Source organism: Mytilus galloprovincialis, chromosome 9, assembly GCF_965363235.1.
Source record: "Mytilus galloprovincialis chromosome 9, xbMytGall1.hap1.1, whole genome shotgun sequence".
NCBI classification, from domain to species: Eukaryota; Metazoa; Mollusca; class Bivalvia; order Mytilida; family Mytilidae; genus Mytilus; species Mytilus galloprovincialis.
Window position 1 is genome coordinate 86,717,616 of NC_134846.1, and position 144,179 is coordinate 86,861,794.

Sequence of the window (144,179 nt, forward strand, 5' to 3'; positions counted from 1 at the left end):
ATGTGGCAGGATTTTAATAACATGTATGAGAGCGCCCAATCCTGCTCTGACCTTACCGCAATCGAGACAGATCACGTTATGACACTCCGCGTTGCGCGTTTAACCAATTCGAATTGTATATATAAATCTAAAAAAAAAACAAATAACGGAGCCTATTGGAATTTAAAAAAACTAAACGAAAAATGGAAAAGTTTAATTGCAGGTTAAACAATATATGAACATTGTCGCTAACTCAAAATAAATGTTTGTACTAGTGACAAAATAGAAGAAAAGCACGACGAGCCTCGAAAAAAATAATTTTAACTTTTCTAACAATGATCATATGTTGTATATATATATAGTTGCAAATGATTTGCCAAATTTACTACATTACATAATATTTCGACACATGCTGTGATTATCTTTCATATCAAGTGAGAGTTATAAATACATGGCATATTCTCAATAATTCATTTAAGTACATACCATGGTTTAAATAGAATCTTAACTCAATGCTATTGACAGCAGAATACAAACCTCCCTATGCCAATTTAGTTCATTAGCCGTGCAAGTAAACAAACACAATTAAAACCTCATATGTAGTCCATCTACCAACAAGATGGTAACTAAATTGAAAAAGGAAACATGGCACTTAATATTGAATATTGGATATGGAGTCAAAATATGTGTGATACTTCATGTATATGTATAGCTGTAACCAAGGTATTGAAACAGCTGTTGTTGGATACTGCCGTAAAATAAAAGCAACAGCAAAAGTTAATGTCAACACTCCTTATAGGTTTCATGAAGAATTAGAAATACTTGTGAGAGTCCAGAAGGTCACATAAATAAAAAAAAAACATTTCAATTTTATATATAAATTGACGAATATGGGACTTTTAGCAGTCGAAATTACGTAAACTTCGGAGTGAATAGCTCAAGCTGAGCATTCATTAGAGACATGCATTCCAAAATATTATCCTGTAGTAAAACAAGAAGACAAAATGTTTTACCACTGTATGTTATTGTTGTTGTTGTTGTTAATAAAGCAGTACGATTCAGTTTTACCACTGCATGTTATTGTTGTTGTTGTTAATAAAGCAGTACGATTCAGTTTGATTTCAGAGATACTATTTTAACCAAAAATGTATTAAAAAAAAATACCGAACACAAATATAAATATAAAAAGGGGAAACTCAATAAAAGCTTACGAATTTAAACGTTACACTTTATCAACAAACGGAATGAATGGTAAACAACTGTCATATTCCTGACTTGGTACAGACATTTTCTGAAGATGTTGATGGGTTAAATCTTGTTCTATAGCTAGCTGAAAATCCACTTGTATGACAGTTTTTATAGTTCCTTTATAGATATTAAGAAAAAAATGGGCGTGAAATTCAAACAGACAGAAAAATACAGCCATAACTGCAGATAATAAGACTAAGCTCATTTAAGAAAAACTAGAAACAATTGGTTTACCGACAAAAAAGCGTTCAAGGTTTCCCTTTAAAAAAATTGTTCAGAAGAAATTAAACAGTAAAATAAAAAATTAAAAATTAAAAAAGCAAAAACGGCAAAACAATATGATAAAGATATAAAAGATGTGGTATGAGTGCCAATGACACAACTCTCCATCCAAGTCAAAATTAATAAAAGTAAACCAGTATAGGTCAAAATACGGTCTTCAACACAGAGCCTTTACTCACACCGAACAGCAATCTATAAAGGGCCCCAAACATTATAAGTGTAACACCATTCAAACGGGAAAAAAAACAACGGTCTAATCTATATAATAACCGAGAAACGAGAACCACTCATGAACCACATAAACAAACGACAACCACTTAAGGAAATATTATCACAAGTGAACAGACACTAACGAATAAATTTGATCTATAATACAATGTTGATAAAAAAAGGCAATAGAATAAGGGATGAATTATTTACACTAGTATACCGCTGTGAACTGTAAAAACAATTTCAGAACCTTTAACAAAACTCCACCATTTGCAATAATATTATACACAGGTAAATAAAAATGATTTTGTTGTAAGGTACACACTTAAATGAAAAATGGAAATATTTTTTACAAAATAAATAATTTTATTGTTTATAGGACGAAGAATTGAAAACGTATATGCATACCAAACACTTATCAAACCTGGTATATAGGTCAAATTAACAAGAAAGAACGATTTGAGAGTACTAGCAGTTACTGACAGCTAGTTAAAGGCAAAAACAATCGATATAAAAACATCATGCTTGAAAGACTAAAATAAACTAAAACTCATCCCAAGGATTTAGTATTTTGATGTCATGAACAGTCAAAAAAGACATGACGTGTGCAGTGCCAAAAATAAAAATATCGACAGGCAGTTATATAGTTAGGAGTTAACCTCTTTATACCTAATTATACTCATTGTTTACTGAAACTAACCATCACGGTGATTCAACATGTTAGCGGGCGCATATTCTCTCAAAATCTTGAGCACTGGTTCGTCAGCTCAACATAAATAAAAACTGTACAAAAAAAATAAACGAAAAGAAATTAAAAAACAGAGGCAAGCGACAACCAAGCAATTACAGGTTCCTGGCTTGGGATAAGCACATGCATAATGTGGCAGGATAATAATATTATGTTTGCGAGCGCCCAAACCTGCCCTTATCTTACCGCAATCGAGACAGGTCACGTTATGGTTTCTCCGCGGTGCGCGTTTAACCAATTCGATTTTTATATTTAAAAAAAAACAAATAACGGAGCCCATTGAAATTTAAAAAAAAAACGAAACGAAAAATAATTAATTGCAGGTTAAACACTATATGAACATTGTCGTTAACTTAAATAAATGTTTGTACTGTTGACGAAATAGAAGAAAGGCACGACGAGCCTCGAAAAAAAATGATTTTATATGTTCTATATATATATATATTCATATATTTGAATATGATTTTCCACATTTACTCCAATACATAATATTTCGACACATGCTGTGATAGACAATACGTGGCATATTCTCAATAATTTATTTAAGTGTATATCATGGTTTTGATAGAATCTTAACTCAATACTATTGACAGCAGAACACAAAGATTTGAGTTAGTCTGAGTACTTTTCAGTACGAGAAAACCCAAGCATCCTGTATTTGCATTAATTCGTTGTAACTTAGATGAACTACAGACTGGTGTGAATTATTCTACAAGAATCAAATGTATAGTCATATCCCTGCTACAAACATTAGTTGATATGAACAATTTTTATGTTATGGCATAGGTTGAAGTAAGCATATTAATGTTAATATCATCATACATAAAAAAAAACATAACAATTGAGAGGTACAAAAGCCAGTACAACAGATCAAACTAATACACAACAGCATACTGTTCCTAATGATAAAAGACGTATAAATACAAATAGCCTGACTCGGTGAATACAGTCATATATATATTTATAAGATGGGCTGACCAATTTTACGTGCGCACTAAATTCCCAATGCCAAATTGATCATAAGTGCATGTAAATAAACACCATGAAAACCTCATATGTAGTCCATCTACCAACAAAATTGTAACTGAATTGAACTAGAGGTTCTTAAGAGCCTGTATCGCTCACCTTGGTCTATGTGCATACACGTATTAAACAAAGGACACAGATGGATTCATGACAAAATTGTGTTTTGATGATGGTGATGTGTTTGTAGATATTACTTTACTGAACATTCTTGCTACTTACAATTTTCTCTATATAATATACTTGGCCCTTTAGTTACACAGAGGAAAGTATTTTGTAAAAATTTACAAAAATTTATAAAATTAATGACAATTTTTAAAAATTGACTATAAAGGGCAATAACTCTTTGAGAGGGTCAACTGACCATTTAGGTCATGTTGACTTACTTGTAGATCTTACTTTGCTGAACATTATTGATGTCGACAGTTTATCTCTATCTATACTAATATTCAAGATAATAACCAAAAACAGCAAAATTTCTTTAAAAATTACCAATTGTGGGGCAGCAACCCAACAACTCATTGTCCAATTCATCTGAAAATTTCAATGCAGATAAATATTGACTAGATAAACAATTTAACCCCTTTTCAGATTTGCTCTAAATGCTTTGGTTTCAGAGTTATAAGCCAAAATCTACATGTTACCCCTATGTTCTATTTTTAGCCGTGGCGGCCAGGCCGGGTCATCGGACACATTTTTAAACTAGATACTCCAATGATGATTGTGGCTAAGTTTGGTAAAATTTGGCTTAGTAGCTTCAGAGGAGAAGATTTTTGTAAACGTTAACAGACGACGCCGGACGCAAAGTGATGAGAAAAGCTCACTTAGCCCTTCAGGCTAGGTGAGCTCATAAGGAAACACGGCACTTAATTTTGAAAACGGAGTTAAAAATTTGTGTGGTACGTCATGTAGCTATAACCAAGGTAGAAAATATCGTTTAATAAATTCAACAACAGAAGTTAAAGTCAAACTCCAAATAGGTTTTATGAAGACTTACCTAACAGTTATTTCAAATCGGAAATACTTGTGAGAGTCCAGTAAGTCACATTAGAAGAAAGAACTATTGCAAGTTCATATGTAAATAAACTTACCAAAGAGACCAGGATTAAATTTTGTATTTACGCCAGACAAGCTCTTCGTCTACAAAAGACTCATCAGTGACGCTCAAATCCAAAAAATTTAAAAGGCTAAATAAAGTACGAAGTTGAACAGCATTGAGGACCAAAATTGCTAAACGTTTTGCCAAATACAGCTAAGATAATCTATTCCTAAGATAGAAAAGCCTTAGTGTTTCAAAACTTCAAAAGTTTTGTTAATAAGATAATTTATAAATATGACAATATCAATGATAATTCATATCAGCACAGAAGTACTGACTACTGAGCTGGTGATATAAATTGACGAAACGGAGATTTTAAGCAGTCAAAATCACGTAAACTTCGGAGTAAATAGCTTAAGCTGAGCATTCATAAGAGACATGCATCCCATGTAATAATATAATATCTTGTAGTCAAACAAGAAGATATTGTTAAGAAAGCAGTACGATTCAGCTTGAGTTCAGAGATTAACGTGCTTTGATAAAAAATTTGATATTTTTTTTTTAAATACCGAACACAAATATAAATTTAAAAAGAGGAAAATTAATAAAACCTTACAAATCTAAACGTTAAACTTTGTCAACATACGGACAGAAGGAAAAAAACTGTCATATTCCTGACTTGGTGCAGACACTTTCTGAAGAAATTGGTGGGTTTAACCAGTATTACAGTTTTTATAGTTCCTTTATATCAAAGAAAAATGGGTGAGCCACCAAAACAGACAGAAAAACGACAGCGATCACTGCAGATAATAAAGAATTAGTTCATTTAATAAAAAAACAATTGGTTAGCGACAAAAAAGTAAATATAAAGATGTTAATATCATTATACATTAAGAATAATTCATAACAATTAAGAAGTACAAAATGTACCAAAAAAAACCACCACAACAGACCAAACCAACCAACCACCAACAGCCTACATTTCCTAATGATAACAGACGAACTCTAATTACCTGACTCGGTGACTAAATATATATTTATGGGTTGAACAATTTTTACATGCGCACAAAATTCCCCATGCCAATTTAGTTCATAGGCGCATATAAACACAATGAAAGCATCATATGTAGCCCATCAACCAAACACGATAATTACTAAATTGAACAAGGAAATACGGCACTTAATTTTGAAAACGGAGTAAAAAAATTGAGTGATACTTCAGGTAGCTTAAATAGGGAGAAACAGCTGTTGTTAGATACTGCTGTTACATATAAGCAACAGTCAAAGTCAACAAACTTATAGGTTTCATCAAGACTTACCTAACAGTTATTTCAAATTAGAAATAATTGTGAGAGTCCAGAAGATCACATAAAAGGAAAGAACCTTTTCAGATTCATATATAAAATGACGAATAGGACACTTTTTGCTGGTCGCAATCACTTAAACTTCGGAGTGAATATCTCAAGCTTAGAGACATGCATTCCAAAATAATAGTAATACAATGATGTAAGACAAGAAGACAAAATGTTTTACCGCTGCATATCATTGTTAATAAAGCAGTACTATTCAGTTTGAGTTCAGAGATTGACGTATTTTTACAAAATAAAATGTTAAAAAAAATTGTATAAATTAAAAAAAGGGGGAAAGTCTATAAAAACTTACAAATGTAAACGTAAAACTTTATGAACAAACGGAATGAAGGGAAAACAACTGTCATATTCTACTTGTTACAGACATTTTCCGAAGATATTGGCTGGTTAAATCTTGTTTTATAGCTAGCTAAATCTTCCACTTGTATGACAATTTTTTATAGCTCATTAATATTAAACAAAAATGAGCGAGGAAACCAAACAGACAGAAAAACGACAGTAATAACTGCAGTTAATAAGAAATCGCTCATTTAAGAAAAATTGGTAAGCGATAGAAAAGCGTTCAGTGTTTCTCCTAATAAAAAAAACTCGTTCAGAAGAAATTAGACAGGAAAAAAAAAGCAAAAACGGCAAAAAGATATAAATATAAATTACCAAACGCGATAAAAGAAATATCAGCTAAAACAAGCATGATATATTCAACGAAACGAGCTAAGTTATCATTTTCACATTTCTCATTTTCGCTACGAATTTCAAATCATAAAATGAGTTTTAAAAAAAAGATATATAAGAATGTAATATAAGTGAGGCTGCTACGGAGATCATAACAAGTGGTTAAGCCAAATATTATAATTGAGTCTTAAATAAAAATTCTATTAAGTCCAGAGTTTTCACAGCTCATACTAGATTGTCTTTTCGGTTCTAATAGCTTTAAAATAATCATTTTGAAACAGAAATACAACAGCATAAATGTATAAGAAAAATTATGCATCTACTTACTACTTTTAATTTATATATAGAGCGATTTTTTTCTTCTTTATAAGAAAGTAATATTCACATAACTAAATAATTCTTTTTAAAGCCTTCATTTGCATTGACATACAATATCAGTAACACACCAAACATCTCTATGAAACCTTCAGTGTCTATTTTTAAACTCCTGGCTGTCTGAAATGTTAGATGGTAAATGATTGCAAATATATAACAGAAAATACTGACCAAAACAAGATAACAGCGTGCATTCATAACTGCAGTAAGAATCCTTACTTTGTCTAGGTTCTCTATAAAATAAAGTAACTAACTTAAGTTTTGCTTCTTTAAATTGTTTATGTACGCAATCGATTTAGAATGTTTAAAAGAGACAATGATCTAACAATTTTTATGAATTATGTCAATATTCCATATGAACAATATATTGACATTTCATTTAACAGCTCCTAATCAATATATCATAACAATTAATATTATTATTTCATGTTCAAAAACTTCTAGATCTTTTTTACGTTTTTTGTTATATGAATTCGAAGAATTGGGTCTAGATCCAAGGTAACAGTTTAAGGCCGCCATAAATGAGAGTAGGCTTTGCAACAAAGATAATATCGTTTACATTGGTACTAGGGCGTACTAACACGTTTAACACATTTTTTTCTAATTTTCTGTCATGCATTTAAACTGGTTCTGACCCGTTTCAGATATGTTTTACTAAATCACATGTTGATTTTCTCTTCTGTAATTTCCCGCCATATCCATTCCCTAAGCATTTGACATTAAATCATAAGTAAAAATGATTCTTTTGACCGCGTTGACCTCAAGATGTGTCTACTCTGAGTTGGTTTTTTTTTTTAATTTTGAAAATTTTAAAATTAGCAATCTCGAGTTGATTGATATCGTAGTCTTGGAGGAGATTTGGTATGATTGACCAACCCAGACAATAAGCTAATTACTGCTTTTCAGGGGTATCATTTGCGCCAATCTTTTTGTTTCAAATGTATCAATTGCGCCAATGTTATGAGCTCATTTGCGCCAATCTACCTGTACACATTTTTATCATACAAATTAATGATAAATATATATTTGATGATAGTGTTTTGGTCCCTCAATCCTTATGTGTTGAAATCCTATCTACCGCAAGACGTACCAATTATGGAGCAGACGCAGATACCTACTGCGTGTAATGCTATAAATTCCAGCCTTTAATATAATATTTATTGTACAGAGTTTCATTTTTAAGTGTTCTATTAGAAATGACTCTAACTCCGCCAGTGTAAACAACCGATCCCGAGCCCGGATAAAGGATAAAGGAGGAAGCAAGACATTTTTTCTTTTAATTGGTGCAATCATACATTTCATTTTTGGTGCAAATGATACTATGTAATTTTGAAACAGGTGGCGCAAACGTAACATTGGATAAACAAAAATAGTTGCGGCGCTAAAGGATGCATTTTTGCGCAAACGGATTTCTCACTAAAATAAAATGAAAACCTCTTTTATGATACAACCACGAAATAGCGTGTTATTTGATTTCTTAATGCATTTTTGCGACGTTATAACGGAAAGCGCATGCAGTCACGACGAATTTTATTGAGAAATGGGAAAACAAAACAAAAATGTTGACATGACTTTTCATTGCATGGCTGTTGCAGAAACGTGTTATTATAAGAATTGAATACTACTTTTTTATGATGTTATAGAGTTGTAAAAGCGTTTGTCGGGAGTACATGTTTTGTATGAAGCGCCTTTTAAAGGGTTTTTGCTCAACCTTTTTACATTCCAATAGAAAAAATACGAAAAGAAGCATCCAATTCATAATCAATATTTTTTACTATTCCTCAATACTAATTATGATAATGTAGGACTAAATAAAACTCATCATCAAAGTTACAAGACTTATAATTTTGTACACCGAACATGCGTTTTGTCTACATAAGACTCATCAGTGACGTTCTATTCAAAACAGTTGAAAAGCCAACTCAAATACATTAATATCACAACAAAAGTTGTGCCAAATAAGTCGGACGTACATTTCTAACAGTGTTGTAGATTTGCCTCTCAATTTTATTGAGGTGCCTTGGTTTAGGAATAAAGCATAACACAATTGTGGGGAATTTTTTTTTCTAACGAATACAAATTTTAAGAAAAGAGCATTGTTTTACTTTGATTTTTAACCACTGTAGTATGTAATGTGGGATATGACGCATTAAAACCAGATCATTTTGGTCCGTAAAGGTTTCTTTTATAGGTAAAAGAAACTGTTAGGGATTCCGGATAGACATTTTAAAAAACATTTTACTACAAGCAAAGGCATACAGTTGGTACAATTGACAATAGTGCTTTTGTTTTTTCCTAACACAAATACAAATACAAACGAACAAAATATTCAAATTTTCAAACATGTTCAAAATTTCATAAAAAGGTCAAACAGATTTCTTATGCGTTGATAGAGCGTTATTTTTACTGGCACGGAACGTCATCGTCGTCATCAATACACAAGTCATCGTCACAGAATTATACGATTTTTCAAACCTTTTTTTTTTCTCTTTTTACTTTCTCTACTCTTTTTTTATCTATGAAAGCTAGTATTATATCATATAAACTGTTCGCTGTATATGCATGTCCATTATATTATACTATTATTCTAACTTTATATTGTATTATGGGGATGACTTCATAAGTATGAATTACTTGTGTCCAATCCATTTTGCTTTAATTCAGGAAATAGAATATGTTAAAACTAAAAAATAAAAACACAAGTAATTTTATTAACTAATCACAGTGCCCGTACTAGAGCAGAATAATTCCACTGAATTAATTATCACTAAAAGACAAAACATACAATACTTAATATGATTTGAATGATTGAGTTGATTATAACATTAAACAAAAATACACTTATTAAGGGGGGAAAATACAAAAAAAATACAAAACGGGAGAATAAAACCCAAATTACATACACACTGAAATATAAGTCAAAATGTCCAAGAGAAAATTGACATGAAATTTAAAACAAATTGGACTTGTGTCGGTAATTTGCATGTGCATTCTACAGATATATTAATGTTTCTACCTTCTGGTAGAAGTTTTGAATTCACTTTACTTTTGGAAGTAAATAAACTCATCATAGATATCAGGATTACATTTTGTATATACGTCAAACGCGCGTTTCGTCTACAAAAGACATGACGCTCGAATCCAAAAAAGTTAAAAGGGACAAATTTAGCTTTAAAACTACTTTGTGCAACTAACAGAAAAACAATGGATATGAGATATTCATCCATGACACAAAATCAGTAAATGAACAACAGAAACCAAAACAACACAAAAAGCAATCAAACAGTGCTTGTATCGCTGTTCTTTCACTCAAAGTCAAAACAAGGCATTTAAAACGAGGTAAAAAAAACTCTCACATCACAATTCAAGATGACCCCTAGTATATATGTAGTCCTGTATGCATAATTTTAGACCGACTTGAAAACTAAAGAATACAAATATTTGGTGTTTTCCTAACATCGGTCAGTTAGTACTGTGTTTGTTATAATCTTAATGTGCCATTTCAATACAAATATACCATTATCAAATTCAAATATAAACAACAGTACATTGTTAATACAGTTCAAACTGTTTGTCGAACTGGTAGGCTAAATTATTTTTAGAAAATTTATTTAAATAAACTACTATAGTACTTAAAACTTATGACTTTGAAGACATCGAATAATATTTAAGTTAAGTGGTGGACACTAACTGTGACTATGTACAAAAAGATTTTGTGTACATACAAAACCGTGCAACACATTTTCTCCTACCTACAGGAACATGGGACGAGTCTACGCTAATATAGAACAAGCGAACGATTCACAATTTCACAAAAATGCAAATGAAAAACAGCAGAAAAAAACATAACAGTTCACACCAAGACGAATAAATTCATAAAATAGAAAACACTATCGAAGCTAGGCAACCAAAATAGTTATTACAAAAGATAAATTCACACATGACATATGAAAAAAAAATATTCAGAGAAATACTTGAACTACCGAAACCAATTGTGACCGACAGATGTCATACAACAAGGCAAACAGATGTGAAATGATCAAATGGTGATATAAAAAGAAGATATATAAAAAAAAGAAGATACATACAAGATCGTGGAAACTTACAAACACAAAGTGCAAGTGTGCAGATACACGGCCGCGAATTTAGGATCACTTGATTTAAATATGACTCAAAGAGACTTCTTTCATGTCAAGTGTTCAATCCAGCTGCAAATTTCTGTACAATTCATGATTATTTTTTGCAGATTAATTTATTTTATTGTTTATAGGACGAATAATTGAAAACTTATATGCATACCAAACACTTATCAAACCTGGTATATAGGTCAAATTAACAAAAAGAACGATTTGAGGGTACACGATTTGAGAGTACTCGCAGTTACTGACAGCTAGTTAAAGGCAAAAACAATTGGTATAAAAACATCATGCATGAGAGACTAAAATCAACTAAAACTCATCTAAAGTATTTAGTATTTTAACGTCATGAACAGTCAAAAAAGACATGACGTGTGTAGTGCCAAAAATAAAAGTATCGACAGCCAGTTATATAGTTAGGAGTTAACCTCTTTATACCTAGTTATACTCATTGTTAACTAAAACTAACCATCACGGTGATTAAACATATTAACGGGCGCATATTCTCTCAAAATCTTGAGCACTGGTTCGTCAGCTCAACATAAATAAAAACTGTACAAAAAAATTAACGAAAAGAAATTAAAAAACAGAGGCAAGCGACAAACAAGCAATCACAGGTTCCTGGCTTGGGTCAAGCACATGCAAAATGTGGCTGGATAATCATAATATGTTTGCGAGCGCCCAAACCTGCCCTTACCTTAACGCAATCGAGACAGGTCACGTTATTGTTTCTCCACGGAGCCCATTGGAATTTAAAAAGAAAACGAAACGAAAAATAATTAATTGCAGGTTAATCACTATATGAACATTGTCACTAACTTAAATTAATGTTTGTACTCGTGACGAAATAGATGAAAAACACGACGACCCTCGAAAAAAATGATTTTAACCTTTCTAACAATGAGCATATGCTGTATACGGTTTTTTTTGTGAGGTTACTCCTGTGTAAGTCACTCACAAAAAAACCGTATATTCCTGTCAGCCAACATTTCAGGTTACCAGATCACAATCTGAAAGATTTTGATCACATGAAGATCCTTGTGATCGAACAGGATTGTACATGGCAAAATAGGCAAAGAGAAAATCGGGAGAGGTTTTGGATAAAAACACTGGGTGTCCTCCATCCAGATGGAATCAATAGAAAGAAATAATTAAATTTACAGTCTAGTGTTTATATTATTATATTCAGGATTTTGGATTAAAATCAATCGACCAAAACTTACCTGTATTATTAGTGATCTATGTTTACACCTTATACATTATATCTCATTATTGTTAAAACTTTTGTCACCGAAGAAGGCCATTTGTTGAGCCGAAATATTTGCAATTATTGTATAATATATATCATCTGTTCAGTTTTTCCATCTTTGTGCAATGATATTCAACACTTTTTAGTGTTTTGTTTTCCATCTATTTATCGGTATTGTTACACAATCTTTCAGACTCATATAATTTTTCCTGTTTGTGTAGTATTGTCAATTTTGATGATCCAATACCTATTAAGTTTACTGGTTGGTAGATTCTTATAGACTATATATATATATATATATATATATATATATATATATATATATATATATATATAAAACTCGTCTAAACATCAACCCAACAATCTTAGATCTATAAATTTGCTTTCGCAAATTTTTGGTTCTTCCCTCGCCGGGATTCGAACCCATGCACCAAATCGCCTGCACTGCAGCCGTCCCGCTAGACCAGGTGGTCGTGTGGTCTAGCGGGACGGCTGCAGTGCAGGCGATTTGGTGTCACGATATCACAGTAGCATGGGTTCGAATCCCGGCGAGGGAAGAACCAAAAATTTGCGAAAGCAAATTTACAGATCTAACATTGTTGGGTTGATGTTTAGACGAGTTGTATATACATTATGTACACAGCCATGTATCACCATCATTGATGGCGATCCGATGGATACATCTGTTGTAGAGTTGTCACTGACTCAGACGTACTTATATATATATATATATATATATATATATATATATATATAGCCAATCGCCAATGGCAGTCAGCAGGGTTAAAGAACATCAGTTGTTCGACCTGTTAGTCAAATGCGTTTTGTTTAAATATACTTCTTCACTTTTTGGTCTTTTGGAAAATGTTATTTGTGTTGTATTTAGACCCTTCTATAACGAAATTTGTTTTTACATGCACACGTATAAAAATTGCGGTTTTTATCCAACGCAGTCATAGGTTTGAACGTAGTTTTCAATTTAGACTCGTTTATATATATATATATATATATATTCATATATTTGAATATGATTTTCCACATTTACTCCAATACATAATATTTCAACACATGCTGTGATAGACAATACGTGGCATATTCTCAATAATTTATTTAAGTGCATACCATCGTTTTAATAGAATCTTAACTCGATACTATTGACAGCAGAACACAAAGATTTGAGTTAGTCTGAGTACTTTTCAGTACGAGAAAACCCAAGCATCTTGTATTTGCATTTAATCGTTATAACTTATACTAACTACAGACTGGTGTGAATTATTCTACAAGAATCAAATGTATAGTCATATCCCTGCTACAAACATTAGTTTATGTGAACATTTTTTATGTTATGGCATAGGTTGAAGTAAGTATATTAATGTTAATATCATCATACATTTAAAAAACAAAACATAACAATTGAAAGGAACAAATGCCAGTACAACAGATCAAACTAACCCACAACAGCATACTGTTCCTAATGATAACAGACGTACAAATACAAATAGCCTGACTCGGTGAATACATATATATATATTTATAAGATGGGCTGAACAACTTTACGTTCGCACTAAACTCCCAATGCCAAATTGATCATAAGCGCATGTAAATAAACACAATGAAAACCTCATATGTAGTCCATCTACCAACAAGATGGAAAATGAATAAAATCTTACCAATCTAAACGTTAGACTTTATCAACATACGGACAGAAGAAAAAAAAACTGTTATATTCCTGACTTGGTGCTGACACTTTCTGAAGAAATTGGTGGGTTTAACCAGTATTACAGTTTTTATACTAGTAGTTCCTTTATATCAAAGAAAAAAAATGGGCATGCCGCCAAAACAAACAGAAAAACGGCAACGATAACTGCAGATAATAAGAATTAGTTCATTTAAAAAAAAACAATTGGTTAGCGACAAAAAAATTTTTTTTAATGTTGTGTCGTTGTTCTCCTCTTATATTTAATGCGGTTCCATCAGTTTTAGTTTGTTACCCCGATTTTGTTTTTTTTTTTTTTGTTTTTTTTTGTCCATAGATTTACGAGTTTTGAACAGCGGTATACTACAGTTGCCTTCTTTATCTAACAGTTATTTCAAATTAGAAATACTTGTGAAAGTCCAGAAGATCACATAAAAAGAAAGAACCTTTTCAGGTTCATATATAAAATGACGAATAGGGGACTTTTTGTTGTCGCAACCACTTAAAATTCTTCGGAGTGAATATCTCAAGCTTAGAGACATGCATTCCAGAATAATAGTAATACACTGTTGTAAAACAAGAAGACAAAATGTTTTACCGCTGCATATCATTGTTAAGAAAGCAGTACGATTCAGTTTGAGTTCAGAGATTAACGTATTTTAACAAAAAAAAGTATTAAGAAAAATTGTATAAATTAAAAAAGGGGAAAGTCTATAAAACTTACAAATGTAAACGTAAAACCTTCCACTTGTATGATAATTTTTTTTATAGCTCATTTACATTAAACATAAATGGGCGAGGAAACCAAACAGACAGAAAACGACAGCGATAATTGCAGTTAATAAGAATTCTCTCATTTAAGAAAAATTGGTAAGCGATAGAAAAGCGTTCAGTGTTTCTCCTAATAAAAAAATACTCGTTCAGAAGAAATTAGATAGGAAAAAAAAGAAGAAAAAACGGCAAAAAGATATATATATATATATAAATTACCAAGCGCGATAAAAGAAATATCAGCTAAAAAAAGCATGAAATATTCAACGAAACGAGCTAAGTTATCATTTTAACATTTTTCATTTTCGCCACAAATTTCAAATCATAAAAAGAGTTTTAAATATATATATATATATATAAGAATGTAATATAACTGAGGCTGCTACGGAAATCTTAACAAGTGGTTAAGCCAAATATTATAATTGAGTTTTAAATAAGAATTCTATTAAGTCCAGAGTTTTTACAGCTCATACTAGATTGTCTTTTCGGTTCTAATAGTTTTAAATTAATCATTTTGAAACAGAAATACAACAGCACAAGTGTATAAGAAAAATTATGCATCTACAATTTTTAATTTATATATAGAGTATTTTTTTTTTCTTTATAAGAAAATAATATTCGCATAACTAAATAGATCTTTTTAAAGCCCTCATTTGCATTGACATACAATATCAGTAACACACCAAACATCTCTATGAAACCTTCAGTGTCTATTTTTAAACTCCTGGCTGTCTGAAATGTTAGATGGTAAATGATTGCAAATATATAACAGAAAATACTGACCAAAACAAGATAACAGCGTGCATTCATAACTGCAGTAAGAATCCTTACTTTGTCGAGGTTCTCTATTAAATAAAGTAATTAACTTAAGTTTTGCTTCTTTAAATTGTTTATGTACGCAATCGATTTAGAATGTCTTAAAAGAAAATGATCTAACAATGTTTATGAATTATGTCAATATTCCATATGAACAATATATTGACATTTCATTTAACAGCTCCTAATCAATATATCATAACAATTAACATTATTATTTCATGTTCAAAAACTTCTAGATCTTTTTTACGTTTTTTTGTTATATGAATTCGAAGAATTGGGTCTAGATCCAAGGTAACAGTTTTAGGCCGCCATAAATGAGAGTAGGCTTGGCAACAAAGATAATATCGTTTACATTGGTACTAGGGCGTACTAACACATTTAACACATTTTTTTCTAATTTTCTGTCATGCATTTAAACTGGTTCTGACCGTTTCAGATAGTTTTTACTTAATCACATGTTGATTTTCTCTTCTGTAATTTTCCGCCATATCAATTCCCGAAGCATTTGACATTATATCATAAGTAAAAACGATTCTACTGACCGCGTTAACCTCAAGATGTGTCCACTCTGAGTTGTTTATTTTAAAATTTTTAAAATTTGAAAACTTAGCAATCTCGAGTTGATTGATATCGTAGTCTTAGAGGAGATTTGGTATGATTGACCAATCCAGAAAATAAGCCAATTACTGTTTTTCATGGGTATCATTTGCGCCAATCTTTTTGATTCAAATGTATCTTATGAGCTCATTTGCACCAATCTACCTGTACACATTTCTATCATTCAAATTAATGATAAATACATATTTAATGATGCTTTGGTTCCTCAATCCGTATGTTCTGAAATCCTATCTACCGCAAGACGTACAAATTATGGAGCAGACGCAGATACCTAGTGCGTGTAATATTACAAATTCCAGCCTTTAATATAATATTTATTGTACAGAGTTTCATTTTGAAGTGTTCTATTAGAAATAACTAGCCCGGATAAAAGATAAAGAAAGAGGCAAGACATTTTTTCTTTTAATTGGAGCAATCATACATTTCATTTTTGGCGCAAATTATACTATGTTATTTCAAAACTGGTGGCGAAAACGTAGCAGTCGATGAAAAAAAGTTGTTGCGGTAAAGGATGCATTTTTGCGCAAACGGATTTCCAACTAAAATAAAATGAAAACTTCTTTTATGATACAACCATGAAATAGCGTGCTATTTGATTTCTTAATGCATTTTTGCGACGTTATACCGGGAAGAGCATGCAGTCACGACTGTTGAATTTAATTGAGAAATGGGAAAACAAAACAAAAATGTTGACATGACTTTGCATGTCTGCTGCAGAAACGTGTTATTTTAAGAATTGAACACTACTTGTTTATGATGTTATAGAGCTGTAAAAGCGTTGATCGGGAGTACATGTTTTGTATGAAGCGCTTTTAAAAGGGTTTTTGCTCAACCTTTTTACATCCGAATAGAAAAAATACGAAAAGAAGCATCCAATTCTTAATCAATAATTTTTACTATGTCTTATTACTAATTATGATAATGTAGGACAAAATAAAACTCATCATCAAAGTTACAAGACTTATAATTTTGTACACCGAACATGCGTTTTGTCTACATAAGACTCATCAGTGTCGTTCGATTCAGCCACAGTTTAAAAGCCAACTCAAATACATTAATATAACAACAAAAGTTTTTTTTTTTTTTTTTTTAATTGATCATGTTTTATTGAAATCTATACATTTGTAAGTTTTAATACATCAAGTACCAGTTCCTTATCCCGGCGTCGTTAACATAAGTAAATAACATATTTATACAGCTGTTAGTTTTTGTTAGTATTTACATACAATTTTCCATACTTGAAAAAGTTACATAATATATCAGTAATATCAAAAAAATGAAGTTTACCATTAAGATTATCAAACATAATTATCTAATATAACAAATGCACAGGTTATGAAAAATATATAATGTGAGTAGTTAAAGTAGTAAAATATAAAGATATATAAGATATATATTTTAAGTATGTCTGTAGATTATTTTGAATTCAAAATTATGAAGAAAAAAAACAGAAATAAAGAAAAAACAAAACAAAACAAAAAAAAACAAAAAAAAGGAAACAAAATAACAAAAAACAAAAAAAAACAAAAAAAAACAAAAAAAAAAACAGAAAAACAGAAAACAAAAACAACAAAAAGAAACCAAATTATAGATAATTGAAAGATAAATATTGAATTTCAAGGAAGTTAAAAGTTTTTTGTTTGTTTTTGGTTCTTTATTTGCAGAGATGAATTATGTAGTTCTTTCTCATGTAAGAGACAATATATCATAATATGGCAATTTTATTTCTACTAAATTATGTACACATATACAATGTAGAAAATATCTGATCATTCATCGAAAAGAATAGCAAAAGCATTCCAACTTTTGTCAAAAATATCCACTCTTTTATTTTTAACAGCAATTAATTTTTCAGTGCTGTATAAAGATTTTAATTTACTTTGCACTGCCTGCATTGTTAAAGCTTTCTTAAAATATTTGCAGTTAAAAATATCTTGTTTTATCTGCATATATTGGCAGCATTTCCCCTAAATGATTTTGTAATATCCCCAAATAGAAAATATTTTATGGTAAATGGAACACTTATACCATTTGACAAAAACCATGAGTCAATTTCATCAATGAATGTTTGATCAATCTCACAATTCCAAAATAAATGTACAATAGTTTCTACTTCTTCTTGGCAAAAAGTACAATGACATTAATTTTATTCCAAAATTTATTTGTACCTAAAATATGCTGATTTATTCTATATTGTAACCACTGTTCATCTACTTTTACAATTTGATCCCATTTTTTTCTGACCCGTTGAAACTATATTATTTTTAATTAATAGTGACTACATGTCTTTAGTTCCCCTTGAGCTTTTAAAAAAAATCTTGGCAAATGTAGGAATAAAAGGGGTAACTAGTTTATAACTTTCAAAAACATAGCCTTTTCTTGCATTCTTTACAGCCGAAATTATATGCTGTTATATTTCATAACATTTCTATCAATTTTAAATGTTTCTTCTTACTGTTCCAAACCTTGGTTTAGGAATGAAGCATTACACTATTGTTGAGAATTTTTTTTTCTAACGAATACAAATTTTAAGAAAGAGCATTGTTTTACTTTGATTTTTAACCACTGTAGTATGTAATGTGGGATCTGACACATTAAAACCAGATCATTTTGGTCCGTAAAGGTTTCTTTTATAGGTGAAAGAAAATGTTAGTGATTCCGGATAGACATTTTAAAAAACATTTTGCTACAAGCAAAGGCATACAGTTGGTACAATTGACAATAGTGCTATTGTTTTTTCCTAAAACAAATACCAATACAAACGAACAAAATATTCAAATTTTCAAACATGTTCAAAATTTCATAAAAAGGTCAAACAGATTTCTTATGCCTTGATAGAGCGTTATTATTACTGGCTCGGAACGTCATCGTCGTCATCAATACACAAGTCATCGTCGCAGAATTATACGACTTTTCAAACCTTCTTTTTCTCTTTTTACTTTCTCTCCTCTTTTTTATCTATGAAAGCTAGTATTATATTCTATAAACTGTTTGCTTTATATGCATGTCCATTATATTATACTATTATTGTAACTTTAATATTGTATTATGGAGAAGACTTCATAAGTATGATTTACTTGTGTCTAATCCATTTTGCTTTAATTCAGCAAATAAAATATGTTTAAACTAAACAAATACAAACACTAGTAATTTTATTAACTAATCACAGTGCCCGTACTAGAGCAGAATAATTACACTGAATTAATTATCATTACAAGACAAAACATACAATAATTAATATGATTTGAATGATTAAGTTGATTAAAATATTAAACAAAAATACACCTATTTAGGGGGGAAAATACAAAAAAAATACGAAACAGGAGAATAAAACCCAAATTACATACACACTGAAATAGATGTCAAAATGTCCAAGAGAAAATTGACATGAATTTTAAAACAAATTGGAATTGTGTCGGTCATTTTCATGTGCATTCTACAGATATATTCATTTTTTACCTTCTGTTAGAAGTTTTGAATTCACTTTACCTTTGGAAGTAAATAAACTCATCATAGATACCAGGACTAAATTTTGTATATACGCCAAACGCGCGTTTCGTCTACAAAAGACGACTCATCATTCTAATGCAATTTGTATGTAACATTTTTTTTTTTCACTGGCTAAAAGTTCCACAGTTGACCTTGCGTAACTAAGGAGGGTCAACCATTTTGAAATGATTGAATCAACAAATGTTCGATTACTACTATAAACTGTATAATCCAAAATAAAACAACACCTACCACGAATTCGACGTTTTAAAGTTATTTTATCCGAATTTGAAGCGTACAGGTAACGTAATAACCTCCAGTTTGAAAGTTTTCATTTATCTGACGTCACGTTTACCCATGACGTCTTTGCGCCAAAATCATTCATGAAGTTTCGCGGATTTTTTTTTTTTTTTTTATTTGTCATATTTAAACATTTTTCCAAGTTTTATAGTATTAATTCTTTTTGAAATGCATTAGAATCGGAATAACAGTACTATAGTTGAAGAGTTGCTACCGTCAATTTTGATTTGACGGTCGCAAATCCTCGTTTTACTGTTTCCGCTACGCATCGCCAGTAAAACTGCATTTGCGACCGTCGAATATACAATTGACGGTGGCAACTCTTCAACTACAGTACTGTTATTCCTTAAGTGACGCTCGAATCCAAAAAAGTTAGAAAGGCCAAATTTAGCTCTAAAACTATTTGTTGCAACTAACAGAAAAACAATGGATATGAGATATTCATCCATGACACAAAATCAGTACATGAACAACAAAAACCAAAACAACACAAAAAGCAATCAAACAGTGCTTGTATTGCTGTTCTTTCACTCAAAGTCAAAACAAGGTATAAAATACGTGGTAAAAAACTCTCACATCACAGTTCAAGATGACCCCTAGTATATATGTAGTCCTGTTTGCATAATTTCAGACCGACTTGAAAACTAAAGAATACAAATATTTGGTGTTTTCCTAACATCGGTCAGTTAGTACTGTGTTTGTTATAATCTTAATGTGCCATTTCAATACAAATATATCATTTTCAAATTCAAATACAAACAACAGTACATTGTTAATACAGTTCAAACTGTTTGTCGAACTGGTAGGCTAAATTATTTTTAGAAAATTTATTTAAATAAACTACTAAAGTACTTAAAACTTATGACTGACTTTGAAGACATCGAATGATATTTTAGTTTAGTCGTGGACACTATCTGTGACTATGTACAAAAAGATTTTTTGTACATACAAGACCGTGCAACACATTTTCCCCTACCGGCAGGAACATTGGACGAGTCTACACTAATATAGAACAAGCAGACGATTGTGTGAAGATGAGAGAGGCTGCGTGAATTTCAATTAGACCATTAAATTTTTATTTTCCGTTTATTTGCTTTCTCGTTTACAAATATATCAGACAAACTGTATTTTAATTATCAAAATTGTACAAGATTCTTCTAAGTATAGCTTGTGTATAAGGAGTAAAAATAATTTCGATTGTACCATAAATGCAAATATTACAGATTAGTATACAGAAGCGAAATGAGAGAAACAGTCTCCAATAAACTCATAGATACCGGGATTCAAATTTTGAGCGTCGCATGCGCGTCTGTCTACAAATATAACTCATCAGTGAATCTCGAAGCAAAACAGTTGAAAAGACAAAATGAAGTACGAAAATGAAGACCCTTGAAGACCTAAAACGCCAAAAAGTGTAAAATAATAAAGTAATGTAACCTATTCCTTGGGTAGAAAATCCTTAGTAGTTAGGAGAAGGTTAACATGGTTAATTTATAATTATGGAGTTATCAAGTTATACTTGGCTGGTGATTTCAACGAGAAGGAAACCTCCCCTTGCAGATGCGTCGATCCAGCGGTTGTAAATAAACTTACGATAGATACGTACCAGAATGAGAATTTGGAACGCCAGATGTAGGTTCTGTCTACAAAAAGACTCATCAGATACGGCACGTTATAAAGAGCCAAATAAAAAAGCGAGATAACTGGCACAGTAATGACACACGGTACACTACAAGATGGCAAAAAATAAAAACAAAAGAAAATCTGGACAAACAAACAATAAAATTGAGAATGGAAATGGAAAACAAGTCATCATAATCGCGTAGTTAAACAAGGCAAATAACACAGATGTAGGTCTAAAAACAACTCATCATCAAAGGTACAAGATGTAACCAAAACAGCCATTACAAACAGAGAACAATACAACAGCGAGGCACACTAAAAAGTGTTAATAAAACGACAATTAAACAAGGCAAACAACACAGAAAATTTTAAGGGAAGTAAGGTAACCAACAAAGCCTTTATAAACGATGCAAAACTCGAAAGCAAGTAAAACAGGTAACAATACTACGAAGTAACTAAAACAGTCATAACAAAACAGAAGCGGAAAAAGCAAATGAAACTTAAAACGAGAGACCATTATTGAATCTAGACAACCAAATTAGTCACTGCAAATGACAAATTTACAAAAATGCAAATGAAAAAGAGCAGAAAAAAACATAGCCGTTCACAGCACCGAGAAATTCACACCAAGACGAACAAATTTATAAAATAGAAAACACTATCGAACCTAGGCAACCAAAATAGTTATTACAAAAGATAAATTCACACGTGGCATATGAAAAAAAAATATTCAGAGAAATATTTGAACTATCGAAACGAATTGTGACCGACAGATGTCATACAACAAGGCAAACAGATGTGAAATGATCAAATGGTGATATAAAAAGAAGATATATAAAAAAAAACCAAGATACATACAAGATCGTGGAAACTTACAAACACGAAGTGCAAGTGTGCCGATACATGGCCGCGAATTTGGGGTCACTTAATTTAAATATGACTCAAAGAGACTTCTTTCATGTCAAGTGTTCAATCCAGCTGCAAATTTATGTACAATTCATGATTATTTTTTGCAGATTAATTTATTTTGACACAATGGTGATTCGATAAATTGATTAATAAAGCGTCGCACGGTTTTCAAATAATAAAGTCCAATGTTAAATGGCACAGAAATATATATTGAAAATGAAAATATAAAAGCAAATAGTTTGTATTCAAGAATTGAACAAAAAGAGAGAATTGTAAAACACCAAAGTCTACATGCACCCAAAAGTCCTATTTGAAAAACAATTGTTCGTGTTAAAGTAAAATAAGGAGACTAGGAATAAATATTTTAGATTCGAGAAAGTATAAATGATATCATTCCTATTTTTGTAATTGTAAATATGCATGATCGATCTTTACATTACGTCCCTCGCTTGTAAAGGAAACCTCATAGTCAATATATCACCATTGAATATCTCGTTTAAGACAACATAATAGCAAGATAACTTTTATGTCAATGTGATTATAGTGTGATTTTTTTTTTTAATTTGAACACATTTACTGTGACGGGAACATGCAAATGCAATAAAAAGGCTCTAAAATTCAAATTCAAAATAGACATAGTCTGGTCTGTAGCAAATAAATGTTCTTTTCAAACTATGCTACTGTGTGCCTATTAAAAGACCCTCAAATATATTTTAAAACTAAATTACCACAGCTTTCAGGAATTTTAATTCATCAGAGTCTACTATTCATGGAAAGATTTTAAAATTGTGGGGGTGGGGTGGGGTGGGGCGGTCGCAAGACATCCATACGTGTACTAAATAAAGGCAACAGTAGTTTACCGCTGTTCAAAACTCATAAATCCATGGACAAAAAACAAAATCGGAGTAGCAAACTAAAACCGAGGGAAACGCATTGAATATAAGAGGAGAACAACGACACAACACTAAAATGTAACACACACAGAAACGGACTAAATTAGATTTAGAATACCGTTCTTGTAGAATATTAGTAATATCATAACAACAGATACTAAACTTTATATAATCCTTCATTGACAATCATACCACATCTTCTTTTTTTATATTAATATAAAAATGGCTCTACTAGTCAATGAAGGCAATAGTAGTATACCGCTGTTCAATAGTCATAAATCGATTTCACTGAAACAATTCTGGACCACAAAACTGAGGGAATACATCACCTATAGGAGAAAAAAATGAATTAACAGAAACACTGAAATGCTATAAAAACAAACGTCAGCATACATAAAACAGTTTGTTTAATCCTGGTATCTATAAGGAGTTTAAATATGTTACAGGCATTTTCTAAATTAAGGCAATTTGTAAAGTGCCTGAAATTAATTTATAGAATGAATTGTTAAAAACAAATTGAAAGCTTTGAACACCGGAGCAGTTTAATGATAATTACTGAATTAAAAAAGAAGAGTAAAAATAATCAAGAATAAATTTTACTGACTTATTCCAAATTCACACAAGCACAGAACTCGACAATTATTTATAATTTCTCAAAATGTTTGGATATCAGAACTGATCACAATGTCTGTCCTATTTTTTTGCAAATACATTGATTAACGCAAAAATCTTTTTTAGCACTTCGATTAAATTTGGAGAAACATGGATTATCACTTATTAAGCACTTCCATTACGATTTCTGATAACACACTTAACATTCAACATTAATGGGGTTCGCAATGGTCACACATGTCACACATTCATATCTTCTTTTTCGTATGTTTCAAGAATATTTTGCCTGTAACCTATACATAGAAACCGACTTTTTAATAACAACTAAAAGTTATTTTATTATATAACTGATTTTGGTGTCATTATGCCAAAAATGCTTATGAGCAGATTGAAATATATGCGAAACCTGTGTTTCCTAACAGTATTAATGATGCTACAAATAAGGGATCAACAAGACCCTATTGACTTTGAGGTACGGTACGGAAATCTCAAAGACACAACAGCTATTAAAATACTGAAATTTTGGTAAACTCTGTTTAATCCACTATTAAAGTTTTTGAATTTACTAATTGCATCAAATTAGCACTAGTTTATAATTTTCAAAAGAAAATATTTGGCAAGTTTGTTAAAACAGATTTACAAAAAAATATGATAAAAATTAAAATAACAAAAATACCGAACTCCAAGGGATATTCAAAAGGGAAAGACCCTTATTAAATGGTAAAATAGTAATACAATCTTGATATTCATTGCCGTTAGATTCAGTGTGCCTGCGTCAAGATAAAACAACAAATCAGAAAATTGACAACTTGAGAATGATTCCAACAACATCCAAAACATTTGCACCCTATGTTATAATACCAACAGATACTATTGAATCACAACAAAGTGAATTATTTTCCTTTACTACACAAAATGCCAAGAAATATATTCCAGTCGTCATTCCTAGTGCAACATCTACACAGTCTTGATACTCTGCTGTCGGGACTATTTTAATGAAGAATTAGTTGTCAGAGAACACGATATCACCCTTCCTTAACTACTGCACGTTCAAATCTATTACCTTAAACCAGAGTTGCAATAACCAAAACTGAAAATAACATCTCCTAATCTGAGCTACGGCAAATGGATGGCAAGTTGCGGGAAATGGAAGACGGATATAGATAGGAAAGAGTGGCACTTAAGGATGCACTTATTGATCAGGCACATCATCTCGCAGCATACTCCACCAATTAAGAAACAAGAGTAAAGGAGCCCGAAAACTCAAATATGATATCAATGATGAAAAGTGTAGTAAGCAACAACCAAATATCAATGAAACCGCGAAAAAAAGCATCTATCATAATGGAAAATAATCAACCAGTCTATATCCATCAGCATACAAAACCCTATGAAAACATTAATTTCTTATGTGGGAAATGTAATCATCACTGACAGAATAACCCAATAGTAAAAATACCTATTACCTATATAATCAAATGCATGACATTATACTGCAATCTATTCAGCGAAGGGTGAAAACTTTTGAAATAATCTGTTTTATCATGACGTCTTTTCTATTAAATTCATGTGTTATGGTAAAGAAAATTAATCACCGCCTTCATTTATTAGTTTTGATTTTGTTCAACGTAATCTGTACGATTTTTATGTTTGAAGTTAGATTCAAAACAAACCGGACATATATATGTAACACTCCCAAACGTGTCCTTCCCCCCAAACGTGTCCGATTCTCCCAAACGTGTCTTTTCTCCCTAAACGTGTCCGAAATGTACAATATTTCCCAAACGTGTCCGATTTCATAACCCCCAAACGTGTCCGATAATTGTTATTCGCCAAAACGTGTCCAATATTTAACGCCAAAACGTTACACGTCTTTTAGCGCTTTTACATGTATCTCTTAAATAAAATCGTTGATAACGTTTACGGCAATTCTATGATGGGAGACACACGTGATGAAGATGTTATTTATCAGATTAAGTTAGTTCGATGTAGGTTTTTATGCCCCACCTACGATAGTAGAGGGGCATTATGTTTTCTGGTCTGTGCGTCCGTCCGTCTGTTCGTTCGTTCGTCCGTTCGTCCGTCTGTCCCGCTTCAGGTTAAAGTTTTTGGTCAAGGTAGTGTTTGATGAAGTTGAAGTCCAATCGACTTCAAACTTAGTATACATGTTCCCTATGATATGATCTTTCCAATTTTAATGCCAAATTAGAGGGTTTACCCCAATTTCACGGTCCACTGAACATAGAAAATGATAGTGCGAGTGGGGCATTCGTGTACTGGGGACACATTCTTGTTAATGGTTATAATAATTGCAAAATTAATCTGTTATTATTAAGTAACTTTGACTGCAGTTGTTTATTGTCCAGTTGCAAGTATTTCATATTCGTTTAGAGCGAACATACACATAGTTCTGGAGTTGAATTAATCGTTAACTTTGTTAATTATTTTGTACTTATAAACTCCGATGATGCCTTTTATATTTATCCGAATATTGCATGGCGGGGTTTTAACAGTATTTTTTTTACTTTTGTCAATAGTTTGTGTGTATTTCAAAAGCCCATCAAATTATAAACTTGTTATCCGGGTTTTTAATAAATTTTAGGTTTCCACCATCACTAAAGACACACGATAAGAAACATAACGTCCAGTGCCAAATATTTCATGCATAAGTTTTATAGATTCTTTTTTTTTATGAATATTACTGTTACATGTATGTGATCAACGCCGGTTTTAAATGCAAATTTATTTTGTAGTGTATAAATAAACTTTAGAATGTTGATTACGTATTGTCCAGTTGCAAGTACTTTATGCATATTTAGAGCGCACAATAGTTTTGCAAGTTTTAATGTTTTTACAGTTGTACTGTACACATTAACTTTAAACTAAACTTTAAACTGATGATCGTGTATTGTCCAGTTGCAAGTATGTCATGCATATTTAGAGAGAACATACATGTTTTAATGTTTTTACTGTTCTTTTGTTAAGATAAACTGCTGGTTGCATATTGTCCAGTTGCAAATATTTCATGCAAATTAGAGAAAACATACAAGTTTTAATGTTTTTTTCAGTTCTACTGAATAAATTAACTTTAGACTGTTGATTGCGAATTGTCCAGTTGTCAGTATTTCATGCATAATTAGAGAGAACATTAAAGTTTTAACGCGCAGAGAAAGGGACCCTTTGACCCGTTAACTGTACTGTTTAACTCAACATGTTTGCTTACAATTTACAAACGAAATAGCCGAAATGACGCCCCACTTTAAGCCAGTTTAATTCTTCCGTTTTGAAAAAGTACTAACGTGCTTATGTATATTTTTAATGAAATGGTAAAATTAGTATACGTTAATGAAATAGCAATAACCAAATAACGCTTGATATGGACACGTTTGGGGGTTAGTTGAGAAATGGACACGTTTGGGAGTTTATACAAATGACACGCTTTGGCGCAGTTTTCAACTAGACATCTTTGGGGGAATCGGACACGTTTGAGGGGAAGGACACGTTTCTGAGTGTTACATATATAATATAGTTAATTGCTATTGTGCATTGTGTTTAATTGTAATATCAGTAGTTAGTTCTATTATAATCTTAATTCAATCTTATTTCTATCTTATTTTTTAGAAATAATTTTTCAAATATGACGTCATATTTGTGCTGTTTCAGAAATTCAAATGTCTGCATGACGTAATATTGTACCTTTTCAACACTTCGTATGTGACGTCATGGTTATGACTTTTTGCGTTCAGGCCTGGTTTGTCACTGAGTCGGGTGTGTCTATTTTCTGTGTTGGTCTTCAATGCATGATGTATTATGGTTTTGTTTTCTGTAATTAGTTAACGTCAGTTTGATCATGTAAATCTTTAATATTCATTTGATAAAATTTACTGTTTGCAATAGCATAATTGTTCTATATAATAAGGATGTTCTTATCACAAGCAAAAAACCCTAGCCGTATTTGGCACAACCTTTTTCAACTTTTGATCCTCAGAGCTGTACAACTTTGTCCCCCTTTTTTTGACTTTCGAACTTTTATATCTGGGCGTCACTGGTAAGTCTTGTTTGGACGAGGCGCGTTTTTGACGTAATGAATTTTAAACCTGATGCCTTTTGTTATCTATTATTCATGTGTTTCTATGCCTAATACGTTCTGCTATTTATTTGTATTGTAGTCCTGTATTATTATGTTGTCATTTTAATGTTATATTTAACAATGCCATCAAAGTGCGAGGTTTGGCATGCCACAAAACCAGGTTCAACCCACCATTTTTTTCTTTAAAAATGTCCTGTACCAAGTCAGGAAAATGGCCATTGTTATATCATAGTTCGTTTCTGTGTGTGTAACATTTTTACGTTGTGTTTCCGTTGTGTCGTTTGTTTTCTCCTATTTTTGAGTGTGAATTCACATTACTATTAGACGTGTCACGGTACTTTTCTATCCCAAATTCATGTATTTGGTTTTGATGTTATATTGGTTGTTCTCATCGGATGTTGTCTGATGCTTGGTCCGTTGCTGTGTGTGTTACATTTTAATGTTGTGTCGTTGTTCTCCTCTAATATTTAATGCGTTTCCTTCGGTTTTAGTTTGTTACCCCGATTTTGTTTTTTGTCCATGGATTTGTGAGTTTTGAACACCGGTATACTACTGTTGCCTTTATTTATCACTTCGGTGTTGATATGAATATCAATTATATAGTCATTTTTATAAATTTCTTGTTACAAAACTTTGAATTTTTTTTTAAAAAATAAGGATATTTCTTATCCCAGGAACAGATTACCTTAGCCGTATTTGGCACACCTTTTTCGAATTTTGGGTTCCCAATGCTCTTCAACTTTGTACTTGTTTGGCTTTATAACTATTTTGATCTGAGCGTCAATGATGAGTCTCATGAAGACGAAAAGCGCGTCTGGCGTATTAGATTATAATCCTGGTACCTTTGATAACGATTATCACCGCCATCTAGACCAGACTTCCAATCATATCTAACAATGTTAACCATAATGCAGGCAAGTTTACCGACGATACTTGCAACATACAAAGTTTTCCCACGATGAAATGCTACCCAACGCCTCCAGTATTCCGCCGCAACACAATCCATACGATTGAACAACTGTAAAAAAACTATCAAAACCAGCAACAAACTCGGCAAAACTTCCTCACAAGCAGGCATGATAACACAAACACCCATCCAATTAATACTGATCTGAATTACAATAGAACAGGGTATCAAGCAACCATCACTGTTGACCATCCTCAAATATTTGTCATGACAACACTTATGATATATGATAGAAAAAATCAAATCAATTGTTATCAAAGGTACCATGATTATAATTTGATACGCCAGACGGTCGTTTCGTCTACATAAGACTCATCCGTCCCTAAATTCCAAAACGTTGTGCCAAATACGCCTAAGATAATCTATTCCTGGGATGAGAAAATCCATAGTTTTTTTTTTTCGAAAAATTCAAAGTTTTGTAACAGGAAATTTATAAAAATTACCGTATAATTGATTTTCAGAACAAAAAAGTTATTATGATAAAGTTGAAGAGCATTGAGGACCCAAAATTCCAAAAAGTCCAAACAATGTAACATCAACAAATGACACTGAACTTTCTAATATTTTTTTTCTAAAAATGAAGAGCCAAAAGAAATCAAAACAGAGCACAATAATGACTACTCAGCTGTGTGCGTTGAACAAATAGGCAATAAAATCGAAAAGATGATCCAAGCGCTAAATTAAAAAAAATACCAACGGTAAGTTATTAGACTTATCAAATACTTAGGGTAGACTAACAAATCAGTCAAATTATTGTTACGGACTTTGCCAGAAGATACATAGTCATTTTAAAAATGTACAGAATTCGCAAGCTTGTATAAAAGACATTTTAGTTAGTATATATATGTATTCAGGAACAATGGTTGGTCAAATGTCCAAATCTGAAGAGGATAATATTGAAGAGCACTTTAATGAAACGTATTTGACATGCAAATAAGTGAATGAAACCAATCTATAATTTCAACACAAAAAAACTAGATAGTACGGTACAGTGGCTTTACTATGGAAACAACATCTAGACTATATTGTACAAAAAGTTGATGATGAACCAGAGTGAAGGATATATGCATCAAACTAAATGTAAAGCCAATCATTGGTAATGCCATACATAGGGTCAAAACAGGCTAATGCACTTTGAAAGAATGTCTACACCAGCTTCACGAACTACTCTTATACATGTACCCCTGTCAGGTGTGGCGAATGGAATTCTGATCTGATGAAAACAATAAGTGAATCAGCATGGGATGGAATACATACAAATAATCATAGAAACTAACGTTATGCGACTGTCATACAAATGAACTAGCTATAAAACCAGGTTCAATTCACCATTTTCTACATAACACAAGAAAATGCCTGTACTAAGTCAGGAAAATGACAGTTGTTATCCATTCGTTTGACGTATTTGAGCTTTTGATTTTGATATTTGATAAAGGCAGATCTCTTTTGAATTTTCTTCGGAGTTCAGTATTTTATACTTTTTAAAGCAACAACATTAATGTTAATTCTTTCAAAATGCTACTAAACATCAACAGTTGATTATAGCATTGTACATGGCCGCCTGGCTAACTAAGTCTACATCACTACAAGACTTGTTTGTTATCAAACAACACATCTGTTTATTAACCCATGTTAACGGAAATGAAAATTGAGATTGTAATTAAGAAAAGGCAGGACCAAAATTTGCACTAAATTCAAATTATATGGGGTAAAATATTTACAACAATATCAGGAATGTTTAACCAAAAACATGGAAATCAAATGGACTTCTTAAACGACTCAACTGCAATGGCCAACCAAACTAATGGACGACTTATCATCAACGAAACAAAAATATTTCGCCACATTTTTGCGCCTGTTCCAAGTCAGGAGCCTCTGGCCTTTGTTTGTCTTGCATGTTTTTTTTATTTTTGTTCATTTATATGTTTTGGAGTTTAGAATGAAGTCCATTTTCACTGAACTAGTACAAATTTTTATTTAGGGACCAGCTGAGGTCCACCTCCAGGGGCAAGATTTTCTTGCTGCATTGAAGACCCATTGGTTAGCCTTCGACTGTTATCTGCTCTTTGGTCGGGTTGTTGTCTCTTAGACATATTCCCCATTTTCATTCTCAGTTTCAAAATTATCGGAATTCAAAAGTAGGTTGCAAGTTTTTATCATGTTGATAAAAGAGGGACGAAAGATACCAGAGGGACAGTCAAACTCATCAGGGGATGTGTCAAAGAGACAACAATCCGATCAGGTGAAGAAAACAGTCAAAGGATGTGTCTTCAATACAGCTAAAAAAAAAATGCTGTACCCGGAGAATTGCTTCAGCTGGCCGCTGAACAAAAATTGTCTGCTTTAGGCTAGCTTACAGTTAAGGCTAGTACTGTTATATTTGTGATTTTGTTTAATTGGTTTTTGTGCTTCTGACCAATCTGACAAGTGAAGACCGTTCCAACTTATTTTTGTGTGTTTATGCTGTGCTGTTGTACTACTTCCTAGGTAGGTTTGAGTTTTGAATATTGTCACATTTTGTCATACCAGGAGGACCCTTTACGCCTTACTATACTGTATATGTTTAAATCCTTGATGAAAGCGTTACATATACTTTAAGTTGCATTCTTTCACATCTTTGGCAATCAAACATGTGAACAATATCTCCAAATTTGTTTATCTAAATCATTCCCTATTGAAACAAGAATGTGTACCAAGTACAAGTTGCCCCACTTACGCTATCATTTTTTATATTCAGTCGACCATGAAATTTGGAGTCAAAACTCTAATTTGGCATTAAAATTAAGATTATATCAAAGGAAACATGTGTACTAAGTTTAAAGTTGATTGGACTTCAACTTCATCAAAAACTACCTTGACCAAAAACTTGAACTTGAAGTGGGACAGACAGACGGATGAACAAAGGAATGGACACACAGGCCAAAAAACATAATGCCCTTAAGTGGGGTACAAAAGCATAAATTTTCCTTCATAGAGGAAAAAATGTTTTTTTATATGAATAGATTTTCAACTATAATTTGAGTTCATTTGATATTCTCTAATTTCTAGTTGCAAAATAAAACTCAATAACTATAATTTGTTTTTATTATTTTAATTCAATCACAGCATATCTGGTATTTGTATATCAGTAAATCCATAAAATGCTATATCACCATGATCCACCACTGCCCATTGTAAAGGTATACCATCTGTGTAGTAGTGGTGGAGGTTTGTTATTGTCTGTAAATCTGGCAATGGTTCACAATGTCTGAAAATATAAGAACAAATCCAATCTATTAGTGGCCTTCTAAATATAACAACAAATCCAATCTACTAATGGCCTTCTAAATATAACAACAAATCCAATCTATTAATGGCCTTCTAAATATAACAACAAATCCAATCTACTAATGGCCTTCTAAATATAACAACAAATCCAATCTATTAATGGCCTTCTAAATATAACAACAAATCCAATCTACTAATGGCCTTCTAAATATAACAACAAATCCAATCTATTAATGGCCTTCTAAATATAACAACAAATCCAATCTATTAATGGCCTTCTAAATATAACAACAAATCCAATCTATTAATGGCCTTCTAAATATAACAACAAATCCAATCTATTAATGGCCTTCTAAATATAACAACAAATCCAATCTATTAATGGCCTTCTAAATATAACAATACATCTGTCAATAACCTCATCAATGTAACAATTAGTATATCATTGTCAGGCTTCATAATTATAACAGACCTACTGAGGTAAAAACAAAACTATTCTAGAAAATATCTTATTAATATATATTAGTCTGTGAAAGAACCTTAAACATAGTCTTTAATATTGAAGACCAGGACTTGATTTAAGCTATGATGTGGAAGGCAAGGGCTTGATTTTATCTTTACCTTAGAACACATAGCCTATGATGTGGAAGGCCAGGACGTGATTTTATCTTTATCTTAGAACACATAGCCTATGATGTGGAAGGCCAGGGATTGATTTTATCTTTACCTTAGAACACATAGCCTATGATGTGGAAGGCCAGGGCTTGATTTTATCTTTACCTTAGAACGGATAGCCTATGATGTGGAAGGCCAGAGCATGATTTTATCTTTATCTTAGAACACATAGCCTATGATGTGGAAGGCCAGGGCGTGATTTTATCTTTATCTTAGAACACATAGCCTATGATGTGGAAGGCCAGAGCATGATTTTATCTTTATCTTAGAACACATAGCCTATGATGTGGAAGGCCAGGGATTGATTTTATCTTTACCTTAGAACACATAGCCTATGATGTGGAAGGCCAGGGCATGATTTAATCTTTACCTTAGAACGGATAGCCTATGATCTGGAAGGCCAGGACGTGATTTTATTTTTACCTTAAAACACATAGCCTATGATGTGGGTACAGATGCGCATTAGTTTTTCCATAGGCCGTAATGGTAACGTTTTCTTCTGTTGCTCAGTCCATATCGTTAACTTGGATATGTGTGATGGCTCGTTTCGAAGCTGAGACATTTTGACATATGTGGTTAAATTTTCGGGGTACGAAGTGAGATTACTTTTTCCGTAAATTAGTAAACCCCAAGTATCCTTTTGTGATGCGGCTCCTCATGGTAAATAATCCCATTTTTAACACAAAAAGTTCTTTGAAAATTTAATACTTTGAACACATTTAATAGCTCCATAGATTTTACACATTTATTCTGTGTTCCCCTACTTTCTAAATTAACTCAAATGGTTAAGCTCAGTCACTTGTTTATCATAGAAAAGTGCCAAATATCACTACACAGAGAATTTTTGTTTACACGTGACTTTTGAGTTCCTCATTTCAAGGCGCATTAGGGATCTTGTCCCATATTGAAATCCATACTTCTGATTTTTCCAAATATTTTTATGTGTTCTTCATCGGTATAACATTCTGAATAAATCTGTGTATTTTTGTCCATTTCTGAAAAAAAATAAAGTTGTTTTAGCACTATAAGGCAATGACACTTTCGTCGCTATATTCATTTATTTTGAATACAATGAGTATGTATAAGTAATTTCTTCCAGAATACCTTCACTAGTCAAAACAAGGACAAAACTTCTGATTATAACCTCTTATTACAATACACAGACCCTGTTAAAGCATTCTACAAAATTTTCTTGTGCCTTAAAGTGCATTTTGACAGAGAAATTATGCAAAAATGAAGGTTGTATAAAAAAACCAACACCAAAATAATTATTCTTACTAGTGGAAATCTGGTATTTAATACTGTTAAAACCACTCTAAACTACTTGGAAATCATCCATATCATATAATTAGAGTACAATATAGTGCAAATTTTCAAAACTTGTCCTTTCACATAATTCTATTTGAGAAAAAAATGTTTTTTACATGTATTTCAGTGAAAACCTTTTATCAGTGAGAAATCCACAAGAGGTCTTAATGGAAACATTGTGACATCACATGTATAATGGCGTCATTAAATAACGACAGATCAAAGTAGTGCTAAATATAGTTTGCAGTGTTACATGAGAAACAGTTGCCGCAAGATTTAACTCGAAATATTGAGTCGTAACGATCTGTAACTAAGCCTTTTCATTTAATACCAAGACCATAGCAACAGTTTTCATATTAGCATTATATTTTTAACATACCGACTGTAATTTCAATTGCATAAATATCATAAAAAAACAATTTAGAGCTTGCCTAATAAAACAAAATGCTTACCAGTTATTCAGGACTTTTTAAAACCTCTAGTTTGCCATCTCAGGTTGAAAATAATGATACGTCTGGAACTGAAATAAGACAAAAAAAAATACTCAGGCTTTGTTATCATTTGATTTAAATACATAAGTATTATTGAGAGAGAAAAATCTTATTCTTGAAAGTTTAATCACAAAGAAAGACAAATGCTTCTCCCTTGTGGCTTAGCCACCTTCATTTAAACCTTTTGTATTAGAAGCAATGGGTAGTAGCTAACTAGCTTAATAATTGAATAGGTGCAGAAATATTGTTTTCAAAAAAGTTTGACCCTCCCCCTTTTTCAGTGCTGAGAAATGACAATATCTTTTGTTTTGCTCATGTGCATTAAAAATAATAATTCATGATTTTCTTAAAGCATGTAAATGTTTTTTTCTGTTTTTTATGCATATGATATCTACTGACCAGGGGTCAAATCATTGGTTAAAAGCACATGCGATGATGTATCTCACTTTACTCGTATGAAGTTTGTTATCTCCCTTGATTATCAGGTATTCCTGTAGACCAGAGTGATAATTACATAACAAAGACTATATTGTGTCATGTTTACTTACAATTTAATAATATTTAAAAGTTATTTCTTGCCTTTTCAATGTAGCAAACAAATTCCTTTCGGATCTCTCGGAAGTAAACAAAATTATGATTGTGCCTAAAAAAAGTGTTCAGCCCCGTGCCAGTAATGTATTTTAAAAGCGAAAATTTCCTTGAGTTTTTGCTGATCTTTATCAATAATATTTATCTTAAACCATTTATGATAACTAGGTATAAATAAAAAAATACTAACCATCATTTTCGGTGGTGTACAGGTGAAATCATCCATAAATCAGTCCGACAACTTCTGGAATTGAGCTTCTAAATTGGGTACAGATGCGCATTAGTTTTTCCATAGGCCGTAATGGTAACGTTTTCTTCTGTTGCTCAGTCCATATCGTTAACTTGGATATGTGTGATGGCTCGTTTCGAAGCTGAGACATTTTGACATATGTGGTTAAATTTTCGGGGTACGAAGTGAGATTACTTTTTCCGTAAATTAGTAAACCCCAAGTATCCTTTTGTGATGCGGCTCCTCATGGTAAATAATCCCATTTTTAACACAAAAAGTTCTTTGAAAATTTAATACTTTGAACACATTAAATAGCTCCATAGATTTTACACATTTATTCTGTGTTCCCCTACTTTCTAAATTAACTCAAATGGTTAAGCTCAGTCACTTGTTTATCATAGAAAAGTGCCAAATATCACTACACAGAGAATTTTTGTTTACACGTGACTTTTGAGTTCCTCATTTCAAGGCGCATTAGGGATCTTGTCCCATGTGGAGGAGCAGGGCTTGATTTTATCTTTACCTTAGAACACATCGCCTATGATGTGGAAGGCCAGGGCGTGATTTTATCTTTATCTTAGAACACAGAGCCTATGATGTGGAAGGCCAGGGTGTGATTTTATCGTTACCTTAGAACACATAGCCTATGATGTGGAAGGCCAGGGCGTGATTTTATCGTTACCTTAGAACACATAGCCTATGATGTGGAAGGCCAGGGCTTGATTTTATCTTTACCTTAGAACACATAGCCTATGATGTGGAAGGCCAGGGCTTGATTTAATCTTTACCTTAGAACACATAGCCTTTGGTGTGTTATACCTTGACTTGATTTCATCTTTACCTTAGAACACACAGCCTATGATGAGGAAGGCCAGGGCTTGATTTCATCTTTACCTTAGAACACACAGCCTATGATGTGGAAGGCCATAACTTGGTTTAATATTTACCTTAGAACACACAGCCTATGATGAGGAAGGCCAGGACTTGACTTCTTGAATTTAGAGTCAGGGAGGTAGACATCATATATTACTTTGTGCTGCAAATCTTTCAAACTTGATGACCTACAACTAAATTGTTAATTAAAAATTAATCTAGTTTGTGAATTCTATTAAAGCATTGGAACTTTAAGCAATAGCAAGCCTACAGACACACTAATAACAAATTGCTGCAATTCTAAGAACAAGTTTTAAGTAAATACTTTTGATCTTGAAATAATATTAAATCTTAACATTTGAATCTTTTATAGATAATAAAATATAAAATATATTTAATTTTCTGTAAATTTGCAGGGGCAAGTAAAGCAAAAAAATGAACTGTTACCTATAACAATTAAAAATATTACAGTGACTTGACTGTTAGTGTTGCTCTCCGCCAATTGCAACTCATTCAAAATTTTGACCAAATTGCAATTTGTTTTATTAAACCAAATTGTTCAACTGGTTAGAATATTGAACAAATTGTTCAGTCAAAATGTGAAAGTGCAAGGTGTTAAAATAAAATATACTTACAATCCTATAAGACTTTAACTCCACTTTAATGATGTTGTGACAAAATTAGTTTATCAGTTTGTATAGTTATATTATAGTCATTTCCATGCTGAAGAGGAACTGTTTATTTTGAATTGCTATAAAATTGTCCAAACTAAGCTTTCATATAGTTTTTCTTTCTAAAAGTATTCTATATTTATAAGAATCAGATATCATTTTAAATAAAACATCATATATTCAGTAAAATATGTGTGAAATAACAATATGCTATTGATAAGTTTTCAGGGGAGATAACCTAAAATATTATTCTTTTGAATAAGGACTTTTTGAAAGGAAAGTTATCTCCCCCAAGGAAACTTCCTACAAACATATATTGCAATTTTACACATATTTTACTGAATATGAAATGTTTTAATTCACATAATGTCTGATTCTTATAAATATAGAATACTTTTAGAAAGAAAAACTATATGAAAGCTTAGTTTGGACAATTTAATAGCAATTCAAAATAAACAGTTCCCCTTCAGCATGGAAATGAATATAATATAACTATACAAACTGATAAACTAACTTTGTCACAACATCATTAAAGTGGAGTTAAAGTCTTATAGGATTGTGAGTATGTTTTATTTTATCACCTTGCACTTTCATGACTTGGCTGTGGTTTTCTACAGCAGTTGGTTCAAATTTCTGACCAGTTGAACAATTTGATTTTATAAAACAAATTGCAATTTGGTCAAAATTTTGAATGAATTGCAATTGGTGGAGAGCAACACTAACAGTCAAGTCACTGTAATTAAAAGTTTTGATTTAACCTTTATCCTCTTAACTGTAGTCAATAACTTACATCTGTGACGTAAATGATGAGTTCTTGACAACTTGTAACTTCTCAATGACTGAATCTGAAAAAATGAGCCAATCAACTACCACATTTTTACATAGTTTTAAAAATATAGAAGTAAATTTTTTAATCTACAAAATATATAGCAGATAATGTTGTTATCTTTAACTTACTGAACACATATTGTAATTATTTTAAGTTTTTAATTCAATGTAAGACATACTATCAAACATTTTATTACAAAAAAAACAATTTATGAATACCAACCTAAACTAGAATAACATGGTTTCACTAATGGAGTTACCTCCCCTTTCCACAAATGTGACACAGGTGTAGCTTCCTCCTGATTTTCTAATAAATTTGATTTTTCTTTGTATTCTTTCCAGTTTTTAGCGTTGACTGGTTTCTTCTCCCATTGTGAGGGATCAATAGAATATTCTAAGTTAAAATTTTCTTCGTCTTTCTTATGTTTATTTGAAGTCAAATTAAGATTATATTTTTCTGAATCGAAAATACAACTATCTAGTAACTGAACGCCTTGAGGAAATAACTGTGGGTTTTTGTTGTATTTTGTAAAATGTAGAACCTTGTCTTTTCCTATATCTGGAAATATAATCTCAGAAAAACTCCAATCTGGAGGTTGATTTGTAGATATATTTTTCATAGAACTCTGAAATGGCTGTGAAAAACTGACACTTAAGTCTGAATCTAAACATTTCTGTCTTGATTTCATTTTGTATGAGATATAGATTACAGGGGAATCCCCACCAGCCTCACTTAATCTTGTATTATTATCATGTGACACCCTGTCAGAAGTTAACTTGGTATATTGTGCTTCTTTGTTTGTTTTAATTTCTTGTTCATTCTTAATTTGTTTGGTTTGAGCTGTACAATCATTATTTATCTCTATGTCATCGTGAAGATCTCCTGCTATTCTGTTTAGTCCACCGTCAACTGGACTGGTTTCCTGAACTGATTTCATAAAACTGGTTTGTTCCATTGATTCATCTATACTGGTTTCCTCAACTATTTCCATATCACAAGTTTCCTCAGATGCCCCCTCAGATGGTTTCAATTCTTGAGCTGAATTACTTTGTTTCATTTTCTTTATTTCATTACTTTCATTTTCTTTTCTACTTTTTCTTTTTTTATCTTTCCTTTTATCTGATTTCAAATGCTGATCAAGTTTAATTTTCTTTTCATACTCCGTGACATTCAACCTAATGGAAGGGAGAACAAGAAATAAATGTATAAATCTTTGTAGGTTTTTTTATTGAGGTCTTAAGCAAGAAAGCAAATTCTATGGTTTGCATTAGAGTAACTTTTTTTTTCTCAAACTACTTTTAGAATTTTTAAAATTTTTTCTAATCTTCATGTTAATTTTTAAAATGATCTAATTCTAAAGGTCCCTAAGGCTGGAATCTTTTGAAAAAAAATATGCCTCAGTTAAAGACACAACTAAAGATAATGGTTACCTTCCATGACTACTGAAACTTGTGGAGGGGAAAACATATTGCATTAAACCGGGGCCAAATGTTTCAAATTATTGTTTTATAATTACTTTATAGTCGAACGTTGCCAAAAACAACACATAGTCATTTAAATTTATCCTTTATGTCTTAATTAGCATAGCATAAACAAGCAAAAAGTCAGTAGAAAGGATAATGACAGATTGATATACACATACATTTTTTGTCATATAACAACATTTTACCTTCCCTGATGTCTGACAAGTACATATCCCAATCTTCTAAGATGTGTATAGACTTGGTACTGTTCTAATGTAACCTCAGTACTAAAGAAACATTGGTATGCTTGCTGTATACTCAGTGGTAATCCTTTATACATTACTTCCATGGTATTCTGAAAGAATGGATAACAACATAAATGTATAAGACATAATAGTGTCCTATGAAAAAGTGTCCACTTGGGAAATTTTTCATTGAAATTTGGTATTTAATAAAGTCCATTGCCATGGAATAGTGTCCCTCAAAAGGACAGATTTTTACTGCTAACAATATGAAATAGTGTCCACTCACAGGACAAATTTTTATAGTAGTTGCTATTAAATTGTGTCCTCCAAGGGAAGTAATGCAAAGGTCATTACAAAGTTTTATTATACTTGAATTTTAATTAAAATATGGAGGATTGATGAGAAATTGATCAATATACAAATGTAAACAAATAAAAAATGGATGGAAGTAAATATAGAGAAATTTAAATTCTAAGAAATTCCCGGCAAATGGTAATGACAATGAAAGAATAACAATAAGAAGGAAGTGTAAAATCAAATATGAAACTTTATAATATTTATTATGTCAGATAAGAAGGCAATAGAAAATAAATAATGTCCATTGCCATGAAATATTTATTGTCTCCTAAGTGGACAGCATTTTACAGCAACAGTTATGAAATATGGTCCATCTGCAGAACTAATTTTCGTAGTGAATGTTATTTAATTGTGTCCTCAAAGGAAAATAAAATGGAACAGCATCTGACATGTATATAATTATATTTTAATTATATTTAAAAATATAGACATGGAGATAAGAATGGTATGAGTGCCAATGAGACAATTTTTATGTCAAAGTAACAATTAATTCAACTTCGTAATTAAAGTTAAAATGTGTCCAGTAATAACAAGGCAATGGATATCATTTAATACTGTAATCATATCAAAAAATGCCTTGGCGGACACAATGTCCTGTGAAAAAATGTCCACCTAGACAATATTATGGTAGTGAATAATGTCCATGTTCATGGACACTTTTTCATACCTGAGGATATGTTTTCATAGGAAATTGTGTCCAGGACACATTTAAATAAGTAAATATTGTCAAAATGTGTCCAGTGGACATTTTTTCATGGAGGACATTATTAAATCCTACACATGTACAGGACATTTTCAATTCTGACCACTGTATCTGAGAGAGAGATTAATTCCATATTGATAAAATTTTAGTAGGTTTTTCTATATGAATGGAATTTTGAATAAGCATATTCACCTGCAGAAAAAGTATATTCAATGTGCAAAACGTCGCGTGCTTTTACATATATAATTTTGGTAAAAAGACTTAAATTGTACAAATGCCTTTTGAAAATAATTGCCATTACATACATTTCTCTCGGGATATGGAATAAAGCGATTATTGTCTTTTGTTTTGGTTAATATGTGGTTTAAATGACTTTTGAAAAACTGATATTCACAACAGCTGTTGGCCTCAGTGAATATCAGTTTTTTCAAAAGTCAATAACACCACATATTTACCTCATGAAAAGACAGTAAATGTATAATATATTCCAAAATTATCAACTTACTGTTTCCATTAGAAATAGTGCTTCCTCTGGGTAAAGCCATTTTCTGCTTTTGTCTACAAAACCCATGTACACCCAGAATTTACCCTGAAAATAAAAATGTGAATCAGTTTTCAAATTGTCATGAAATTGATTATTTGTTGTAATTGGCTTTGTCCTAGCTTGCAGTAACTGCAAGTATTATTAGGAAGACACTTTAGGGGTTAATTTTGTCTTTTTATTTTAGTTGCTTTTTGGGTCTTCTTGTTGATCAATTGAGAAAAGTTGACATTATTATGGCTCTTTGGAAATATGTTTTTATTAGTTACATGTATATATTTTCATATAACCTTATCCAACATGATATCTTTGGTATTTAAGTGTTGTTAAGGTTGCTGCTTCATTTAACATGTTTAAGTATAACCTTCACTGTTTAAGTATAACCTTCACTGTTTAAGTATAACCTTCACTGTTAGTATGAATCTTACCAATTCTTTGTGAAGTTGAACCAACTTTTTTTCAGGATCCCAATCTCCAGTAACTAAGTTGCCACTGTAAAATGTCAAATCAATATATACTGCAGTACATTTAGTATTTGCTAATTCTGATATTGTTTTGTTTATTTTATCCTATTTTTTAAATAGCTACATGAATTTATTGTTATTTCCATACTGTAGGCCTATACTGTAAATTCAGAAATTATTGCATCCATTTAACATAGTGATTAAGTGATTTAAGACTAAAATGCAATTTGAATTTTTGCGATATTGAGAAAAATTCTGTTAAATTCTTATAAAAATATTCAAAATGAGAGTTTAAATTATTGTGATTATAACCCTGTTGCATTTTTCGCAATAATACAAAAATCGCAATAATTTCTGAATTGACAGTTTGTCAAAACAGAGTAGAAGAATTCAAAAGTTTCCAGGTTACTCTTGTATTGGTATCATATACTTTTTGTAATCATATAATGCTTTTTTCTGTTACAAATGACAATGTATTGTTCTGTGTGTATACATGTCATGCTGTCCAAAAAATTATCTCTTCACATCTAGTGCTTTACAATACAATGCAATAGTTGTCATGTTACAATTCATGCTATTTCATGACTCATGAAATAGCATGAATTGTAACATGACAACTATTGCATTGTATGAATCATGACTGATGAATCTACAATATAAAATAATAAGATGTGATATTATTACCAAAGAGACATCTCTCTGCCAGAGAACAAATGACAAAGAAGGTTAGCAACTTTCTGGAAAACTGTGTTATAGTGAACTCCCAGATATGAACAAAATTATTTAACACATAGAAAATCAAACTGCTATGTTTTTACTCTTTTTTTAATTTTTTCCAAACAAAATTACTATCAATTCACTTACAAGTTTTCATTTCATACACTGATTTAACTTTTATATCACTATACATCATCATACAGAATGCATTCAGTGGTATCCTGGATTTTCATTATATTTTCATATAACATTAACACATAAAAAGTAACATTTATCTGTTTCTGATCTTACTATCTTTCTACTCGTTGTTCAGAAAGCAGTTCTAGTCTCTCTTCATAAAACTTCTCTAATTTTTTAGTCTGAAGCCAACTTCCATCAGGTTCAAAATCCTTACAGCCACCAACAGTTGGTAAGAATTTGTCTGTCTGTTTTCTGTATTTAAATAATTCAGGTGCACTAAAAAATATAATCCATTGGTCAAACATATGTAAACTTTTTAAGTTATTATTTTTCAACTTCTATATTAACAAGGACATGAAGGACCATAACCAGCTGATAAATCTGCACAAAATCATCAGATTGAAACAAAATTTGAACTTGATCTGTAACTTTTCATGATAAAACTATACAACAATTTTAAAATCAATATCTGCAAGCATGACAAAAATAGGTAAGGAAAACTGATTATTTGAGTGATTTTTTTAAAGTCCAAGGACCACAACTCTGCACAAAATCATCAGACCAAAACAAAATTCGAACTTGATCTGTAACTTGTCATGATAAATTTATACACCAATTATAAAATCATTATCTTCAAGCAAGCATTACAAAAAAAAGTATAAGAAAACAGATTTGCTAGACAGACAGACAGACAGACAATGTCTGAAGGATACTTGCAAAGGGGGAGGTGATACATAATATACGTTTTTTATACAATGTATGTCAAATAAAACAGAAACCAAACGGCATCTAGCATTTGTCTCTACAGGTCAACAAAATAATTAATTAATTAATTAAAAGCACTCAAAACATTCCCATCTGGGTACATTCACATTAATATCATATATATATGCGTTCATGCAGCTACCACTTTCAACAATCACCGCCCAAGTCATGAATGCTCCAAGGCTCCACTTACAAAATAGACAAAAGACATTGTGTTTAAAGAGCACCTGTTTATAGGATTTTAACTTTCACAAAACTGCATGTATCCTGCTATGCTGGTAAGTCGTTCACCTGTGGACATTTTTTTCTTATTTTTTCTGTAGACTTGGCTTTGTTTTTTTATTAACCTGTATTGTCAAGCTAGGTTACTCATAATTGTTTCTTAGTCACTCAATGTACGATGTTGTTCCATACTAAAGCTGCTGACACTGTTTGTTTACATTCAAATTCCAATAGCCATACCTGCCAAGTTTTGAAAGTGCCCATGGGGGTTTTAGTGCACGACAACAATTTCAAAGGTTACAATTCTTTGCGACGACTATTTTGCATGTGCTGTTTTGTGGTCTAGAAAAAGTGTCATATTTGTAAGATGAGCTTACATGCCTTTTTCTAAAGTTTATTTGCATGATTCTAGTTATTATATATCAGTAGAAAAGATGAACATGTAGCTGCAAGACTAGGAGTTAATTTCATGTGTAAGGATATTAAATAATTGTTGACTTTTTCAATTGAACATTATGCACAAAGAAAGACCTTTATCAGGTTAGGAACAACACCTAGGGGTATCCCCTCAATGTAAGGACATTAAAAACCACTTTTTAAGTAAAAATGAGCACATTTTCTGAGTGATATTCATATTATTTGAAGTAACTTTTCCCAAAGAATTATACATCTTATGATCTATCTGGTATAATATCATTATGGTCAACACATGGCCAAGTATTATGGTATGTTCATGGCCTAATATATCAAGTATATCTTCTTTATTTTTCAAAATAATTGGACCCTACATTTAGAAAAGTAGTTCTAAATATTATGTCAGAATTTCCCATTTTTAAGTTTTTAAAAATCTACATTTTTTCATTTTTATTTTTCACAGAAGTAAAATGACCCCTTGACTAAGGGAAGTCCCTCATTTAAGGGATTCTTCATGTGGGTTTTTTTTGTTTTGTCCATTTGAGAAATAAAGAATAGTACATTAAATGATTTGGTATTTTAATTAAATACACATCATTTGTTACAGCAAGTGAAATATCAATAAATTAGTGAATAAACTACTATTTATTGTCTTTATGGTAGTACTGCATCATTGAAGTTTGTCAATCAGCCATGCTTTTATTCTTATTCTGTGTAAGAACCTCCTTGAAGATGAAAAACCATTTGCCATGTTCACGATTTTAAAACACAGAGGAAATCAACACAAGTTCAAAATCTAGGATGTTAGAATTATCTTGAGAGAAAACGTTTTTGATTGGCTGATTAATTTGATCATGAGAAACATAAAATTTGATTGGCTGAACACGAATGTCTTCCTTGGACACAGTTCAAAATCGGGAACCATCATATTTTTTCGTGTAGATTTTCACAAAATCGTGTTTTAGAGGGTTTTTCACGATCACGATCGTGCAATAGTGACAAAGGGTCAAAATCGTGTAATACACGCCTAAATCGTGAAAGTTGGCAGGTATGAATAGCGTCAAAACCATGTGATGCATTGAAACGTTCTACCCAACCAAATTGCTCTATTGTCGATTAAGGGATTTTTTTCAGTCTAAGGCAATTATATCATTTGTTTGTGTGATATTGCTTTGAAACAGTTTGCAATAATTTAGGGGTTTATTCAACAGGAAACCTCAATTTTTACCATGACATTCGACATTCGTTTTTGATTAACCTAGCTACTCTATATTCCTGAAAAAAATTATAGCATGAACATCGTTTTATCATATAGTTTTCCTTCCATTTTGGATTGGGGGTTTTTTCGGGAAAATCGTGCAAGACGTAAGGTGCTTGTCATTTTGAAATTCGTAAAATACGATTTGCTGCATGACCTTTTATGTCTGCCACTAAGATTGAAGACGCTGAGTGGAATGTAAACAAAGCAATGGAGGTTGGAAGTAGGATTTTGTGAAGTTTTGAAACATTTAAGGCATTCAGAAGTCAGGTTTGAAATATGGTCATTAGAAAAATGGTGTTTTTGTACAATACTTTTGAATAACAATGAAAACTTATCTTTATAAATGTTTTTTTATTTAGAAAAGTAGAAAAAATGTATTCTGCACTTATTTTGAATGCTGGTATTAGCGTTGTGACGTCAATGTTGAGTTTTCCCATGTGATTAGTACAAACACAAATATCGAATGAACCAACAAGATGACTGATTTTAGACTACGGTAGAATATGTATTTCAATTTTCTTAGCCTTTGGACTTCTTGCTCAACAACAGTGGCAGAATAATCAGACATGTTGTAGACCTGAAGATATAAAGGTAGTCTAACAAGTTGAGTCGGGGAAGATCTTCTTTGGCTCAATTGGTTAGAGCGCTGCCTTTAGATCCCGGGATTGAGTGTTCGAATCGCGCTGGTACCATCCATGGATTTTCACAACTGTAGTTGATTGTGGTCGCTTAATTGGAAGAAGAAGCTAGATGAACACCAATTAATTTCATTGAAAGTTTTAGGATAAGATTTTAGATGATGACACCAATGGCAATGAAAACATATTGCATATTAGCTGCGGAACCGTAGCTCTTAGGTCCTTATGCTATTTTTTGACTATTTCAAAAAATAGCATAAGGACCTAAGAGCTACGGTTCCGCAGCTAATTGCATATGATATGATGCATATCATTTTTCAACTACTTGAACAAGCTAAAAGCACCTGACAGTGACGATTAAGTTATCATCATTAAGTTGTCAAACATCTAATTCTATAGTCTTTTTAATTTCTATGCAGATGCATACCTGATGAGAACTTCACAGTTGTAAAGATTTGATTTTCTACGTTCAGTGTTTTGTTCCATCCTTGCATTGTTTGTCATCTGCTACATGTGTGCAGGCTTTCCATCTGTATGATGTAAAGTCCAGAGAGATTCTGAACAGAAATTATTCAACATCATTTGAGTGTTTTAGAAAGCGCAAATTTCAATTTTGAAAAATTAGTCGGTGTGAAAAGGACTCTTTACACATGCGCATTGGGTATCATGGAGGAATGTAAACTAATCCAAACAACTTGTTTCTATCCCTAAGAAAAAAAGAGTCTTTTCCCCATCAAGCATAATGGATCGTATGTAAAACTAGCATGGATGACTTCACTTGTAATAATTACATCGAAATCATCGAAAAGCCAAATTAAAACCCTTGAAATCATCAGTTCTTCCACTTGAACAGTTGAAACTTGAATCCCAAGTCAAAGACAAAGTGATCAAAGTTGAACATGATTTTTGTCTAAAACCTTAAAACAGATTCATCAACCAACATTCTTCATTTGCTTGATTGACAGGACACAATGAATAAAAATATCGCTATTTGGAAATCTGTGCTGCTTAACCTGAGAATCAGGTCGTTTTCACAAAAAAAAACTTACGACTAAGATTGATCGTAAGTCGTGGACAATTCAGTATACTTAAGATCAATCTTAGTCCTAAGTGTTTTGTGAAATCGACTCCTGCTCCTCTTGAACTGTTGAGGTCATACAATTAACGCTTTTCCAATGTGGCGTCAGTTATTCTCAAAATTTTAACGTGAATCTCTATGATGTCCAGTAATGGCAGACAATTAGTGATAAGGTTGTTCTCACATCGTTCGACTAATTTTCCAGCTCCTCTGTCCTGTTACCATTGATGTCATATACTTGCCCTGCAATGTCTCTATTCAGATTCAGAAGGTCACACAATGTTTTGTCCACCCTCACTGGACATCATGACATTCCTGTGAAATTTTGAAGTTAAAAGAAAATTTCTGATGCCACCATTTAGGAAATATGATTGTTGAATAACATCTTCAGTTTAAGTGTCATAAATTCTCAGGGTCTTGAAAATGTCAAATTATATATAGATAGCGATAAGGTACTGAAAAGTGGCAGTCTGAGCTAAAACTTCTTATCAGTATTCATCGTCTTACCCCCAAGTTCAAAAATGATTGATTTATCATATGTACAGTACCATTCAAACGGATCGATTCAATATCGTTTTTTTCCGATTTTCATGTTTTTGTCAGCCACACCAAGTACCGCGGATTTCACTCCCAAATTCCTTCAAAGATTCTCTCCCAACACCACGTGGCTGTTAGTTGGTTTATTGCCCATCGGATGTACTAAAAATTAACGATGCGTGACAACATAAGCGGATTAGCCAAATAATTTACCTATGTACATTTAATCGATCTTGATTGCACAGGTGGGCTTTAAAATCACAGAATAAAAATTTGAACAAATGTTTTCCTTTCTTTGACAGATAAAGAAAAAAAAATGTTGTTTTTATGGTAACACGATCGTCCAATCTAAACCACAGAATTGATTCATCAGATCAACAAGTAAACTCAATTTATTGAGCAATGTAAAATATTATGTGTCACCACCTCGGTACATTTATACAGACTTGAATAATTTAAATTACGAAAAGAAACTGTAAAGTGACAACTCTGTTGAACAAAGGAAATAACTTCAAGTGATATTGCTAGTGTTCTTCATTTTTGTAATTTACAAATTTTTTATTTTTTATAAAACTTGAATGCAATTGAAAGAATTAACAACAACATTTTGCTTTTAAATCTTTTATTCATTCCAGCAATTAGATAATCGTAAAAAGAAAATGCCATAGATTTACATAATTATTATGGGGCCATTATTATGCCTAATGAATGGTGAATAAATTTTCCTTTTTACTTGCATATACAAAACTTATTGAAACATAATTTTCAAATAAAGACTAACTTTGAGGTAGAATATTGGGGTTTTTGTCGAGCCTGCAACTTTTGTTGCAGAAAGCTCGACATAGGGATAGTGATCCGGCAGCGGCTACGGCGGCGGCGGCTACGGCGGCAGTGTTAGCTAACTTCTTAAAAGCTTTATATTTTAGAAGGTGGAAGGCCTGGATGCTTCATACTTTGTATATAGATGCCCAATGTTACGAAGTTTCCGTCAGTCACATGTCCAATGTCCTTGACCTCATTTTCATGGTTCAGTGACCACTTGAAAAAAAAGTTCAAATTTTTTATAATGTTGAATTCTCTCTTATTATAAGTAATAGGATAACTATATTTGATATGTGCGTACCTTGCAAGGTCCTCATGTCTGTCAGACAGTTTTCACTTGACCTCGACCTCATTTCATGGATCAGTGAACAAGGTTAAGTTTTGGTGGTCAAGTCCATATCTCAGATACTACAAGCAATAGGGCTAGTATATTCGGTGTATGGAAGGACTGTAAGGTGTACATGTCCAACTGGCAGGTGTCATCTGACCTTGACCTCATTTTCATGGTTCAGTGGTTATAGTTAAGTTTTTGTGTTTTGGTCTGTTTTTCTCATACTATATGCAATAGGTCTACTATATTTGTTGTATGGAATGATTGTAAGGTGTACCTATCTAGTGGGCAGATGTCATGTGACCTTGACCTCATTTTCATGGTTCAGTGGTCAAAGTTAAGTTTTTGAGTTTTGGTCTTTTTATCTAATACTACATGTATATGCCATAGGTCATCTATATTTGGTGTATGGAAATATTTTATGGTCTTTATGTCGGTCGTGCAGGTTTTATTTGACCGTGACCTCATTTTCACGGTTCATTGCACAGTGTTAAGTTTTTGTGTTTTGGTCTATTTTTCTTAAACTATCAGTAATAGGTCATTTATATATGTTGTATAGAAGCATTGTTAGCTGTACATGTCTGCCTGGCATGGTTCATCTGACCTTGACCTCATTTTCAAGGTTCATTGGTCTTTGTTTAGTTATCTTGGTTAATGTTAAGTTTATGTGAAAGTTGTATTAAAGCTTAGCTTTATACTTAGGACTATCAACATAATATCAATGATTAGTATAGAAGGCGAGACATTTCAGCGTGTGCACTCTTGTTCACATATTCCACTATATTTTATAAACCTTTTTTTTTTAAAGCAAGTACATTTAGGTAAAGATATTTTTAGATTATCAAGCAAGAAATACGAAAATATTTTAACTTATTATTACCACAAATTAAACTTAACTAGTATTAAAAGACATTTAAAATTATACACCTGTTTGACACTCAAACTGGTACAGTAGACCGGAAATATGATTCTTTATTACATCAACCTTTACCTGTCAGGTAATCCAATTACCCTATCAGTCGTGTGCCGGTGAGATCAAAGTAGGATAATGGCAATTAATTCCTCGGTGTAGGGAGTGAGCTGGCTATCACAATAAACATTTACGCGATTTTGGGAGAGATTACTCCTAAATTCCTCCCAACATTTTGGGAGGAATATCGGAGTTTTCGGAGTGACTCTGACATTTTCCTTGGTGTAGGGTGTGGGAGAGTTGGTCCTCTTGAATGGAACTGTACATGTACATTGTAGAGGCAGATTGTTGTAGAACCCAATTGTTTATCTATCAGATTGTATAGTGTCAATCAAGCTACAATAATATTTTGGAAGTGTGACTTACATGTATTTGCTAATCAATATTAATTATACATCAATTTAAAAGATCAATTCACTTTTATGATGGAAAATTGTCTGTATAAAGGAAAACAGTAGTCAAAATAACCATCTAAATCACAAACTTTTTTTTTTAAATGTAAGTTATGCTTACCCTGTTTACATCTGCATCTTTGCAAACTTATAGAATGATAACACTTTAGACCAGCAAATATATGATATAAATCAACTGTTTAAATTTCAGTTTAAGACTCAATCTTTTTTGAGAGTTAAAAAATTCCTTTTGTCCAATGTAGGTTATTCTAAGAAAAAGTCACCAGATGATTCAGCCAAGAGAAATCTAAAGGCAGAAGCAATGCAAGAAGTCCTTCCTGGTTATGAAGAATATTTAGTTCTACTTCAGGAAAGAAACAGGTACATTAATTATCAGTACCTTGATCATTTATACTTTGTAAATAAAGAAGAAAATACATGGTTTTATTTCCATTTGTAACGGGAGTGGAGTTTCCACTGGCTTCGTTTTCCCGTTGTCTACCCAATTTCTGGGATAATGGACAAACTACGTAAAACACGTAAACTTAAACAAGATTTTCATTAAAGACATAGATATACGAACATAAGTTTACATAATAAAATATATGATGGTGGAAGAGTCTACTTGTTGTATAAACATAGGTTCCATATTTACAAGCCAAAGAGCGTATGCTTATTTGAAATCCTAAGTGTAGACTGCCCTGAACCCGGTGAATGACGTACTACTTATAGTTCCTAGGAACAACGAGCCCAGCCGGGCTGGATGTCAGGAACGTCCAAGGACAGGAAGTCCTAACAAAAATAATTACATGGCTGGTCTCTGTGGAAAGAGTTAGGGAACTATAAGTTATACTAACATTAACCAATTTCCCCAAATGAATAGTAAAATTAACAAGTGAACAAATTGACCACTATTACACATTGAATAACTTATTTTTGTATAAAGAAAAAAAACCTTTATCGGATAGGCTATTCATTTAAAGCTTGCTTTAAAGAGAAAACAAGGTTTCGTTTACAACTTGAAATGATGGAGTTACTGAATTTGAATGTCAAATGAAGTTTGTGTATTTAGTTGTCATGAAATTAATAATATGAGATAGGATAAATGAGACAGCAATCCTACAACATGAAAAGACAGTTTAATTTGAAAAATGAAAATATGTTGAAGGCCATACTGTGACCTATAGTTGTTAATGTCTGTGTCATTTTGGTCTCTTCTGGACAGTTGTCTCATTGGCAATCATACCACATCTTCTTTTTTATATATATGGAAACAACTTATTTTTTTGTTTAATAAAAAAATGTTTGCAATAGATTATTAATCATGTATCTCATTAAGCACAGTGAATAAATTATCTATAAGACAGCCACTCAATATGATATGTTTTTTAGATTGCTAAAGAGACTGAGAAAGAAATCTAAGAAGCAGATTGACATTGAAAGAAAGGAACAGGGATTTTCTATCTATGTCAATGGAGCTAACACAGAGATGCTGGCTAAAAAACAGAAATCACAAGCACATCAAGAAACTCCTCAAGATGACAGACCTACATCGGGTAGACTAAAAACTGCAGGAGGTATGCAACTCAATCATGTGTAAACATACATTGTAGGTCTTTCAATACCAATCACTAACATTAAATTTTAGCGTTACAAATTTGTATTAAAAGTAGCAAGAGAACTGCATCATCAGCAGCATGACTGTGATATAATAATTTACAAATTCAGGGCTCACACTACTTCAGAATTATAGGGAGAAGTGACTTCTCTTTTTGAAACTGGTAGGGAGAAGTGGTGAGATTTGAAAGAGAAGTGCTCATTCGCGCGGTGCGACACAATGTTTGAATTTTACAATAGTATAAAGGGCCATATGTAAATAATGTTCTTTTTATATTGTTCAATTCATATCTGAGTAAATAAATTACAATTAAAATAACATTTGAAATTAAAAGTTGTTTGAGCTTGTGAGAAACTACCAACTAAATATCTAGCACTAAAAAAAAAAATATTTTAAAAAATGTAAAGAAATTATAATATATATCAATTACAATTTAATTAAAAATTATCTTGTGTATGACATTCAGTGTTTCTCATAAAAAAATATAAAAGTTATTAAGCTGGGCCATAATATATTGATATTAGTATAATATAGTCTCAGAGTTAAGCAACTTTAATCAATAGTTTGAAACAATCCATAAAAAATATAGGGAATTATATACACCAATCAATTAGATGTAACCAAAAGTCTCTTAATGCGTGTGGAATGCGTAATTTTTCCCTTTGGGATCAATATTCTTCTGTCAGCTGTTCCATCCGTGCGTCCGTAGTAATTATTGTAAAAGTACGGATTTCGGTCATAGCTGGTCCGGTTCAGAACCGGAGTTTAGAAATCGGTCAATGGCGGACGAATGCAAGAAAATTTACAAAAATAAACGATGTTTGACAAGTTATTTGGAAAGGAACATGACGTTTTTAATGCAATAAATGGATTAAAAATTTACTGGAGGCAACTTTTATCACGTTTAAATGAAGTAACAAACTTATTTTGCCGCCGAAATTGAGGTTGATGTACGTTTTCGAGTAACAAGCACCGGAAATGCACGAAGTGATAAAAAGTTGTATTTTTATCAAATAACCTGCTACACACTGCGAAGACAATGCTTCAACCTCTTTTTTTAAGATAATGAATCGTTTATGTCTGAATTTCTTTAATTATCAATAAAAAATTGATGTTTCATCAACTTGGTAAAAATTGAAAATGTCCGATATGACGGAAGCGACTGAAAGCGACTATCGTCAAGAACAGGGCGACTTGTTTTCGCTTTTGGGGGTCGGGGAAAGCGAAGTGACGGTCGGGAAAGCGACTTCTTCGCCCGAGTCGCCTGGTAGCGTGAGCCCTGAAATTACTATGTTTTTCTGTAAATGCTATAACACAGAAACATTTTCAAAATATAAAATACTACTACATCATCTAAAATTTTGTTTTGTGTGGCTTTAGTTTCAGTAAATGGCATAGACTTTATTTCATAAAATGTTAAATTGCATGTTCGAAATAGTGAGATGAACATTTTGTCACTGTAAAAACCAGATAGATGGTACACAAGTTATAAATTTTCAATAGATATTTGTAAACCCAAGTTTGTCTTATTCTATTGATACTGAGACATTTTCTGATTTTCTTATTCATACATTTAACTCTTTTTTCTATTTTTTTTTATTTGTTGTGCTAAAAAAAAATGATATCTAAGCCATAGGTAAATAACATTTATGATGTTTTTAAGATGTAAGTAACAAAAGGGTTTTGAATCTAGAAGACCTAAATGCAATATCACAGTTAGAAAGACAAAAAATGGCTGAAAGAAACCGAGCTAAAACTGCTCCGGCTAGAGAGAGAAGACGAAACTGGCAGGCAGCATCTGTAGAAATAAAGACAGAAAGAGGAGAAAATAGAAGAATTAAAGCACCAGGTATAAACAAAAAACTCATGATGTTTTTTTTAGTAGGAAATAATGCATCTTCAATTTTGTACTATATAAAAAGAAGATGTGATATATGAAAAGAAGTGTGATGGCCAATGACACAACTCTTCAAAAGAGACCAAATGACACAGGAATTAACAACTATAGGTCACCATACAAAATACTACCAAATTTAACAGGGACTATCAAAGATTTTTCTGCAATATAAAATTGACTAAATGTTTTAAAATGAGCAGTGATAAGGTTCATAAAAAGTCTTTGTTTTGGTAATAATTTTTGAATCATGCAAAGAAATTGTAAGTAAGGGAGATAACTGACTGCTGTATTTAAAATGTTTTATTTTATAGAAATGATAACTGGTAATTATGAGGATGATTTTGAAGATTCAGATGATGAGGATGATGAGGATTCTGATGATGAACAGCAGGTGAAGTATTTATACTATTTATGCTATGGTAATGGTGATGTATTTGATCTCTCTGAAAACAGTTTTATAGGTCAAAATAATCTGTTCTGTGGTATAATTTAGTTAGTGGTCTTCATAGATAAGTTTGATATTCAATGGGGTGACAACTTAATTAATTCAAATATTTTTAATGAATATCAGAATAATGGATGTTTTCGGATAAAATCAACTGGTCTTGGCTGAATGCAATTTTCATGTTAACATCCAGAAAATTAAATATACAAGCCTTAAATCTTGAATTTTGATTGCTCTTGATCAAAATATAAACTTTGAACTCCAGATTACTACAAAGTATTGCACATGTTTATATCTTCTAAAATTAATTAATATATTTTCTGCTGTCTTCATTCAAATAATGGCTCCCATTCTCTTCAACAGTAGTATTTCATTGAATTTTCAATTACATAAAATTTACATTTTTTGCTATTTTATTTTTCAGATGAGAGCTAGTATGTCCCAGTATTTATCAGATGATGATTCTGACAGCGACATTGAGATAGATGCTTCTAAACATAACAGATTTAATAAATTTAAGTCACCTCCAAAGAAAAATACTGCTGTTGAAGGTGTAAAAAGGAAAGGCAAAGCACCGGAGGAAAGAATAAATGAGAAATTAGAACTTAGTATTTCTGATGTCAAGGTACTATAGTAATCAAATATACAAATAAATCCTCTATATTTATTACAACAAAACAGATTGTTAAACAAGACACTGAAATTTGATTAAAAGGGATGCCAGTTTGGTAGCAAAAACCAAATAAAGGGAGAGCTGAATCTCATATAGTCTATGTGATATTTCTATGTTGATTTGTGTCTTAAGAGCTACACATCTAACAGTTACAAAATCTATTTAAGTATTGAATAATTTTGTTTTTGTTTAGACAAATTGAATTAATTTATCAGTTGAATGAGATGATAGACCATTATGTTGCTTCTGTTTGTGATAGTAATCAAATGGCTGATTTTGTTCATGAAAATGGAAGCATGATCTTTTTAAAATTTCTCCTACTATAAGAGTATTTTATTTTGTGAAATTATTTCTTTGTACTGAAAAATAAAAACTGTTGAAAAATTGACAATTTATTTCATTGTAAATTTTTTCAGAAATTGCGACAAAGCTTATGTATGAATGCCAGTATTAGAGAAAGTCTTGCCAGGGAAGTCAGCTCTGTAAGTTACAACGTTTAAACTTTTCTTAACCTATATATTAAACATTTTTTAGACTTATGAAACTAAAGCCAGTATATGAAAAAAATCTAAGTTTTTGAAACATGTTAAGTATAGCAATGTGTTTCAATCATGGTCAATTTTTTATGCCCTACCTGCAATAGTAGAGGGGCATTATATTTACCGGTCTGTGCATCTGTGTGTTCATCTGTCTGTTCATTCGTTTCTTCGTCCTTCTCTCCTGCTTCAGGTTAATGTTTTTAGTAAAGGTAGTTTTGGATGAAGTCAATGTCCAATCAACGTGAAAATTAGTACACATGTTCCCATATGATATTTCTAATTTTAATGTCATATTTGAGTTTTAACACCAATTTCAAGGATAACTAAACATAGAAAATGACAGTTTGAATGGAGCATCTGTCAGGGATGGGGTAATCGTAATCTGTAATCGTAATCGATTGTAATTGATTACATTTTTTCAAGTAATCGACAGTAATCTGTAATCGAAGACATTTTCGATTACATGTAATCGTAATTTAATCGATTACAGTAAATATTTGGATGTAATCATCGATTACTTTTCGATTACATTTCGATTACTTTAGTAAAATAGTTTGATGAAAAATAACCTATTTCAGAGGAAAATATGTATGTTATCACTTTGTAGTACACTGTACAGATAAAATATTATGCATCAACAATACTTGAGAGTTAAGCAACTGCCTTATTTCTATCTATTGTCTGAAGCTGCATTATGAGCAACCATCCCTACCTAAATTTACTTTATATCTAGCTTTTGAAACAAATGGATGTATGTGCTGGTCAATAATTCAAGAGCTTTAATATTAAAACAAGAAAATAGATTTGAAACAATAAAATCGATCTTAAATAAGAAATGTGTCTGGCTTTCGTTAAGTTCTGTACTACATTTTTTAAAAGTAGTAAGCTTATTTGTATTAAATTTCCTGAAAACATAATTTTTAATCAGAGTTGAAATTAAAGCTTAGAATAGATAAACAGTTGATTCTTAAATGGTATGATATACATGTATATAAATTAAATTGAAAAAAACACAAAATCCTTTTAACAATGAACCAATGGCAATGCATAGCAATTCTTTTTAGAAATAGATGTATCCCTTTGACACTATAAATATATTTTGTATATAATTGGAATAAAGAAGTTAACAAATCTTAACAACATTCTTGCCTTTACTAATGAGATGATCAAAGTCTTCTAGTCAATAACAATCATACTTTGTTTTTATTTCAATTATCTTATGTCTAATTAAGAAGGAAATTTACAATATTTAGCCCCAGGTTATAAATTGTACTCCAGTGGCAGTTAAATAATCTGTAATTAGGGTGGTTATCCAAACAAAAGGTTTAAATCATGCATGTCATTATAAAAATAAATTTTGATCTTAAAATTTAGCTGAACTAATTAATTATTCTACTTTTTTTTATATTTCCTTAAACATTATAATTAACTATGCTAAAATATTTTATTTTAAAGGGAAAAAACAAAAAAAGCTAACCTAAGTTAGTAAGAAAGCTAAATTTTTGAAAAACAATTAGTTATGAATAAGTGAGTATTGCAATGCGATGACATCTTTCATTTACATGTATGTTGAAAATCAAAATTTCAAGATTTTTTTAAATATTTCTAATCTTCATCAAGAGATTTGATCTAAAAAAAACAGCTATTAACTAATAATTTAGAAACAATGCTTTGAATGATGCATTTGGTAAAGATCTTAATTTCCACTATACAAATGTGAGCAATATAATTGTGTTTTACTCCTGTTATTTTTTGTTGAAATGTTGAAGTATGTAATTGACAGTAATCGAAAAGTAATGTAAATACTTTAGATAAAGTAATCGATTGTAATCGATTACATACTAAAATTTGAGTAATCGATTATTAATCGATTGCACAAAAATCCTTCATGTAATCGATTATTAATTGATTACATTTGTCAGTAATCGTGCTCATCCCTGGCATCTGTGTACTATGGACACATTCTTGTTTAGATTTTAAGTAATAAGAAACCCCCTCAGATACATAATTTTGTAGTTCTTATCCATTGTATTGTTAATGATGAGATCAAAATATTGTCTTTATGTTTTGTTAATTTACTATTACCACAGTTACATACTTTACATTTGAAGGATTTTGAAGAAGCAGAAATTGTAGAAGAAATAGACTATTCCAGTCAGGTTATTAGTGTGTTTGGTCCATGCTATTCGTTCAAAGCATGCGTTAATGCGTTTTACATGTTTTATTTGAATTATGTAAGGTATTAAGAGGTCACTTTTAAAATAGAAGAATGATCTATAAGTACAATAAAGGTTTATTATGAAAATGAAATTTGATACAACAGTGCCAGGAGTTTTGAAAGTGTCTTTCTTCAGTACCTAGCATGTGTTAATTAAGAAATAATTCATGGAAGCCATAGATTATTGGAAATTTACACATGGCCTGGGCCGTGATATTTGAATTTTATCCTGAGCGTTAGCGAGGGATAAAATTAACGAATATCACGGCCCAGGCCATGTGTAAATTTCCAATAATCTATGGCTTCCATGAATTATTTCGATTCTAATAGGACAATTATGATCATTTAAAAAACTGAAGTGAGGGTGGGTAAAGCTGTGTGTGCGGCTGTTCTTTTTTACTCCCTGTTAGATAAAGCTCAAACATTCTAATAAATCCGTAGCTTGCATGGATTATTTCGTGAACAACCGCTAAAATAAAAATCTGTTTCTTTCTCAAAACCAACAATTGTCATTTTGATTTACATGTTTTTCTCGTAAGCTACCGTCAAATCCAAAATTGACAATTCGTAACTAAGGAGCCGCCATGTTGACTTGCTGAAATCAGTAAATATGCGAATAATGCAATAGAATAGAAAATCAAACAAAACCTACCTTAATAATCAATTTTAATACAATAGTAAACAACATTTCAATGGTTCAGGTAACAGAAAACTTTCAACTGTAGCGTTTTCATTTGTATGACGTCATGTTTTGAAATGACTTAAATGCGCCAAAAACATTAATAGACTTTCGTGGAATTTTATTTTATTTTTATTTTGTTGGTTTCTCCGAGTTCTTGTGCGTTACTTCTTTTTATTATGCATCCGAATAAGAATAAAAGTGATTTTGTCTTTTTTTAATTGCAATTTTTAAAACAATAAAATCGGCAAAGGGTTTACAAATAGGTTTCAATACATGTGGATTTACGTGGGAAGTATATTGTAACAGCCATTTTTATGTACACCACGGAGTCTGCACTAAGTATAGATATATCGAGAATTTTATCACAGTGTTGTTTACAAAGCGAAAGAAGCCCGTCATATTAGAATAGTGTATTCCTCAGCCATTTATGCTTTATATAAATACATAAAGACAAGATCTGAATCTAAAATATATAACCAAAATGCATGAATCTGTGAATATGTGTGAATTTGAAATAAGTACTTAATAAAGTCAGAATGTGAATTGGAATATATCATGTTAAAGACTTTTCCTATTAATATTGTGTAATGTTCATGTACTTTTTATATTAATTATCATTTTTAAGAGCATGACTTCAGATAAGTTTTTTGGATTGCTTAATAGAGGCATGAATAGAAGTAGCATAACTTATCAATAATACTTTTAATGAATCTGTTTAGGGCCATTTAATATGTTTTACATTAGAGTTTAACCATGAAAATCACATGATATATTATGTTATGTTTGTGTATCCTATACTTAGACGAAATCAACTTTTGAAACTACTGATAGAAGGCTGAAACTGTATGAAACTATCTGTTCTACCTCAATAGAGACAGGGAGATTACTCTATTCAAAATGTGTTTTTTTTGCTCTGCACATTACATATATACAAAGTTGATAATGCAAAATAAAAACAGTCTTGACCCCCTACATGCTCTTAAGCACTTTGATTATGTGTAATATGTTTGTAATACTGTAAATCCAGAAATTATGCATCCCATTTTTATTGCAATTTTGTCATTTTAAACAAAAATGTGATTGTAAAAAAAATCATAAAATCGCTAAAATAGAAATAAAACAAACCTTTTTAATATTACTTTTAAATGTATCAAAACCCTGAACAGAGACATTTACCATATCACTTCTACATAGGATGTACTGAATAACAGAAAGAAGTATAATCTGACTGTTCATACTTTATCCTTGAAGAAAATGACATTATATAATAATTATTGCAGGATGAAGAATTATCTGACAGAGACTCTCCTATTCCTGAAGAAGATGAAGATATAATAGAGGACCTTGTCCCAGCTACAGATAGTGTGGAGGAGAAGAAAGCACCTGTCTTCAAACCCACAGATACTATTGTTCTAGAGTTAGATTTGCCTCAACAAAAAAGTTAGTATCTGTAAACTTGTTTTTGTCATATTTGTTTTTTTTGTAAATTGTTTTGTTATGAATTAGGTAGTTAGTTTTATCAATTGAATTGTTTCGTCTTTTTCATGTAGGGGGAGTTTTATATCATTTGCCATTTACATAGAAGTTAGTAAAAAATCTATTTGCAAGTATAATAGTTCCAAAGTTAGGTGCATCAACAAAAACAGTTGAAAGATAAGGAAATTAGGGTAGTTGGTCATGAGACAACATCAAACAGAAAAAATCATAAAATTGCTAAAAATGTGGCAAAAATCATTAAAAAACTGTTCAAACATTGAATAATTAGAGTTAATGTCTAAAATTTATGAATTGCTGACATTTCTGATATCTCTTACATGTTTGCACAAAGTCTATGTGTAACTCTCAAAACATTGTTTAATCTGCGGACCCTGAATATTTTTCAGAGAAGGTACAGCATAACTTATCAGCAGCAAGGAAGAAAGATATTGATGATGACACAAACGGTTATAGACCACACCGTAAAGATCCAATACCTTCTAGTCCTAGAGGTCAAAAGTCAAAGGTTGATAGCGTATTACAAGCCAGTAAGTAGTTTTCATGATATTACATGATAAGATAAGATATTATTTATTACCAATTAAGGGCTTAGAAGGGGCATATAGAGAATACAAGTTTAAGGAAAAAGAACTTTGATTAGCATAGATAGTTACATAGAATTTATATACACAATTACAATACAATTAGACTGTAAAAAGAACAGTACATGATATATTTATATGAGAAATTAATACATCTAACTCATATTGACTTGAATAAATTTTCCAACAGCATTGAGAAACTGATTGTCTTCAAAGCTTAATAGATACTGGTACATGAATTTTTACTGGTTGTTAATTGAAGTAAAGTAAGGTATTTTATGGCAAACAAATTCAAAGAGAGCATCTCTATCAGAGTTAAATTTTTCACATGAAGTTAAAAAATGAAAGGTGCTATTCTTGTTAGTTTACAACATACAAGTCTTTAAGGTATACAAATTACGGTTGAGACATTCACCAACCAACATGGCTCATTTACTAAGAATATTACATACAAAAAATTGACCATAGTTATATATGGTTTATAATTAACATACACTTGGATGAAGTAAATGTATAAATGATTTACTTTTTCTATAGATGTGCCCTCCAGGTCCAAACAAGAGCGTCCTCTCTCAGCCAACAGACGTAATCAACCTGAGAAAGTTGATACTAATGAGGAGGCTTCAGCCGTCATGGCAGCTTTAAAAGCAGAGAATGAAAAGACATCCAAACTGATTAGAAATACTCCTTCTACACCTGAAAGATCTGTAAGTAGTACTATTGAAATCATTTATTTTCATTGATTTAGCAAAAAATGTATTTTCCAGGATAAGCAAATTGATGTTTTTGCCAACCCTAAAATATTTGCATTATGTAGAATGTTTTATTTTGTGGGTAACTTTTCCCATAAAAAATCTAATGCAATCGGTATCCAACAAATGATGATTAATCCACAGTAAATGAGAAGGAAAAAGTATCAAATTAATTAGAAAAACTCCCCCTACACCAGATAAAGTTGTAACTAAAAATGAGAAAATTTCAAAATAGGTTAGAACAGAGTATGTACTCTCCATACTTTATAACGTGCAGTTGTAATGTATAGATTATTTTAGATCTGACAGCTAGTCACATCTTGTTTGAGGAAACTGATAATTTTTCATTATTCCTAGGGATCATTGATATTTTGTGTACATCTAATTACAAGTGGAGCTATACTTTGCATATCCAACTTACCATTTGTATTAAAATATTCTTTATGTACTCAGAAACCAAGACCTTCTAGTTTGAACCCTCAGAGGAAGTCTGTGGAAGCAAGGCCAATAAGAACACCTACCAAAGACAAATCAGATGTTAGAGGTTCACAGAATGTAAACAGATCTAAAGACGGCCCTTCTGTGAAGAAGTCTCAACAAGTTAGAGAGTCTAATCAAGGGAGAGAATCAGTTAATGTTCCACAATCACCAAGACAGGAAACAAGTGATAGTTTCCTGAAGAATGATAAACTGACTGAAATAATGAAGAAAGTTCTACTCATGCAACCAAAGTATGTATTTTATTCAGAATAAAGTATCAAGTTAATTTAGTTGTTAGAATTCCTAAATGATCAGTTTCAGTTTTAAATAAAATTAAAAAATTTCATATAAAAAGTAATACCTGGGTATAAATATCTATACTATAAATTTAAGAAATCTTTGAATGAATAGAATAGAATCATTTTTGAACTACTAGTCACTATGAAAGTGATATTTTATTTCCGTCATTCTGTCAACAGTGCATCATGTGTACAAATTTTCCTACACTTATTAATTGGACTGAAACCAAATTTATTTTAACATCAAATTATGTACATATTACATTTGCATAGATTTGAAAATTAAATTTTCAGAATAATTAAATTACACACAATCTTGATAATTGGTATTTAATTTGGTGCAAATTATTGAATGTTACTGAAATGGAATTATAAAAATCATATAGGTGCTAATCACATTTTCATGAAAAAAAGAAAATAACGGAGTTTTAAAACTGAAATATTTACAAAAACATTCAAAAGTTTGTACTTCTGCAACTAACTTTTAAATAACTTGTTCCCCTAGCAGTTACTCAGTTTCTTACTGTTATATATTTCAGACAGCAGAAGAAATTAATGACAGTTTTAACAAAGATAGAAGGGTCAGTAGAAAATGAACCTAAACAGAAACCAAACACCCCAGTAAAAGCTACAGAACCTGTGAACAACATGGTCAACAGACAATCAAAGGTTGGTATTTCCTGACAGTTACCTGTTAGATGTTTTCTTCCGTCATTCTGATTTTTATTAACCGGATTTTTGTGACATAAATGTCGGTTATTGATTTGGGGATGGGCGGTCGGGCGGGCGGCAATCAAATGTTGTCCGTGCATTAACTCATGAACCGTTCAGCCAAAGCTTTTAAAATTTTAATATGTTGTTACTGACAACTAAATGAAGGTCAAGTTCAATAATGGTGATTTTATCTTTTACCGTTCAGGAGTTATGGTTCTTGAAAGATTGAAAAATGGTGTTTCCAGTCTTGTCCGTGTATTTTCTCATGAACCATTCAACCAAAGCTTTTGAAATTTTTATATGTTGTTACTGATGACAAACTAGAGGTCAAGTTCAATAATGACGATTTTGACTTTTACCGTTCAGGCGTTATGGTTCTTGAAAGATTGTAAAATGGCGTTTCCATTCACGTTGTTGCATTTCCTCATGAACCATTCAATCTAAGCTTTTCAAATTTTAATATGTTGATACTGATGACAAAATGGAGGTCAAATTTGATGATTTTCACTTTCACCATTCATCAGTAATGGTTCTTGTGATATTGCCAGGACAGAAATAAATATTAATAAATCCGGTTTGCTGTTGTTGTGACAGCCTCTTGTTGGATAGTTGAATCTAAAACCTTTTATTCTTTAATCATTACTGTTTGGTAAAGATAGCAAGTTCAGTGGGAAATAATGTAGGATGTTAACTTTAGTTTGTATTGCAATAATAAGATAGCAAGTTATGTGGGAAATAATGTAGGATGTTAACTTTAGTTTGTATTGCAATAATAAGATAGCAAGTTCAGTGGGAAATAATGTCGGATGTTAACTTTAGTTTGTATAGCAATAATAAGATAGCAAGTTCCGTGGGAAATAATGTAGGATGTTAACTTTAGTTTGTATAGCAATAATAAGATAGCAAGTTCCGTGGGAAATAATGTAGGATGTTAACTTTAGTTTGTATAGCAATAATAAGATAGCAAGTTCCGTGGGAAATAATGTAGGATGTTAACTTTAGTTTGTATAGCAATAATAAGATAGCAAGTTCCGTGGGAAATAATGTAGGATGTTAACTTTAGTTTGTATAGCAATAATAAGATAGCAAGTTCCGTGGGAAATAATGTAGGATGTTAACTTTAGTTTGTATAGCAATAATAAAATAGCAAGTTCCGTGGGAAATAATGTAGGATGTTAACTTTAGTTTGTATAGCAATAATAAGATAGCAAGTTCCGTGGGAAATGTTAACTTTAGTTTGTATAGCAATAATAAGATAGCAAGTTCCGTGGGAAATAATGTAGGAGGTTAACTTTAGTTTGTATAGCAATAATAAGATAGCAAGTTCCGTGGGAAATGTTAACTTTAGTTTGTATAGCAATAATAAGATAGCAAGTTCCGTGGGAAATAATGTAGGAGGTTAACTTTAGTTTGAATAGCAATAATAAGATAGCAAGTTCCGTGGGAAATAATGTAGGAGGTTAACTTTAGTTTGTATAGCAATAATAAGATAGCAAGTTCCATGGGAAATAATGTAGGATGTTAACTTTTGTTTGTATAGCAATAATAAGATAGCAAGTTCCGTGGGAAATAATGTAGGATGTTAACTTTAGTTTGTATAGCAATAAGAAGATAGCAAGTTCCGTGGGAAATAATGTAGGATGTTAACTTTAGATTGTATAGCAATAATAATGTAGGATGTTAACTTTAGTTTGTATAGCAATATTATTTATTTTTGAAACTTTGATTGTGAGATTACTGTCATACTGACATTTAATTCAGATATCTGTCTTTCAGAATGTCAGATCTGGAAAAAGTCATTCTCCTGACGAAATGACAGAGGTTAACATAGAACTGGTATCACCATGGGGACATAAGGAACAGATAGGACTAACAGAGTTACAGTTCTTTGATAAAAACAGGAAACTGATACCCATAAGTACCAGTAATGTTACAGTTCATGGAGCTAGGGACAACAGCAATCTGGTTGATGTGTTATTTAATGGGAAAGGAAAGGTATGCAATTTGTTTTATTATACCCCCGCTTTAAAAAAGGGGGGGTATACTGTTTTACCTCTGTCTGTCCGTCCATCAGTCCGTCAGTCCGTCCGTCAGTCCGTCCGTCAGTCAGTCCGTCCCATGAAACTTTCGTCACATTTTTCTCAGGAACTACACATCCACCCTTTCTGTAATTTGGTATCAACATTTATATATGTCAGCCATACCGTGTGATGCGTTTTCAGATTCATCACTTGACAACTTCCTGTTTACCGAACACTTGTCTGATTTTACACATGATAGCCAAGTTGAAAATTTTCGTCACATTTTTCTCAGGAACTACAATACAAGGATTTCTGAAATTTGGTTTCAGGATTTATATAAGTCAGCTATACCGTGTGATGCGTTTTCAGATTCATCACTCGACAACTTCCTGTTTACCGAACACTTGTCTGATTTTACACATGATAGCCAAGTTGAAAATTTTCGTCACATTTTTCTCAGGAACTACAATACAAGGATTTCTGAAATTTGGTTTCAGGATTTATATAAGTCAGCTATACCGTGTGATGCGTTTTCAGATTCATCACTCGACAACTTCCTGTTTACCGAACACTTGTATGATTTTACACATGATAGCCAAGTTGAAAATTTTCGTCACATTTTTCTCAGGAACTACAATACAATGATTTCTGAAATTTGGTTTCAGGATTTATATAAGTCAGCTATACCGTGTGATGCGTTTTCAGATTCATCACTCCACAACTTCCTGTTTACCGAACACTTGCATATTTTTACACTATTAATATTATCCACTTGCGGCGGGGGTATCATCAGTGAGCAGTAGCTCGCAGTTTCACTTGTTAAATCAATTTCTGCATATTTTATTAGTTATTATCAGTTTTAGTATAACTAATATTCATGACAAAAACTGTAGACAAGAACTTAATTAATTTAAAACACTATGATAGGGATTACATTTTACTCGTTTTTGAAGGGAATCTGCTCTTTTTTTTTTTATTAATTATTATTTATCAATAGCTCATACATTATAACTTACCTGTAATCCTATTTATTTCACAAACCATGATTCATCAACATTACATAAAGTACTTTGTGATTTACAGACAAACAAGGACAGAAACATGTGGTGCTGTAGATATAAGAAAGGAGTACCTGTTGAAATGTGTATTCTGTTACCTGTATCATCACCGGAACTTCTGTCTAGGATCAAAATATGGAACTACAACAAGAGTATGCAAGTAAGTAAAAAATGTATTCAATTACCATAAAATATCTTCATTGCTCATATGTCTTGGCATCAATATGGGTTGAAAAAAATTATTTCTGTTTGTTTATACATCTTCCAATAATGTTTCAATATCACAAAAACTTAATTGGATAGTAATTTCTCATTCAATGGTCAAATGATGAGCATATTCTGGACAAGAAAAAGTTAAACAAAACTTCTGCAAAAAGACAAGTTTATTTTTATGTTAGCTAAAAACAAAGTGAAACTTTATTTTTGTGCTTGAAATAGACTATTGTCTAGCTAATGGTACTAAAACTAACATTGATTGGTCTGGATAGACTGCCAATTACTATTATTATTACTTTCAAACTATATCTTTCATATTTTAAAAATTTCAGAAAGATTTGTATTTTTCTGAAGAAGAAAAATCACATTCCAGTAATAATGATACAAAATAATGTTTAGAAAAAAATATATGTCAAGGTGTGAAATGATTTTTGGAATCAAAAGAAATGTCAAGTTCTGTAGATCACAATTTGAACAAGAAGGTGAAAAATTATTAATTTGGAGACGTAAAAAGATTAACAATTGTTCTATTTATTTTGTAGGATTTAGAGATAGGTGTAAAGCATGCCAGGATATTTATTGTTCTATTTATTTTGTAGGATTTAGAGATAGGTGTAAAGCACGCCAGGATATTTATTGTTCTATTTATTTTGTAGGATTTAGAGATAGGTGTAAAGCATGCCAGGATATTTATTGTTCTATTTATTTTGTAGGATTTAGAGATAGGTGTAAAGCACGCCAGGATATTTATTGTTCTATTTATTTTGTAGGATTTAGAGATAGGTGTAAAGCATGCCAGGATATTTATTGATCTATTTATTTTGTAGGATTTAGAGATAGGTGTAAAGCACGCCAGGATATTTATTGTTCTATTTATTTTGTAGGATTTAGAGATAGGTGTAAAGCACGCCAGGATATTTATTGTTCTATTTATTTTGTAGGATTTAGAGATAGGTGTAAAGCATGCCAGGATATTTATTGTTCTATTTATTTTGTAGGATTTAGAGATAGGTGTAAAGCACGCCAGGATATTTATTGTTCTATTTATTTTGTAGGATTTAGAGATAGGTGTAAAGCATGCCAGGATATTTATTGTTCTATTTATTTTGTAGGATTTAGAGATAGGTGTAAAGCATGCCAGGATATTTATTGTTCTATTTATTTTGTAGGATTTAGAGATAGGTGTAAAGCATGCCAGGATATTTATTGTTCTATTTATTTTGTAGGATTTAGAGATAGGTGTAAAGCACGCCAGGATATTTATTGTTCTATTTATTTTGTAGGATTTAGAGATAGGTGTAAAGCATGCCAGGATATTTATTGTTCTATTTATTTTGTAGGATTTAGAGATAGGTGTAAAGCACGCCAGGATATTTATTGTTCTATTTATTTTGTAGGATTTAGAGATAGGTGTAAAGCATGCCAGGATATTTATTGTTCTATTTATTTTGTAGGATTTAGAGATAGGTGTAAAGCATGCCAGGATATTTATTGTTCTATTTATTTTGTAGGATTTAGAGATAGGTGTAAAGCATGCCAGGATATTTATTGTTCTATTTATTTTGTAGGATTTAGAGATAGGTGTAAAGCATGCCAGGATATTTATTGTTCTATTTATTTTGTAGGATTTAGAGATAGGTGTAAAGCACGCCAGGATATTTATTGTTCTATTTATTTTGTAGGATTTAGAGATAGGTGTAAAGCACGCCAGGATATTTATTGTTCTATTTATTTTGTAGGATTTAGAGATAGGTGTAAAGCATGCCAGGATATTTATTGTTCTATTTATTTTGTAGGATTTAGAGATAGGTGTAAAGCACGCCAGGATATTTATTGTTCTATTTATTTTGTAGGATTTAGAGATAGGTGTAAAGCATGCCAGGATATTTATTGTTCTATTTATTTTGTAGGATTTAGAGATAGGTGTAAAGCATGCCAGGATATTTATTGTTCTATTTATTTTGTAGGATTTAGAGATAGGTGTAAAGCATGCCAGGATATTTATTGTTCTATTTATTTTGTAGGATTTAGAGATAGGTGTAAAGCACGCCAGGATATTTATTGTTCTATTTATTTTGTAGGATTTAGAGATAGGTGTAAAGCACGCCAGGATATTTATTGTTCTATTTATTTTGTAGGATTTAGAGATAGGTGTAAAGCATGCCAGGATATTTATTGGTGGAGAACTAGTGTTCGATGGAGTTATTGAGAAAGGTTGTGGTAATCAGGTCTTTGATTATGGTTTTATTATCAACTTAAATGAAATGGATGATCAGCCATCACCTAGAAGTCCTAAACCCTCCTCACCAGCTCATGTATCTCCAACACCACCATCCAGACCTACCGATGTCTATTCAGAACCAAAAGTACAGCATAGACCTCTTCCCAAACCACCATCTCCTGCCAGACAATCTAGAACTGAGAAGTTGGTTAAAGCCTCCACTGAAATGTCTAAGCAGAAAGTTTCTAAGTCACCTTCACCTGTTGGACAGTCAAGAAATGAAGATGTTATAATGACTAAACCTAAACCTGTTAAAAGAAACATTTCTAATTCTCCTTCTCCAGCCAGGCCTGTCAGTGGATCGTCTAATTCCTCTAATGAATCAAATCAGAAACCGTCCAGACCTCTTCCACAAGTACGCAGTGAGACACGGACAATGAACCACTCTGATAGAAGTCTGCAGAAGCCTGTTGTATCTGATAGACAAGGCAGTGATACTGAGGACTATCATAAAGGTCAGTACAATTTTATCTGTATACTGGTATTTTCTATATATATAATCATAAGTAACTTTACATACCACTGAAAATATTACTAGATAATCATGTAAACAACAACTTTATCAGTAGTATCTTAACCCGACTTTCTTAAAAGAGAAGGTATGGTAAGGGCTAATTTTGGCCTAAAATTTTTAGTACATCTAATGAAAGAATTTTGACATTTTGAAAACAATTAAGTGTCTACTTCATTCAACACAATAAGTATATGGTCAAGATCTGAACTGATTTGGTCATTAAAGACGCTCAAATTCCAGCTTCAATATGAAAAATGAATCAATTATGCCATAAAACCAAACTTTTGAGATGGTCTTGGAGTAATGATTGAATATTTCCAATCCAATCAAAACCCTATAGTACTGACTTGGTATCTATACACTCCAAGGTTTATCACCTTTGAGATAGACAAAAGGAAGTGCATTGATCATAACACTCATAACATTCTCTACATGAACATTTCCAGAAATTTATAAAGGAAATATGTAACATGATATTCATGACTTGGCACAAAAATTTCAAAAATAACTTGTGCAAGGTGCAGGAATCTAATATCTTTTCTAAAAATATCAATGATGTTATTATGAAAGAAAGCTTTAAAATTAGAGTTATCTGCCTTTGTTTGGGATTGTACAGTGTAGTTGAATCAACTAAAACCAATGCTTTAAACAATGCTATGTTTAATTTTACTTCCCACTGATAAATTTAAGTAATCTTGACCCTTCAGTGATTAAAAACACTGATTGTCTAAAACGTAAGTGGTCACATTTGTTTTCAGTGTCAACCTTTATATGTGTTTTGTTTAATCATCAAAAACAACATGTATCTTAATATTAGAAATGAACACAAGTGCTGCCACTTCTATTTAAGACATAAACCAACTTAAATTTAGCACAAATGGTAAACTGTGAAGAATTCAGTAATTCATGTGCTTGTACTTGATAAATGTGCATTATATTGTCTAAAACAGGTCATATTTAGAAAACTAAAGTATTCTAATTTACGAGAAATAGCTAAATGTTTACATTTTAAACAAATTGTAAAAATTCTATATTTTTGGGCCAAAAATATTTGAAAAAGGGGGTCTTACCGGGCCTACTCCTTTACCATGGGAAATTAGGAATGTAAACAGTTACTTCTATTAGATTATTTTTTTATGCCCCACCTACGAAAGTAGAGGGGCATTATGTTTTTTTAGGTCTGTGCGTCCGTTCGTCCGTCCGTCTGTTCGTTCGTCCGTCTGTTTGTTCGTTCGTCCGTCTGTCCCGCTTCAGGTTAAAGTTTTTGGTCAAGGTAGTTTTTGATGAAGTTGAAGTACAATCGACTTCAAACTTAGTATACATGTTCCCTATGATATGATCTTTTTAATTTTAATGCCAAATTAGAGGGTTTACCCCAATTTCACGGTCCACTGAACATAGAAAATGAAAGTGCGAGTGGGGCATTCGTGTACTGGGGACACATTCTTGTTTTCAAATTGCTTAAGTTTTTAATAATTTATGATGTCAGATATTCAGCTTCATATTCATAAAAAAAAAAACTTGAAAACTATCGTTGAAATATTCTTATGTTATGACATACTTTGGACAAAATATTTGAAAAAATTTTGAACATATATCTAACATTTTAAATTATTCTTACTCTCAAACATGTATCCACCTCTCTCAAACATATTTGCCATCATGTAGACATGTTTATACTGTCAAATTCCTTTGCTGAAATCCATCCATTTTCATTTGATGCCCAAAAACTGGTATGTCCTTTTGATGTAGCAGCAACAAAAAGTTACTGGTACAGTTAGTGCTTATTATGTATAACATGTGAATAATACTACAATCAGTGATTATAAAAGGGGGGTTTTGTATGAAATTCAGAAAGGAAATCATACAGGAATGTTAGTAGTGTAATAATAGAAAAGTAGCTTTTCCATATGTCAAGCTCTGAATATTCCTTAGTCTAGATAAGACTTAAATGTATTTCACTATCTGCACTAAAGTACAGTTACATAGTAAATTAAGTTAAGTGGTTAACATTTTCCAATTTTTGTTGCAATGAAAGTACATGTATGTTTGAAAATTTTGACAAAAAAGTATGCATTTGTCTCTTAATGTTGATAATATTGCTTAATATAAAAAGAAGATGTGGTATGATTGCCAGTGAGACAACTCTCCACGAGAGACCAAACTGATACACAAATTAACAACTATAGGTCACAGTATGGTCTTCAACAATGAGCAAAGCCCTAACCGCATAGTCAGCTATAAAAGGCCCTGAAATGACAATTTAAAACAATTCAAATGAGAAAACTAATGGCCTAATTCATGTACAACATAAGAACAAACTATAAAAATCAGTTAAAAAAGGCTGACCTATAGTTATTAATGTCTGTGTCATTTTGGTCTTTTGTGGACAGTTGTCTCATTGGCAATCATACCACATCTTCTTCTTATGCCCCACCTACGATAGTAGAGGGGCATTATGTTTTCTGGTCTGTGCGTCCGTTCGTCCGTCCATCCGTCTGTCTGTTCGTCCGTCTGTCCCGCTCCAGGTTAAAGTTTTTGGTCAAGGTAGTTTTTGATGAAGTTGAAGTTCAATCGACTTCAAACTTAGTACACATGTTCCCTATGATATGATCTTTCTAATTTTAATGCCAAATTAGAGTTTTTACCCCAATTTCACGGTCCACTGAACATGGAAAATGATAGTGCGAGTGGGGCATTCGTGTACTGAGGACACATTCTTGTTTATATTAACTCATCACTTGAGTACAAATAGAAATACTACACAGAGTGGCCATGACCGGGTACTAGTACATCCCAACAACAAAAAGACAATAACTACAGATCTGAGAATACTTGCATTTACTGACAGCTAGTTCAAAGCCACTAAAAATTAATAAAAAAATTATGCATCTAAGACTAAATTATCAATCAGTACATATCCATCATCCAATGGATTTACTGTAAAGACATCATAAACAGTCAGAGAAAAACATGACCTTGTGTAATGCCAAGATACAGGTTTCGACAGATTGTAGATCCATGAATGTATATATACTAGTGACTTTTCATAAGATTTGTTTGATAAAAAAAGAAAGGACACAGGTTACCAAAATGAAAAAAAGCAGGCACTACACTCTCTGATAATGGACCAGTGTGATAGACCATTGATAACTTTGTTAAATTTATTCACAATTTTTGTCCCCACATCTTTTATTATTTATATACAGTTATTTATAATGCTGAGGTGAGTCCTAAAATAATACAATTGGAAAATATTTCCCATAAATAACCTGGGGTAGACATTATTGGCCTAAATTCATTTACAAAATGTGAGGTCAATCAAATTCTTATTCAAAGAAAGGGAAAGTGAAATCAATCAAGAGAAGGCCATTCATAATAGAAATAGGTAAACAAACCTGCTTTGTTCAAACGATTCATTGAAAAGAGTTACTGACACAGATATATATACGTGTTTCGTAAAGAAAAGCAAAGTCAGTTTATTAGTTTTAAGAATTATAAAGTATATAAACTTGACGCTTTTTGTTTCAGTAATCAACGCCATACTCTAAATCAGAATATTAAGTTCCTCAGTACAAGTATTTGTATAATATGCCAATGTTAAAATATTTCATTTCGATATTTTAATTCCAAAAAATGAAAGATAATGGTTTATTTTCATGATATTATATAATTCAATAAGAGCAAGTATTGTGTATACTTCTATCCAGTTTATTTGAGACTACATTGTACTCGTGGACTTTGACTAAGCTCACGAGTTTCATTTTAGACTGCAACTGCTTCCACTTGTTAAGTTTTCTTTACTATGTAAGTTTCTAAAATATTGTTTTAAAAAGCAGTGGGTCAACGTTTATTAGTGTATCAAAGTATTATTATGTGTACATATGATATTTCTCTGTAAGGATATATCTTGCCTTGGTCTCATTTACATGGTTCATTGGTCAACTCCTAAGTATATATTTTAAGATAAGGTCATTCCTGTTGAGCCTGGTATTTAAGTTGATGAACTGGGCCATAGTGATCCAACAGTCGTACCTTGACAGAAAGACAGAAGATATCTTTATAAAAAAAAATCAAACAGTAATCAGTAAATGGGACTAGATATTTTAGCAAGTGCTCTCTTGTTTTTTAAAAGCAGAATTATAGAAAAGAATTTTTATAAATTTTAGGGGATGACTGTATTTTTAGCTCACCTGGCCCGAAGGGCCAAGTGAGCTTTTCCCATCACTTTGCGTCCGTCGTCCGTCGTCCGTCGTCGTCCTGCGTCAGTCGTCGTTAACTTTTACAAAAATCTTCTCCTCTGAAACTACTAAGCCAAATTTAATCAAACTTGGCCACAATCACTATTGGGGTATCTAGTTTAAAAAATGTGTCCGGTGACCCCGCCAACCAACCAAGATGGCCGCCATGGCTAAAAATAGAACATAGGGGTAAAATGCAGTTTTTGGCTTATAACTCAAAAACCAAAGCATTTAGAGCAAATCTGACATGGGGGTAAAATTGTTTATCAGGTCAAGATCTATCTGCCCAGAAATTTTCAGATGAATCGGACAACCCGTTGATGGGTTGCTGCCCCTGAATTGGTAATTTTATGGAAATTTTGCTGTTTTTGGTTATTATCTTGAATATTATTATAGATAGAGATAAACTGTAAACAGCAATAATGTTCAGCAAAGTAAGATTTACAAATAAGTCAACATGAGCGAAATGGTCAGTTGACCCCTTAAGGAGTTATTGCCCTTTATAGTCAATTTTTAACCATTTTTTCGTAAATCTTAGTAATCTTTTACAAAAATCTTCTCCTCTGAAACTACTGGGCTAAATTAATCCAAACTTGGCCACAATCATCTTTGGGGTATGTAGTTTAAAAAATGTGTCCGGTGACCCGGCCATCCAACCAAGATGGCTGCCACGGCTAAATATAGGACATAGGGGTAAAATGCAGTTTTTGGCTTATAACTCAAAAATCAAAGCATTTAGAGCAAATCTGACATGGAGTAAAATTGTTTATCAGGTCAAGATCTATCTGCCCAGAAATTTTCAGATGAATCGGACAACCCGTTGATGGGTTGCTGCCCCTGAATTGGTAATTTTATGGAAATTTTGCTGTTTTTGGTTATTATCTTGAATATTATTATAGATAGAGATAAACTGTAAACAGCAATAATGTTCAGCAAAGTAAGATTTACAAATAAGTCAACATGAGCGAAATGGTCAGTTGACCCCTTAAGGAGTTATTGCCCTTTATAGTCAATTTTTAACCATTTTTTCGTAAATCTTAGTAATCTTTTACAAAAATCTTCTCCTCTGAAACTACTGGGCTAAATTAATCCAAACTTGGCCACAATCATCTTTGGGGTATGTAGTTTAAAAAATGTGTCCGGTGACCCGGCCATCCAACCAAGATGGCTGCCACGGCTAAATATAGGACATAGGGGTAAAATGCAGTTTTTGGCTTATAACTCAAAAATCAAAGCATTTAGAGCAAATCTGACATGGAGTAAAATTGTTTATCAGGTCAAGATCTATCTGCCCAGAAATTTTCAGATGAATCGGACAACCCGTTGATGGGTTGCTGCCCCTGAATTGGTAATTTTATGGAAATTTTGCTGTTTTTGGTTATTATCTTGAATATTATTATAGATAGAGATAAACTGTAAACAGCAATAATGTTCAGCAAAGTAAGATTTACAAATAAGTCAACATGAGCGAAATGGTCAGTTGACCCCTTAAGGAGTTATTGCCCTTTATAGTCAATTTTTAACCATTTTTCGTAAATCTTAGTAATCTTTTACAAAAATCTTCTCCTCTAAAAATTACTGGGCTCAATTAATCCAAACTTGGCCACAATCATCTTTGGGGTATGTAGTTTAAAAAATGTGTCCGGTGACCCGGCCATCCAACCAAGATGGCTGCCACGGCTAAATATAGGACATAGGGGTAAAATGCAGTTTTTGGCTTATAACTCAAAAATCAAAGCATTTAGAGCAAATCTGACGGAGTGATATTGTTTATCATGTCAAGATCTATCTGCCCTGAAATTTTCAGATGGATCCGACAACCGGTTGTTGGGTTGCTGCTCCATAATTGGTAATTTTAAGAAAATTTTGACGTTTTTTGTTATTATCTTGAATATTATTATAGATAGAGATAAACTGTAAACAGCAATAATGTACAGCAAAGTAAGACCTAAAGATAAGTCAAACATGACAAAAATGGTCAGTTGATCCCCTAAGGAGTTATTGTCCTTTATAGTCAATTTTTAACAATTTTCATAAAATTTGTTAATTTTTACTAACATTTTCCACTGAAACTACTGGGCCAAGATCATTATAGATAGAGATAATTGTAAGGAGCAAGAATGTTCAGTAAAGTAAGATGTACAAACACATCACCATCACCTAAACACAATTTTGTCATGAATCCATCTGCTTTCTTTGTTTAATATTCACATATACCAAGGTGAGCGACACAGGCTCTTTAGAGCCTCTAGTTTATTATGTCCTTTGGTCTGGTGGTTAAACTGCCAATGCAGCATTTTTACAGGCCATGCAATCTTCTTAATGTCTCCTGTTTTTACATGCCAAATATTAAAATGATGAATGGAAGAAATTTGTCAATAATCTAATTAATTGTTAAATTTGGGTTGAAGATTTAAGATTAATAAATGTGCATTGATAACTTAGACAAATTTAAAGTTGTCAACAGTTCTGGTCTAGTCTATATTTTTAAAATTTATGTCTCATGGTTGATTGGTTAATGACTTGTATATGTTATCTGATACCACGATATAAATTAATATTATTTGAAAGGTAATATAGGTGTCACTAGTCAATTGTACATGACTGAAGATTAGAAAATTTTCAAATAATTTCCATTTAAAAAAAGTTGTTTTAATCATGACGTCTCTTTATTTAAAAATAAACAACTTTATATGCAGTGTGTCAATACTTTAAAAGAAGATTTTAATCAATACATGTACATTTTCCCTGTATCACTGCTATACTAAATATTAACATGTGTGCTGTAATATTGACAGTTGACAGTTAACTCTTTAAATTGTTACGCATGATTAGACTGTAGTGAAAACAGTGACATTTAACTTACTTAATGGATTTTTGTGTACATGTACTGTGCAAGTGTTAACATGGTTAGTGTATTGATTGATTAAAAACGAATTTATGTGATGGAAATGAAGGATTATATCTTGTAAGAAGTTATTTTTAGGGAATCACATTAATTAGTCTGAGGATAGACATTCAAAGGAATAATAAACATGACGAACGGGAAAATGACATGTGATTGCAGTTGGAACTGACGCTGTGTGTTTCATGAAGGTTTGGATACAATGCAATATATCAATAGCTGTTTTTTTATGGTGATATGTTAGTATGTCTCTAGGGCCAGGTTGGTGGTTCTCAAAACCTTCAACACTGAGGGGAACTCCAACTCGTCTAACACCAAGGGCATCTCCAACTCGCCTAACATCAAGGGCAACTCCAACTCCCCGAACACCGAGGGCAACTCCAACTTTCCAAACACAGAGAGGCACTCCAACATTCCAAAGACCAAGGGGCACTCTTGCAACTCAAACACTGAGAGGAAATTTTGCAACTCAACACAATACTGGCAGCAAAAATGAAGTGTTACAACAAAGAGAATTTGATCATCTACCAGGATTGGTTGAGAAACCAACACAACGACAAGTACCTTTACCACAACAGTCAGTGGTGTCACCAAGGAAACGTAAAACTTGGCAAACTAGTGAAGCTGAGTCGTCCTACCCACGATTAGATAGACAAGATGGTGTCTCCAAACTTCATAGATACTCTGATTCTAAGATCAATTATCTGAGTAATCAAGAAACAAGGACATTAACTCCTAGTGATCTTTCTCAAAGGTCACCTCAACCTGTTTCCTTATTATCAAATCAAAATGTGTCATTAAGTTATTCTAGGAGAAAACAATGGGATCACAATAAGAATGTAAAGTTAAAATTAGCATCAGAATATGACCAGAGAGACTTAACAGCATCTGAGGCATCACATGTGGATAAATTTATAGTGGCATCTGTACATTTCAGTGGCCATCCACCACCACAGCCAAAGTATTCTAATCCACAACCTTTCAGTGGATATCCACAGCCACAGCCAAAGTATTTTCAGCCACAATCTTTCACTGAACATCCACCGCCGAATCCAAAGTATTCTCAGCCACATTCTTTCTTTCCTCAAGTATTTGCCAACAAAAATCTGAAAAAATATCCTCATGGTGCAAGATATCCAGGTAATTCAGACAACAGACATTACAACCAGGAGGATTCTAACTATACTAATCCAGTATATCCACAGCATTTACATATGGATCAGTTCTCACATGGTCAGGAAAAGGTGGAATTTCTACCACATATACAAACAAACTATAACAGGTCTAGTGATGTGATACTGAACGTGTCTCCCAGGAGAAGGAACTGGTCATCTCCTATAACATATTATGATAATCCAACCGTGTTCTGGGTTAATATGGGCAGTGAATCAGGTATATCTAAGCAATAACATATACAATAATCCAACTGTGTTCTGGATTAATATGGGCAGTGAATCAGGTATATCTAAGCAATAACATATTACAATAATCCAACTGTGTTCTGGGTTAATATGGGCAGTGAATCAGGTATATCTTAGCAATAACATATTATGATAATCCAACCGTGTTCTGGGTTAATATGGGCAGTGAATCAGGTATATCTTAGCAATAACATATTATGATAATCCTACTTTGTTCTGGGTTAATATGGGCAGTGAATCAGGTATATCTTAGCAATAACATATTACGATAATCCTACCGTGTTCTGGGTTAATAAGGGCAGTGTATCAGGTATATCTTAGCAATAACATATTATGATAATCCAATTGTGTTCTGGGTTAATGTGGGTAGTGAATCAGGTATATCTTAGCAATAACATATTACGATAATCCTACCGTGTTCTGGGTTAATAAGGGCAGTGAATCAGGTATATCTTAGCAATAACATATTACGATAATCCTACCGTGTTCTGGGTTAATAAGGGTAGTGAATCAGGTATATCTTAGCAATAACATATAATGATAATCCAACCATGTTCTGGGTTAATAAGGGCAGTGAATCAGAGATATTTTAGCAATAACATATTACAATAATCCTACCATGTTCTGGGTTAATATGGGCAGTGAATCAGGTATTGATTTAAATACTCAATTTTCAGAATTGTCAGGGTTTTTTTTCAACAAATTATAGCTATCAAAACATGTATACTATATAAGTATGGTTACAGAAATTAGAAATATTGTAAACTATATAGCCTGACTGCATTCAAATTGGGCCTTTTATAGCTTAGCAGACTATACAGTATGGGTTTTGCTCACTGTTTAAAAACACAAATGTCAAACTTATTTTGATTGTGGAGAAAGTGTTCCGTGATGAAATTGACATTATACAAAATATAGCTATGTTACTATATTTAGGAAATAAACACAACTAGTAGCAGTATAAAACATGTTACATGTATATAACACATAAGTGATGTATGTATTCACATATATTTCTCCACAAATTTCTACCAACATATGGCAGAATTTCCTTTATATGTGCATTAGATACAAAAATGTAGGTATTCATCAACTTTTATAGAAAGTAAATCTAATTTAAATGAATAAGATTGACCCAAAATGGTAAAGTGGTAATGCATATCTAAAGAGTATTTTTATGTGGCATATCAAAACCTTTTAAGGTCTCTGTAAAAATGTCCTTTTTGTTAGATGATTACATTTTTGAAAAGAGGACCTGTTTATAAACGAGTACATATCTTCTCTTGATACTATTTAAATTTTATGTTTCATGAAAATAAAGTTATAAGCATAGAAAAAGTTTGATTTTAATTTCACTTATCAAAAATGAGAATTGACTTTAAAAAGATTATATGATTGTTCTCTTATAACCATTTTGTTAGCACCTTGCTAGATTTAATGATTAGAATGGAGTTATTATACCATAAAGTACAATGAATGTAACAAAGTGACATACAGAACAATAGACATTCACCTTTATGTCTGATACAGATCGTACCTACATATAGGTCTCATATACACTTAAAATACATTGTATAAATCTATAGTTATGTATAAATCTATAGTTATGTTTGGTGCTAAACAAAAATGCTAATACCTACTCTTTCAAAGACGGCTTTAACAAAATACTTTATATGCGATAGGCTTCGTATGAAACATAAATAGTTGGTGTTTTGATAAAATTTACACTGAATGTTTACCAAGGCTTTAAAAAGACTCGATAGCATTATCATGCATTACACATTGATTAAGTTAGTCAATAAGAAATCTATATAGATTTTACAGGGATACTTTTTATGTATGGCCTTAGTTCAGTTTTAATTTCTATGGATGAATGGAGTATTTGGTAGTGTGACTTTTGTTAAAGTCTTTTAAGTGGATCTAAACTTATCCGGACATGAAGAATTTATACAATAAAAAGATAACATTTAATTGGATTTATATGTGATAATCTCAATACTAATGTGGAAGTAATGGTATAAATATGTACAAGAAGAAGATATTATTGAAGGCCACACATATCACAAATTATGAGGGTAAGATTAAGATTCAATGGTTGCTTCTAAAAATACATTTTATTCACCAAAACAATGTTTAAAAAAAAAGATGTACTGTCAGTACATTTATGCTCTTGGGTAATAGTTTTCTTTGATTAAGTAAGATTTGTATTTTCAAGGATATTTGATTTCATTGTTTTGCTAAAGCCTGCATATATATTCCCAAAGAATAATTGTTATTCATCGAACAGTTAAATTGTTAGTTCCCATGTACCCATGAAAAATGTTATCCAATGAATAATTATTAATCTAAAGTACTTATAGTTGTATACATCCTTTTAGTGAATTGTTAAAGGTGATTCTCTCTGGGCACTTCCTCCACAAATAAAAACTGACTGACGCAAACTAGCACATAATAATATTTAGAAGTACTTTAGTGAGGTATTATCCAAAATGTAAACTTACATTTGTTTCAATGTCTAATTGACACTTTCCTATGTTTTAAAAGGCATATTGCACAACTAGGGCTTAAAGCCATCCAAATAATTTAACCATTACATTGATTAAGCTAGGTAAATATAGGAATGCTTGTAAAGTTTACTGGTAAGGGAAGGTATTAAAATTGTTTGTGTCTCTACAGCTGTGTCATTTATATTTTTAACAGAGAATACTAACTTATATATAAGAAATGTTTCATTTCTGTTCTTGTATATACTATATAAAATACCTTTATTGATGCCAATGAACCCTTTAACATCTAGACTGACTTTAGACCTAAGATCACTTAAATTAATGAATTATTGATACTAATGAACCTTTTAACATCTAGTCTGACTTTAGTTAGAAAATCACTTAATTAATGAATTATTGATCTAGGTCATTTCTACAAAGTAATTCTACATGTTAATAATAGATAAGTAAAGATATTACTGGTTGTGTTAGACATAAAGATCAATATATCCTTAGCAATGTGGAAAGATGTTCTTAATAAAGAATAAATAGCATTTTTACATGGCTTGGCTTTTTGAAAAGATGAAAAAATTAATTGGTTTGTAACCATTTCAAATTCAATCCTGGTCAAATTCATAGTTCTACTTATCCCCTTTTGTGCCAATATATACAAAACCCCTTTGAGAAATAAACCTTATTCACCACTAATTGAAGGTATAAATCATGCACAAGAATAAAGCTATGTATTGGAAGTCATGATCAAAACGTTAGTTGTATTACGACACCTCTGCAGGGCCCATAGTTATGGTAGATTTGTTATTGTCAGTTTACTAGAAAGTGTAATATAGACTATATCAGCTTGTGGACTTCCACATCATAGTTATTGTAGATTTGTTATTTTCAGTTTACTAGAAAGTGTAATATAGACTATATCAGCTTGTGGACTTCCACATCATTGTTATTGTAGATTTGTTATTTTCAGTTTACTAGAAAGTGTAATATAGACTATATCAGCTTGTGGACTTCCACATCATAGTTATGAATAGGCATTGATGTTTTATTTTGACTTTTCAGATGAAAACAAATTACCAGGGAGACATAAAGGGTCCAGGACTCCTAGAAAGTCCAAACGTATGGCGGCCAAGCTGGATGGACATTCCTCAACAGAAACTGACTCAAGACAATTCTCAGATAGGTTAGTATAGTTTGGTGATTGAATGATAAAACCTAAATAAACCTGTTAATCTGATATCAGCACCATCTATCTAATGATCATATCTTGATGGTCTTGTTCAAATAGGCCTGTCATAATGACCTGCTCAGGACCATATATGACTAATGATGATAATTAGCTGATCATATCTTAATAGCCATGAAAATTCTCTGTAGGGCACTAAATATGTTATGATAATAAAGAAAAAATAGGAAATAAATCATAATTTTTAAGATTGATTTTGGACAATAGACTTTAGTAGAAATATTTCATTAGATATTTATAGTGAAAATTATTAATGCATGTATTCCAAAGAGAAATTAAGTGTTTGAACTCCATGTACCCTGACTTTTGTACATAAGAAGAATCAATTAACAGTATTATTCCTAAAAGTACTATTAAAGGCAGCTGTCTAGTCATTTAATTGGAAATCATACCAATAGTTGAAGGATGATGATAAAAATATAATTCTGTAAATGTATGTGATGGCATTTATTATGTTTAATAGAATAGAAATCCAATTAGTTAATATCAACAGGTGCTTGTTACAGATATACATAGATTGTTATGGTCAAACTCTCTGTTAATTACCTAGCTAAATAATTGATGATTTCAATTCTAGGATTTAATGTTAATTGATCTTTTGTTGACAATATTTCTGACAAATAATTTAGATCTTAGAGCATTTGGTTTGTAGAGATATAAGTTTGCAGTCTTGTTTTTAACACCAGAGATTTACATTAGAATTTGCTATTTGATGTCTTCTGAGCCTTGCAAAATATTTGTCATATTTTTATATGGGAAGTTCAGTGTCACCATTAAACAAATACTCAATGGGTGATGAGGAATTTAACAGTGAATATTATCCTAATTGTCGATATGTTTGTCACAGTGCTGATGGGCGGAGATCTCCACTTGTTCAGAAGGAAGAGATGGTTAGCAGCCAGTCAGCATTGCCATCAGAACCAGAGCCTACAACACAATATAGTGCCCCACCTCAGTCTATCAGGGACCCTCCATCAGATCCTGTAGACCCTCCGTCTCAACATAGTACTCTATCTCAAAGTGAAGATGACATTCCAATGATACAGAAACTTCAACAACTTAATCACAAGTAAGTTCAATGAAAAATACCCCAATGTTTACATATGCCTTTTACAAAACCTTACAGTGGTCTATAGAACTTTCATTAATGAATCCTAGATTTATCTTTTATAAATTTGAATTTTGCAAAATTTTCAAATTTTAGATTCTTATAAAGATTGGATAATTTGATAATATGATAAAGACTTACTTAAAGATTTTTCTTGTGAAGTATTGCTATCTTTCAAGTAGTTTTGTTATGTGTTAGCTGTGTTCAAACAAATTTGGTTAAAAACATGTTGCCCTATTTACAGAATATGCATAAATTGTCTTGATTTATGCATGTATTTTTGATAATGTTTCATACTGGTTCAGACCCCCAGTATTTAAATTCATCTTCTACTAAAGACAGTTGAAATCTGTTTATCTGAAAGAAAGTCTATGAGCAATAACGTTTTGGTGATTCCGTGGAGGAATGGATGGATAGTTTCTGTCAGACTTCAATACTTATCACTGGTCAGCTTGTTTCCATGATTCCATGGAGGAATGGATGGATAGTTTCTGTCAGACTTCAATACTTATCACTGGTCAGATTGTTTCCATGATTCCATGGAGGAATGGATGGATAGTTTCTGTCAGACTTCAATACTTATCACTGGTCAGATTGTTTCCATGATTCCATGGAGGAATGGATGGATAGTTTCTGTCAGACTTCAATACTTATCACTGGTCAGCTTGTTTCCATGATTCCATGGAGGAATGGATGGATAGTTTCTGTCAGACTTCAATACTTATCACTGGTCAGCTTGTTTCCATGATTCCATGGAGGAATGGATGGATAGTTCTGTCAGACTTCAATACTTATCACTGGTCAGCTTGTTTCCATGATGGTAGTACATTCTATTGTAAGAAAATTAGAAATATGTGCCTCAAAGAGTTAATTGTCTTCACAGCTTATTCTTTATTATATAGACAGCAACCAGATCCAAATAAAAAGAAAGGACCACCGTCTTGGTTAAAGAATGAAGATTTACCTGGTAAGTTACTACTCTAAACAAACACAGAAAACATGATTTATCTAAATAAATGAAAATAAAGTAATTTAAGATTATTATAGGATAGAGACACATGAAACAGCCTAAACAAAAATACGGAAAAGAATAAATAAGAGGCGTGGAGATTTAATGTAAATGTCAAGTCAATTAAAAGTTAGAATATTTGCCACTAGCAAAATTATGTCAACATAAAAGGAAAGAATTTACTGTTTAGAATGACTTGTTGCACAAAATTTCTATAGAATAGAATTAAGAATTGAAATGAAGAATGTGTCAAAGAGATAACAACCCAACCAGAGTGCAGAAAACAGAAGTTCATTATGAAAAGTTGTTTATCTTTAAAAAAAAACTGCCAATCAAACCATATATGATATAGTATTGGTTTCTAGCTGGTAAATGACAAACAAGCACCTGTTTAAAGTAATAACAGTATGACTATGCATTGTCCTGTGCTTGTTTATATGAGGTTACATGGTGGAAGATAGTAACAGAGACCTTTCTAATGATCACCATATAACTTATTTGATTGTTCAACAGGTCCATTTGAGGGTCCTCCGTCCAGTAGACAGGAACAGAGAACCCCTGTCAGTCAAGCACCTGTTAAGAATGATGACCACATGTATCAGACTAAACAAGATGATATTGACATGCTCATAGACGAGGAATTAGCCATGTGGCCAAAAACTGGGTAAGTCATTCAAGGACTCAAAACCATTCAAGTCATGTGACAATCAGAACACAAACATTGTTTAAGACATGGTTAGTCATTTGAAATTATCAGACTTGATGTTAATGTCTTAGAATAACGATACAGCCCCTATATTAGTGAAGCCTTTAGTTATAAATAAGTCTCAAAGAAGTTGAAGATAAGATATTGTTTTCTTTTTATTTGATTTCTTTTATTGTTAATCTGGATTTGACATTCTTAATTATTATAGAGTAGTAAGGAAACTATTTTCACTTGTATTTTGGATAAGCAAAAATATCTGCAGTTGAATGTTTCTTTTTTGCTTAAAACTGGAAATATGTGAGGAGTAATTAACTTTTATCTAAAATATATTTATAATTTTCATTGCTAACAATTATTTATTTCTGGCTTTGTCATCTATGTATTCAATCTATTTTATTTTTACAGAAAATCAGAATTGAAGACCGTGTTTGATGCTGAGAAAGCCAAGCCAGGTAGAATCCACATTATTAATTGAAGTTTTATTAGAAATTAGTGTTCATATATAATATATTGCTAACTGCGGCACTAGGTAGCCTCCAGTTGTATATTATGATTAAAAACTGTTCACTGTGAAAAAGATATCTTCCAATTAAATTGCAGTTACAGTCATTATGAGTTTTTGTTGTAGTTTGGCTTAATTACAATATTTATGCAAAAAATACATAAAAGATCTTTTTTGTTTTTCAGAACCTAGTAAGGATGATGGTAAAGCAACACCAATGCAGAAAATTAAGGAAAACCGATCAAAATGGCGGGAAAATCAGAAAAAGAATCTTGAGGAATCCTGGGGATCACTGACAATGTTTGATAGACAACAAAAAGGCAGAATTTCTATGGACTTAGATGGTAATAAAAGAATAATACTATTTTCTTGAAAATTTGAACATCCTGGAATATTATTCTCAACATTAAATTGTGAAAAATGTTTGTAGGATAATAGAAATGTGAGATCTTTATAAAATTTATTTGTAATAAGAGTTAACGACTTTATTTGTTTCAGATGGCATGCTTTACAGCAATAAACAAAGAACACAATTATCTTTATAAATTTGTTTTTCAAATCCATGTAGTACAGATAACAAACTTATATGAGTTGCATCATTTTTTTTCTCACTTCACTCTTAAACTGTGACTTACTATGGACTCTATGATTGAATTTTGTGCTACAGATGATTCATTAGATGAATACCTGAATCCCCCAAAGAAACAGGTACCAAAAGAGGCCCCTATACAGGAGGAGGAAGATGATGATTTAGTGGATGCTATCTTAAATGAAGTTCCTGGGTAGGTATTTTGTAGGAATAGAGTTCTTTATTTAAGGGCTATATCCTATTAAAGAAAGTTTGAACTTTTTCTATTTGTTGAATGAATTTATATTTGTGGCACAGATTTATCCAGTTTTATTGTCGAGCCTGCAACTTTTGTTGCAGAAAGCTCGACATAGGGATAGTGATCCGGCGGCGGCTACGGCGGCGGCGTTAGCTCACTTCTTAAAAGCTTTATATTTTAGAAGGTGGAAGACCTGGATGCTTCATACTTTGTATATAGATGCTTCATGTTACGAAGTTTCCGTCAGTCACATGTCCAATGTCCTTGACCTCATTTTCATGGTTCAGTGACCACTTGAAAAAAAGTTCAAATTTTTTGTAATGTTGAATTCTCTCTTATTATAAGTAATAGGATAACTATATTTGATATGTGCGTACCTTGTAAGGTCCTCGTGTCTGTCAGACAGTTTTCACTTGACCTCGACCTCATTTCATGGATCAGTGAACAAGGTTAAGTTTTGGTGGTCAAGTCCATATCTCAGATACTATAAGCAATAGGGCTAGTATATTTGGTGTATGGAAGGACTGTAAGGTGTACATGTCCAACTGGCAGGTGTCATCTGACCTTGACCTCATTTTCATGGTTCAGTGGTTATAGTTAAATTTTTGTGTTTTGGTCTGTTTTTCTCATACCATATGCAATAGGTCTACTATATTTGTTGTATGGAATGATTGTTAAGTGTACATGTCTAGCGGGCAGATGTCATGTGACCTTGACCTCATTTTCATGGTTCAGTGGTCAAAGTTAAGTTTTTGAGTTTTGGTCTTTTTATCTAATGCTATATGCCATAGGTCAACTATATTTGGTGTATGGAAATATTTTATGATCTTTATGTCAGTCGAGCAGGTTTTATTTAACCGTGACCTCATTTTCACGGTTCAATGCACAGTGTTAAGTTTTTGTGTTTTGGTATATTTTTCTTAAACTATAAGTAATGTGTCAACTATATATGTTGTATAGAAGCATTGTTAGCTGTACCTGTCTGCCTGGCATGGTTCATCTGACCTGGACCTCTTTTTCAAGGTTCATTGGTCTTTGTTTAGTTATCTTGGTTAATGTTAAGTTTATGTGACAGTTGTAATAAAGCTTAGCTTTATACTTAGGACTATCAACATAATATCAATGATTAGTATAGAAGGCGAGACATTTCAGCGTGTGCACTCTTGTTAATTAAATTATCGAGTCGGTATATGATATAAAGTCCTTTAGGGCTTTAGTTAAACAAGTTTTTAATATAAATTCATTGCATACATGAACCTCTCATTTTTAAAGATTTTATTTGACCAATATTGTTACTTCAGCTTAAAGTTAATTACCATTAAAAAAAAGAATGGTGATACAGTTTACTATTCACCTCTTTATTTTCTAATGAAAAAGCAAAACTCTGCTGACATTAAGATGTTAATAGTCAAATATTAAAAATATGAAGAATTGCATGTAATAGATTTGAAATTCTTGTCTTAGTTTTGTTTTGACTGAAAGATCTTGGTCAAACTGCAGTAATAGATACTGATTTCATTAAATTTCCAGGGATGAAGATTTCATTATACCAGAATTGCCATATGGTAAAAGCTTGGTTATAGATATCATATCCACCTGGGGTGACAGACATTACGTTGGTCTGACAGGGATCCAGTTGTTTACATCTACAGGGGATGCAGTTACAATATCAAAGGTAATAATATAGTATTGATTCATCTTCTATTGCTAACATTTATGTTAGTGGGACACAAATTATTCGGATACAGCTGCAATAGGCATGCATCACTTAAAATAAGAAAGAAAACAAAAAAAATTTATGCTGCGCCTAAGAGCATTATGTTTTTCGGTCTGTGTGTCCATTCATCTGTCTGTCCCGCTTCAGTTTAAAGTTTTTGGTCAAGGTAGTTTTTGATAAAGATGAAGTCCAATCAATTTGAAACTAAGTACACATGTTTCCTATAATGTGATCTTTTTAATTTCAACCCCAATTTCACGGTCCACTGAACATAGAAAAAGATAGTGCAATTGGGGCATTCATGTACTATGGACACAATCGTTTGGTCATAAAACTCGTGTTATGGTCACTTACCTCAAATCCTGGATCCATTCCTGTATATAACTATCAAACATGAAATTAATATATTTATAATTACCTTATTTTGTAGATATCAGCAGAACCCTCAGACATTAACATCTTGGATGAGTACAACAAAGATCCACGTGTCATTTCTAATGTGTTAGACGGAGTCAACAGAACCAGAGATGATGTTCATATGTGGTTAGCTCCCTTTACAGAAGGAAAACATAATTATATTAACCTGACTTTTGATAAACCTTGTAAAATAGCTTTAATGAGGATATGGGTAAGAAGCCTATTTTAATATACATATTATATATATAAAAAATTGGTAGTACCTTTAGACAGGAATAAATATTTGATTGACATTTTGATGCAATTGAAAAAAAAAGGATCATTAAAAGTCAGAAGTATTTTGCTGCTTTCAAAAGTTTTAATTTGGAGCAATTTCATCAAATATGTAAAAAACAAAAAAAAAAGGACAGAGGAATAATCAATACTATTTTATTAAAATTACAAAAACTTATAGGGCTCACAGGTCTAAATGGTAGGATTTTAAATGTGATAGTCATTTAGATTTAATTATACAATGCTGATACTGTGTGAAGGTAGATAAACTATTTACTGATTGTGTCATATATTCATATAAATCAAATGAGAACTTAAGAGATGTCAAATCAGGGTTGTGATGATAGGTTTGTGAAACAAGTCTTTTGAAATCTATACCACACATTACTAAAAAACTAAATATGTAAGTGCTAAATACCTGTCTAAAATTAGTTAAATTTATTTGTTTAGATTCTTATATTCTTTAAAAGTTAATTGATATATATTTTTTTTATAGAATTATAATAAATCCAGAATACATTCTTATCGTGGTGCCAAAGATGTTATTATTACGTTAGATAAAAACGAGATATTTAAAGGAGAGATAGAGAGAGCATGTGGAGGAATAGAAGGAGGGACAGAAGCATTTGGTGATGTAAGTAAATAGGAATTAGGTAGACAAGTAGTGGTTTGGAAACAACAGACCTTAATGTTTGTGTTAATGAGTGTTATCTGTCTCAGTATAAAATTTGGGCACCAATGTCACATTTTTCAAGATATAGACTGGTTTGAATAGAATGTATGTATCATACAAGAATCTTAATTTTATCTAAGGAATGTAAAAGGTATCAGTGTCACATTGAAAACCTGGAGATATGGTTTGAATGTCAATGAGACAGCCATCCACCAGAGAACAATTGATGTGGATGTTAGAATCTATTAGCAACCATACAGCCTTCACCAGTGAGAAAAATTCATTCCATACAATCAGCTATAAATTCATATTCATCTAACATCGACATGTTCTTGTCTTAAAAATGCATTTAATTTGCCACTGGACTTTAAACAGCCAGCCATCCATCCATAGTTCATTTTATTATTTTCAGACAATACTGTTCACGACAGATGAGAACATATTAGAAAGTGTATCACGTAATGATGATGCGTACGAGGGTGAAATGTTTGACAGTGATGAACCAGATGATGTGCCATTCGAGAGACCAAGAACAGCTGATGCTGGAGATGAAGTAAGATGTTCTTTCTGTTCTACTGAGTTTTAACTTAAAATGAAGATGAAATGAACAGATATTTTTGTACTTTTATCTTAAAATGGAGATGAAGTAAGCTTATCTTCTTGTACTATTAACTTACAACTTAGGTTATTTATAAAAGATAAAGATGCAATTTGCTATGCATAATATGGTTATAGTAGATGGTATATATTCATAATTTCTTTCCTTCAAGACAGTTTAAGTAATGATGTCTTAACTCTTTTTATAGAATAGACCATTCACCAGAGCCGTTGGCAATATAGATGGTAGCACATCACCTTTACCTCCACGACCTGCGACAAGTATGGTCACAGAGGGAGATGTTATTGTGTTCAAAGGGAAACGTGAGTATTAAATAAATTATATAAATTTCTTTTCATGGATATTTTATTTTTAAGTCTGCATACAAAACCTATAGAAAATATTTACCTCATTAAACATTTAAATTTGTGGTACACCTTAACCATCAAGTCCACAAAATTAGTACCCTAAGAATAATAAGGAATCGACAGTATTTAAATATACTGCCACATTTGCATGATATGGCTTTGTCTCTGAAAAATTTCAATGATTTCATTTTCACATAGGAAGCTATGAATATTTGTTTTGTTTTTTCAGAATTGTTGCTTTGTTTCACTGTCACATGGGGAGATATGCATTATTTGTTTGTTTTTCAGAATTGTTGTTTTGTTTCACTGCCACATGGGGAGATATGCATTATTTGTTTGTTTTTCAGAATTGTTGTTTTGTTTCACTGCCACATGGGGAGATATGCATTATTTGTTGTTTTTTTCAGAATTGTTGCTTTGTTTCACTGCCACATGGGGAGATATGCATTATTTAGGACTGACTGGGTTAGAGGTTGTTGGTAGAGATGGAGAAGCATTACCTGTGAACATTAACATGATGAATGGTAGTCCTAGAGATCTACACTCACTACCTGGACATGAAAATGATGACAGGACTCTTGATAAGTAAGTACATCAAATTGAGAATGGAAATGGGGAATGTGTCAAAAAGACAACAATCCAACCAAAGGACGGAGAACAGCCCAATGCCACCATGTTTTAAACACAGCAAGAAAATCTTGCCCTATACAAAAACCATATATTTTACAGTGAGTTGCTTATAGGTGTTATTGTAAAACTTTACCTATAGCTCAACCTGTTTTTAAAATTGACAATACAATAGGGACATTTAAATTGACCAGTTGGTATTGTTAGATTTAAATCTACCTTGATGCTACCTGTAAAAAAATTTATTCACCTAACCCAAAGTCTCAGCATGCTTTTTTCCTGAACTTTTTCTTACCTAGGATTATTCCATTGAGAGATTTTTATTTTACTGTCATTCAAAATATTAGGAGTTATCAAGCCAAACAAGAATGACTATATCATATATGTTATTTTCTTGCAGTTTATTTAAAATTTCATGGCCTAAAATGCACTACATTTCATCTTAATGTTTGCATAGCCACTACTAGCAGTGTTTAATACCCTAAATAATCCAGTCATAATATTTCACTCACTTTATGAAACATCAAAATCATATTTGAATAAACAATTTCATTTATTTTTTTACACTGATATTTGACATCTCATCCAGAATTCCAAAGTTTTTAAATGATTCCCAATTTTATTCATTTTTCACTACTTCACTAGATTTTTTTCTAAATCCATAGTATAAATTCTGATTAACTTCCCATGATATACATCCTAATTTAACAGGTGCAGAATCTATACATAATTCAGAATCTTGTAAAAAAAATTTATCATTTCCATTGTCATTACTATATTCCAGGGCGCACTACGTTTGCGCGCATTTGGGGATTAAAATATTTTACGTTTGCGCGCAGCTTTTGATTACATTTGCGCGCATCCATTTTACAGGTAATCTCAGGTAAAAATAATAATTCATATATATTAAATTATAAATGACTATACTTTATTGGTATTTTCATAATAAATATGACTATCAATTATTAATTTTAAAAATAGTTTGTTAATTTAAATTATATATTGTTCATATTGAATTCTAAAATCAATTTAAAACCCCGTTATATCTTAAGTTCAAGTAATGATAAATGGGCTATGTCAAATATTTCTTAAACTTTTGTCTACACCTTTGACTTGTTGAATTGTATCTGAAAATCGAAAAAAAATATGCGGCTTTATCTCCTTTTTTCTCTGCCTAAGAAGAGACTTAGACTAACGGAAGGGGTACTGATAATTGTAAATAATTGAACAAATTGATAAATAAATGAGTATTATGACCTGTATTTTCCCTAAAATATTATTGATTGAATTCTTTCAAAATAGGTGCCTTAGGAGACTTAGACTAACGGAATGGGTACTGATACTTGTAAATAATTGAACAAATTAATAAATAATAAAGTAATATGACCTGTATTTTACCTGAGTTTACCTGTCAAAAAAATGTGCGCAAATGTAAGCAAAAGCTGCGCGCAAACGTAATGATTTTTGCGCGCAAATGTAATGGTAATGCGCGCAAACGTAATGCACCGATATTCCAAATAGTTATCCTCACTTTACAAATATTTTGTAATATTTTATTTATATTTTTACTATCTATCACTTGATTTTTTTATATCCACAGTAAACATTTTATTTCATTTCCTATTATAAATTTCCAAATCAAACAATATTTGATCCAGAATTTTATAATGACTATTTCCAATTTCACATTCACTTAAAACATTTCCCCACGTTAGGAATATTTTAGAATATTTTACTTTCATTTTTCACTTTATCACTAGATTAGACTATATCCACTGCATTAATTCAACATTTTATTTCATTTCCAAAATCCCATTTAAATGGTAAATCATCTTAAGTTTGTAATAGATCCCAAATTAATAATGAATGTTTTTAAAATCACATTTAAAGCCACAGAAACATGTTGGATGAACTCACACTATATCTCCTACTTGAATTCCAGTTTTGAAATTTTTTAATCTTTAACATAACTAAATCCCATCGTATGAAAATTTGAATTTCCTTGAGCAAACACAGCATTTTATGCACATAAGTCCCACTAATATTATAATAGATTTCAAAGAAAAAACACAGCAAGGTATACTCCAAACTTATTTTCGAATTTTACATGTACAACATCATATGTAAGCCCCACAAAACAGTTTGAATGAATTATTTCCTCCTTGATGTCCTTCATGACAATAAAATCTTGAAAAAAACACATCACATTTAAGAAGCAAAATTGCTATAAAAAATCTAAGAAGTGAATTCAAATAAAAATAAATCCAATATTGTATGCACAATGACACCAAAAGATTTCAAACATTGCAAATAATAATCCAAAATGAGAATCTTGAAGGGACATGTGAAGAAATGAACAACATATCCATCTGAAAATTTAAACTGTAAACACCTGAACAGCTATTTCTTGTTTCACTGGCAGCTGGACAATACTATATATAAGGGTTAGAATTTTAAAGAAGCATTTAGTGTGTAAAAACAGTTTAATTTTCAAACATAGTAATACATATTTAATTTAATCTTTTACTGATTTAGAATTTTAGGTAAAAAATAGATAAATTATATATATCAGGGATTTAAAACAATGAAAACCAAAACTATTTTCTTCCCTATCAATTTTTTAATAGAATAATCCTAGGTAAGAAAAGTTCAGGAAAAAAGCATGCTGAAACTTTGGGTTAGGTGAATAAAAATCTTTACAGGTAGCATCAAGGTAGATTTAAATCTAACAATACCAACTGGTCAATTTAAATGTCCCTATTGTGTTGTCAATTTTAAAAACAGGTTGAGCTATAGGTAAAGTTTTACAGTAACACCTATAAGCAACTCACTGTAATGATGGATTTCAAATTCAACTTCAATTTATTAGTGAAATAAATGTTCAATTTTTTTAGCCAGTAATGGGCCTTTCCACACCTTAAAGTACAGTATTTCTGAAAAAAAAACATGAAATTAATTCTAGTTTTGTTACAGATTAATGAATTTGTCTTTTTGTGTTGAATAGAAAATAGTTCGGTTCTATTAAGATTTCGTCCTAAAACCAAAATATAAATTGCCAATATTTATTTGTTTTCAGAGTGATAGACAATAACAATTTGACAACATCAGATGAACACATGTGGATGATACCATTCACAGAGGGACAAAATCACACGTTATCTATAGAATTCAGTCAGACACAAATGATATCAGGACTGAGGGTGTGGAACTACAACAAAAGTAGGGAGGATACATATAGAGGGGTATGTATGGCTACTACACCAAGTGTGAATGTACAACATAAGTACACAGGGTGTTTACAGAGACTGTAAAATGAGGTATTTTCAATAATTTGATTCTTTTAAATACCAGTAATTTTGAAAAAAGGGCTCTATACCTAAACTAATATATAACTTGTTTTATCATACTTTAATACTAATAGTCATCATCTTTTCAACTGGGCTGTATTAAGACTGACATTACAACAACCTTAAAACCATACAGTCAGCAGCAAAAGCAAAACTCATGTAATGCTGTATTTGAATGTTCAAACTTTTACAGAAAATAAATTTATTCCTGAATGGCTGCTAAAATTCATGTGTTTAGAAATGTTTGTACATGTGTATTAGAAAATCATTCTTTATTTTCTAGGCCAGAATTGTTCATGTTACCATAGATGACAAACAAGTTTCTCCGCCAGAAGGATACCTGATAAGAAAGGGTCCTGGTGTCTGCCATTTTGACTTTGCTCAAGAAATAAGTTTTGCTCCACAAACCAAATCACCACAACCAACAGTTTCAAAGTCTGAATCTAAATATCTCAGGTAATTATAACAACATTATAAACATTGAATTAGACATGTAATAAGAACAAATATTCATTAATTACTTAATTGCTGTCAAAGGCAAAAGTAGGTTTAGAAACCTCTAGACAGAGTCTGTCATTCTATCAGCCATAAAGACCTTGAGTAGAAAAAATTGTCAAAGTTTTCTAGGTGTCTATGAAAGGAAATGATTTATATTTGTTCTGGTTCTTGATCATGTTGAGTTGTAATGTGCAATCAATGTAAAGGTTTGCCATACAGCTACTTCCTGTTTGTCAAATTTAAATTTTGATTCATTATGCCCAGTAACCAGGTCCATTGTATTAATCTATTACATTAGACGATGATCTGCAGACTGAAGTGAAGTGTGTTTATAATGTTATTTAAGATTTTATATTTTGGGGGGAAACAGAAAGCACTTTAATAATGAATTATGCATAAAATTGTAATGACTTTATGAAGAATATAGAGTATTATATGATTTATTTACAGTGACGATGAGTACGTATTTGTGTGTCTATTTTCTTTCTGACATTCCTGTTTTAACACAAATCTGTGCAACCATCATTAAATCATTCCCTAAAGTTTAATTCTTGTCTAACAAATTTGAATAATAAGTTTGAAGAATTGATTTGTTAAGTAATCCATTGTTCACATTTTCTTTAACCTGCACATTCTGAATTTACTCTTAGTTTGTACTTAGATAATACTACAAGATATACAAGTTATAGTGACACTTGACAAATTTGAATAAACAGGTTACATATGTCAAAATACAAATTAAAAAACTGGTGTGGTTGTCTGAAAGCCATGATTTACTTAATGAAATAACCAAAAGGACATTTTGCACTAAAGGAGAGTATTTTGCTACCGGTTTTTTTTAGGGGGGAGGGAATAGGGATACTTGTTACCATTAGCACATATTTTGCCATTCATCCAGAACTTGGCTTATTTTTATTTCAAATGTTCATTTTCATTGTAAATAGCAAATGTCAATGTTGAATTAAAACCTTATTTAGAGTAGCTTTGGTTTACAAAACAAGGATATAACTTAAGCTTAACTGACCACCTTGCATTTTACAGGAAATCAACCATGTCTACAGATGAAGCTAGTCAGGAATATGAGAATGTTCAGATGCCCTCGGGATGTATCCTTATTTTAAATGCGAACTGACTAAATTTTAGCAACCAAAATTTTTTTTATTATTTATTCACCAGTTATTGTTTCCAAGCGTTTTTTTACCTGAATTTTCCCTAATAAATAGTCGTTATTTAGAAAAAAAAATAAGTCTGCTTTGACCAAAGCATGCAAAATTGAAACATTTATTTTTATTTAGATTCTGAATTTATGATTATTGTCGAGCCTGCAACTTTCGACGGCGGCGGCGGTGTTAGCTCACTTCTTAAAAGCTATATATTTTAGAAGGTGGAAGACCTGGATGCTTCATATTTTGTATATAGATGCCTCATGTTACGAAGTTTCTGTCAGTCACATGTCCAATGTCCTTGACCTCATTTTCATGGTTCAGTGACCACTTGAAAAAAAAATTCAGAATTTTTGTAACGTTGAATTCTCTCTTATTATAAGTAATAGGATAACTATATTTGGTATGTGCGTACCTTGCAAGGTCCTCATGCCCGTCAGACAGTTTTCACTTGACCTCGACCTCATTTCATGGATCAGTGAACAAGGTTAAGTTTTGGTGGTCAAGTCCATATCTCAGATACTATAAGCAATAGGGCTAGTATATTTGGTGTATGGAAGGACTGGAAGGTGTACATGTCCAACTGGCAGGTGTCATCTGACCTTGACCTCATTTTCATGGTTCAGTGGTTATAGTTAAGTTTTTGTGTTTTGGTCTGTTTTTCTCATACTTTATGCAATAGGTCTACTATATTTGTTGTATGGAATGATTGTAAGGTGTACATGTCTAGCGGGCAGATGTCATCTGACCTTGACCTCATTTTCATGGTTCAGTGGTCAAAGTTAAGTTTTTAAGTTTTGATCTTTTTATCTAATATTATATGCCAAAGGTCAACTATATTTGGTGTATGGAAATATATTATGATCTATATGTCAGTCCCGCAGGTTTTATTTGACCATGACCTCAATTGCAAGGTTCATTGGACAGTGTTAAGTTTTTGTGTTTTGGTCTATTTTTCTTAAACTATAAGTAATTGGTCAACTATATTTGTTGTATGGAAGCATTGTTAGCTGTACATGTCTGCCTGGCATGGTTCATCTGACCTTGACCTCATTTTCATGGTTCATTGGTCTTTGTTTAACTATCTTGTTTAATGTTAAGTTTATGTGACAGTTGTAATAACGCTTTATACTTAGGACTATCAACATAATATCAATGATTAGTAAAGAAGGCGAGACATTTCAGTGTGTGCACTCTTGTTATTATATTTCCTTAAATGTGAATTAGTTATATACCAGTTACAAATGATAACAACATGGGGTGACCCATACTATGTTGGATTGAATGGTCTGGAATTCTATGATGCTCAACACAACAGGATAGAATTGACAGAAAACAGTAAGTCTTTTCTAGATAACTAGTTTTTTGGAGCATACTTAAGGGGTATACTTTAGGGACCAGATGTTATGCTTCAGCTTTGAATAAAAGAAACACTCAATCTGATACATCAATGATCAGTTTTCGGCTTACAGACATAAAACAATATCAGATGCTTGATATAATAAAACTTGTATGGCTTGTTCATTAGGCTAAATGGCCAAACAAAAATTCACATGTAACTCAGGACTAGCATTTTACAATATGTATAATTAGAAAACCTGATTATATATACTTATTAATAAAATTGAGAATGGAAATGGTGAATGTGTCAAAGAGACAACACTGATAAAGTAAAATTAGCACATGCAAATAAATATAGGAAGATGTGGTATAAGTGCAAATGAGACAACTCTCCATCCAAAGAACAATTTATAAAAGTAAACCATTATAGGTCAAGGTACGGCCTTCAATACGGAACCTTGGCTCACACCGAACAGCAAGCTATAAAGGGCCCCAAAAATTAGTAATGTAAAACCATTCAAGCGGGAAAGCCAACGGTCTAATCTATATAAAAACAAGAAACGAGAAACAAGTATGAACTACATAAACAAACAACAACTACTGTACATCAGATTCCTATTTAGTGTGAATTAAGCTGATTTATTAACGTTTACCAGACATGTTGATTATTTCTATTTAACCACTGTGTGATATGTTTGATCTCAGTTCTTTATTGGTCAAAATTTTATTATGTAGTCAAATTTTCTTGCTTTCCTCAGAATTTCTTATTGTGACAGCATGAAAAAAATGACCATGCCTGATGACGTCACAAAGAAAGAACGCAATTGTTTGCCGATCATTTGAAAAGAATAAGTTTCCCTACATATTGTTTAAAAATCATTAGAGAAACAGATTCCTCCACCAAATCTAATGTAATACAATATTTATCCTCTCAACATTAAATTTTACATATTTAAAACGCTCAGAGAGCTTCAGTTTTTAATTTTAAAAATTTAACTGTCTCAGGTTGATAAAAATCGTATCACACTAAATGCAGTGGTAGAATCAATTTGTAATGTATCTTGTAGATATATCAGCTTATCCAGACAGTGTTAATGTGTTAGATGGAACATCAAATGATGTCCGAACTCCTGACAAACTGATAGATGGTTTTAATGATACGTTAGATGGTACACATATGTGGGTAGCTCCTATATTACCAGGAATAGTAAGTGTGTTCCATATTGATTAATTATTAATGATCCCAGATACTTGTGGAAACAGATAGCATTGACAAAATGTTAGACGGTACATGTGGCTGGTTTTGGTTTTACCCTAAAGATAAAGAGTGCTTTAGTGTTAAAAATAGGAATTCTAAAATCATTGATATAGGATATACGATGAACACATTTAGAATACTCCTAAATATTTATGAAGATGGTGTTGATGTCAAATGAAGTGGTTTTGCACAATAGGTGTTTGTGAATTTGAAAAAGAGGGTTTGATTTACTATTTTTGGATCGAAAACAGAAATTATAGAAAGTGATGGGGCAAATTATATCCAACTGTGTCAGTTATGTTTGTTGCATAAGTTGTAGTCCAAAAATAGTTTTATTTAAACTATAACGTGCTATGAAGTTCCCATTGTTGCTACCCCTTTTATAAACAGTACACATTCATTAACATAGAAAATACATGGAGGACTTTTACTCTAAAGTAAGTTTCAGCATTGCACCTTATTTGTTTTATTTTCAGGTAAATAGAGTATATGTAATATTTGACCAACCGACTACAGTATCTATGATCAAGTTATGGAACTACAGCAAAACACCCAGTCGAGGTGCCAAAGATTTCGCTGTAAGTTTATATGTAAAAGGAAAGTTAAATTTGGTTGTATTATATATCTGACATCTGTACTTAATTTAAACAAAACAAATTAGAGCATTTCATAAAAAAAATCCAATGAAATCTACTTTAGAAATCAATAAAATATTTAACCTTTAAACAGAATATGTTTGTAATAACAGAAAACAAAAGTTTATAAATGTAACATTTAATAAATGATAAGCTCAGTTATTCTTATATTAATGCTGTATTTGAATTGCACAATATCTAGTATACATAGTAATACTTTATTCTATTTACAGCTTTTGGTAGATGATTTATTAGTATATAATGGTAATTTACAAGCTGTCACCCAAGGAGCAAGGGGGATAATCCCAGGTGTCAGTGCTCCACAGAAATATCATACCATACTTTTTACTGATAATAAAGAAATACTCAGGAAGGAGAAACACACTGTAATAAGGTAACATTTAATAATTATAGATAATTATTTACTAGAGATTTATTTTTATACCCTTGTTGCAATGGAAGAGGGTATACAGTGTTTTTATCCATCACAAAAATGCTGGTCTCACTTATCTCAGGGAAAAGAAATCAAAACGTCTTTAAATTTAGCTTCATGTGAGCATGCTATACTGTGTGATGTATTTCCAGATTCATCCTTCATAAACTTCCTGCAGCATTAAATTCATATTTTAAAATTTTCATTAATCTGTCAGAGTCTTAGCAGATAATCCCTTCATTTTTTTTTATCTAATGTGCTTGATATTTAACAGAATAAAATTGAGAAAGGAAATGAGGAATGTGTCAAAGCAACAACAACCCGACCATAGAGCAAACAACAGCTGAAGGCCACCAATGGGTCTTCAATGTAGGGAGAAACTCCCCAACCCTTTTTAAAATTCAGCCAAGTTAATATTTTAGAGCACCAAAACAAAACCAATAAAATATTGAAAATTAGGCATTTGTTTTACCTTTTTTTATGCCCCAATTATGGGCATTTAGATTTCTGGTTTGTGTGTCCGTTCATTCGTCTATTTGTTAGGCTGTCCTTCTGTCCCGTTTCAGGTTAAAGTTTTTGGTCAAGATAATTTTTGATGAAATTGAAGTTCAATCAACTTGAAACTTAGTACCCATCTTCCCTATGATATGATCTTTCTAATTTTAATGCCAAATTAAAATTGTGACTGCATTTTCACAGTCCACTGAACATAGAAAATGATAGTGCAGATGGGGCATCCGTGTACTATAAACACATTCTTGTTTTTTTATTATTTCCTACCATTAAGCCTTCATGAAGGTGTTTATGTTCATTATTTTTTTCAAAAATGATGTAAATTATTTTATATAATCCAATTCTTATTTTAGCAACCAGACCGGTGACCAGGACATTCAGTTGACCAATGATAAGCAAGTTGTCAGCCATTATAATGATCCTAAAAAAGCAGATTCTGGAAAACCTGTTAATCAACGTAAGTCTGTTTTATTTTGATCACCATAAATATCATATGGATAAAAAAGAAAATGTGGTATTACTGCCAATGAGCCAACTCTTCACAAGATACCAAATGACACAGAAATAAACAATTATAGGTCACATGTACACCCTTCAACAATGAGCAAAGCCCATACCGCATATTCAATTTTAAAAGGCCCCAAAATGACAAATATGAAACAATTTAAAGGAGAAAATTAACGGCCTAATTTACATATCAAGGCACTCTACTCAAACATTAGGAATTTGTTTTTTTAATTGCTTGTAAAAGTTGATGTAAGAAATATTTTTATCTTATTGTAAGAAAAAATGGTCATTCAATATGCCTGCATTTCAAAACAGTAGTACAATTATTTTTTCCAGAATTACGACCAAAGACCAGTCTTGTAGCTACAAAGAAAAGAAGATAGCCATGCCCACTAGCATTGATGCCAATTTTATGGTGCTATGTGTATCCGATGTGAATTAATTGTGATAGCTTTGTAAATCAGTCACATTATTTATTGCTTAAGGTTGTGAAAATTATATTCTAAGTAATTTATTTTTGATGTTGAATTTTCAAACATTAAAAAATCATGAAAACTTTATTAAAAATACCAATTGGATGTTGTTATTATAACGAATATTTCAAAAGTAATAAAAATCAACAATTAATGGGGAAATAGTTGGTGCCAATTAATGCTGTGAACTGCAATATTCAATGTTAATATTAGTGCTATTGACTCAAATTAATAATTTAATTAATGATTGCTAACATTCCTATTAATATTATTATTATAAATTGACTTTGCATCAAGAAGGATATGTTCTTTTTTCACTCTTGGTAGTTAATTTTAAAATGTTTAAATTTTAACTGTCTATAGTTTAGAAAAGTCATACTTGTCTTAATGCAATATTTAGAATTGTCCAATAATTTTCACACAATGTAGTTGATATCCTCAAAATATGTGTTCTTTTTGCAAGACATTGTCAGCTTTTTAAATGCAGTTTCAATGGGGGAAAATCTGCTTACCGTAAAGAAAAGAAATTAAACAATTTTACTAAGTGCTGTTCAATTAAAACATGAATGAGACCCAGGAAGGTACTTTAAAAATGGGATGACCACAAAAAGAGGGATTTTTTTTATTTCAATAACTTTTTAACAGTACAAAAAATATTTGAACCTCTTCCTTTGTTAAGATTTGAAGTGCCTTCCCTGGCTCCTATGTATGATGCTATGGTAAAGTCTCAAACAATAGGGATATCTGCATGAGTTTATATTGTTAGGAAAAGGATTTCGGAAAAGAATCTCCTTAGAAAAATATTTTCGTTATCTTGTAAGACATTTCAATTCTACTGCTGTAATTTTTCTGTACTCCAACAGAATGGTAGACATCTCTTATAAAAACTTTCCGATGGTACATTGTGATATATATTTTATTGTAGATTACCTAAGATTAGACAAAAGATTAGTTACTTTTATGTTACAGGTAACTTGTTATTTTTTTAACTAGAAAAATATTAATAATGGAAAAGAATAATTTTGATTTAACGATATAGTGGTATTCATATTTCTAGCTTGATTTAAATGTTCATGTTATATTTCAAAAAGTATTTTTTTCAGATAATTTGCAGTGCAGTTTATGAAGTTTGTTGTGTTGACATGATTTTAAAGACTGTCAAATATCATTTTCTGTACTTTTGAAAATAATAATTTGCTTGTTATTCATTGCTATCTTACTTGTTTATATTTTTCTTAATAAAATTGATTTAGATAACACAGTTAACGTGATTAAAATAAAAAGATAGCAGACATATTTACTTAAAATATGATAATAAGATAGTTACTGATTTTTTTTGATTTTTCAATCAAACATTTCTTTATTTAATCGATAATCAAACTTAAGGTAGCATAAATACTATACCAGATCTGATACTTAAAAAAAAGGGATGGCAATTAAATTGTTCTCTACACTAAATATGGTCACAATGCAGATTTTTTTTTTTTTTTTTTTTACATTTTCAAAGTTCTATTTTCCTAGTTTGCAAAATTTCTGAATGAAAGCCATATATTTAAAAATCTAAACTATATTTTTAATAATAAATTGACTAAGATATATAAATGGAGACCCTTTGTTGACCTATATGTCTTTTTGGAATTTTTCATCCTTTTTAGAGTTCTCGCCATTATTTCAGATTATTCTTATAGCTTTATTTTTTATCTGTTAAACAATTAATTACTGCTAGAAAGTTTGCATAAATTGTTCTATTAGTCATGTTCTACTTTTCAATCATCAAATGTAATTTCAATATAATGTCTTTCGGTTCAAAGACAAATGGGAAACTGTACTTAATATTGTTGCCTGTTTTTCATAACAGATAATCACTTGAATGTTAGAAGGATAAGGCATCTACTCGAATACATTAATGTATATTCTCTGGTTGTGACAATATAAATAAGGTTTATACAATCACATCATAAGCATATTGTGATTTTCTACCAGAAAAGAACATACACATACATACATATGATCATTGTGTTGTTGGTTTGCTGTCACATTGACATATACCTCATATATTATTTGTTTGTGTAAGCATGAATATTGGCTCATATTTATTAATATTATGTTTGTTTTATTTGGAAACCTCAACAACATACATATATTCAGTTGATCTGTACAAATGATAAACACAAGGAATCATGATCTTCATAACAGATCTTTTTGGAATACCTGAAGGTTGCAATAATTTAAAAATCTAGTGTTTAGGTGGACAATGGATGTAACTAGCTTCAACGTCCTCAGTTTATGGCTAAAAGAGGTGCAACAAAAGGACATGTTTACTTCACCATAACAATTTGTTTAAATATTTTCTTGCAATAAAGAAAAAAACACAAAGTTCTAAAGCCAGACTTTTGCTTCTAGAGGATCATTTCAGTTCTAATGACACATTTATTGTACACAACTATGTAAGGTATAGATTTTTACCCTTTTTTGTAAAAACACGCTACATAATATGAAATACATATTTTATTGACCTGTACCAGGAATGATTATATTTTCAGCTAGGCTGAAGTTTTTTCATGTCTGTCCATTCTTCCGTCCATTTTATTCTTGTTATTGAAAATCGTACATATCATTTGTGATATTGTTATTGTACATTGTTATTTATAATTTATATGAAAATAAAATAATAGTTTAACTATGTTAGCTTTTTATATCAATCAAAGACTGATGTGCCCTACTAGAATTACTTTATAGAAGTAAACAAGATTTTCTTTGACTGTTGACGTCTTTACATGCAACCCATTTGAAGTTGAATGTGTACTAATTGATATTTTAGTCTTATGAAAAAAGAAGATTTGGTATGATTGCCAATGAGACAACTCTCCACAAGAGACCAAAATGACACAGATTAGTTGTTATTGGCTTTGAACTAGCTGTCAGTAGCAGTGTACTCTCAAAACTGTACTTGGTGTATTTTTCGTTGTCATCGTCTGAAGACTTTTCGTTTTCGCACAATAACTTTAGTATAAGTAAACAGAAATCAATGAAATGTAAACACAAGGTTTATGACCACAAAAGGAAGGTTGGGATTGGATTTTGGGAGTTGAGGTCCCAACAGTTTAGGAATTAGGGGCCAAAAAGGGGCCCAAATAAGCATTTTCTTGGTTTTCGCACCATCACTTTAGTATAAGTACATTTGTAAATAGAAATCTATGAAATTTAAACATAAGGTTTATGACCATAAAAGGAAGGTTTGGATTGATTTTGGGAGTTTTGGTCCCAACAGTTTAGGAATAAGGGGCCAAAGGGTCCAAAATTAAACTTTGTTTGAATTCATCAAAAATTGAATAATTGGGGTTCTTTGATATGCTGAATCTAACTGTGTATGTAGATTCTTAATTTTTGGTCCCATCTTCAAATTGTTCTACATTAAGGTCCAAAGGGTCCAAAATTAAACTGTTTGATTTTAACAAAAATTGAATTCTTTGGGTTTTTGATATGCTGAATCTAAACATGTACTTAGATTTTTGGGGAAGACGGCTTCAAGCTGTCAATCCCCAATGGGGTTGACCAGAGTGACATTCCCTCACATCATTCATTTTGTTTTCATAGAATGGAAAACCCCCCAACAAATCTTACTAAGAATGATGAGATGGGGAGACACAAATGAATAAATTGACTTTAAACACTTTTTTACACATTTCCCTTCTGTTTCTTTCGAAATTATCGCATATCGAGCTCTCCTTTACACTATTTACGTTTCTTTTACAATCCGGAAAAATCAGTATGACGAGATATTCTAAATATATCCAACCTACATTATATTTTATAGTGACGTCATTGTTGGAATGCCACACTACGCATTAGCAGGGATATCCTTCACTGGTTATTTAAATCATTCTCAAAGATTGTGCACTTATTAAAAAAATAGTATTTGTTGAATTTAAACATAATGATGTTTGCTGTAGATGATTTAAACATCAATATGCAATACTTTTATTCGTAGGTCAACAACTTTCAAAGTAAACAGGAAGTCCGAGGGGCTACATGAGATCGGGGAGAGAAACGATCTTTTCCATTTTTTTCTGTACAACTCTGTTATGAGAATCTTCCTCCAATTAGGGAGCACCTCAATTTATGAGCTAATTATCCACTAAAATAAACACTTAAAATGTGACATTTAGTATATGATAAGTAGTCTTTCATTAAAATTAAATTTTGTGTACCAACATAATCATTGTAATAGTTACAAAAAAATTACAAATGTTGCATTTTGTAGTTTAAACCTATTTATTCATGAAATTTTACAAATATTTCAAAATGTAGGATTTTGAAACAAGCTTCACACAGTTTACATCAATCATATTGTTATTTCTATTAGTACCTGTATCCCTGTGATGAGAGATATAACTGGGAACTTTATCAATGGAAATTTAAAACTAAAAAAATATTAAAAATTGAGTACTGTCACAAAAAATGGAAAATGGCCCTAGCCTACAGTTCAGTCGTACACTAGTAAGATTTCAAAAATAATTGTAGTTGTTAAATGACAGAATTCAACTAGTTGAATTTTAGATAATTAACTATCAACTTTAATTGAATGTTTAGATTTAGAAGATGCAGATCTCTTCCTTTGGTCTAAATTGAATCCTAAACTAAAGAAACGAAATTACATTAAACAACAATTGATTCCAATAGTGTCAACCTTCCACATGTTCTAGCTGTTCTTTTTTTCATTCTTTATATGAAGACTATCAAAAGATAACCCCAACCCCCACCCCAAAAAAATGAAATAGAAACAAGGGCCGTCTTTCCCCTCAGAGCTATTCAGCTCTTTGATTTATTATGGGTCCAGTTTTGAAGTTGGTCCAAAATTATACTTTGTTTGATTTCAACAAAAATTGAATCCTTGGGGTTCTTTGTTATGCTGAATCTAAACATGTACTTAGAATTTTTATTTTGGGCCCAGTTTTCAAGTTGGTCCAAATCATGGTCCAAATTAAACTTTGTTTGATATCACAAAAATTGAATCCTTAGAGTTCTTTGATATGCTGAATCTAAACCTGTATTTAGATTTTTAATCATAGGCCCAGTTTTCAAGTTGGTCCAAATTAAACTTTGTTTGATATCAACAAAAATTGAATCCTTGGAGTTCTTTGATATGCTGAATCTAAACCTGTATTTAGATTTTTTATCATAGACCCAGTTTTCAAGTTGGTCGAAATTGCGGTCCAAAATTAAACTTTGTTTGATTTTTCAACACAAATTGTATATATGGGGTTCTTTGATATATGCTTAATCTAACCATGTATTCAGATTTTTGATGTTTGGGCCATTATCAGATTGGTCCACATTGAGGTCTAAAGGGTCCAAAATTGAATTCTTGGGGTTCTTTGATATGCTGAATCTAACAATGTATTTAGATTTTGGATATTGGACCATAATAGTAATGTCAATTTAAAATTTAAAGTTTTTAAGTTTAAGTTCTTAGACCACATCGGAGCATCTGGTTGTAGTTTCAAGACAATTAATTGGAGTTATCTATCTTTGTCCAGAATGGTTGTTGAATCACCTAAAACCAAAGCTTTATGAAATCTTCTTTGAAAATTGGAGTTATCTTTTTTTGTCCAGAATAGTAGTTTAACAAACTTAAATCAATGCTATACACAATATACAATGCAATATTCACTTTACTACTAACTGATAAATTTAAAGCAGTCTTTACCATTGTTTACCATACAGTGATTACAAGCACTTTGATTACCATTCTAGATTTATGCCCCTTTACAAATGGAAAAATCGGAAGAATTTTTTAGTTTCTGTTCTCTTCACTCAAGTTTGTCTCAACTTTATTTAATGAAATGTGTATACAATGCTTATTACCTCTAAACTCATTTTAAGTTCAGTTTTTGGCAGCTTCACTTTTACAGTTCTTGAGTTATGTCCCTTTATAACGTTATATGCTAGCGGGGGCATCATCTGTGTCCCTTTGGACACATTCCCCATTTATTTTTTTAGAAGTTACTAATAATTAATATTAATTTTAACCATGACTGTATGACATTTTATATTTTAATATTTTATGATGTATTGAAATGAGTAGTTATTGTTGCAAACTCAATTACACATTTGAATTGAGATCATTTTTGGAATAAGGGAATTGTCAATTTTTTTTCATTTCAGATTTCAGAAATTAAAAAGAAAATTTCTTCAAATATTTTTTTTTCAGAGGATAAATATTCAACAGCATATTGAATTGCTCAAAAGCAAAAAAAAATTTAAGTTCATTAGACCACATTCATTCTGTGTCAGAAACCTATACTGTGTCAACTATTTAATCACAATCTAAATTCAGAGCTGTATCCAGCTTGAATGTTGTGTCCATACTAGCCCCAACCATTCAGGGTTCGACCTCTGCGGTCGTATAAAGCTGCACCCTGCAGAGCATCTGGTTATAGTTTGTTCTGATGTTTTGTTGTTATACAACTGTTAGAGGTGAGGAAGATGGTTGAGAGCTCACAAACATGTTTAACCCCACCACATTCTTTCTGTGTCTGTCCCAAGTCAGGAGCCTTTAGATAGGTGACTTTCATTGTTTCATTCCTTTTTTTCGTAAATTGTTATGTTATAAATTAGGCTGTTAGTTTTCTCAATTGAATTGTTTCATATTTTTCATGTTGGGGCATTATAAGGTGTTTTTTTTCTTATTGTTGCTTATAATTGTTTACATCCACTCATATGAACTTTTGTGGATAGTTCTCATTGGCATTCACACCACATTTCCTTATTTATATATCGATGTCAGATGATACATCCTAGACAGACATGTACTTTACAACCATTTAATATAGTATTTGAAAAAGACCAAAAACATAAAAAAAACAATTATTGACCATCAAACCATTAAAGGGAATGGTTGGTCAGATGAAATCTGCCAAACACATTTACAAAAAGCATCTTACAATTATTCTATACACCTCATAAAATTGACATACTACTTACTGTAACTTAAAACTTGATTACTGATCCATGAAATGAGGTAGAGGTCAGGTGAACTCTGAATTATGGACAAGTACCAAATATAGTTATCGTATTACTCATTATTAGTGAGAAATTCACCGGACAAAAAACACATTTCATGAAGCAATTGCTGAACCATGAAAATGAGGTCAAGAGCAATGGACATAAGACAGATGGAAAATTTGTAACAAAATGCATCTGTATACAAGGTCTTCTACATTGTACTTCTGAAATATATAGCATTATACAAATACTCCATTTGGTAGACACAGGATTGTAATCATCTCATTATTCCCAATGTCGTGCATTCTGAGACTTTTGTCATAGATGAGACAAAACCACAACAAAATCCAATAGAAACCATTAGATGATAAACATGAGAACTTTTTATTTATCAATACATTCTTATATATCAACATGGATATTGTCTATGATCACTTCATTCACACAGTGTGGTCCATTGGTACACTCTATTCTGGGAATGCCAATTTATCTATTTCATCTTTCCTTTTCTCAATCTGAAAAAATAATGAAGACGGTTATATTTTTTGCATAACTCTTTTCATGATCATTAATTTTTAAACACCTAAGTCAATATCATATTTTTACAAACATTATTAGTTACATAGTGTGCTAGTGACCTAATACGGTATATATGGGGTCAGTTATATCCATATGGGGTGAGAGCAAAGCTCGATTCTGAATATGGAATTTACTGACCCCATATATACCGTATTACGTCACTAGCACACTATGTAACGAATTTATCTTACCGACTAGATTAACATGTAAAATTTATACTTGTGATCTATCAAAATGAGCAAGCCAGTCTTCAATACTGTTAGCATTAAGAAACTAATTCCATTGATCCTACAAGAACAATAGCCGACGATAACAACTTGTTAGGTTTAAATGTGTTTAATGAATTTATTTCAATCTTAGTCATCATTTTCTTCGTCTGTTGAAACCTTTAAGATTTTTTCTCAGTTCCGTTTTGTTTTCATAAAGGGACGTAACACCACTACTAACCTTGTATGAAATAAGCCCCGCCTCACTACTACCTAATATGGAATATAAAGGAATATAACTCCACTACTAACCGTGTATTAAATAAGCCACGCCTCCCTACTACCCTAATATCAAATATACACGATCTTCACACGGATGCTTTAACCAATCATATTCCTAGAAATTTATAGGAGGTAAGATAATAAGTAAGATTTGGACCAATACCATAATCTCTTGTCAATCCTGGGTCAACTTAAATGACACAAAGACTCCATCGCTTACTCATGTAACAGTACTATTTCAGAAAGACAGAATGAGAATAAGGTTTAACATATATGCATATTTCATAAACAATACAAATATTAACAAATCAAGCAAATTTAGCTAAAATATTTAAACACTTGTTAGGCATTGAACAGTTTATTACATCAGGTAACTTTCAATAACATTTATCAGCTGAACCTGATTTCATTCAATGATGTGTTGTGAGTTGTTCATATCCATACCCACAAGACAAGAACACTAAAACAAAAGTTTACACCATGACAGACACTTTACTAAATAAACTTACTATATGATTTGGACAAACTGAGTTGTAGACATCCCTGAAATATCTGCAGCCTGGATAACCTTCACCTTTCATCCTCTCACAGATAATAAAGTCTTTAAAGGCCTGGTAACATGTTCTGAAAATTATTGAAATCAAATAGTGTTATTACACCATATACTCATTATAAATTATATACTACATGTATATGCAAATCTATAATTGATTCAATTTTGACAATTAAAGGGAAATGAACTTGATCCTTTACATCAAAATAATTTTTATAGTTTTTTTATTTAGTATTAATTCTTACTGTCTAGATTACTGTTTATTTTAGGTTACTGTGTATTCAGACAAATTTTCAGCATGTGCTTGTTAACACTCAATGAATTCATTTGTATGTTGCATTTCGTATGAAAAATATTGTCATTTTTCAGAGATAAAAAAATAATGATAGATTCAGACAAATTTATTTATTGTTCACACAAGTCATTCTTGAATTTTATACACTATGTCAAGTATGTGCCACCAATACGATATCTTTAATGGGAAACTTGTATCAGAAATGTCAGTCTGTAATAAAGGGTTATTTATACATTGTGTAATGTGTAGATATCAGTCTTTCGTGTGGTATTAAAGTCTGTCTAGTACAGTATAGATATAAGCCTGTGATACAGATTGATAAAGTTGTAAACTTCTAATTCATTTGGTCTCTGGTGGAAAGTTGTCTCCTTGGCTATCATACTTCTTATTTCTAAATTATAGATTAAAAATGTCACTTCAAATGTTGAGATAGTGTTTTAAATTAAACATGTATGCTGTTAATGTTAAAATCCTTCAGTAACCTGCCAAAAAAAAATATATATCAAAGTTTTTTATGTGCATTTGTACTTTCAAATTTCACAATGAACATGAACATGTATGTGAATTTTGCACAAGTTCACTAAATGTTTATTTGTTGGTCATCTTTTACTTTACATCAAAACCCATAGAGAGCTACCTGTTCATTAAATGAGATCTTTATTTAGTCAGGTACTACATTGTACTAATCATTTTGCTAATACAGCTTTACTTTCCTTAAGATAAATGTATAAATATCAATTCAGTCAGGTTCTCCTAACCCTTTTAATTTCTCTTTCTAAAGATAAATGTATAAATACCTTTCCTGGTTTATATTAGGGAATCTACCATCAAAGTATGCTACAGGAGCAAGTGGTGGTTTCATATCCTCTATCTGCGCCATCTCTACAACATCAAGGTATTCATTATTTCACTGTCTAAATCATATGGTAGCAATTTATCATACAAACCTAGCTATGTAAATGGTTTTTTTATCCATATACATGTACATGTAGTAGTAAACACTTTCTCAAAAGCTGTGACAGAGCAGTTTATACCGAAACCCTTGATAGAGGATCATTTATGTCATGATTGATTGATTGTTTGTGTTTTAGGAGCCATTTTGTGCTATTTCATAGCATACAGTTTTTATTAGTGGAGGAAGCGGGAGTACCAGAGAAACCACCAACCTTCGATAGGAAAACTGTCAAACCTAGTCAATTAAGATTGGAGTCGAGTGCACCAGCATGAGCGGGGTTTGAACTCACAACCTCAGTGTTGACTGGCTAGTGATTACAGTAGTAGAACTACATAGACCACTCACTCAGCTACAATGGCCCCCATTTATCATATGTCATTATGTCTAGTATAAATAAAACAAGTTTGAAAGTAACAGATTTCTGATTACTATCATATCCTCAAAAAAATTGCTTTTGATTACCTTAGGCTTAGCACTTTTCATATACATTGTACTGTCTTTAGGTGTGTATACTATAGTATGCACATTATATATTTGATGGTAGTGACGGCAATGTTTTTTTTTAACTTTCATAGTATAAGGTAACTTTTAATGTGTCAAGTTGAATAAAAAGTACAATGTAACATAATAAACATGATAAAAATACAGATAAAAATAAATTGATGATTTTATACACGTTTTTTCTTTGATCAGACATCATATGCTTAATCATTTTTTCTGCAACAATATTTTCAGTATCCTGTTGTCAACAGAGAATGGAGTTCAATTTGTCTCAAAAAACAAATTACTTTACACTGCATGTGTTTTGCAGAGTTTCAAGTTGGCATTTTTACAGAAAGTGTGAGCCGGAACAAATTTTTTGTTACAAAAGTTCCTGCATGCAGGGCTCACGCTACCAGGCGACTTGGGCGAAGAAGTCGCCTTCCCGACCGTCACTTCGCTTTCCCCGACCCCCAAAAGCGAAAACAAGTCGCCCTGTCCATGACGATACTCGCTTTCAGTCGCTTCCGTCAATTTTTACCAAGTTGATGAAACATCAGTTTTTTATTGATAATTAAAGAAATTCAGACATGAACGATTCATTATCTTTAGAAAAGAGGTTGAAGCATTGTCTTCGTAGTGTGTAGCAGGTTATTTGATAAAAATACAACTTTTTATCACTTCGTGCATTTCTGCAAGTTCCGGTGCTTGTTACTCGAAAACGTACATCAACCTAAATTTCGGCGGCAAAATAAGTTTATTACTTCATTTAAACGTGATAAAAGTTGCCTCCAGTAAATTTTTAATCCATTTATTGCATTAAAAACGTCATGTTCCTTTCCAAATAACTTGTCAAACATCGTTTATTTTTGTAAATTTTTTTGCATTCGTCCGCCATTGACCCATTTCTAAACTACGGATCTGAACCGCAGCAGCTATGACCGAAATCCGTACTTTTACAATAATTACTACGGACGCACGGATGAAACAGCTGATAGAATATTGATCCCAAAGGGAACCAGATGCTCCGCAGGGCGTAGCTTTATACGACCGCAGAGGTTGAACCCTGAACGGTTGGGGCAAGTATGGACACAACATTCAAGCTGGATTCAGCTCTAAATTTGGATTGTGATTAAATAGTTGACACAGCATAGGTTTCTGACACAGAATGAATGTGTTCTAATGAACTTAAAATTTTTGTTTTCTCTTAGAGCAATTCACTATGCTGTTGAATATTAATCCTCTCAAAACAAGAATGTGTCCTCAGTACACGAATGCCCCACTCGCACTATCATTTTCCATGTTCAGTGGACCGTGAAATTGGGGTAAAAACTCTAATTTGGCATTAAAATTAGAAAGATCATATCATAGGGGACATGTGTACTAAGTTTGAAGTCGATTGGACTTAAACTTCATCAAAAACTACCTTGACCAAAAACTTTAACCTGAAGCGGGACAGACGGACGGACAAACGGACGGACGAACGAACGAACGAACGGACAGACGGACGGACGGACGGACGCACAGACCAGAAAACATAATGCCCCTCTACTATCGTAGGTGGGGCATAAAAATGTTTGAAGAAATTTTCTTTTTTATTTATGAAATTTCAAATGAGAAAAATTGAACCCAATTTTTTTAATCACATCCCCCTTTCCCTTATTCCAAAACTAATCTCAATTAAAATTTCTAATGGAGTTTGCAACAATAACTACTCATTTAAATACATCATAAAATATTAAGATGTAAAAAAAACTGCTTGTTATCACTGAATGTTATTTATTATAATTTATCAGTTGGTAGTAAAAAGTGAATATACATTGTATATTGTATATAACAAAGATTTAAGTTGATTCTGGACAAAGAAAGATAACTCCAATTAAAAAAAATCTTGCTATTGCACAATATTGTGCAATTAGATATTTCTTGCTTACTATTCTGGACAAAGAAAGATAACTCTAATTAAAAAAAAATTTGCTATTTCACAATATTGTGCAATTAGATATTTCTTGCCATTGTGCAATACTGTGCAATTGAAAAGACTTGCTATTGCACAATACTTAATATAATAATTTTAGATCCTGATTTGGACCAACTTGAAAACTGGGCCCATAATAAAAAATCTAAGTACATTTTTGGATTCAGCATATCAAAGAACCCCAAGATTTCAATTTTTGTTGAAATCAGACTAAGTTTAATTTTGGACCCTTTGGACTTTAGTGTAGACCAATTTGAAAACAGGACCAAAAATGAAGAATCTACATACACAGTTAGATTTGGTATATCAAAGAACCCCATTTATTCAATTTTTGATGAAATCAAACAAAGTTTAATTTTGGACCCCGATTTGGACCAACTTGAAAACTGGGCCAATAAATCAAGAATCTAAGTACATTTTTAGATTCAGCATATCAAAGAACCTAACTGATTCATTTTTTGTCAAAATCAAACTAAGTTTAATTTTGGACCCTTTGGACCTTAATGTAGACCAATTTGAAAACGGGACCAAAAGTTAAGAATCTACATACACAGTCATGACAGTTAGATTCGGCATATCAAAGAACCCCAATTATTCAATTTTGATGAAATCAAACAAAGTTTAATTTTGGACCCTTTGGGCCCCTTATTCTGTTGGGACCAAAACTCCCAAAATCAATACCAACCTTCCTTTTATGGTCATAAACCTTGTGTTTAAATTTCATAGATTTCTATTTACTTATACTAACGTTATGGTGCGAAAACCAAGAAAAATGCTTATTTGGGTCCCTTTTTGGCCCCTAATTCCTAAACTGTTGGGACCTAAACTCCCAAAATCAATACCAACCTTCCTTTTGTAGTCATTAACATTGTGTTTAAATTTCATTGATTTCTATTTACTTAAACTAAAGTTATTGTGCGAAAACCAAGAATAATGCTTATTTGGGCCCTTTTTTGGCCCCTAATTCCTAAACTGTTGAAACCTAAACTCCCAAAATCAATCCCAACCGTTCTTTTGTGGTCATAAACCTTGTGTCAAAATTTCATAGATTTCTATTAACTTAAACTAAAGTTATAGTGCGAAAACCAAGAAAATGCTTATTTGGGCCCTTTTTGGCCCCTAATTCCTAAAATGTTGGGACCAAAACTCCCAAAATCAATACCAACCTTCCTTTTGTGGTCATAAACCTTGTGTTAAAATTTCATAGATTTCCATTCACTTTTACTAAAGTTAGAGTGCGAAAACTAAAAGTATTCGGACGCCGGACGACGACGACGACGCCGACGCCAAAGTGATAGCAATATACGACGAAAAATTTTTCAAATTTTGCGGTCGTATAAAAATTACGCATTCCACACGCATAAAGAGACTTTTGGTTACATCTACATGATCTAATTGATTGGTGTATATAATTCCCTATATTTTTTATGGATTGTTTCAAACTATTGATTAAAGTTGCTTAACTCTGAGACTACCATACTAATATCAATATATTATGGCCCAGCTTAATAACTTTTATATTTTTTTATTAGAAACACTGAATTTCATACACAAGATAATTTTAAATTAAATTGTAATTGATATATAATAATTTCTTTACATTTTTAAATTTTTTTATTTTTTTTTAGTGCTAGATATTTAGTTGGTAGTTTTTCACAAGAACTTAAAAATAGTAAAACTTAAACAACTTTTAATTTCAAATGTAACTTTAATTGTAATTTTTTTACTTAGATATGAATTGAACAATATAAAAAGAACATTATTTACATATTGCCCTTTATACTATTGTAAAATCCAAACATTGCAGCACACCGCGCGAATGAGCACTTCTCTTTCAAATCTCACCACTTCTCCCTATCGGTTTCAAAAATAGAAGTCACTTCTCCCTATAATTCTGAAGTAGTGAGTCCTGGCATTTAAAGCATAAGTATCAAAGGGCCAAAAAAAGAAGGGCGATTAAAGACACACACTTAAATTAAAAAGACAATTTAAATTGAGAATGGAAATGGGGAATGTGCCAAAGAGACAACAACCCGACCATAGAAAAAAACAACAGCAGAAGGTCACCAACAGGTCTTCAATGTAGCGAGAAATTTCCGCACCCGGAGGCGTCCTTCAACTGGCCCCTAAAAAAATATATACTAGTTCAGTGATAATTGTTGATTTAAAAGGGAATTTGAAAACCAGGTCCACTAACAACACAACTTGGGGACAAAAGGGGGATAAAAATCCCAACCTGTATCTAAATATATTTAAATCAAAAATAAATGATCGGCACCAAATTTCACACTTGTCCAAGATATTGCTGACATGAACTTCTGATATATCATATAAGTAATATAAAAATCGGCATAACAATTAAAAAGTTATTGTTGCTTGACATCAGAATTCATAAACGTATTTACACTTTTGGTATTAAGCTGAATCTTGCCTTCGAATAACCTTAGATCTCCTATGAGTAACCAGCTGACGTAAAGCAACAATCAATTTTTAAAAGTGACATCAAATGTTTTGAATTGTGATGTCAAAGTTTAGGGGAACCTGTGTGATTTTACGTAATGGCGGACAAATTTGCAAAAAGTGTAAATACGTCTATTCGGAGGATCGGAGCAGATAAGGTCATTCAAAGATATATTTCAGCTAAATATCAAAAGTGTAAATACATTTATTGTTCAGGTGAAATACTGAAAACTGGACGGACGCAAAGATGGACAGAAGGACACACAGTGTTTCCATGTCGCCTGCAATGAGTGGCGTGGTGGACAATAAGCGTAGGTCTATTTTTCTGAGGAAGTACATGTATAATACAGTATATTTATCTAATGCCAAAAATAGTAATTAAAATGTGCCAGAAGTAGGCATATTCAAATTTTCTATAGATATTGAATATATAAATCATAAATGTAATCTATACTATTAAACGAGAAGACCTCATTTGGGTGTCGCTTCTCTTCTTTCCACAATAAATTAATTATCATGCCTCTGTGTCCTATAGGTATAGTGCATAGTCGCATTTGTCATCCATTCATATGATTATTCAGATTGAGTTATTTTGGGAGAAAAACGAGAAAAAAGGCGTCCGGATATGTTTCCGTCATTGGACGAAATTTTAAGTCAGATTAGACTTCCGGTTTGCGTTTTTAACATACATATACTACGAATATGTAACGGTTTATTTCTTCCTCTGTGATATTTTATCCTGAGGATAATTTGTACCGGTAATTTTTTTCCAGGCATGGCATTTCACAGGTTGATTTTTTCCAGAGGAGTGAAAATCTATCTGTGTTATGCGGATAGTATGTACCGGTATATATTTGACGTACTATATTTCACAGAACCGTGTGAAATAGAGTCCCATTAACTACTATGTAAGTTACTCACAATCAATATATACCTGACTACAATTATAAAATGTTTCACAAAGGTAGACCAAATTTGCATAATTTTTCAAAGGGAGGTAATTATGAGCGATTTATATTTTAAAGAAATTAATATAATATATTTCTGAATCTATTTTATAGTGAAATTTTTCCTTTAATCTTATTTTTTATATTTTCATTTATATAAAAAGATGACTTACAACTTGATTTAATATAAGACAGATAACATTTCACAGGTAAAAACTATCCAGCTGTTAAACATGCTTTTGTTCCAATATATTGTTATGCTATGATTTATCTGATTTCCATATAAGACATATAATCAACAACTACATCTCTGTCCCCAGAAAAAACTATTTATATAGTTAAAATATCATCATAATCAAATTCTTCTATTCCTGTTAACAGTAGTAATGCAACTATATTTTTACCTTACTTCTAAATTTATATTTGTACTGAGATCTGAAAACAACTCACTTTTACATGTATTTCACTAACCTTATTTAATCATGATATTATTTTTACAATTACGATCTTTGAAATTACTTCTGGTTTTCTTCCCTATGTTTCATGATAATTTTCTTTTTAAAAGGATGATATTGACTTGAATATTTCAGGAAATTTTTTCAAGGATAATTTGTGAAATTATTTCCCATTATAATACATTTTTTTTTTAACAAATTTGGTTTATTTCAAATACACTATTATTACATGTATTATTTCATAGTATTTTTAAAGGATAAGTTTTTTTCTAATAACTATTCAATAAGTTAACTACCCAGATAGAATTTCATGGCAAAGGAAAAAATATCCCAGGGAAATATTTTCCTCCGGATAAAAAAATAACAACAACTACTGTGACATTTTCTCCTCCGGATCAAATTTCACCCGGATATAATTTTGCTTTACAAATACAGGACCTTTTTCGGGACGTCGGGATCGGGTGTTTTTAAGCTCGGAATTTCGGGATGTTGGGATATTTAATTATTATTAAATTCGGGACCTCGGGATTTCATGTTTTTAAGCCCGGGATATCGGGATCGTGACCCCTCCGACCCCCCGGCCCCTTTATGAATGTTTATAATATACAGATAAGCGCTAAAATTATTTATGTGTTATTAAAATTAACAGAGAACAAACCAAAAAATAGGAATTTTTGGGGAAAAAAGAGGAGCCGGGCTAGAAAAACAATTATCCTGTCCCAAAGTACCTATGACTTTTTATACCTTTTCTGAAATTCTCCAGTCATTAAATCTTTTAAAAAAATTCATTGATTACAAAAAAAAGAAGATGTGGTATGATTGCCAATGAGACAACTCTCCACAAGAGACCAAAATGACACCGAAATTAACAACTATAGGTCACCTTACGGCCTTAAACAATGAGCAAAGCCCATACCGCATAGTCAGATATAAAAGGCCCCGAAATGACAATGTAAAACAATTCAAACGAGAAAACTAACGGCCTAAATTATGTACAAAAAATGAACGAAAAACAAATATATAACACATAAACAAACAACAACCACTGACTTACAGGCTCCTGACTTGAATGTTCATAATATACTAAATGTATGTTCATAATGAAATTAATAGAAAAAAAATGGGAATTATGGAAATAAAAGAGGAGGGATAAAAATTCTCAAGTCATTAAAACAAAATTCTTCCTACAACACTTTACATACTTTCAACCACGCTCTGAAAGCCCGCGATTTCGCGGGTGTGTTCTAGTCTATTTTAAAAGAGTACCGCATTGAAATAAATGTCCTTGAAGCATGCCACAATTCAACAAAAAGCACGGGTTTATTTAAAAAATCAGGTACACTGCAACAGTTTTATTTCTTAAAACATCAGTAACTATGTGTGTTATATGTATTAAATAAAGTCTACCTGATCTAATATAAAGACAATATTCTTTTGGAAAATTTAACCTTCTCAATCTCTGAAGGCCGCTTAAGTAAATTACAATAAAGTATTTGCATTGACATAAGGGAATAGATTACAATTTAGCCTAATACCAAAAATACATTAAATTTAACATATCACCATAACGTTCGACAAATAAATTACCTTTAGTTTAATATGCACTTGAACTAATTAGATGGCATTGTGATTTTATGATTTTCTCAGGGCAAGGACACTTTAACTCTAGGAATCGCCATCTTGAATTATGAAAAACCAATATGTTATCAGTTTTGTTCTTTTCTCTTATACATGATATATTCAAATTTGAGACAGAATGACAAGTTGTGAGGGGCCTGATGGGGGGGGGTCTCATCACGATTCACGAGTTGATTTTTTTGTCAATCACGAGTCACAAAAAATAAATTTCCATGATCACGGATCACGAAAATATAAAAAGAGTATCACCAATCAATCTCGATAATAGAGATTCAGAAGCTGGTTGTTTGGTGCAATTAAGCTACAATCAAACACATTACTGGCTCATTACTTGTTTACATGTTGAATTCTCCCAGGTTCTAAATTAAATCGTTAAAAAGAGTCACATTCTGACTTCTTTTATTGTATAATAATAATATTTCATAGAAATGTTTTACTGGCGTAAATACCACGGAACCACATCTGTGTTTTATCTTGAGGCTAAACTAAGAGATTATAAAGTATATATATTTATTTTGTCAATAAAATTTACTGCTGAGCCTGATTGTTCTCCCACTCCTGCTGGTTGTCCCTTGAAGAAAACTAAGACATTCTGGGGTGTCAATAACATTGTCCGTTTCTTCAGTGTAGTCCACATCTGATTCTGAATTATATTCAGAAACTTGATCATAGTCCGTGTTACCTTCTTCAGCTATTGAAGGAAATGTGATTTTTTCACTTGTGGTACTGTAAGTTGCATTTTTGTACATATTAAGTGGTAATGTGCCAGTGTTGTACAATGTCGTTTGCTGTCGTACTGATCTTTGTCGAACACACTTTCCGAAGTCCTGGGCCCACTCACGCATTTCTCGTTCCTGGTCCTTTGACAGCAGGGCTTTTGGTTTCAAGTGCTCCATAGCACTCAGGGACGACAATGGCATGTCATTTTCAGGAATAGGGTAATAAGAGGACGTATGCGTAAAGTAGTAGGCAGCCCACAGGACACTCCTTTTTATTCCCTCATACACCGTATTGCTTAAGTTCCGGGCATGTTCTAACATAGTTGGTAATTGGCATTTGAAATGTCCAAGAGCATGTAAGTTTGCATGATTACAGTCGGGGCTGCAGGATACTCATAATTAAAAAAAAAACATATGGGGAAGAAGAACAAATATCACAAGATTAAAATGAATACTATATATAAGAAATAACATTCGTGACTCACTACCCAATCTTCAACGGGGGTAACTCGAAATGAAGACTTTTCAACTGATTTTTATAGTTCGTTCCTATGTTGTACTGTTACACCACTGTCCCAGGTTAGGGGAGGGTTGGATTCCAGCTAACGTGTTTAACCCCGCCATATTATGTATGTATGTGCCTGTCCCAAGTCAGGAGCCTGTTATTCAGTGGTTGTCGTTTGTTGCTGTGTTATATGTTTGTTTTTCATTTATTTATTTGTACATTGATTTGGCCGTTAGTTTTCTCGTCTGAATTGTTTAACATTTGTCATTTCGGGGCCTTTTATAGCTGACTATGCGGTACGGGCTTTGCTCATAATTGAAGGCCGTACGGTGACCTATAGTTGTTAGTCTCATTGGCAATTACACCAAATCTTCTTTTTTATATGTATAATGTATATATGTAGATAATGTGTTAATAAAGCCCGGCAGCACACTATGCACTTTTGCATGGTTATTGCTTAATGCATATAAGACATATAATATTTTTGTAGTTAACATAAATATTATCAATTAATCGAGAAACGGGCGGCTTAAAATTATTTGGGGAGATTAAAAAAATAAATTACTTTTAACGACCAACTTCACGTATTTCAAACACAAGAAATTGTATAATGTTCATTAAAAAAAACTAAATTCCTTCTCATTGTGCTACAAAATCGTAATATCAAAATTTTCAATGAAACAATATATTAAAAAAAAAATGTCCAAAATATAATTATAGTTCACACGCCCATTGTACCATATCTTTATCTCTAGAGTGTGCACTTTGTTGTGCCAGTGGTAACTGGGTTTCAACACAAAAAGAAAAGGATTTTTGTTTTAATCTCAGAAAGGGCCGTTTACGAGCATGACTCAAGTATATATATATCCCGGGGGGGGGAGGGGGGTACTGACAATCATTTTGGGTATAACTGTGCCGAAAGCACTTGCAAAATTATACCGTTCTAACAGAAAAAAGTTGAAAAACACACCCTGTTCTAGACATGCTCAGAAAATGTATACCCTGTTCTAGACCCCCTCAGTAAAAATGTATAACCTGTTCTACACAGGCTCAGATAATGAATTTTTCCATAGGAATCTTGAAATTTTATTGAAAAATTCTCACACCCATTTTTCACGTTTAAGGGATAAAATTTCAGGATTCCTGTGCCTTTTCTAACTAGCTAAAATACGTGTCAGGAATATGTGAACCTGTTCTGGACTGTTATGTTAAAAAACAGACCTGGTTCTAACCAGCAGGTCATGAAAAACAGACCCCGTTCTAACCAGCAGGGCATGAAAAAGTGACCCTGTTTTGCGGCACACTCATTGCGGCACACTCATACCACTAAAATTATAGGAAGTAGCCCCCCCCCCCCCCGGATATATATATGGCATATAACATATATTTATATATTTAATATAGATATTCATAGATGTGGCAGGGTCAGATAAACAGTGGGGTCGGATCAACTGGGGCCGGCGGATGGACTAAGGGCTGAATCGACCTTATAAATAAATACATACATTATTATAGCAGTGACAATTTTTAATACCTTGTAAACTACACCCTTATTCTATTTCGGGAAGCTCCAACTCCCATGTCGCCTGCGTGGAAATGCCGTATGTTTTGACACCTTCTTTGGTCTTCTCCAATCTACTTATTTTCACTTCCACTTCTTTGCCCAAACCTCTTTGGAGAGGTTCCTCCACAAGTCCGGTCTGTTCTTTTAAAATTGAACAAAAAGTTCTGAAAACGTTCACATCCGTTTTTTTAACACTGACCCTCTTTCTCTCTTTTCCTCCAATAAATTTATTTTCCTGTCCAAAACAGGTTGGATCTACATAAAATATCACAACCTCGACAATGTTATTGCTGTGGCTCTCAGCCATGGGGGCTGCCATGAGGGGGTGGACAGGGGTAAGGGAGACAGGGAGAAAGGGGGTAGGAGAAAGGAGAAAGGGGTGGGGAGAAAGGAGAAAGTGGGTAGGAGAAAGGAGAGGAAGGCTGGGAGAAAGGAGAAAAAGTTGGAGAAAGGAGAAAAAATAAAATATCTCTCCTTTTAAAAAATGATCTAATATTTCAAGAAAAAATATCTCAAAAAGATATGTTTTATTCTAATGGGAGAAAGGAGAACGGGGGTAGGAGAAAACGAAGAGGGGTGGGAGAAGGGAGAAGGGTACCCCCCTGTCCTCCCCCTCTGCCATAGCTTGCACTAATAAATGACCTAATTGCACTTTTAAAACTATCGCGCCACTTCAACTTTTTAAGCCAAGAAAGACAACTCAATGGAACTCTTTATTTCCGTAATGAAAAAAAAATCACGAGAACGAAAAATATGTCTCAATCACGAAGAACGAACATAAAATTCCAATGAAAACGATTCACGAACAATGGTTTCATCACGAATCACGAAAAATAAATCTGTAGAAAAACGGATCACGATAGCGAAAATGCGCCGATCACGAAGAACGGAAATAACCCATCAGCCCCCTCAGTTGTGTGCAAGAGACTGTCTATTCTAATGCAGAAAAAATAGTGATTTATTGTATAGTATAGATTGTTTTGGGTTGTTTTTTTACAAATATGACATATATGTTTATGTTTAATTCAATCATAGCCTTATAAGGGGAGCTAACTCAGTAATATCTTGACTTACATCTAGAAATTGACAATGAGGGTCGGTTGAAAACAAAACTTTACGACAAAAGAGATGATTTCAGCTTTCCAATTGTGAACTTTCCATTTCTAAGTAGTAACATTCCAGCAGCACCTGCATACGGGGTATATATCTCCCAATTGATACGATATTCCCGTGCTTGCATTTCCTATCATGATTTTCTTGATAGAGGTTTGCTGCTCACAAGGAAGCTATTAAACCAAGAGTTCCAAATGGTAAAGTTGAAATCATCCCTTCGTAAATTTTACGGACGCCATCACGAGTTGGTTGACCGTTATGGAATAACCGTTTCACAAATGATATCGGATATGTTCCTTACGTCGTAACTACAATCCCCTTCCCTTTCATGAATATGACCTACCGAATTAGACTATTTACCGGATTTGTAATCACTTAAGCAACACGACGGGTGCCACATGTGGAGCAGGATCTGCTTACCCTTCCGGAGCACCTGAGATCACCCCTAGTTTTTGGTGGGGTTCGTGTTGTTTATTCTTTAGTTTTCTATGTTGTGTCGTGTGTACTATTGTTTTTCTGTTTGTCTTTTTTATTTTTGGCCATGGCGTTGTCAGTTTGTTTTAGATTTATGAGTTTGACTGTCCCTTTGGTATCTTTCGTCCCTCTTTCAGTAAAGATTTTGTAATGGAATGTCTCAGAAATTTTGATATTTTTGACTTGAAGCAAGAAAACAGGTTCAAAAACAAAATTCATTCTTTTTCTTTTTCTCAAATACCCATCTTCTCATATTTTATTCTAAAATGCTCTATCTGCTAGATTTCTTTCTTATATGCCTTCACAACAAAGTGTTCATGAGTTACCAATGCAATATTGGATATTATTGCACAACTAATAGCTTGTAAATATCACAGTGACTCATCCTTTTTATTTAAAAAAAGCATGGCCAAATCTACCGTTTTGAAAAGTGTTAGAAAATTCTATTTGCAGAAATATTTAGTGATGATCCACACAGGCGCTTGTCTTTGAAAAGAAAGCTTTTATAGTTTTATATTAAAGTACAATGTATATAGGTAATTTTTTCAGAGACTAGTGCCTGTGATGGATATACCTTTAATCTAACTAGCCTTTTTTCAACAATTTTTTTTTCTTTTTTTTAAATCTATCTTGTTTTTTATGTGTTTTTTTCTACATGAGTTTGCACTGTTTAAATCACTGAAATGAGACATGTACTACCTGATGAGCTCCTGAAGGTAACTGGTGTTCATTTGTTTTTTTCAACAGCAAGTTCTCTTTGGTCAATATATTCATTAGATTTAGAAAGTATAAATAAGGTCTGTCTTAAAAAGACTTCCAAGTAAAATCAGGTCAAGGCTTACCTACACCTTATTGAATAAGAAAACTTTTTACCTCTTAACTGATCAAAGTGTCAGTACATTAAAAGTTTCAGCCTAAATGTTTTTTTGTTTGTTATGATGGATTGCTGCTTCATTGCCATAGGACATTCACATGAAATTTGCAAACTAAAGTGACAGGACTTTCTTATTCTATTTAAAATTGAGAATGGAAATGGGGAATGTGTCAAAGAGACAACAACCCGACCATAGAGCAGACAACAGCTGAAGGCCATCAATGGGTCTTCAATACAGCGAGAAACTCCTGCACCCGAATGAGTCCTTCAGCTGGCCCCCAAACAAATATGTATACAATGAACTAGTTCAGTGATAATGGACATCATACTAAACTCCAAATTATACACAAGAAACTAAAATTAAAAATAATACAAGATTAACAAAGGCCAGAGGCGCCTGACTTGGGAAAGGCGCAAAAATGTGGCAGGTTAAACATGTTTTTTTAGATCTCAACACTCACCCTATACCTCTAGCCAATGTAGAAAAAACAAATGCACAACAGTACACACAGTAAAACTCAGTTTCAGAGAAGTCTGAGTCCGATGTCAGAATAGGAAACAAAAGAAAATAAACAAAAGTGTTGAAGATTTGATCTATTTTTGCTTTTCAAGATTTAATGGTCCAGATAATGGATCTTTCACTTCCAGCAAATTCTTCACATTTTTCGCTACTTGGTTCATATTCCCTTCACATTTTGTTACTTGGTTCACATTTTATTTTTTTGGTATCATGCAGTAGAGACTGGTAAGGCAGCAACCATTTGATTTTCTGGGGGGGGAGGGGGGGCTATGGTTTTTTTTGGAAAAAAAAGTTTGTTTCCAGTTTTTGGAGAAAAAAATAATTTGTTTTTGATTCTGAGAAAAAAAAAATTGTTTGTTTCACCCTCAGCTGCCACTATATGTAATGCTAAAATTGAAAGAAAAAAATTTTATCCAGAAAAAAAAACCATAGCCCCCCCCCCCCCCCCCCAGAAAATCAAATGGTTGTTGCCTAAGTAGTAAAAGGTGAAAGATTCTTCACAAAGAGAATATATCTGCGTCATTTACAAATAAATTCACATCTTCTATTATCATGAATTACTGGAGGTTGTGGTCTTGTGGTCTAAGCAAGGGCAGAATAGAATCCTTACAACACAAATAAAAATAAAATGTACATGTAGAAATAACTCATTATTGTCACTTTAATTTGTATTCACATTATATCGTATATACTATCTGAATTATTTCGCTAAGAATTCTGCTAAAACCAGTGCTAATGGGGCTGTCTTAAACTTGTAGTGAGGTGAGTTTTTTTGCTCCATGTTGAAGGCCTCACTATGACTTTGAGATGAAGAACAGCAATGGAAGCACTGTTCTTTTGTTTTTTGTGTGTTTTCTTGCTATGCAAGTAGTGACTACGGTCACAGATGGATACCCCATATCCTATTATGTAACAATCAAATTCCTAGCAGGGAATGCAGGCAAAACTTGTGGCTTATAATTGAAATAAAGTCATGTTAAAATTTATAGATTGTAATCCAAAACATAAAATCTCTACAGAAAAAAATTAAATTTATAACAATTGAAATTATAACAAAAACATAAATATAATAAAAAAAACCAGATATTATTATTACGTTAAGTGTGCAACCATTGTGACCACAAGAACACAGTCTAGCTTGCATACCAGTGAAATTTTCACTTAAAATAAGACACACTTAACAAAAATTATATCCACTGCAACCTTGAAAAAATTTATATGAAGTTTTTCATTTTGAGATGAAACAGAATCAAAAAAATTCTTAAAATACTAGAGACAAATATTTGTCTTGAAATTGATTAAAATTATTCAACTTTTTTTTAAAGTGATTCGTGTGAGTAGCTTTTTTGATATAATCATTGATTTCAGAGCAGTTGAAAATTAACTCCTCAAATAAATAAGGTTAACATAATAAAATTCAGTAAACCATAGTATTTTTAAACCACAATCATATAATTTTTATCAGATCTAAAATATTTAATACAGGAAATTGCACTTTTCTATTTCTAATTTCTCTGAGAAAAATACAGCCATTGTAAGTCACATTTTTTTAAAAGCTGTTAGTTAATCCTCACTACACATAGGTTATGTTTGGAAAAAAATATAAACAACAAAACATTTGGTTGTTTTCTTTATCAAATTTCATTTTTAAAGAGCCTTCCTTTTTTTCCTATGTGTAATTCATTTTCCCCAAAAAATTCAACATCTTAGTTTTTGTATACACCATTGGAATAAATATATAATCTCAGTTTTAATATGAGAAAACAAAATGATATCTGTTCAGTTAATAAAAAAAATCATTATTATCAAAAGATGGAAAAAAGTAAAATCACAAAACTAACAAACTCTGAGGAAAATTAAAAACTAAAAGTCCCTAATCAATTGGCAAAATCAAAAGTCCAACACATCAAACAAATGGATGACAACTGTCAAATTCCTGACTTGGAACAGCCATTTTCTCAAAAGATGGAAGACTGTTAAAGAAAATGATTTTAAATTTTCATTCAAGGCTGTCAATAATTGTTCTATAAATGATAGACATTATTTATAGAATAACTAATCGAAGAATTCAAATAGAGAAAAATATTCAACAAGTGACCAAACAAAACATTAATTCACTAATGCGTGCAGCGCATGAGTTAATTATCAGTGTTGTTTGGTCACGAGTTGAATATTTTTCGATATTTGAATTCTTTGATTAGTTATTCTTTTTTTTACATTGGCAAATGGCCTTTTTTATGAAATTAAAGTAGAAAATGTAAGGAACTATATCTTTTTCAACGCATTCACAATTTGTTTTAACCCGAGGTTATCCACGTCTTGACAACGCCTATTGTTGTATGACGTCAGAGGAGTAAAATAACCACGTTTATTTCAGATGTGAAATTATCAGTTTTTATTTCACTGGGAAATCAATTGCAACCAATGTAATAATTTTGAATAATTATAAGCATCAATGAAAATTAACTGTTTTTGAACAAAAAATTTGAATCAACAGGAAATTGTCTTATGCATAATCTTTATTTCCATTAAACATGAAACCATTGTCATTATTATTATAGCTATATCAGTATGCATATAAAAAAAAATGTTAATATCTTAACAACATAATAAATTAAACTTATAAGTAAAAACAACCTTCTATTAATGAGAGAAAAATTAAACAAAAATTAAAACATATTAGATTTAAATTGCACGCCATTTTAATATATAAAAAAATAATTTCTATGAAAACATCTACATTAACAAAATACAAAACACAATTAAAAAAGATGAGTTTAACCCAAGTTGTATATGTATTGCACAATAAAACTAGAGTACATATGTTAAGATATCTTTACCACTTTACTGATTATGACTTAGGTAGCTTTCCTTATGTTTTTTTAATGACCTTGACTTGACCCTTGCACTGTCGGTATTAAAGGTAGCTAGGGTGTCTTCCTACATCTGGTATTTGAAAAAGCAGATAACAATTAGATTATCCCTTTCCTCCATAATGACGCCTCTTGACGCCACACCCGTTATTCCATAATGACGCCTTTCGACGCCTGTGTAGTACCTCAGTTAAAATGCTTTGATTACAAAATGTCTGCATCAGACTTAAAAAAAAATTGTATCCAATATGAAAAGGAGATTCATGAGAATTATCTGACTTGAATTTCATTGATGAAATATTGGTTTTCACAATGCATTAACACTTTAAAACTGATGATTGCCAGATGAAGTATATAAAAAAAAATCCATGGAGGAAAGGGTTAAATAGATATAGGAAGATATATATCTTTAATGAAAAGTGAAAATTTCAGGAGTGGTTTGTAATTCATGTGTATTACTATTTGTGTTAATATAGAAATTTATGTGTTTTATCATATTTACGAGTGTAGTTTACAAAAAAACAAACTTTTTTGTTCGTTTCAATTTTTTCAATCTTTGCCAAATTAGGGAAGGTACTCGGATATAAGGCAAAGGCTCTGTGTTGAAGACTGTACTTTGACCTATAATGGTTTACTTTGAGAAATTGTGACTTGGATGGAAAGTTGTCTCATTGGCATTGTCATACCACATCTTCTTATATCTATAAGGGGAGATAACTCAAATAAACTAATTTTTATAATAAATGTGTTGTGAATTTACCTATTTTATTGTGTAGCAAGAAAACAGGTCTGGTGACCCAATTATTTCTTTTTCTTATCGAAAAGCAGATTATAAGAGCAATCTTCTCATATTTCATTTTTAAATTATATGGCATAGTTTTCTTTTTATCACACAAAATTGGGTTTTCCATGCATAATCTACACAAAATCTGACAATTTTGCACAGCCCCCTAGCCTGAAAAAAAACCAGTGAACCATACTTTTTATTATATTTTTCAAAAAAAGCATGATATAAACTACATCTTGAAAAACTATTAAAAAAATTCTATGGATTTTGATTTAGACTCTCGATTTACCTTAGGTGTTTAAGATCAGATTTTATTACATGTTTCAAATAAATTAAACTGGGATAAAGGAGGGAACATTTACATTGTGAATGGATAATGAGGGTGTGTTGGATGAGGACAGAATGTTGCCTTGCAACAGGCCACATTGAGAACCTTATTAGAGTTGTAGCAATGGTACTTTAAGGCACAGGGATTATTTCTCCCTTTCTACACTCTGTTAATCAAGAAATTATTTATGTAAAATTATAGGATAATACAAACATTGGACCAATCAATGAGGTGGATGGATTAACAAGAAAGTCTTTCAAAAACAGTTATTATCAAAAACTAAAAATTGTTGAAGGCCGTACGGTGACCTATTTTTGTTAATGTCTGTGTCATTTTGGTCTCTTGTGTACAATTGTCTCATTGGCAATCATACCACATCTTCTTTTTTATAAATCTTCAAGCAATAAGTATACTGATCAAAAAAGTAATCCACAGCGTACTGGTAAAGTAAGGATATTCTTATTGTGTTCTATGGTCACAAATGCTAAATGAGTCAGAGAGGGCAGGATGATCAAAATCATTACTTGACCCAAGAAATTTAAATAAATATGAATTTGTTGCTTATATTACAAATATGTTGACGTAGTTCATAGTTAAGTTACTATAACATCATTTTTTTATTTTTATTATTTAAATTAAATATGAGAATTTGTCTTAGTAAAAATTTAAGAAAAGTCGGAACTCAAAAGCATATGTCACTCTATGTGTATAAGGTATGTTAGACATTTTGTGGCAAAACATTTTCTTATGCGTTTCTATTGCTCACATCTAAAAATTGTTTGAAATATCTCAAATTGAAACAATTTCTGCAGCTTTTGGATTCTTTTTTTCTGGTACACTGTACAAAAATTTATAAAGCCTTTTTAAATCAGATCTTGAAATAAAATCAAATTCATTGGAAGGTGTGTAGTGTCCTTACATTTGTACATAAATTTTACAGAGAATCTTTCTATGAATTATGTTTCCTTTCATACAAATATGAAAGATTACAAACTGTTGAATGGACAACAGCCAACAAACTGTGTTTATACCACAACAAGTATCTATCTGTGAGATTAGCTGAAGAGCTGCACCAAATATGCACTGATAAATTGATGAATATCTAACTATATCATAAAATTCAAAAAACATAACCAGACTAAGGATCTCTTTGGTATTCCAGCTATTCCTCTATTTAAACGAAAAATCAAAAATCAGTACATGTTGCATTGGTTTTTCCTCGAATAGAGAAAAATGACCAGGAAATAAACTGAATTGCTCCTATTATAACTGAGTAAAAACAGACTAAGGTAAACATGGCTGTTCTAAGTTCTTCAGATCCTTCTCCTTTTTGGTCTTTCAATCCACTGTAACCATAGAGATTCAAAATGGCCACCACAAACATTGGTGCCAATGAGATTGCAGGTTTTGTAATTAATGCATTAGTTCCAAATACCATAGATGATATGGGATGTCTGAAATAGAAAAACAGCACTCCATAACATACTTTTATTTTCATGGACAGAATATAACTCTGACATTAAAAGAGCAAAATAATATATCTGCTGTGAATTGATTTATTTTCGTGGGTAACAATTTTCATGGATTAAGGAAAATTTGCATTTTTTCGTCGATATCTGATTTATTGGTTTGTCAAAGTCTGCATACATTCTTATAGAATTTTTTTTATTCGTTGGACATTGAAATTCATGGTTTCTCTGGTAACCTTGTAATCCATGAAAAATGGTATTCATCAAATAATTACGAATCCACTGTATAAGATGAGATTTTTCGGTAATAAAAGAAACAATTCCATTGTGAATTGCACATTGACTTAAAATTGTTCATTCCAGCATACATTAAGATCATAATAGTACGTTTTCTGCCTTGTGTAGACATGACATTCATTGATGAGCCATTTTCTTTGAAAATTGATGTACAAATGTTAAAATTATTTAAAACACTGAAGTTTTTCTGCTGCCAAACAGCATTTTTGTGTAGTAGAAAGGGCCATCTGGCATAGGAAGTAATGATAAAATTAGTAAATTTGAGGACTTAATCATAATTTCACACTCACAAGAAATGGAGCATATTCTCTCTTGAACTAAACAAATCATATATTGTAACTTACTTTCTTTTGTATTTTGCCATGTTGTCATCTGCTATATCTGATAATGGCATATTAAACAGAGAAAATGAAGCAAAAGTCACACAACTGTAAATATAAAAGAAAAATTCTGTTAATGTTTAAATAATTCTTATTGGCACTCATACCATATCATACCTGCCAACTGTCACTATTTCCGCAGGAATATCCCCATGAAAGCTCCCAAATGAAAACTTTGAAAGAGCAATTTTGTCCACAATTTTAAACAAAACAATTAATTTAACAATGGCCATAGGCTTGAAAAAGTATGAAGGAGTAAAAAAACAACATTAAGATACATTTGAAGGCCCCCTTGAAGGTTTTTTAGGACTGTAAGAGCCATCTTGCACATAAAACCCCCATAGGCATTTTGAAAAGTTGGCAGGTAGCCACATCTTCCTATATCTATTTACACAAAAAGACAAATTATAGACCATGTAGACAGTAAAAGGTTTATGAAAGATCTAAATCTAAATAAATGGGGAATGTGTCCATGGGACACAGATGATGCCCCTGCTTGCATATAAGTTTAAACATTATAATGGGACATAACCCAAGAACTGCAAAATTTTGTTGAGGCAAACTTAAGTTAGAGAACAGAAATGAAAAATTCAGCAACTTTTCCATTTTTAAAGGGGCATAACTCTTGAACTGTAAAAAAATGATGCTACCAAAATTCAAACTTGATCTGTGTTTTATGGTAATAAGCATAGTGTATAAGTTTACTAACATTTGGCTGAGGCAAACTAAAGTTAGAGAAAAAAAACAAAAATATCCTGCAATGTTTTATTTGTAAAGGGGTATAACTCTAGAATGTTTAATGTCACACCACCAAAATTCAAACTTGATCTGTTTTGTGGTGATAAGTATTGTGTATAAGTTTCAATTCATTTGGTTGAGGCAAACTAAAGTTAGAGTACAGAAATGAAAAATTTAGCAACTTTTCATTTTTAAAGGGGCATAACTCTAGAACTGTAAAAATGACACCACCTTAATAAAAAATTGATCTGTGTTTTTTTTAAGTAAGCATTGTGTATAAGTTTCCTAACATTTGGATGGGGCAAACTAAAGTAAGAGAACAGAAACCAACTTTTGGACGTACGTATGTACAGAACAACAAGGGTAAAACTTAATGCCCCCTCCTCTACAGCAGGGGCATAAAAATGACAAAGTTCGACTATCTCCGGACACTAATTCGGGGATGTTCAGGATATCTTACATACATACAAGTAGACAGACAAGGGCAAAACTAAATGCCCCCACTACTACAGTGGGGGCATAAAAATATCTAGCCTTACAGCACACCATAAAAAACAAGAGGCTGTCACAACGACAGCAAACCGGATTTATTAATATTTATTTGTGTCCTGGCAATATCACAAGAACCAATACTGATGAATGGTGAAAGTGAAAATCGTCAATATCAAATTTGACCTCCATTTTGTCATCAGTATCAACATATTAAAATTTGAAAAGCTTAGATTGAATGGTTCATGAGTAAATGCAACAACGTGAATGGAAACGCCATTTTACAATCTTTCAAGAACCATAACGCCTGAACGGTAAAAGTCAAAATCGTCATTATTGAACTTGACCTCTATTTTGTCATCAGTAACAACATATAAAAATTTTAAAAGCTTTGGTTGAATGGTTCATGAGAAAATGCACGGACACAACTGGAAACACCATTTTTGAATCTTTCAAGAACCATAACTCCTGAACGGTAAAAGTCAAAATCGTCATTATTGAACTTGACCTCTATTTTGTCATCAGTAACAACATATAAAAATTTTAAAAGCTTTGGTTGAATGGTTCATGAGAAAATGCACGGACACAACTGGAAACACCATTTTTCAATCTTTCAAGAACCATAACTCCTGAACGGTAAAAGTCAAAATTGTCATTATTTAACTTGACCTCTCTTTTGTCATCAGTTACAACATATTAAAATTTGGAAAGCTTTGGTAGAACAGTTCATGCGTAAATGCACGGACACAACTGGAAACTCCATTTTTCAATCTTTCAAGAACCATAACTCCTGAACGGTAAAAGTCAAAATCGTCATTATTGAACTTGACCTCCATTTTGTCATCAGTAACAACATATTAAAATTTGGGAAGCTTTGGTAGAACAGTTCATGCGTAAATGCACGGACACAACTGAAAACTCCATTTTTCAATCTTTCAAGAACCATAACTCCTGAACGGTAAAAGTCAAAATAGCCATTATTGAACTTGACCTTCATTTAGTTGTCAGTAACAATATATTAAAATTTTAAAAGCTTTGGCTGAACGGTTCATGAGTTAATGCACGGACAACATTTGATTGCCGCCTGCCCAACCGCCCGACTGCCCGACTGCCCGGCCGCCCGCCGTACATCCCCAAATCAATAACCGACATTTTTGTCACAAAAATCCGGTTAAAAACTTACAATAATGCCTTCCCAATGATATGCCTTCACCAGGATCTGCCTTTCATGAACAACGTTAATTGAGCCCTAACACTAGTTTTTGGTGAAGTTCATATTGTTCAATTTTTATATTTCTGTGTACTATTTTGTGGACTGTTTTTTTCAGGGTTTTTTTAGGGGCATAGTTGATAAATTTCAGTTCTGTATTGTTGCTTATATTTTTTAATTCTGATTTTTCTTGTGCACATTTGGTTAGATAAACCTCTATGTATCATATAAATGTACAAGTTATATGAACTTACCTATCTAACAAGACAAAGAGCATCAGCAGCCAAGGTTTGTTCCATCCCCAGATATACATTAAAATCCCAGCCACAACTGTGTACATGTAACTACATCTGATTACAGAAAAGTAGGAATATCTCCTTATCAATGGTGCACCAAATATCACCAGCACCTAAAATCAACAAAAATACAACATTTTATTCAATTAAGTGAGCAGAGGATCTTCATTTATGCAGTAGTATCTTAAATGACAAATTGCAAGACATGGAATCATAAGGTGGTTTAAAGGTCTTTGATGATTTTGAAGAGTTAATTATTGCTAAATTCAGCCCAAGGAAAAATTACAAGTGTTGAGGATTTGTGTTTCGATGCTAGTTTTTTCACATATGATGAGTTTGCACATGTCATCCAGTCATCTGATTTGAGCTTTGGAGGCCATGCATGGTCTTTTGTTTTCTGTACCACAATATTGTGTTACCTTTTTTTATTACAGCTTTATAGCTTCTAAACCACCAAATTAACCAGGGGTTTCAATGAAACTTTCACAATACTGAAAAACATCAACTGCAGTAATGTTCTAATATTGGTACAAAAATGTATAACAATATTAATTGTTACACAAAATTTTGCACTTTACTGTAGTTTGTGGTCAATATAATATTGAGGGGGAGGGGCATTGCAATGGGACATCACTTCTCTTGGATAAAGGAGACACATTCATCATCATAATGTAGACTATTTTTATAGCTTAGCAGTTAGAAATTTTTATATTTGAAAAGGTAAAAATCAATATAAACTGTTGACACAGGGGTATGTCTTGCCTGTATGTAATTCTGAAAGTAAAATACAAAATTATGAAATACAAATAGCAATAGTTTAACTGTTAAATTTTGCAAAATATTCAGTCAATGAACCATTATTGATCATGAACATACAGGGTCAAATAATTTCTATGAATTAAAGATATGACAATGCTAATACTAGTGACAACCAACGGTGACAACATATCAAGTCGTATCAAAACAAAACAAAATTCATTAAATCTTTTAAGAAAAGTTATAAACATCTTAAAATAACCTACCGATGCAGAAATTGTTGTTGCACCATAGAAGGTCTTTCTAACACTAAGTGGAATATCACTCTCTGAGATTAACTGATCACAGATGATTGCTGTAAAATTACTGAGGAATGTATTGTGAAATTGATGGAAAAAGTTAGTGATCACAAAAGATATAAAATTTCTATCTGATAAAATCTGGCATGTCTGTTTACAGTAAGATTCATCCATTGTCTTGGCATGTGATATATCAACATCTCCCTCTTTTTTCTCTGATAAATTCATTTCTTTCAAGTCATATTCAGTATGAGCATTTTTTCCTGTGTATCTAAACAACGACCATGAAATCAGGGCTAACAATGCTGTGGTTATCTGGAAAGCTTGGAAATTGTGAAGACTATTTGAGGTGAATTCTAGAAACAGAACACTCGTTCCTCCACACAACCTTGCGACCTCTGCAAATCGTGTTAGTGTTATTCTGTCATTGGTATCTTTAGAAAGCTCAGAAAATAAAGAACAAACTGCTAATCCTACAAAGGTAAACATAGTGTCCCATATAAATAATGCTACAATTAAATGTAGTCCAACAATCCATGTGCCATGTCCCCATGGTATCCATGGTAATATGAATGACAAAGCAAACAAAGGTCCAGAATACATGATACTTTCTCTACGTGTTTTTGTAAATGATAAGTTTGTACTATCCTGAATGTATGCAAATAGTGGATCATTGACGGCATTCCAGATCATAAACAATACTTGAGACAACTGGAACCATTTCTCATCAATATGATAAAAGTTCATAAAGACTTTCACATAGTAGAATGAAAAGGCTCCACTTATAAGACTAAAAGCTGTGATAGATGCACAATATGCCAGAATGGATTGGTTAGTTAATGCCATGGTCTTCAGCTATTTCACAAGAATTCACAATTCATCCACTGTGCAGCAACTGAAATGAAATTATGTTTTTTTATTACAAAAGTCAGGAAACTTTTCCACAAAATCATTTTCTTTTGTATGTCAATGTATTTAAACTTTTGTCAATACTTTTGTCCCATTGAATAAATACTATGAACACAATAGCTACTGTTCAATATACCCTGATTTAATCATAAAAATTTAAATGATGAGCAAAATATTTAGTATTGCCAATTTGGTCCCAAATGAAATTTGCATAGTTTTTGGTGTTAGTATTCAGTTATTATGAAAGGCATAATAGCAACAATATTCTTACCTTGTAACTAAGTATAATCTTGTAATTTAAGGTAGTTTGAATCACCATTTAAGATCATTGCAACATTATCATTTATTCATCAAATAAGAAAATACATATAGGCACATTTAAAAAATATACATATAAAACATATAATTATCTGCTAAATAGGGTACTATTACAATAATATATCCCATCTGCAGTGTTAAGACTGTAAAATAATTGGATGATTGACGTTTTTTTTCAAAAAGTTTGTAACAAATAAATAACAGTGATCCATCTTTTAGTTGATTACCGTAGTAGAACATTACTTTTCATTGACAGTAAAAGAGCCAGTAGAAAGAAAAAAAATTATCTGTATGTGTGTAACCCTTAAATTGTTCACATCTTTTAATTTATACATTTTTTTTATTAAGCTCAAACTTTTGACAACAGTATTATTTTACACTGATTGATTGGTGTTTAAAGCCACTTACAACATTTTAGTACTATTTTGTGGTGGTTAGTTTTTATTGGTGGAGGAAGCCTGAGTGCCAGGGGAGAACCCCAGAACTTTGGTAGGAAAACTGACAAAATTAGACAATTAAGATTAGAGTCCACGGGAACCTGCCAAGCTTGGGGTTGGAACTCACAACCTCAGTGTTGAATGGCTAATGTTATAGTAGTTTGAACTGACAACCTCAGTGTTGAATGGCTAATGTTATAGTAGTTTAGACAACTTTCCAACTGCAGCCCCATTTTTTTCTCTGAAAAAATGCACTGATCTACATATCATTTTAAACTTATGATTATTTTGACAAGAGCAAAAGTCAATATTTTAGGTATACATGTATAGAATCAGTTTATAATTGACAAACAGGCAATCTGTGTTAAAAGTGTGCAGACCTACCAACCATCTCAATTTATAGGGAATTCCCCATTGAGAGATGTTTACCTGAATATTGAAATTCTTAATTATATAAACTAACAAATAAAAACCAGCATTTCAAACAGACAAACAATAGTACACATGACACAACATAGAAACTAAAGAATAAACAACACAAACCCCACCAAAAACTAGGGGTGATCTCAGGTGCTCCGGAAGGGTAAGCAGATCCTGCTTCACATGTGGCACCCGTGGTGTTGCTTATGAGATAACAAATCCGGTAAGTAGTCTAATTCGGTAAATTAAACTGTTTGAACATCTTTTTACACATTATTTTATGTTTAAACATAGTTTAATGCATTGAAACGTTGCTAAATGACTATAAAACAGCCATTGGAATTCTGTTACTTACTGAACTGATTTAATATGGAAGTCTGGTTTCCAGGCGTGGGTTCGTATCCCACTTCTGACACCAAAAATCAGATAAAGCAAGTGTTAGCGTTCATCCAAAAATTCTTACGTCTACAAACACGGTGAATGAACTGGATAAAACAATTGAAGAATTAACAATTCAGAACAAAATATTGGAACGGGATCTGTTGTTGGCTGAACAAAACGTGCACCTTGTGGCTAAGAAAACTTTCGGTGTCGATAAAAAGACTTCATGTGATAAATCAGATAATGATAGGAATAATTGCCAAGCGAAAATTAAAGGTAAAGATTTTCCATATCTATTGTTCAAAGACAAACAAAAACGTAAAGCAGTTTCGGGTGAAGCAAGGGCCGCTAAGGATCGGGTAAAATACGATGTGCCATGGCCACATGAACATGCCCAAACCAAATCATTGAGTTATTCTGATGAAGACTTCGGATTCGTACAGTTAGTTAGAGGTGAACTATTTATTATGCACAACATAGAAGAACAAGCCATTTCAATGCTAAGACAAAAGCATTTAATTAATCTGTTATATCGCTTGCCGAAAAATATCCTTTTACCGAGATTAAGGATTTTCATGCCAAAGTTTTGCGTTCGGTGGAAAGGGGTCACAAACATTGGTCTCATACGTTTTCAGAAGAACAAGGCCGCACTCTCGTCTCCCCCCTTAAAATGGACCTTAGAGGAAGAACTGAACGATAATAATCGCAATCCAATTTGCTGCTCCTTCCAAGCAGCAACTAGCCATTCTGTGGATCAATTTGGAGACTATTGAGATGACAAATTATTGCATATATCGCTAATATTATAATTTTTTAAAATTTTTATAATACATATTAATGATGATATTGTGAAACCTCCTGCTATGTCAGGTGTGATTGCTTCCCCTGTTTTTTTTTTTTTTTCCAAGTGTGTACTATATTTATGAGTAACAACTCAAATATTTTGATATTATTTTTAAACCCCCTGCAGTGTCAGGTGTGATTGCTTCCCCTGTTTTTTTTTCAGGTGTGTACTATACTTATGAGTAACAACTCAAATATTATGATATTATTTTTAAACCCCCTGCTATGCCAGGTGTGATTGCTTCCCCTGGTTTTTTTTCAGGTGTGTACTATATTTATGAGTAACAACTCGAAATATTATGATATTATTTTTAACCCCCTGCAGTGTCAGGTGTGATTACTTCCCCTGCATATTCAGGTGTGTTCTATATTTTAAGAGAGAGATCATATTCCCCTGCTAATGCGGTCGTGTTTTTGTGTGATAACTCCAAATATCATAATTTTGCAAAACTCTTGCAGTGACAGGTGTGATTGCTTCCCCTGTTTTTCAGGTGTGTACTATATGATATAAAAGAGATAATATTCCCCTGCAGATGCGGGCGTGTTACTGTGTATGATTATCCCCAAGTTCGTTTAGAATATCTTTGAGGCAGATATGTTTAGTAATATTATTATTTTTTTTTTGTTCCTTGCATTATAAGCGAGTTATAAGTTCACCTAGACTAAGTAGTGTTTAATAGTGTGATCACTAGTGCCATGATTGTGTAGTGTAGAAGTCCCCCCTTTCCCTCCGCTGTATTTACAAGGGTGTCTATTTATGACTGAAATTATCCATATTTTTTTTAATGCCTTTATTATGCATGATGTAGCACTGATTTTGACACTGTTGTCAAAGATAATAATTACATGAATTATACACATGAATTACAATGTTGTTGATGAAAATTTAGTTTTACATATTTGTCATTTGCTTGATTAACGAAATTATTATCATGTACAATGTCAAGCTGTATGAAGGGTATCCTTCTTCTATTGAATTGTCAGACTAAACAGGATCATGATTACACACATGTTTTTTTTTTTTCTTTCCTGTTTGGCGACTTCGTTTGGGTTAAGGTGCTTCATATTCACACTTGTTCATTGTTGCTTATTGATACCATGTTTGGTATAATTGTATATTATTGCATTATTATAATAAAGCACCTTTCGCCAAACACTATTAGTTGTCAATTGCGTACAATGGGAGGCAACTCTCATTGTACCTAATTGATAACGCCGTGTACTAGATTTGCCTCCCCTTGTTGCGTCATCCGATGCTTAGTTAGCATGTGGTTTTAGCAAGAGCATGTTCCAGCCACATTTTATTATGTATTTGATTAATTTTTTTTTTCCATCCTGATAATTTATATTTAATCTTACCCAGATTGGGTTAAGGTGCTTCATATTCACACTTGTTCATTGTTGCTTATTGATACCATGTTTGGTATAATTGTATATTATTGCATTATTATAATAAAGCACCTTTCGCCAAACACTATTAGTTGTCAATTCAAACCCCACCAAAAACTAGTAGTGATCTTAGGTGCTCAGGAAGGGTAAGCAGATCCTGCTTCACATGTGGCACCCGTGGTGTTGCTTATGAGATAACAAATCCGGTAAGTAGTCTAATTCGGTAAATTAAACTGTTTGAACATCTTTTTACACATTATTTTATGTTTAAACATAGTTTAATGCATTGAAACTTTGCTAAATGACTATAAAACTGTTCTTAATGAGCTAAAACATTGGTCATGTTATTAAGGCATTAAAAACATTGGTCATGTTAGTAAAACATTGGTCATGTTAGTAAAACATTGGTCATGTTAGTAAAACATTGGTCATGTTAGTAAAACATTGGTCATGTTAATAAGGCATTAAAAACATTGGTCATGTTAGTAAGGCATTAAAAACATTGGTCATGTTAGTAAGGCATTAAAAACATTGGTCATGTTAGTAAGGCATTAAAAACATTGGTCATGTTAGTAAGGCATTAAAAACATTGGTCATGTTAGTAAGGCATTAAAAACATTGGTCATGTTAGTATAAAGGCATTAAAACATTGGTCATGTTAGTAAGGCATTAAAACATTGGTCATGTTAGTAAGGCATTAAAACATTGGTCATGTTAGTATAAAGGCATTAAAACATTGGTCATGTTAGTAAGGCATTCAAAACATTGGTCATGTTAGTAAGGCATTCAAAACATTGGTCATGTTAGTAAGGCATTAAAAACATTGGTCATGTTAGTAAGGCATTCAAAACATTGGTCATGTTAGTAAGGCATTCAAAACATTGGTCATGTTAGTAAGGCATTAAAAACATTGGTCATGTTAGTAAGGCATTAGTAAACATTGGTCATGTTAGTAAGGCATTAAAAACATTGGTCATGTTAGTAAGGCATTAAAAACATTGGTCATGTTAGTAAGGCATTAAAAACATTGGTCATGTTAGTAAGGCATTAGTAAACATTGGTCATGTTAGTAAGGCATTAAAAACATTGGTCATGTTAGTAAAACATTGGTCATGTTAGTAAGGCATTAAAAACATTGGTCATGTTAGTAAGGCATTAAAAACATTGGTCATGTTAGTAAGGCATTAAAAACATTGGTCATGTTAGTATAAGGCATTAAAAACATTGTTTATAAAATGTTTAAAGATTTTCCATAATTTTTAACTTTAACACAATACAGTTTTTTTAAATGTTTTATTTGCTTTAAATGCAATGATGTTGCTTTAGTAAGGTTCCTTTTAACTTGTTACAGTTCCTTTTTTAAATTAATTACATATTTGTTTTTAGCATTTATAGCCAAATTATTTTCATAACGTAAATAGATTACTGATTTCATATCATCATCTGTAATAAAAATTTTGGAAATCATTAATTTTTTTCTCCAAGGTTTTTATAAAGGGGACAATACTAAAGGAAGTGAACTTCATCTTCAACTTTACCTCTGCAAGATTTGCAGAATCTTTCAGTTGCTAAAGTTTTTGATTTACTGTATCTCTCATTTTCAATGGAAAGCGAAATTTAATGTGCACTTTTTCTAATTATTATGAGAAGTGTCAGATCTCTCATATTTTGGTATATCAAAGTTACGGTCAAATGATGAGCAAATTTTACAATTATATCATAGTTTACCTGTGTTATGAGACTTAATAATCTCAAGTTGATTTTTATTAAACATTTTAAATTCATATGATATAAAATATGGATAAAGCTCGAGTTCTGTATGTAAAGCCTATAAGCTTGTAAGCCTTACCATGGACACCCAAGATATTTATATAGTCTTACTATAAATCCTTGTTTCTTTTTTAATTATTGTTGAACAAGGTGATGGGACTCTAAAGTGGAATGGATGGCCAGTATGTGGCAAACGATAAAGTACGATGGTTTCTTTATTTTTTTAGTGCTATATATTACAAGCTAAAATGCAATGATAACACACCAAAGTGCCATGGTGTAACATGCTAAAGTGCGAAAGTGTAATGGAATTGGGGTTCAGACAATTGTTTGTTGCTGTGATCTATCAGTTTTTTGTTTATTTTGACACCTTTTTGTCGAGAATACTATGATAAATATAGGTGTGCACACAAAAATATGTGATTTTCTACTATCTCACCTAAAATTAACTTGTATTTCAATACACTTGAAATTATAAAAACAAAAGTAATAGAATATTGATTATTCATTTTGATCTCCTTTTCATTTAGGTCCGTTGTTATTTCAATATCTGAAGGGTTTTTTGGTCTTTGGTTATATTTTGTATTTTTCCTACTTTCAACTTCAAAATTACCATGGAACTGTTTTAATTAGGACGGTCAATACCAATTTAAATGAACACAAATTAACAATACTTCAGTATAATGATTGAATTACGTGCGTTTAGTGGTTCATTTTGTGTATTCTGATGTTCGTGGAATGCTAGGTCTTTCCAACAGTTGTCTTTCCTGAATTCAACAACACAGTGTCGCCTTAATCGCAGGTGTTCATTTCCGCATTTACCTTGATTTTGAAAACAGAAACATTAGAAGACACATAAAACATAATGTCACGGGAGACATTAATCCTTTTACTGATATATTTTTCTATAAATATTGGTAGGTTGTTTTAAACTTTTCCTACAAGACAGCAACTGTAAAATTATAAGTCTTCAAAATCTGCAAAATATAAAGTACTACAGGTGTTGACTCACCAGATTTACTTTAGAAAATAAAACATCATAGAATCTGTAAAAAGTCTCAAAGAATGTGAAAAAATAATTGGAAGGTGGGATCACCTGACTTTGTAGATCAAAATACTGCTTAATATTAACAAAACTGGCTTTATTCCAGTATTGTCTTCCAGAATTTTTATTTTTTTAGATTTTGTACATTTCTATTGTATAATAATAGTAATATTATTTTAAGATTCACTCTGATCTCCTTCTTCCTGGTACGGGAAAAAGTCTGGTGCCTGATATTGGAATATCCTGAAACTGAGGCGCATAATGTTTATGCAAAGGGAGGTTGAAAATTGTGACATATATAAATAATTTAATGTTGGATGTAACACGTCTTCTGATTGGCTGACGTTATTTTGTTATGAGCCCATAGACATAATTTAGTCATGTGACCGCGACATCATCAACGTTTTTTCATGGTTTCCTACGGTTTAAAATGGAATTTAGAATTAAATTATAAGAAATGACTGTAATATTTTTTCTGTCTATTCGAAATAACATAAAAAATGTGGTGCACACTGTTAAATAACCTGCTACGCACGTTATTCAGTGTGCACCAAATTTTTAATGTTATTTCTTCATAGACAGAAAAAATACAACAGTCATTCCTTAAATGAAATAAAATATTTGCCACAGTTGAAGAACGTATCTCCATACGTTATAAATAAATAAACAAAATTATGATCCCAAAGTCACAGCATAAAATATCAGCTTTTCGATAAATCTTATATTTATTTAGACTATTAAAGGGAATCCATCTCAAATTTGAAATAAAATTTTAAATAATAAAAAAAGTATATGGTTCCTATAATCAGCTGATAATAGTCTTCATGATTAAAATTACCACTGAAATAGGTCCTCCGTGGATTTTTATGCCCCACCTACGATGGTAGAGGGGCATTATGTTTTCTGGTCTGTGGCTCCGTCCGTCTGTTCGTCCGTTCGTCCGTTCAGGTTAAAGTTTTTGGTCAAGGTTGTTTTCGATGAACCTGAAGTCCAATCAACTTGAAACTTAGTACACTTGTTGCTTATGATATGATCTTTTTAATTTTAAAGCCAAATTAGACTTTTGACCCCAATTTCACGGTCCACTGAACATAGAAAATGAAAGTGGGAGTTTCAGGTTAAAGGTTTTGGTCAAGGTAGTTTTTGATGAAGCTGAAGTCCAATCAACTTGAAACTTAGTAAACTTGTTGCTTATGATATGATCATTTTAATTTTAAAGCCAAATTAGACTTTTGACCCCAATTTCACGGTCCACTAAACATAAAAAATGAAAGTGGGAGTTTCAGGTTAAAGTTTTTGGTCAAGGTAGTTTTTGATAAAATTGAAGTCCAATCAACTTGAAACTTAGTACATATGTTCCCTATAGTATAATCTTTCTAATTTTAATGCCAAATTAGATTATTACCCAATTTCAAGGTCCATGGAACATGGTAAAGGATAGTGCGAGTGGGGCATCCATGTACTTTGGACACATTCTTGTTTTTTTTAGTATACCTTATTCGCATGGGATTTTTTTCAGTTAAAAAAAATCATCAGTTTTAAAGTGTTAATGCATTGTGAAAACCAATATTTCATCAATGAAATTCAAGTCAGATAATTCTCATGAATCTCCTTTTCATATTGGATACAATTTTTTTGAAGTCTGATGCAGACATTTTGTAGTCAAAGCATTTCAACTGAGGTACTACACAGGCGTCAAAAGGCGTCATTATGGAGTAAAGGGGGTGGCGTCAAAAGGCGTCATTATGGAGGAAAAAGGTTAAATATCCTGGGAATTTGGATTGGAATTTTTTAACCTTTTGACTGATTTCTTAAATGTTTTCCATTGAAATATATGTACCAGTAAGTTTGTAATTTTCTTCCTTAACAGGAAGTTCAACTACATGTAACTATAGGTGTTATCTGTCAAATTAAGTGAACCATTGAGTGCATGTTTACCCCAATTACAATTGTATATTTCAAAGTTGTTTGAAAAGATGTTTGAGTTACTTCCCCTCTTTTGTCACCTTTCACAATATTCTCCTTAAATTACAATATTTTTTTGATAAACATATTAAATCTAAAGCTAATTTAACGTATCAGAATATGAATTTCTATATTTTTTCTACCTTATGCATGATCTCTATTTAGGATTTTTTTGGGGGCTAATTGTAAAGTTATATGGTTCGCTACTGACCCCCTACCCATCCATAGAGGGTAAGTCAAATCCAAATGTGGTGAGGCCGGAGGTCAAATCCCCTACGGATTTTATTCACCCTCTATGATCTGAAGGCTGTCAGTAGTTAACTGTAAAACGAATTTATCGCACGCTGGACTTTATCTGCTGCGTTTTGTTGAAAAATAAACAATGACACACAACAACATCAATAGATGACTACACCATTAACAGTTGATCTGACGTCATGAACCCCTATGAAATTTACTACCCCCTACAGATCCTTAGGGGGTCACCACATGACAGCTTTAAAACAATCAAAAAGTGATAATTTACCCGCAGTGCAATAATGACACATTTTAAACCCATAATTTTCAGGAAAATGCCAAGTCCACTGTTCCAAATAATAGATATTGCATGAAATTATACACAAAAAAATCAATGTTTGATTTACCAAAATTTTGTCAAACTGGTCAGGAGGTACATTTTTCTAGTAGTTAAAAAGGAAACAGATTTAGAAAATAAGATATATTTAATCAACTTTCATAAAACAGCAACTCAACACTAAACAGTTAACATGGTTAAAACAAAATCCATTATAAAATTGAAGGTTGGAAAAGTTTTATAATTTATAAATTTCTTTTTCAGTTTCAGGATTGAATTGTTATCAGTGTAACTCTACATTAGATTCAAACTGCGCAGAAACATTTGACCACAGGCTGGAAAACAACCCTCTACAACCTAAAGCTTGTACTATCTATCTGGCCCAGTACTGTGTCAAAGTTACAGGAATATGGGGAGGTAAGATCTATATCTAAACTTTTTATAATTTATCTAGTTTAGTATTTTGTTAAAGTAAGTTGGTTATGAGGAGGTAAAATCACAATCGACACTGTGTACAATATATGACGTCATATGTCTGTCAAAAAAGCATGTTGGTACAATACCATTGTAAGATTGAATAAGTTTTGCAAGTGCTTCTTATCCCTTCTTTCCTTTAACTTGTTTATGACTGATGTTTTTTTAACTTGCAAATAGTGAAATAAA

General features: G+C 31.9%; 5 protein-coding genes and 1 long non-coding RNA gene across 9 annotated transcripts in view; 2 read left to right on the forward strand and 4 right to left on the reverse strand.

Annotated features, from left to right (window-relative positions):
• Positions 1-32,193: 32,193 nt before the first annotated feature.
• LOC143046242 (tRNA-splicing endonuclease subunit Sen54-like) lies at positions 32,194-46,587 on the reverse strand. 2 transcript variants are annotated; one of them, XM_076219290.1, is made up of 9 exons: positions 46,447-46,587; positions 42,831-42,995; positions 41,787-41,850; positions 41,323-41,406; positions 39,719-39,867; positions 38,272-39,224; positions 38,011-38,065; positions 36,624-36,743; positions 32,194-32,365 (listed from the first exon to the last, which is right to left on the reverse strand). In XM_076219290.1, exons 1-9 carry the CDS (start codon positions 46,521-46,523, stop codon positions 32,218-32,220), a joined length of 1,815 nt encoding a protein of 604 aa, XP_076075405.1. In that variant the 5' UTR covers positions 46,524-46,587; the 3' UTR covers positions 32,194-32,217. The 2 variants fall into 2 exon arrangements, with proteins under 2 accessions (XP_076075405.1, XP_076075407.1); XM_076219292.1 differs by lacking the exon at positions 46,447-46,587 and adding an exon at positions 44,763-45,121.
• Positions 33,506-36,149, reverse strand: LOC143046243 (uncharacterized). The gene is made up of 3 exons (XR_012969107.1): positions 35,638-36,149; positions 34,821-34,888; positions 33,506-34,055 (listed from the first exon to the last, which is right to left on the reverse strand). It is a non-coding gene; the product is annotated as an uncharacterized LOC143046243 (long non-coding RNA).
• A 92-nt stretch (positions 46,588-46,679) lies between the features above and the next one.
• On the forward strand, positions 46,680-102,621 carry LOC143046244 (katanin-interacting protein-like). The gene is made up of 37 exons (XM_076219293.1): positions 46,680-46,768; positions 50,413-50,530; positions 51,542-51,726; positions 53,431-53,616; positions 53,976-54,055; positions 54,534-54,734; positions 55,199-55,264; positions 59,502-59,661; positions 60,105-60,245; positions 60,837-61,006; positions 61,505-61,782; positions 62,370-62,499; positions 64,321-64,539; positions 65,649-65,783; positions 67,978-68,575; positions 80,762-80,882; positions 81,793-82,014; positions 82,956-83,020; positions 83,576-83,726; positions 84,174-84,220; positions 84,456-84,614; positions 84,938-85,052; positions 86,628-86,772; positions 87,245-87,442; positions 88,001-88,138; positions 88,590-88,730; positions 88,984-89,098; positions 89,551-89,728; positions 92,847-93,012; positions 93,401-93,573; positions 94,657-94,721; positions 96,006-96,116; positions 97,187-97,326; positions 97,854-97,955; positions 98,246-98,406; positions 99,312-99,415; positions 99,802-102,621. Exons 1-37 carry the CDS (start codon positions 46,762-46,764, stop codon positions 99,846-99,848), a joined length of 5,538 nt encoding a protein of 1,845 aa, XP_076075408.1. The 5' UTR covers positions 46,680-46,761; the 3' UTR covers positions 99,849-102,621.
• A 4,695-nt stretch (positions 102,622-107,316) lies between these two features.
• LOC143046245 (uncharacterized) lies at positions 107,317-117,652 on the reverse strand. Its single transcript, XM_076219294.1, has 4 exons — positions 117,544-117,652; positions 109,659-109,743; positions 108,523-108,637; positions 107,317-107,461 (listed from the first exon to the last, which is right to left on the reverse strand). Exons 2-4 carry the CDS (start codon positions 109,739-109,741, stop codon positions 107,414-107,416), a joined length of 246 nt encoding a protein of 81 aa, XP_076075409.1. The 5' UTR covers positions 109,742-109,743; positions 117,544-117,652; the 3' UTR covers positions 107,317-107,413.
• A 6,867-nt stretch (positions 117,653-124,519) lies between these two features.
• On the reverse strand, positions 124,520-140,713 carry LOC143046246 (transmembrane protein 180-like). 3 transcript variants are annotated; one of them, XM_076219295.1, is made up of 5 exons: positions 140,629-140,713; positions 133,433-134,360; positions 132,369-132,523; positions 129,642-129,725; positions 124,520-128,985 (listed from the first exon to the last, which is right to left on the reverse strand). In XM_076219295.1, exons 2-5 carry the CDS (start codon positions 134,309-134,311, stop codon positions 128,718-128,720), a joined length of 1,386 nt encoding a protein of 461 aa, XP_076075410.1. In that variant the 5' UTR covers positions 134,312-134,360; positions 140,629-140,713; the 3' UTR covers positions 124,520-128,717. The 3 variants fall into 3 exon arrangements, with proteins under 3 accessions (XP_076075410.1, XP_076075411.1, XP_076075412.1); XM_076219296.1 differs by having other exon boundaries at positions 140,633-140,706; XM_076219297.1 differs by lacking the exon at positions 140,629-140,713 and adding an exon at positions 135,257-138,518.
• Positions 140,712-144,179, forward strand: part of LOC143046247 (UPAR/Ly6 domain-containing protein bou-like) — a 5,664-nt gene continuing 2,196 nt past the window's right edge. The window contains exons 1-2 of the mRNA XM_076219298.1: positions 140,712-140,849; positions 143,781-143,933. Of these exons, the coding sequence (XP_076075413.1) occupies positions 140,798-140,849; positions 143,781-143,933 (205 nt within the window). The 5' untranslated portion in view covers positions 140,712-140,797. The remainder of the gene's footprint in view (positions 140,850-143,780; positions 143,934-144,179) is intronic.

Coding starts and splice junctions, on each gene's coding strand:
- LOC143046245 (XM_076219294.1), bottom strand. CDS start 109,741: ATGGCGCAGATAGAGGATATGAAACCACCACTTGCTCCTGTAGCATAC. Junction 108,638..109,658: donor CCTAATATAAACCAGGAAAG/GTATTTATACAT, acceptor AATAATTTTCAG/AACATGTTACCAGGCCTTTA. Junction 107,462..108,522: donor CAGTTTGTCCAAATCATATA/GTAAGTTTATTT, acceptor TTATTTTTTCAG/ATTGAGAAAAGGAAAGATGA.
- LOC143046242 (XM_076219290.1), bottom strand. CDS start 46,523: ATGACAAACAATGCAAGGATGGAACAAAACACTGAACGTAGAAAATCA. Junction 41,851..42,830: donor GAACAACGAGTAGAAAGATA/GTAAGATCAGAA, acceptor GACATTTTACAG/TGGCAACTTAGTTACTGGAG. Junction 38,066..38,271: donor ACCATGTTATTCTAGTTTAG/GTTGGTATTCAT, acceptor TCATTTTTTCAG/ATTCAGTCATTGAGAAGTTA.
- LOC143046246 (XM_076219295.1), bottom strand. CDS start 134,311: ATGGCATTAACTAACCAATCCATTCTGGCATATTGTGCATCTATCACA. Junction 132,524..133,432: donor CAACAACAATTTCTGCATCG/GTAGGTTATTTT, acceptor TGTTGATTTTAG/GTGCTGGTGATATTTGGTGC. Junction 128,986..129,641: donor ATGGCAAAATACAAAAGAAA/GTAAGTTACAAT, acceptor TTTCTATTTCAG/ACATCCCATATCATCTATGG.
- LOC143046244 (XM_076219293.1), top strand. Junction 53,617..53,975: donor TAGAAGAATTAAAGCACCAG/GTATAAACAAAA, acceptor TTTATTTTATAG/AAATGATAACTGGTAATTAT. Junction 89,729..92,846: donor GATGACAGGACTCTTGATAA/GTAAGTACATCA, acceptor ATTTGTTTTCAG/AGTGATAGACAATAACAATT.